The sequence below is a fragment of the Lissotriton vulgaris genome, chromosome 9, assembly GCF_964263255.1.
Source record: "Lissotriton vulgaris chromosome 9, aLisVul1.2, whole genome shotgun sequence".
Lineage (NCBI taxonomy): Eukaryota > Metazoa > Chordata > Amphibia > Caudata > Salamandridae > Lissotriton > Lissotriton vulgaris.
Genome location: NC_141697.1, coordinates 1239801530 through 1239918324, shown reverse-complemented (window position 1 = coordinate 1239918324; position 116795 = coordinate 1239801530). Strand labels below are relative to the sequence as shown.

Below are 116795 nucleotides of genomic sequence, written 5' to 3'. Positions count from 1 at the left end.
GTGAAATCAACTCTGAATCAGGTCGCTCATCCTACCCCTCCAGAGGAGCTCAAATCCTTAGCCACTTGGCAGAACTTTGACCCCATCTCTGAAGATGCCCTTCTCAATTGCATCCTCGAAACAAAGCCCTCCAACCATTCTCTTGACCCCATCCCTAGTGCCATTGCCATTGTCTTCTATACCCATTCCCTCTCCTATTGGACCACTCTAGTCAACCTCTCCCTCTGTCAAGGATCCCTTCCTGTCGCCTTCAAAACTGGGCAGGTCACCCCTCTGCTTAAAAAACCCACTGATGATGCGAATTACCTCAACAACATCCGCCTCATCACTAACCTACCCTTTCTTGCGAAGATCACAGAAAGATGTGTTGCGAAACAACTCTCTTGTCATATCAAGGACAATGATCTTCTTACAATTGTCAGTCCGGCTTCATCCAAAACTGCAGCACTGAAACAGCCCTGCTGCAAGTGATTGATGACGCGCTGAGGATACTCGATTCGGGGGTCTTGTCTTCTAATTCTTCTTGACCTTTCTGCAGCCTTTGACACTGTCAATCACAACACCCTCCTCAACACTCTTCAACAGAGAATGGGCATGGAGGGTACTGTGCTCAAATGGTTTGCTTCCTTCCTCTCTGATAGATCCCAAATGATCAAAATAGCGAACAGTCTTTCATCTCCCTTGGCGGTAGGCCAGGGGGTTCCTCAAGGCTCTATACTTGCACCCACATTGTTCAATCTCTACTTAGAACCACTGGGAGACCTCCTAAACAAATCCGGGATTCACTATCATCTCTACGCAGGCGACACTCAACTCTACCTCAAGATTGCCTCCACTCATGATCTCTCCGTCCTAAGCTCAACTCTGGACTCCATTCAAAACTAAATGTCAACTCATCAACTGATTCTGAATCCCTCCAAAACTGAATTCCTCCTCCTCTCCTCCTCACTTTCTTCTTCCCCGGTTCAATCATGGATGGTTCAGATGAATCAACTCAACAATAAACCCCTCATTGTCGACAGCGCAAAATCCCTTGGTGCCATACTCGACAAAAAACTCAATCTAATCTCCCACATCAATTCTATTGCAAAGTCTGCTCGATACCAACTGCGCCTTCTTTGGGGGATTCATCGCTTCTTCCCGGAGCAAGACCTTAAAACCCTGGTCCAATCGCTGGTCCTCTCCAGACTGGACTACTGCAATTCTCTTCTTACTGGCCTCACCAAATCCCACTTGTCCCCCCTTAGATCTGTTCTCCATTCAACAGCTCGTTTCATTTATGGGGCAAAAAGAAGCGACCACATCACACCCATGCTATCCAATCTCCGCTGGCTTCCCATCGAGGCTAGAGCTATCTACAAGACCGCTTGTATCACCCACAAAGCCTTGCACTCCTCCTCTCCTCGCTACCTGGCGAATAAACTGAAACTCTCTGGAGGCTCTAGACCAGGCGAGCAACACCCATTGGACTCACCGGGCTTCAGCCCCCCCCCCCCCGTCGTGTGTGGCAGCCCGGGATGAGACAGATCCCGGGCACACACACAGCCACACCCGAACGTTTCACAGGTCTTTAAAAGACCATTTGAATGTTGTTTCACCCCTTGTTGGAGGCCCTGCAGCTCCACTCTGACTACTGATTAAAGGTTCAGCCCCCCCCGAAATTTTTTCTTAGCCTCCCCGAAATTCGGCTCTAGTTGCGCCTCTGCTCTAGGCCATCACGTAATGCGGAAAATCTTCTGCTTGAACCTCCCACTTTCAGGAAGGCAAGATCGATGGCCCAATCCTTTTCAGGCAACGCAGTGAGAATCTGGAACTCACTTCCGCCTCAGCTCCAGACCACCACCTCCTCCCAGGCCTTCAAAACGGACCTCAAAGTTCTCCTCCTCCAAAGACACCTCCAAAAGTAATTCACGCCCTCTCTATTATCTGAAGGAAGACCTCCCATTATTGAAAATCTCTAATCTCCATGACTATGGGAGTGCCTTCCCAGTGTGTTCTTGTGGTTTGAGTGTCTGCCATTTATTGCAGTATACCCTTCTACCTGTGTTTGGTACTCGTGTGTAACATGCACACGCCACTTTTCTCTTGTAACACACTGTTTGCTACCTCTTACATGTTGTTTGCTGTTGATACTTGCACAAGTGCCACCATTGCCTACGTAACATTTGTTCTTGTGCCTCAGTGTGTAGCATATATTGCAGTATTATACCTCTACTTGTACTTTGTACGCTTTTGTAACCTGCACACTTGTCACTCTTTCCCCCTGTATTGCACTGTTTGCTACCTCTTGTATTTTGTTTGCTCACAATTGTCACTGTTACCTCATGTACCTTAACGTCTGCTTTTGTAATTTGTTCACTTGTAATTTTCTGTTCCTAGTGTGAAGCGCTCTGACGCCTTCGGGTAAAGTCCACGCGAGATAAAAACGCATAAATAAAAAATAATAAATAAATAAAATTCAGCTGTGGGGGCAGATCCAGGGTGGGGTGTCTGTTCATGCATGTAGTGGGTGGGAGGTTGGGTGTCTGTTGATGCGTATCGGGGGCTGGGTGGGGTGTCTGTGCACGCTGCTAGTGGGGGGTCATGGGTCGGAGTGGGGTGTCTGCACGTGCTGGTGGAGAGGGCGGCTCTGGGGGAGCTGTTGTCTCTCACATGCAGCCTGTGGTAGGAGGGGAGGGGACGGGCCCGGGGGAGGAGCCTCCAGTGATTGATGGGGCGTCCACCCCCTCCTCCTCATACGTGGTACTCCATGACCTGCCAGCACTTCGGGGTCCTGGGTCCCCCCGACAGTCCGGGCGGATCGAGCTGAGAAGGAGCGCGACCCTCGAGCGGCGGAGGGCTGGAGCCAGATCCGGGGGGGGGCAGGGTGGAGGTGGGGGCGCTTGGGGACCCTAAAGGACCTCTGGGGCAGAGGGGGGCAAAACTTGAACGGAAAAGAGTCCCCCTCCCTGGGGTGGCCAGAGCATCTGCCCCCCTTCACCCTTGGTGCACAGGCACTCGGCGGTCCCGGTGGCCGGTGCATGTGTGTGCTCGATCCTGGGAGTCTTCAGGGGGTCTAGAGACCCCGGGGGTTTCCGAGGCTGATGATCCGAGGGAGCCGGTGAAGAGGCGGAGTCTGGTGAGAGGCGGAGTCCAGTGTCTCCAGGGATGCAGGGAGCGTCTGGGACCGTAGGGGGGTGCACGGACCTCGGGGACCCTTTGAATGAGGGGAGCCTGAAGATGCACACGGCTTGATGCCCGCGGAGTCCCAGAGCCTGAAGTCACTGGTGATGCACGGAACCTTGGGGATGCAGGGATGCGGGGGTACTCTTGGGATGCAGGGACCCCAGGGTTTCTGGAGGATGATCGCAGCCTGAAGGTCACCCATTGGATGCACGGTCCTGAGGATGCACGGACCCTGAGGATGCACGGTCCTGAGGGGTGCACGGTCCGCAGGATGCACGGATCCTGAGGGGTGCAAGGTCGGTCCTGAGGCTGCACGGATCCTGAGGAATGCACGGACCCATGAGGGGTGCACGGTTCTGATGGTGCACGGACCCTGAAGCGTGCACGGACCCTGCAGATGCACGGACCCTGAGGATGCACGGACCCTGAGGGATGCACGGCCCTTGAAATGTGCACTATCTTGAGGATGCACGGCCCCTGAGGGGTGCACGGACCCTAAGGATGCACGAACCCTGAGTATGCACGGACCCTGAGGGTGAACGGTCCTGAGTATGCACTGACCCTGAGGGTGCACGGTCCTGAGGATGCACGGCCCCTGAGGGGTGCAGTACCCTGAGGATGCACGGATCCTGCATATGCACGGACCCTGAGGGTGCACGGTCCTGAGAATGCACGAACCCTGAGGGTGCACGGTCCTTAGGATGCACGGACCCTGAGGGTGCACGGTCCTGAGAATGCACGGACCCTGAGGGTGCACGGTCCTGAGGATGCACGGACCCTGAGGGTGCACGGTCCTGAGGATGCACGGACCCTGAGGGTGCACGGTCCTGAGGATGCACGGACCCTGAGGATGCACGGACCCTGAGAGCCATGAAGCTGCACCGTAAGCTCGCAGCCATGCTGCTGGGCTGCGGTTTCTTGCTTCTCTTGTACCACTTGATGAGGAGGACTTCGGAGGAGGCGAGTGAAAAGAGTCCCCCGGAGCCCTCCGTTCTTGGAGCCGCCCCCTCCCCCGCCAAGGAGCCTCCATCTGGGCCGGGAGAGCCCCCTCGGACCCCGACAGGCGGCGGGGGCGACCAGCCGCTGACTCCAGTTGCAAAGTAAGTGAGAAACTTCTCTAAACAAACAAATGTTCTTCCATTTTTCCAAGTAAGAGCGTCTCTTGTGACCACTGACAGCCAAGACGCTCTCCTTGTGCAACACCAGCCGTCATTGGTCGATTGTGTGATGTAAAAACACACAAAATGATGGACGGAATGTTGCACAATGGCAAAACACTCACCCCCAGTCACAGATCTGGGTTTAATCCATCGTTATTTTACTTACCAAGCCACCCCAGTTCAGACTTGGCCATATGCAAATCAGTCTGACCCTGTGCCTCATGGGAACAGTCCAGCCCGAACTGCCAAGCCAGGTCTTCCCTGGACATGCATCCTAGGACCGGTTTATGGCTATCAGCCGTCTTCAGCCAAGATAGCTTGACTCCAGTGGCATAGTGAGCACGGGACCCACGTCTGGGCATACCATTCCCTCATAGAGTGAACAGCAAAAGACACAAGATGATGGACGGAATGTTGCACAATGGCAAAACAGTCACCCCCAGTCACAGATCTGGGTTTAATCCATCGTGGAACAGGTATGCTCAGACGTGGGTCCGTGCTCTCCATGCCACTGGAGTCAAGCTACCCTAGCTGATGAGGGCTGTTATCCCTCAAACTGGTCCCAGGATGCTTGGTTCTGGTCCAGGGACGACCTGGCTTGGCAGTTCGGGCTGGACTGTTCCCATGGGGCACAGGGTCAAGACTGATTTGCATATGGCCATGTCTGAACTGGAATGGCATGGCAAGCAATAAAACGATGGATTTTGGCCTAGATCTCTGTACTGGGGTGAATGTACGACATTGTTCTGCATTCTGTCCATCAATTGTTCTTTGTGATTGTGTGACGTCACCATACATGGGTGTCACCAGTGCCACCACTATTTATTTCAGGGTTCGAGCGGTTAGTGACGTGAAGCGTGTTAGAGTAATGGGTGGAAAGCTCTCACCTGCCCTGTCCTACCCCAGGAAGGATGCTTGTGCAATCACAATGTCATAGTGGAATACAGGCATTTGAGCATGTGACGTCACAATGGGATTCTCCTGCGTTTTCACTATCCTGTCTGGGCGCATTTGACGTCACAGTGAAACGCTCCCGTAAGAATGATTCTGTGATGTCACAATAGACAAGAAGATCTAAAAGCCTTTCTGTCCTATTATAATTTTGACTATGTGACGTCACAACTTGATCTCCTGCGTCTTAAGTATACTGTCTGAGTGTTTGTAACGTCACAGTGAAACGCTCCTTTGCCTTCGCTATCCTGGTTGTGTTCATGTGACGTCACAGTGAACGCCACATCTCTCTTCCCTATCCCGACTAAGTCCTAGATTGTGCGATGCCATAATATAGTAGAGACCAAGCGTTCACGGCCAATCAGAATGTTTGAGTATGTGACGTCAGTATGGGATCCTCCTACTTCTTCACTATGCTATGGTATTGCTCACATGACGTCACAATGAAATGCTCCTGTGCCTTCGCTATCTTGGCTGTGCTTATGTGACATCTCACTGAGGTGACGTCTCCTCATGATAGCTTGAGTGTGTGACGCCATAGTGCAGGCGATAGAGAAGGGACTCGTTGGATTTCTCTTTTCCAATCAGAATTTTTTAATGTGTGACGTCATGACCGATGGGGAGGCTTCTCTGGCTTTACTGTCCACTTAAAAGGTTTAATTGTGTGAGCTCATAATGCTTGAGGCAGGGATGGGTATTACTTCCCCTTTCGTAGCCAATCAGAATGCTTGATACTTTGATATCACAATAGATGGGTTGCTCCCTGTCTTCACTGACCTAATACAGCGATTGATTGCAGTTTTCTGTAGTTCTTACTGTGCTTTTTAGTTTTCAGAATTCTGTACTCTGCAGTGCCTTTCGTTTACAGTGCTCTTTGGTTTGCAGTGCTTTGCAGTGCTCGTTAGTTTGCACTGATCTTTACTCTGTAGCGTTCTTTAGTGTGCACTACAGTTTGGCTTGCAGTGTTCTGTAGTGCTTGCAGTGGCTGCTAGTTTTCACTTTTTCACTGTTCTTTACTTTACAGTGCCTTTTGTTTACAGTGCTCTTTGGTTTGCAGTGTGTTGCAGTGCTTGTTAGTGTTCACGGTTCTTTACATTCCATTGCCTGTTGTTTACAGTGCTCCTTGGTTTGCCGTGGTCTATAGTGCTTGCAGTGCTTGTTAGTTTGCACTGTTCTTTACTCTGCATTGTTCTTTAATTTCATTGTCTTTCGTTTGGAATTCATTTTGGCTTGCGGTGTTCTGTAGTGCTTGCAATGTTCTTTAATTTGCAATGACTTTGATTTGCAGTGCTTTTTGGTCTGCAGTGTTCTGCAGTGCTCGATAGTTTGCACTGTTCTTTACTCTGTAGCATTCTTTCATTTGCAGTGTTTCGTTTGGAATACATTTTTGCTTGAAGTGTTCTGCAGTGCTTGTGGGGTTCTTTAGTTTGCCGTGTTCTGCAGTGCTCATTAGTTTGCCCTGTTCTGTACTCTGTAGCATTCTTTAGTTTAGTTTGCACTACAGTTTGGTTTGCAGTGTTCTGCAGTGCGTGCGGTGTTCTTTAATTTGCAGTGTTCTGCAGTGCTCGTTAGTTTGCATTGTTCTTTACTCTGTAGCATTCTTTAGTTTGCTCTACAGTTTGGTTTGCAGTGTTCTGCAGTGCTTGCGGTGTTGTTTAATTTGCAGTGTTCTGCAGTGCTCGTTAGTTTGCATTGTTCTTTACTCTGTAGCGTTCTTTACTTTGAACTACACTTTGGTTTGCGGTGTTCTGCAGTGCTCGTTAGTTTGCATTGTTCTTTACTCTGTAGCATTCTTTAGTTTGCTCTACAGTTTGGTTTGCAGTGTTCTGCAGTGCTTGCAGTGTTCTTTAATTTGCAGTGTTCTGCAGTGCTCGTTAGTTTGCACTGTTCTTTACTCTGTAGCGTTCTTTAGTTTGCTCTACACTTTGGTTTGCGGTGTTCTGCAGTGCTTGCGGTGTTCTTTAATTTGCAGTGTTCTGCAGTGCTCGTTAGTTTGCATTGTTCTTTACTCTGTAGCGTTCTTTAGTTTGCTCTACAGTTTGGTTTGCAGTGTTCTGCAGTGCTTGCGGTGTTCTTTAATTTGCAGTGTTCTGCAGTGCTCGTTAGTTTGCACTGTTCTTTACTCTGTAGCGTTCTTTAGTTTGCTCTACAGTTTGGTTTGCAGTGTTCTGCAGTGCTTGCGGTGTTCTTTAATTTGCAGTGTTCTGCAGTGCTCGTTAGTTTGCATTGTTCTTTACTCTGTAGCATTCTTTAGTTTGCTCTACAGTTTGGTTTGCAGTGTTCTGCAGTGCTTGCGGTGTTCTTTAATTTGCAGTGTTCTGCAGTGCTCGTTAGTTTGCACTGTTCTTTACTCTGTAGCGTTCTTTAGTTTGCTCTACACTTTGGTTTGCGGTGTTCTGCAGTGCTTGTGGTGTTCTTTAATTTGCAGTGTTCTGCAGTGCTCGTTAGTTTGCACTGTTCTTTACTCTGTAGCGTTCTTTAGTTTGCTCTACACTTTGGTTTGCGGTGTTCTGCAGTGCTTGCGGTGTTCTTTAATTTGCAGTGTTCTGCAGTGCTCGTTAGTTTGCATTGTTCTTTACTCTGTAGCGTTCTTTAGTTTGCTCTACAGTTTGGCTTGCAGTGTTCTGCAGTGCTTGCGGTGTTCTTTAATTTGCAGTGTTCTGCAGTGCTCGTTAGTTTGCATTGTTCTGTACTCTGTAGCGTTCTTAAGTTTGCTCTACACTTTGGTTTGCGGTGTTCTGCAGTGCTTGCGGTGTTGTTTAATTTGCAGTGTTCTGCAGTGCTCGTTAGTTTGCACTGTTCATTACTCTGTAGTGTTCTTTGGTTCTTTAATTTGCAGTGTTCTGCAGTGCTCGTTAGTTTGCACTGTTCTTTACTCTGTAGCGTTCTTTAGTTTGCTCTTCACTTTGGTTTGCAGTGTTCCATAACTTACACTGCTCTGTGGCCTGCAGTGCTTGCATCACGCGGCAGTCGGCTCCCTGCTTGCAGCAGGGGGCGCCCCCCACCTCCTCCCTCCTTTGAACTCTGCTCGCTTCTAATCTCGGTTTCTGACCCGTTTCCTCTTTCCTGTGTCTGCTCAGATGAGTCGACCAGATGTCGGTGTTTGTTATTTCATGTTGATATTCCGTGGCCATCTCAGGATGCAGGAACTGCGTGCGGCCTGTGGGGGGGGGGGGGGGGGGGGGGGGGCAGAGAGGGGGAGGGGGGATGCCACTGCTCGCCAACTGCCCAACACCCCCGAGGGCGGGGCTCAGAGTGAGCCCCGGAGGGCCTATGAAGGCCTGGTCTCCGGGCTGATGGGCGTCCTGGGTGTGTGTGGGGCTGGGGCAGCGGTGGGGCGTCTTACCTCGGGGGAGGTGGCTGCTTTCCCTGGTATTCTGAAGGAATTTGCTGTTTGTGATGCCAAACGCTGCAGCATCTGTGGAAGACTGTAAATGAAATACAGAACACAATAACGTTACACAACAAATCAAAATCACAACACAAAGATTAACAGTCTACAGCAGAACAGAATGCAACACAACCATATTAGAAGAAATAAAAACAAGCATTTGCCATGCAATAGTTCTCGCATTAGGAAAGTTTGAGCTATTGGTCTTGTAAACGACAATTTTTTTTATTTATGTGTTGGTTTTGAAAATAGCTACATTAATAGCTTTGTCATTTACAATGCCAATACTTATAACTTTCGCAAATGTGACACCTATAACCTTGCGTTGCGCTGAGTGATGCTATGGTGGTGCTGAGTGGTGCTGTGGTTGCGCTGAGTGGTGCTGTGTTGGTGCTGAGTGGTGCTGTGGTGGTGCTGAGTGATGCTGTGGTGGTGCTGAGTGGTGCTGTGGTTGTGCTGAATGAAGCTGTGGTGGTGCTGAGTGATGCTGTGGTGGTGCTGTGGTGGGGACTAAGTGGTGCTGTGGTAGTGCTGAGTGATAATGTGGTGGTGCTGAGTGATAATGTGGTGGTGCTGAGTGATGCTGGGGTAGCGCTGAGTGATGATGTGGTGATGCTGAGTGGTGCTGTGGTGGTGCTGAGTAATGCTGGGGTGGCACTGAGTGATGCTGTAACGGTGCTGTGGTGGTGCTGTGGTGGTGCTGAGTGGTGCTGTGGTGGTGCTGAGTGGTGCTGTGGTGGTGCTGAGTGATGCTGGGGTAGCGCTGAGTAATGCTGGGGTAGCGCTGAGTGATGCTGGGGTAGCGCTGAGTGATGCTGGGGTAGCGCTGAGTGATGCTGGTGTAGCGCTGAGTGATGCTGCGGTAGCGCTAAGTGATGCTGGGGTGGCACTGAGTGATGCTGGGGTAGCGCTGAGTGATGCTGGGGTGGCGCTGAGTGATGCTGGGGTGGCGCTTAGTGATGCTGGGGCAGCGCTGAGTGATTATGTGGTGGCGCTGAGTGATGCTGTGGTGGTGCTGCGTGGTTCTGTGGTGGTGCTGAGTGGTGCTGTGTTGGTGCTGAGTGATAATGTGGAAGGGGAGAAAGAAAGAAAGAACGAAAGAAAGAAGGAAGAAGGGAGGAAGGAAAGAAAGAAAGGAATGAAAGGGAGGGAGGAAAGGAAGAAAGAAAAAGAAGGCTAGAAAGGAAGGAAGGAAAAAAAGGAAAGAAAGGATGAAAGGAAAGAAAGAAAGGATTCTAATTGCAAGTGTCAACATGAACAGGCTTGTTTTGAGATGTAGTCCCCAAATTTGAGATTCGATGCCAGAGAGGGGCTGTGAAGGACGGAGAGGCGACAGGCAGAGACAAGCATGTCCTGAGGTGTAAAGATGGTCTTTTGAAGGCCGTTTACAGCCTTCCACATGGTTTTCTGGTGTGAGAGCAGGGGACAAATGTTTTGGGGTGCCATAAACTCGCCCGTGAGGTGTGAGCTCCCCCTCCCTGTGGCTTTCTTTCATGGAAAGCTGACTCGCAGAATCCCTCTCTCCGTTCAAAAATATTTCTGCGGTTTGTTCTGGCTGGCGGCGCCTCGGCCATAAATGAAAGATAAAGGGAAAGACTGCGGCATAGAGCGCAAGGCAGAAGCGGGCTGTAGAGGGGAGAGAGCGCGCGAGGGGGGGCCTACAGTTAAAGAGAGAGAGACCGGCGGCATACTCAGAGGAGAGAGAGCGCGCACAGGACGGGTAGAGGAGATAGAGACAGTCAAAGAGATGGAGAAGCTGAGACAGGCAGTCAAAGAGAGGCAGTCACAGAGAGAGGCAAGCCAGGCAGTGGAGTGAGATAGAAGCATAAAGAGTAGCGAGGCCAAGTAGAAAAGACAGGCAGACAATGTCAATGGAAGATAAAGAGAGATAGGCAGTCAAAGAAAGCAAGAGACATTCAGCGGAAGAAAAAAATGCAACAGGCAGAGAGAGCAAGTCAAAACAAGTGCACACCTAGCGCAATCGCAAAAAAAAATACCTTGTTCATTACTTGGGAAAACTGCCACAAATTGAACTTGTTTACTCTGAAAATTGATTTTTGGGGCAACTTTGAGTTAGCACGTCATTGTCATTTAAAGCGGCACTCTGCAACGTGCCAGAGTGCTTCATTAGTTCATCTGGGGAGGATAATGCGAAGCATCTCAGCCTCTGTGTCTCGCCACTTTATAAATTCAAAGTAGACGGAAAGAGCGTGCGAATTGGACAGACGGAGAGGGTCGGGCCAAATCAAAGCCCTTCTAAGAGGTATAATTTGGACGAGAGAGAAAACTAGGGAGGCGGGAGAGCGGGGAGCGGATCCCTTTGAAGCACGGCCTCGCGGCCGTGAAAGTGAGTGAAACAGCAGGGATGTAATTAGGGGGGAGGAGAAGTGAGGCCGAGCGCGCGCTGGGGTGAATGCCTGAGGCCGCTGGGGAAGCTTCCGATGCCTGTGGGAGGGAGGCTGATGGGTTTGATGTGGACGCGCTTTCCGCAAGAGTGCACCACATGAACTGGACGAAATCCACGGTGGTTTCAGAGCTTGGTTTGCCCTCTATACTCTCGTCTATTTATCCCTTACGGGATAGAATAGTCGAGACCTAAAAACACAGCGCACAATAACAAAACAATGCTGTTATGCAACATAAAAGCACAACAACACAAAACAACTACACAGCACGCCACAATGCAAAACCACAGACTTGGAAGTAACCCAATATAAACAGTATCAGAAAAATAGCACAACACATACACCATTACAACACCCACAGCAACACAAAACATACTTTTGAACAAGACAACAGTGAAACAAAACAAAAATACATACAGCACAACAAAACAAAAATACAAAATAAACACCACTAAGATAAGAACACATAAGAACAAACTATAATATTAATGCTCCATAGTACAAACACACAACCTGACATCACTGTTTCATTGGTGTGCTGTTTATGTTGGTTTGTTATTGTGCCGTTGTGCCACATTGGTATGTTGTCTAGTACAGAGGGGTTGTATTCTTGTGTTGTGATTGTGTATTAACATTTTTGGTGTGTGTTTCTTTGTTGTGTTATTGATATATTATTGCGTCACGGTCGCCATCTGTATTGTTGAGGTGTCTTATTGCTGCCTTGTGGTGTTTTATTGGGCCTGGATTGAGGAAGCGTCAGACTGCGTGGCCCCTTGGACTCGGCTCGTGCCATCTGTGATGTGGTTTACAGGACCCTGGAGCCTTCTTTTCTTCTTGTGGAAGAGGTGTGGCGCAGCGGCCAGGGTGCCTGACTCTGGACCACAGGATTCACGGTTCGATCCCTGGCGCCGGCAGCAGGTTGGCCCAGCACCATGTGACTCTGGGCAATAGCTCGCATAATCTTCCCGAGGACCCTCAGCGCTGGGACACCACTTCGGAGGTAGCTGTGCGCTTTACAAACACTGGTATTATTATTATTAGAAGTGTCTGTGTGATTAAGAGCATCTCAGTCAAAGAGTTATGTTTCTTGGCAGCAAAAATCAAGTCGGGCTCTCCGTTGGACCTGGAGCCCCCGGCTATCGTGCAACGGGATCTGATGGCCCTTGCCTCCACTCTGTGCGCCTTCCTTAGCTCCTCATTTGAAGCTGGTTCACTCCCAGCTGAGTGGAAACAAGCGATGGTGATTCCCCTCTTTGAAAAACCTACTCTCGACTCCTAAAAACCGATGAACTTCCACCCAATTTGCCTGCTTCCAAAATGGCCGAAAAGCATGTTAACTCAGTTTATGGAGTTCATTGGGGAAGATAATCTTCATGAGACTCAATCTGGATTCAGGCCGCAGCATAGCACGGAACCCGCCTTGCTTCTTGCCTCTGAGACATTGCGAAGAGTGGCTGGTGTAGGGAGCACGGCTGCCCCGGTCATGCTGGCCTAAGTGCAGCGTTTGACACTGACTCGCATGCTGTACTATCGGAACGGCTGTCGGCATAGGGCATAAGGGGACGAGCTCTCGACTGGCTCGCTGATCTGCTCTAGGATTGCTCTTTTCAGGGTTTGCAGAAGTCCCACACCTCTGACGCCATCCCTTTTCGGCATGGAGTGCCTCAGGGCTCGGCCTTGAATCCTACCCTTTTAATGGGTATCTCCACCAGGGTGGGAGATGGTGTCATATGCTGATGAGTCTCAGCTCATTATCACACTGGCGCAAGTGATGGCAGAACGGCAGCAATTTTCAAATCTTGCTTGGTTGACCGTGCGGCCTGTATGCAGGCGAGCTGTCTGAAGTTAAACACAGACATGACCGAGGTGATGGTGCTGGGGGACGCAGCCTTCTGTCTGGTCCACCGCATAGTGGCCTGATGTTTTGGGCCCTTTACTGGTACCCGAAAAATCTGAGCAGCGTTTTTGATGAACAGCTGTCTTTTGATAGCCTGATCAAGTCCACGGGGGCACCTGTTTTGGGGTGCTGAAGCTGCTGGGGAAGATCTTGGAGCTAATAACAGATTCAGCAAAAATAAAAACAATAATATAGGCCCTCCTGGCGTCCAGGCTTGATTACTGTAATGTGTTATATTTGGGGGTCTCTAAAGGCAGATTGGGAATGCTTCCAAGAATACAGAATTCTGCGGCTCGGATGCTACTATATAATCCAAAAATGCGTTCCATCAGGCCAGATCTTGCTAAATTGTATTGGCTCCCTATTCAGCATAGAGTCACTTTCAAAGCTCTCTGCTTTACGCATAAGATACTGAATCAGAGGGGTCCGAGCTACCTCTTCCCTTTGATTCAATCCTACACTCCTTCCGGACACCTGAGATCCAGCGAAGCAGCGCTGGCAGCCATCCCTAGGGTGCGTAAAGCGCATCTAATGCAGGTTGGCTCTAATGCTTGCAAGATTATTTACCCTCCAAACCTCTCGAAGAAGGCAGCTAAGACTTTTAAACACAATCTACTCAAACGCTATCCTGAAACCCTCATCTCTGGTACCTACCTATGTGCATCTAAGGGCAAAGTGATAAGAGACTTTATCTTCTACACGACCACCAAAGCCAGTGGAGAAGAGTTTCGTCCCAAAGCTCCATGTAAAACCCCACGCGGTTTCCGTATTAATATAACTCTGTCTCGTTTCCTCAATGCGGAACTGGCCATCTCCCCCAACAATAATAGCAACATCCTCTTTCAAGCCTCTGACGTGTATTTGAATCGATTTGACAGTATTTTTAATAAGATTAAAACGTCCCTTAAAAACCCTAATCCTTTCAATTTCGGTCATCCCAATCTCCCCATTACGGCAACACCTTCCGCGGCATCCTTCCCTATCTCCCCTCCAAACATCCTCACCTTCAACCCCAAATTTACCAGGCCAAAATACTTTAGTCTTCCTATTACTACGGACTGCGTCTCCTGGTCCCAGTAACTCTAATCTGATTGCGTCTCCTAGTCCCAGTAACTCTAATCTGACTGCGTCTCCTAGTCCCAGTAACTCTAATCTGACTGCGTCTCCTGGTCCCAGTAACTCTAATCTGACTGCGACTCCTGGTCCCAGTAACTAATCTGACTGCGTCTCCTGGTCCCAGTAACTCTAATCTGACTGCGTCTCCTGATCCCTGTAACGCTAATCTGACTGCGTCTCCTAGTCCCAGTAATTCTAATCTGACTGCTCCTCCTGGTCCCAGTAACTCTAATCTGACTGCGTCTCCTGGTCCCAGTAACTCTAATCTGACTGCGTCTCCTAGTCCCAGTAACTCTATAATCTGACTGCGACTCCTGGTCCCAGTAACTCTAATCTGACTGCGTCTCCTGATCCCAGTAACTCTAATCTGACTGCGTCTCCTAGTCCCAGTAACTCTAATCTGACTGCTCCTCCTGGTCCCAGTAACTCTAATCTGACTGCGTCTCCTGGTCCCAGTAACTCTAATCTGACTGCTCCTCCTGGTCCCAGTAACTCTAATCTGACTGCGTCTCCTGGTCCCAGTAACTCTAATCTGACTGCGTCTCCTAGTCCCAGTAACTCTAATCTGACTGCTCCTCCTGGTCCCAGTAACTCTAATCTGACTGCGTCTCCTGGTCCCAGTAACTCTAATCTGACTGCGTCTCCTGGTCCCAGTAACTCTAATGTGACTGCGTCTCCTGGTCCCAGTAACTCTAATCTGACTGCGTCTCCTAGTCCCAGTAACTCTAATCTGACTGCTCCTCCTGGTCCCAGTAACATTAATCTGACTGCGTCTCCTGGTCCCAGTAACTCTAATCTGACTGCGTCTCCTGGTCCCAGTAACTCTAATCTGACTGCGTCTCCTAGTTCTAATCTGACTGCGTCTCCTAGTCCCAGTAACTCTAATCTGACTGCTCCTCCTGGTCGCAGTAACATTAATCTGACTGCGTCTCCTGGTCCCAGTAGCTCTAATCTGACTGCGTCTCCTGGTCCCAGTAACTCTAATCTGACTGCGTCTCCTGGTCCCAGTAGGTCTAATCTGACTGCGTCTCCTAGTCCCAGTAACTCTAATCTGACTGCTCCTCCTGGTCCCAGTAACATTAATCTGACTGCGTCTCCTGGTCCCAGTAACTCTAATCTGACTGCGTCTCCTGGTCCCAGTAAGTCTAATCTGACTGCATCTCCTCGTCCCAGTAACTCTAATCTGACTGCGTCTCCTGCTCCCAGTAACTCTAATCTGACTGCGTCTCCTGGTCCCACTAACTCAAGGAATAATGCTGGCTCTGTAGAGTACGTGGCTCTGAAGCCCGATTGCGTGGGAAGGAATGGGTTGTGCCGGTTAATCGTGCAACCAATTGCGGGTTCACCATCGTCTCTGATCTTTTAGAGCAGTAAGGCAGGAGTGATATGGGGCGTAGTTTATACAACAGACCCAGATCAGCTCATTGTTTTTTAGGTCTCGGCTGGCGATAGCAGCGCGCATGCGCTGCTCTCGGCCTTCAAGAGCTTCTTGAAATCAATACGGTTGAGGAAGGGGACTTGAAGCCCCGCCCCCTCTTCCCATTGGCTCGCGTCATAGCTTAGGCTAAACGCTGTCATTCTATTGTTAAGGAGGCTTTTTAGTCCCTCCTTGTTGCCGCCCTGTCCACTTTTGGCCCCGCCTACCGAGATCTTTTACTGACGGTGGTAGATTATGGCCTTTAATTACTGGGTAAGCACTATTTGTTTCCCCTTCCCTCTGTCTCTCTCCCCGAGCAGTCCCTTCCCTCTGTCTCTCTCCCCGAGCAGTCCCTTCCCTCTGTCTCTCTGCAGTCCCTTCCCTTTGTCTCTCTCAGAGACACAGCTGCTCCTTTTCTCCTTTGTACCCTTCACTCGCGCCATTGCCCCCTTTGGATTGTCATTCGCTCCACACGGATGTAACCTTCTCTTCACTTTTGATTCCTTCCCTGGTGTTTTTCTCCTCCCTGTTTCTCTTGCCTTATATTTCTGTTTCTCTAACAAATCCAAGACTCTCTCATATTATCCCTGTCTCTCTCACGTATCTCCATGTCGGTTCTCCCCTCTGTCTACTTTGGTTTGTATTTCTCTTCTTCTCTTTCCTTTTGCTCCCGCTCCCACGGAGCCTCTCTCCTCATTCTTCAACTCGTCTTTCCTTTCCTCCTGCTGGTATCCTCTTCTCCCACCTCTCTGATCTCTCATTTGGGTTCACCCGTCTCATAAGCACCTCTATCTTCAAGTTAGGTCTTTTGTTCAGCTTGTGTCCTGCCTCAGTCACTTCATTCACCTTTAGCCGCCCGCCGGTCAGGCCTATCTCTCTAACCTCCACTCCCATGCTCACTCTTGCCCCAGTCCTCTGGCCTCTCCCTTCCTCTACCCTGTGCTTCTCAGCCCTGACTTCTCCTCCCGATCTCTGTCACTCGTCTGCTCCTCCCAGCGCTCCTCTGTGTCACCTGTACCTGTGCACTCCTGGCCAACGCCCTATCTTTCTTGTCCAGCCGCAGAGACCCGAGGTCCTTAAGAAAGACAATTAATAGGAAGAAACGGTCTGCGCAGAAAAGACCCTTAGATTTCACCTGGAGTTTCGGCCACCATAGCATGTTGACATGTCAAGGTACCCTCAGCGGTTAAAGTGCACAAAAACATCTGGAACTGTGAGCCTGCGTGCAACGGAGGGGGGGCCAGGACGTGGCTTAAAAGAACAAAATATTATGCAGCTATTCTGTTGTCCTTTCGCCATTTACTAAATTAGAATAAAATGTAATGCGCACACCTTAAATAAACAAGCTAAATTAATCGATAAGAAATGCACTTGTGTGTTATGAAAGCTCCGTCGGGTAATGCGATAACTGCAGATATCTGTGTGTGCAACCAGTCACAGAACTGAATTGTGATTGGTGCAGTTGGGCACAGTGACTTGCATGCATAGTGCCACCGGAGACTGAAAGCCCTCTGACTATGCAACTCATCACCCTACAAGTGTGCGCTCATAGGCTGCCACAAAATGTACAAAAAGATTTAGATGCAAATTTACAAAAAGGGAAGTAATGTAGTGCAGCAACCAAAGTGGCTGCGTTGGGTCAACGGGAGGCAGACGGACAGCACCATGTCTTAGGGGTATGGTGCTGTTTCTCCTTCCTACTGCACAGGCACACTTATAGGGCCCGATTCACAGAACTAACTTAAGACAAAATCCTAAACTTACTACTTTTGGTATTCACAGAACTTAGGATTTTGTCTTAAGACAGACTTAAGACAAACTTAAGTCTTAAGTCTGTCTTAAGTCTGTCTTAAGACAAAATCCAAACTTCTGTGAATACCAAAAGTAGTAAGTTTAGGATTTTGTCTTAAGTTAGTTCTGTGAATCGGCCCCATAGTGTTTTGCGCATAGTACAAGGGTGTGTCTCAGACCCAGAGCTTTAAGTGAGATGAAAAAACTGGAGGGTCTCTCAAAGGGGCGTGACCAATGTAATTAGGGCGTGGCTTAAAAACCCATAAAGCTAAAAGTCTGAGCTCAGCATAGTGTGCCACCCGACGTTTATTTTGCTGTTTCTGTCATTGCATCTAGATATATGATACAAGAAGTCACATCATACCTACATGAAGTCAGGAGTGGTGGTGACATCACAACAATGTTGCTGCTCCAAAAGAGAAGGGAAATTCAGAGAGAAAATGACTCTATTTAAAGGATTTCCCTTCCGCTACAACACTCACCTGGCATGACGTCATGCTGGCGCGTCACTTCTCCGCCAGTAAGAAGTGAGCAGTGTGGGCACACCAGGTGTGCAACGCCAATTGGGCGCGAAGGGATTCTGTCCCCACCCCAACCGTCCCCCCCCCCAAGCATATTGCTGGAAGAATCAGCCCCCCACCCCCCAAATGTGGTTCTAGTTGCGCCTCTGGAGCACACGCTCATCGATTTGCCTGCTGTCACTGTAGTCCGGAAAACAGGCATTAAAAACGCAATAGGTCTCGCATTTCACTAAGTTAAAGCCATTTGCTTTGCTATACAATACCATTAGCGAAGGCAATGGCTTTAACTTAATCAAAGGCGAGACCTATTGCATTTTCAATGCGTGTTTCTTTAAGGAGAGGACAATGTCTTGCTTCCACTCACACACAAGAGTTTGTGAACACTCTTAAGATGTGTGCAAACCTTCCAGGTCCTCTCCGCCCCGGGAGCGCGTTTCCTCTAGTAAATCAAGTAATTTGTGCGTGTATCTTGAAGACAGACGCGCAAGGGGTTTTGTGAATAAGAAAGGTGACCAACTGTGGCACCCTTGACAAGTGCCACTATGTGGGTGTAAGTGCTGCTGTGTGGGTGTAAGTGCCCCTATGTGGGTGTAAGTGCCGCTGTGTGGGTGAAAGTACCCCTATGTGGGTGTAAGTGCCGCTGTGTGGGTGTAAGTGCCGCTGTGTGGGTGTAAGTGCCGCTGTGTGGGTGTAAGTGCCCCTATGTGGGTGTAAGTGCCGCTGTATGGGCGTAAGTGCTCCTAGAGCGGCAGACCCTGATGCAGAGGTCTAGCCCGGGACCAGGGTTCAATTCCCTGCCTCGGCGGGTCTTGGGCTCAAAATTCCACGGACCTGATCATTCTCGCCTCGGTGCCTATTCCAATCATGGAGTCCCGCTCTGCAACTCTGGGCAATAGCTTGCTTAATCTCCACAACGGCCCCCACAACGCTAAGGATGCCTGGCCTCCACCTTGGGGGTTCCCAGGAGTGGACGCCTCACAGGGAAAGCCAGGATGGGTTCCACAGCGGTATTCGTACAAGCGACTTGAGACCCTTGAGGGTGAGTAGTGCGCTATACAAGTATCAATTTACAATTTACATTTATGTGGGTGTAAGTACCGCTGTGGGTTTAGTGCCGCTGTGTGGGTGTAAGTGCCGCTGTGTGGGTGTAAGTGCCGCTGTGTGGGTGTAAGTGCCCCTATGTTGGTGTAAGTGCCGCTGTGTGGGTGTAAGTGCCGCTGTGTGGGTGTAAGTGCCCCTGTGTGGGTGTAAGTGCCGCTGTGTGGGCGTAAGTGCTCCTATGTGGGTGTAAGTACCGCTGTGGGTTTAGTGCCACTGGGTGGGTGTATGTGGCGCTGTGGGTTTAAATGCTGCTGTGTATGTGTAAGTGCTGCTGTGGGTGTAAGTGAATGTGTGGGTGTAAGTGCTGATGTCGGTGTAAGTAGCGCTTTGTGGCTGTAAGTGCCACTGTGTAAGCGTAAGTGTTGCTGTGCATGCGTGAGTGTCGCTGTGTGGGCGAAGGGCGTGAAGTGGACACTGAGGAGAAATGTTAAAGTGCAGCATCTAAATTGTCCAAGCCAATGGACCCCGGTCCGTTTAGTCAAGCCTTAGTAGAGGGGTCCGGTCACAGCGCTCCTCCTACCGTTCACTGTGTGACCCTGAGCACACAGACGGCGGACATGACCCCTAGGTGAGCGGACACCAGTCTGGCCCCCCTCGGTGAAGCCTTACTAGAGGGGTGCGGTCACAGCGCTCTTGTTCTCTCTGTGACCCTGGGCACACAGACTGTGTGCACCCGACCCCTCCCCCAGGATGAGCGGACGCCAGTTTGGCAGAGGAGCAGGGGCGTAACACAGGCCCCCGCAGCCCATGCAGTGCGGGGGGGCCCTCAGGCTCCAGGGGGCCCCCTCGCCGCCCAGTGACATATGCCACCTGACATCAGAAATTAACTCCTGCAAGACACTGCCCGGGAAACAGGACACGTTTTACAAGCAACCATTTGTGTTTTTTTTTAATGTAAAATGCTTCAGAAAATGTCGTACTGTCTCTCTCCCCCAAACGTCAGCGTTTTCAATAGGGCACTCAGCCTCAGCCATAACAATATGATATTTCTTGCGACGGCCTCACGTTACGTGCCGTCACGTGACCCTCTATTTTCCAACAGGAAGAGTCACTAGTAGAAAGGCAGCAATTAAACGCGGGCAATAATGTTCCTTGGGCTCACTACTTCAATACTTTGTGCCGCAGTAGTTTGCTGCCCCATCATCACACGGGGCCACAGGCAGAGCAGTCAGCAGAAGAGGTCGGACAGTCTTCTGTGCAGAGGGAAGATCTCTGGAAATACGAGTGCCTCCACAATGCCCACTCTCGTCCCATCCGCAACTCAGGTCTGACAATTCATGTTGCTTTCTGATATTATGATGTCAATTTGCAACGTTAATAATAATTTAATTTTAGCAGGCTGCCTGAGCCTGCAAGTGAAGTAGAACTGCAGCGTGCTGGTGCCGCGGCAGATTGGGCTCAGAGCCGAGCAACTGACATTGATTAAGATCAACTGAGACCTCGCAAGACCCTGTCATGGGGCCTCTGTAGTTCGTTTCCTTTGCATATTGTGTTCCATAGCTTTGTGCCCCGTATTCTCGGTCATCTACAAGCATATCTTACATGTTTAAATTACTCTGTGTAATATATTCCACTTATTAATGGACCAAGATGGCAAGCTGGGGTGTAGCATAGCAGACACATAGCAGGTGGTTCACACTGAGCTATTCTGGACCGTGAGCCAATAAAAGGGCAGGATTACCAGGTGACTCGTAACACATGAGAACATGTACTGTAATCATGCCTTTTAATACATGTATTTATTTGTTTACATTTGTACCAAATTATACAGCTAGTTGATTCATTTTTTTATGTCTTATTTGTATTTCTTGAGTTTGTATTGAGCTCATGCTACCAATGTAAGCTAAAAAGCAGCATTTAGAGGGTGAGGCCTGTAGAAGCAAGTTGAAAATGTATTCCCCAACATGTTGCCGAGTAACCATTACATGGCGTTTTTGTTACAAATACACAGGGTTTGCCTGATGCAGCTGCATGTGGTAGATTAAATCTCTTGAATAACATTTAGACCAAAAGTACATCTGGCCTGGGCCAGGCGATCAGTGAATTTATTGTGTATCAGGCCTGCTCCCTGCCTAACAAGAGTTCAAGGAGATGCAGTCTTTGTTCATGGCAATTATTCCAGCTGGGCAAAAGGACCAGATATGGGATGGAGGGAGGAAGAGAAGGAGAGAGGGGTGGAGGGTAGAGAGAGTTTTTACTATAAACTTGAGGCTAGCGACATAAGGGCTGATCTGTAGATTGACAGGCTGTCTGTCAGCACACCAAGTCAGTGGAGGACATTGCTTGCTTCACCCCATTGCAGAGTACCACCAGTCATATTTAGATATCAGTGCCTGATGCGCATCGCCGGCTGTGGCAGTTATGTACAGGAAGGTGTCCCTTCCTGTACATAAACAAACCTTTTCTAAACATGCCGTTTTGTAACTTACGTGTGTGCTGCATGAAGCAGCACACATGTAGGTAACAAACTGGCATTTTAGGTTTGCTTATGTGCTGGAAGAGACACCTTCCTGCACATTAACAAACCTCCCTGCTTGTAGGCACCCTTGCACTCTGGTGCAAGGGTGCCAGCGTTGGTGCTAAGTTGTGAAACTTAGCACCATCGCAGGGGTAAACGCAAGGCTGCACCATATCCTTGTGAATATGGTGCAGCCTTGTGTTTCCGAAGTAGCAGAGAGAGGCGTTAAGCCAAGAAGGCTAACGCCTCTCTCCGCCACTTCCTTGTGAATATCTCCCTGGTTTTTACATTTTGCTATAGGTCTTGTGACCCCGAAACTCTCGGAAATTTGTAATAAGTCTCTGGCCTCTGCTGAACTTCTGCCAAGATGGAAACATGCTTTTGTTAAAAAATCTATGGATATGACTAGCTTCTCTACTTTCAGACCTATTTCTTTATTAACATTCCAAACTGAACTATTTGAAAAGTTTGTTAACTCTCAGTTAGAGTGACCAACCATCCGTAAATTTCTTGGACCGTCTGTCATTTTGGTGTCCTGTCCGTTAACCATAATCATTCCTTTCACGGACGCCTTTTGTCCATAATTTTGGAGATCAATTACAGCGAGCTGAGCTGTTACCCTGAGAAGTACCAGGAGATTAAAAGTTCTCAGGGTCCAGGTCGCACTTCTCTGTTGAACTCCAGAGGTTACAGCAGCCCCTCACTGAGCTCGCACATACTGTAGACAGGCCCATTGTCATTCTGACTGAGGCTGATTATCCCCTTTCAAATGACAATGCGCCGTCTGCCTTTAGCATGTCTTGTGAGGGAGTGCCTCGGAGCCAGTAGATCGTAGTTTGTGATTACAGAGGAGCTTTCCCCAAACAGAGTACCCTGGGGAACTTGCGGTCCTGTGTAATTTGCCAATGTTGCTCACTGAGAATGAAGGGGCAGGAGCAGGGACTGGGCAAGGGGCAAGAGTTGTGACGGGTCAGGAGAGGTGACAGGGCAGGAGAGGTGACGGGGCAGGACTTGAGAGGTGACGGGCCAGGCGCGTAAGACAGACCCCCGCGGTGCGGGGTCCACCGAGCTGCAGGGGACCCCCTAAGCACAGTACTCAGGCCTGAGACCTCCGGAATAAATCCGGAGCAGGGGCCCCTCTATGTACCTTTGCAGGGGGGCCCCCTCAACCTTCGTTACGCCACTGCAGAGGAGCCCACCGGGGGAGCCCCCCCCCCGCCCCCCCCCCACCTTGAATACATTGCTTGTTGTACTCACATGTCGAGCAGATTGCGCTGCTTGGAAACCGTGGCTGGAGCCGCCGAGAAGTCTGCAGGACTCAAACTAGGCGCAGAGATTCCCTCCCCAGGACAGGGGTGAACTCGTGGGCTGTGCAGGGGTTTGATGCAACCAGAACTTCGTGAAAGAGACCTACTTTTCGAGATGGGACATCTTGTCGTCATTCCAGGTTTCTTCAGGAGTGATACTATAAAGACTTATCACATGTTTCAGGTATTTGTGCAATGTTTCTAGCTGAGGGCCCGGGGGGCACAGCCCGGCCTGTCGCTCTGGTGGCGGAAGAGGGGCCGGCGTGGCGGTTCCTCCTCCCCGAGCAGGGAACGCCTTCTCTCTCGTCGTGGGCCAGTCAGCGGTTACCGGAAGTCCGCAAATGGGAATGGTGACCTGTGGATTGTTGTCACGTGACGCCCTCTCCCTGGGGCCTTCTGTGCTGGTGGTTAGTGTGCCCACCCGGAATCTTGGGCAAGAAATGCCCTTTTTGATGCAGCATTTCCCCTCTGAAACGGGGTCACCCCCCTCAGGCTTCATCGCATCACCTAACTGCTGAGACCAAGCAGTTTATCCCTCAAGGCCCCCTGCATCTCCCTAGCACTGCACGCACTGCACTGGTGCCCTGAAGACAGGAGTAAGGCAGGATCACGCCCTTCAGGGCCCTCTACATCTCCCTAGCATTGCACACACTGCACTGGTGCACTGAAGACAGGAGTAAGGCAGGATCATGCCCTTCAGGGCCCTCTGCATCTCCCTGGCACTGCACGCACTGCACTGGTGCTCTTAAGACAGGAGTAAGGCAGGATCATGCCCTTCAGGGCGCTCTGCATCTCCCTAGCACTGCACGCACTGCACTGGTGTCTTGAAGACAGGAGTAAGGCAGGATCATGCCCTTCACGGCCCTCTGCATCTCCCTAGCATTGCACGCACTGCACTGGTGCCCTGAAGACAGGAGTAAGGCAGGATCATGCCCTTCAGGGCCCTCTGCATCTCCCTAGCACTGCACACACTGCACTGGTGCTCTGAAGACAGGAGTAAGGCAGGATCACGTCCTTCAGGGTCCTCTGCATCTCCCTAGCACTGCACTGGTGCCCTGAAGACAGGAGTAAGGCAGGATCATGATCTTCAGGGCCCTCTGCATCTCCCTAGCACTGCACGCACTGCACTGGTGCTCTGAAGACAGGAGTAAGGCAGGATCATGCCCTTCAGGGCCCTCTGCATCTCCCTAGCACTGCACTGGTGCCCTGAAGACAGGAGTAAGGCAGGATCATGCCCTTCAGGGCCCTCTGCATCTCCCTAGCATTGCACGCACTGCACTGGTGCACTGAAGACAGGAGTAAGGCAGGATCATGCCCTTCAGGGCCCTCTGCACATCCCTAGCACTGCACTGGTGCCCTGAAGACAGGAGTAAGGCAGGATCATGATCTTCAGGGCCCTCTGCAGCTCCCTAGCACTGCACGCACTGCACTGGTACTCTGAAGACAGGAGTAAGGCAGGATCATGCCCTTCAGGGCCCTCTGCATCTCCCTGGCACTGCACGCACTGCACTGGTGCTCTGAAGACAGGAGTAAGGCAGGATCATGCCCTTCAGGGCCCTCTGCATCTCCCTAGCACTGCACTGGTGCCCTGAAGACAGGAGTAAGGCAGGATCATGCCCTTCAGGGCCCTCTGCACATCCCTGGCACTGCACACACTGCACTGGTGCTCTGAAGACAGGAGTAAGGCAGGATCATGCCCTTCAGGTACCTCTGCATCTCCCTAGCACTGCACTGGTGCCCTGAAGACAGGAGTAAGGCAGGATCATGCTCTTCAGAGCCCTCTGCACATCCCTGGCACTGCACACACTGCACTGGTGCTCTGAAGACAGGAGTAAGGCAGGATCATGCCCTTCAGGGCCCTCTGCATCTCCCTAGCACTGCACTGGTGCACTGAAGACAGGAGTAAGGCAGGATCACGCGCTTCAGGGCCCTCTGCGTCTCCCTAGCACTGCACGCACTGCACTGGTGCTCTGAAGACAGGAGTAAGGCAGGATCATGCCCATCAGGGCCCTCTGCGTCTCCCTAGCACTGCATGCACTGCACTGGTGCTCTGAAGACAGGAGTAAGGCAGGATCATGCCCTTCAGGGGCCTCTGCATCTCCCTAGCACTGCATGCACTGCACTGGTGCTCCGAAAACAGGAGTAAGGCAGGATCATGCCCTTCAGGGCCCTCTGCATCTCCCTAGCACTGCACTGGTGCACTGAAGACAGGAGTAAGGAAGGATCATGCACTTCAGGGCCCTCTGCATCTCCCTAGCACTGCACTGGTGCCCTGAAGACAGGAGTAAGGTAGGATCATGCCCTTCAGGGCCCTCTGCACATCCCTGGCACTGCACGCACTGCACTGGTGCTCTGAAGAGAGGAGTAAGCCAGGATCATGCCCTTCAGGGCCCTCTGCATCTCCCTAGCACTGCACTGGTGCACTGAAGACAGGAGTAAGGCAGGATCACACCCTTCAGGGCCCTCTGCATCTCCCTAGCACTGCACTGGTGCACTGAAGACAGGAGTAAGGCAGGATCATGCCCTTCAGGGCCCTCTGCATCTCCCTAGCACTGCACTGGTGCCCTGAAGACAGGAGTAAGGCATGATCATGCCCTTCAGGGCCCTCTGCATCTCCCTAGCACTGCACGCACTGCACTGGTGCTCTGAAGACAGGATTAAGGCAGGATCATGCCGTTCAGGGCCCTCTGCATCTCCCTAGCACGGCACGCACTGCACTGGTGCTCTGAAGACAGAAGTAAGGCAGGATCATGCCCTTCAGGGTCCTCTGCATCTCCCTAGCACTGCATGTACTGCACTGGTGCACTGAAGACAGGAGTAAAGCAGGATCACGCCCTTCAGGGCCCTCTGCATCTCCCTAGCACTGCACTGGTGCCCTGAAGACAGGAGTAAGGCAGGATCATGCCCTTCAGGACCCTCTCCATCTCCCTAGCACTGCACGCACTGCACCGGTGCTCTGAAGACAGGAGTAAGGCAGGATCATGCCCTTCAGGGCCCTCTGCGTCTCCCTAGCACGGCACGCACTGCACTGGTGCTCTGAAGACAGGAGTAAGGCAGGATCATGCCCTTCAGGGCCCTCTGCATCTCCCTGGCACCACACGCACTGCACTGGTGCTCTGAAGACAGGAGTAAGGCAGGACCACGCCCTTCAGGGCCCTCTGCATCTCCCTAGCATTGCATGCACTGCACTGGTGCCCTGAAGACAGGAGTAAGGCAGGATCATGCCCTTCAGGGCCCTCTGCATCTCCCTGGCACTGCACGCACTGCACTGGTGCTCTGAAGACAGGAGTAAGGCAGGATCACGCCCTTCAGGGCCCTCTGCATCTCCCTAGCATTGCATGCACTGCACTGGTGCCCTGAAGACAGGAGTAAGGCAGGATCATGCCCTTCAGGGCCCTCTGCATCTCCCTGGCACTGCACGCACTGCACTGGTGCTCTGAAGACAGGAGTAAGGCAGGATCACGCCCTTCAGGGCCCTCTGCATCTCCCTGGCACTGCACGCACTGCACTGGTGCTCTGAAGACAGGAGTAAGGCAGGATCACGCCATTCAGGGCCCTCTGCATCTCCCTAACATTGCATGCACTGAACTGGTGCTCTGAAGACAGGAGTAAGGCAGGATCATGCCCTTCAGGGCCCTCTGCATCTCCCTGGCATTGGACACACTGCACTCGTCCCCTGAAGACAGGAGTAAGGCAGGATCATGCCCTTCAGGGACCTCTGCATCTCCCTAGCACTGCACTGGTGCACTGAAGACAGGAGTAAGGCAGGATCATGCCCTTCAGGGCCCTCTGCATCTCCCTGGCACTGCACACACTGCACTGGTGCACTAAAGACATTAGTAAGACAGGGTCATGCCCTTCAGCGCCCTCTGCGTCTCCCTAGCACCGCACGCACTGCACTGGTGCCCTGAAGACAGGAGTAAGGCACGATCATGCCCTTCAGGGCCCTCTGCATCTCCCTCGCACTGCACGCACTGCACTGGTGCACTGAAGACAGGAGTAAGGCAGGATCATGCCCTTCGGGGCCCTCTGTGTCTCCCTAGCACTGCACGCACAGCACTGGTGCCCTGAAGACAGGAGTAAGGCAGGATCATGCCCTTCAGGGCCCTCTGCATCTCCCTGGCACTGCACGCACTGCACTGGTGCTCTGAAGACAGGAGTAAGGCAGGATCATGCCCTTCAGGGCCCACTGCATCTCCCTAGCACTGCACTGGTGCACTGAAAACAGGAGTAAGGCAGGATCTTGCCCTTCAGGGCCCTCTGCATCTCCCTAGCACTGCACTGGTGCCCTGAAGACAGGAGTGAGGCAGGATCATGCCCTTCAGGGCCCTCTGCACATCCCTGCCACTGCACTGGTGCACTGAAGACAGGAATAAGGCAGGATCATGCCCTTCAGGGCCCTCTGCATCTCCCTAGCACTGCACTGGTGCCCTGAAGACAGGAGGAAGGCAGGATCATGCCCTTCAGGGCCCTCTGCATCTCCCTAGCACTGCACGCACTGCACTGGTGCTCTGAAGACAGGAGTAAGGCAGGATCATGCAGTTCAGGGCCCTCTGCATCTCCCTAGCACGGCACGCACTGCACTGGTGCTCTGAAGTCAGAAGTAAGGCAGGATCATGCCCTTCAGGGTCCTCTGCATCTCCGTAGCACTGCATGCACTGCACTGGTGCCCTGAAGACAGGAGTAAGGCAGGATCACACCCTTCAGGGTCCTCTGCATCTCCCTAGAACTGCACTGGTGCCCTGAAGACAGGAGTAAGGCAGGATCACGCCCTTCAGGGTCCTCTGCATCTCCCTAGCACTGCATGCACTGCACTGGTGCCCTGAAGACAGGAGTAAGGCAGGATCACGCCCTTCAGGGCCCTCTGCATCTCCCTAGCACTGCACGCACTGCACTGGTGCCCTGAAGACAGGAGTAAAGCAGGATCACGCCCTTCAGGGTCCTCTGCATCTCCCTAGCACAGCACTGGTGCCCTGAAGACAGGAGTAAGGCAGGATCACGCCCTTCAGGGTCCTCTGCATCTCCCTAGCACTGCATGCACTGCACTGGTGCCCTGAAGACAGGAGTAAGGCAGGATCACGCCCTTCAGGGCCCTCTGCATCTCCCTAGCACTGCACGCACTGCACTGGTGCCCTGAAGACCGGAGTAAAGCAGGATCACGCCCTTCAGGGTCCTCTGCATCTCCCTAGCACTGCACTGGTGCCCTGAAGACAGGAGTAAGGCAGGATCATGCCCTTCAGGGCCCTCTGCGTCTCCCTAGCACGGCACGCACTGCACTGGTGCTCTGAAGACAGGAGTAAGGCAGGATCATGCCCTTCAGGGCCCTCTGCGTCTCCCTAGCACGGCACGCACTGCACTGGTGCTCTGAAGACAGGAGTAAGGCAGGATCACGCCCTTCAGGGCCCTCTGCATCTCCCTAGCACTGCACGCACGGCACTGGTGCCCTGAAGACAGGAGTAACGCAGGATCACGCCCTTCAGGGTCCTCTGCATCTCCCTAGCTCTGCACTGGTGCCCCGAAGACAGGAGTAAGGCAGGATCACGCCCTTCAGGGTCCTTTGCATCTCCCTAGCACTGCATGCACTGCACTGGTGCCCTGAAGACAGGAGTAAGGCAGGATCACGCCCTTCAGGGCCCTCTGCATCTCCCTAGCACTGCACGCACTGCACTGGTGCCCTGAAGACAGGAGTAAAGCAGGATCACGCCCTTCAGGGTCCTCTGCATCTCCCTAGCACTGCACTGGTGCCCTGAAGACAGGAGTAAGGCAGGATCACGCCCTTCAGGGTCCTCTGCATCTCCCTAGCACTGCACTGGTGCACTGAAGACAGGAGTAAGGCAGGATCATGCCCTTCGGGGGCCCTCTGCATCTCCCTGGCACTGCACACACTGCACTGGTGCACTAAAGACAGGAGTAAGACAGGATCATGCCCTTCAGCGCCCTCTGCGTCTCCCTAGCACCGCACGCACTGCACTGGTGCCCTGAAGACAGGAGTAAGGCAGGATCATGCCCTTCAGGGCCCTCTGCATCTCCCTGGCACTGCACGCACTGCACTGGTGCTCTGAAGACAGGAGTAAGGCAGGATCATGCCCTTCAGGGCCCACTGCATCTCCCTAGCACTGCACTGGTGCACTGAAAACAGGAGTAAGGCAGGATCTTGCCCTTCAGGGCCCTCTGCATCTCCCTAGCACTGCACTGGTGCCCTGAAGACAGGAGTAAGGCAGGATCATGCCCTTCAGGGCCCTCTGCACATCCCTGCCACTGCACTGGTGCACTGAAGACAGGAATAAGGCAGGACCATGCCCTTCAGGGCCCTCTGCATCTCCCTAGCACTGCACTGGTGCCCTGAAGACAGGAGGAAGGCAGGATCATGCCCTTCAGGGCCCTCTGCATCTCCCTAGCACTGCACACACTGCACTGGTGCTCTGAAGACAGGAGTAAGGCAGGATCATGCAGTTCAGGGCCCTCTGCATCTCCCTAGCACGGCACGCACTGCACTGGTGCTCTGAAGTCAGAAGTAAGGCAGGATCATGCCCTTCAGGGTCCTCTGCATCTCCCTAGCACTGCATGCACTGCACTGGTGCCCTGAAGACAGGAGTAAGGCAGGATCACGCCCTTCAGGGCCCTCTGCATCTCCCTAGCACTGCACGCACTGCACTGGTGCCCTGAAGACAGGAGTAAGGCAGGATCACGCCCTTCAGGGTCCTCTGCATCTCCCTAGCACTGCACTGGTGCCCTGAAGACAGGAGTAAGGCAGGATCACGCCCTTCAGGGTCCTCTGCATCTCCCTAGCACTGCATGCACTGCACTGGTGCCCTGAAGACAGGAGTAAGGCAGGATCACGCCCTTCAGGGCCCTCTGCATCTCCCTAGCACTGCACGCACTGCACTGGTGCCCTGAAAACAGGAGTAAAGCAGGATCACGCCCTTCAGGGTCCTCTGCATCTCCCTAGCACTGCACTGGTGCCCTGAAGACAGGAGTAAGGCAGGATCACGCCCTTCAGGGTCCTCTGCATCTCCCTAGCACTGCATGCACTGCACTGGTGCTCTGAAGACAGGAGTAAAGCAGGATCACGCCCTTCAGGGTCCTCTGCGTCTCCCTAGCACTGCACTGGTGCTCTGAAGACAGGAGTAAGGCAGGATCACGCCCTTCAGGGTCCTCTGCATCTCCCTAGCACTGCACTGGTGCCCTGAAGACAGGAGTAAGGCAGGATCACGCCCTTCAGGGTCCTCTGCATCTCCCTAGCACTGCATGCACTGCACTGGTGCCCTGAAGACAGGAGTAAGGCAGGATCACGCCCTTCAGGGCCCTCTGCATCTCCCTAGCACTGCACGCACTGCACTGGTGCCCTTAAGACAGGAGTAAAGCAGGATCACGCCATTCAGGGTCCTCTGCATCTCCCTAGCACTACACTGGTGCCCTGAAGATAGGAGTAAAGCAGGATCACGCCCTTCAGGGTCCTCTGCGTCTCCCTAGCACTGCACTGGTGCTCTGAAGACAGGAGTAAGGCAGGATCACACCCTTCAGGGCCCTCTGCGTGTCCCTAGCATTGCACTGGTGCCCTGAAGACAGGAGTAAGGCAGGATCACGCCCTTCAGGGTCCTCTGCATCTCCCTAGCACTGCACTGGTGCTCTGAAGACAGGAGTAAGGCAGGATCACACCCTTCAGGGCCCTCTGCGTCTCCCTAGCATTGCATGCACTGCACTGGTGCTCTGAAGACAGGAGTAAGGCAGGATCACACCCTTCAGGGCCCTCTGCATCTCCCTAGCACTGCACTGGCGCCCTGAAGACAGGAGCTTGTCCTTCCAGGCCCTCTGTTCGCCCACCACTGTTACATGGTATAAGACTTCCTGAGTTCCTCCTCCATACAACACGCGGCCGTATTGGCCCCGGTGCCGCCTTGGCTTGGCCCTTCATCTCCAAGTAGAAGGGCCTGACGTCATCAGACCCCCCTTGGGAGGATCTCTGTGTCAAACTGCAGCAGTGTGGAGTGATCGTCAGGGTCTCATCAATCAATCAATCAATCAGTAGATTTGTAGAGGCTTCTTGCCACCTGTGAGGGTATCCAGGCGCTGGCAGGGTCCAGTTGATTAGCGGAACAGCCAGGTCTTCAGGGACTTTCTGAACTCTGGAAGAGATGGGGAGGGCAGTGGATGGGAGGGTACCTCGGTCCATGTCTTTGCTACTTGGTAGGAGAAGGAAGGACCTCCGCATTTGAATACAGGGGATGATGGTCAGAGACAGGATGACAGAGCGGAGGTGTCTGGTGGCGGATGGAAGCTCAGCCCGGGGTTCAAGCAGGTGGTTCTGCAGTTGTGTGGCGCCTTGAATGCAGGGTCAGGAGCTTGAACTGGCATCTGAACTGTACAGGGAGCCCGTGGAGCTCCCTGAGGTTCGGGGTGATGTGGCTGCGTAGGAAGATCCAGAGCGAGTCTGGCTGTGCCGATCTTTAGGGTCTGTAGTCATCACCGGAGGTAAGCCGCGATCCCTGTGTAGAGAGCGTTGCCACCCACGGTCCAGTCAAACAGAGAGGAGGGCCGGGGTGATGGTGCGTCTTGAGCTTTGGGGTCCCGACGGAGTTGACCTGTGTTGTCAGGGAAACGGCATTTACAACGCGGATGGAACCACGTGTTCATTACTGCACAAGTGTTACGACGCTTATGCCTTCACCACAGATGTGCGTGAGTGGTAGATTCAGAGCACAGGGTCGGGGAGAATGGAAGGAGCAGAAAGGATCAGGACAAGAAGGACGGAGCGCGGCTTGGCAAGTCGGGCTGGTTGCAGGGTCTTAGGACTCAGGGCGGGGGAGCGTTCGGGGTAATTTTAGGGCTGGTCGTCGGTTTTAGGGCTCCGGCCTGGGTGTTTTAGGCCTGGGGTCTGGGTAGAGTTTAGGGCTGGGGCCGGGTTTTAGGACTCATGGCAGGGGGGTGCGGGCAGTTTTTAGGACTGGGGTCAGTTTCGGGGCTCACGGTGGGGGTGCCGGAGTAGGGGTAGTTTTTAGGGCTGGGGGTCGAGTTTTAGGGCTCAGGGTGGGGGTCTGGGATGTCATCTTCACCACTCACATGCCTTTACCAATCATGCCTTTACAACAAAAATTGTTGTAAAGGCATGCATGGTAATAGCATGCATGGGAAAGACACAGTCGTAGTGAAGACCGCATTGTTAAGGCATGGAATATTTTCACATGCGTGGTTCCCTCATACAACTATGTCGCCACGGTTAGCTTGTTGTCCAGAATCATGCCTAGGTTCCTAGCGTGGTCAGTGGGGATAGGATTAGGTCCAAGTTCTGAGGGCCTCCAGGATGCGTCCCATGAGGAGCTTTTGTTTCCAAAAATAGAACCTCTGTTTTGTCAGAGAGGAGTTTAAGGCAGTTTTCCTTCATCCAATTGGCGACGTCTATCACGCAGTTGTGGAACTTGGTCTTGGTGGTACCTTCGGAGAGGATGAGTTGAGTGTCGTTGCCGTAGGATATGATGTTTTGACGATGCTGGCCAGAGGTGTCAAATAAGTGTTGAAGAGGGTGGGGCTGAGCGAGGACCCTTGGGGTACTCCACCGATGATTTCCATGGATTCAGAGATGAAGGCTGACTTTTTTCGCTGTCCCGGTAAGGAAAGAGGTGATTCATCTGAGAGTGGCTCCTTGGATGCCTCTGTTGTGCAGCCTTGTGATGAGTGTGTGGTGGGAGACCGTATCGAAAACTGCCCAGAGGTGTAGGAGGATATCAAAGCTGCAGTTTCTCCTCTGTCAGGTAAGGCTCGGATGTCATCAGTCGCCGCATTGAGGGTGCTGTGGTTGCTGCGTAATCCAGATTGGGAGGAGTCAAGTTGGAGGTTCCGTTCCAGATGTGAGGACAGTTGTTGGTTGATGGCTTTTTCTAATACTTTTGCTGGGAATAGATTCAGGGGGATCGGTCGGTGTTTGTTGAGTTCGCTGGGGTCTCCCAATGGTTTCTTTTGAAGGGAGTTGACGTCTGTCTGTTTCCAGTCCTGGGGAAGGTGGCTGTGGCAATTGAGGTGTTGAACAAGGTGGGTAGTGCATGGCTGATTCTGCACTGTGAAAAATCATGGCTATTTTGACGTCCATGGGGTTTTCCTGACGTGGCTGCTCACAAACACGTGACCTCACAAATAAGTCAAAGAACCGAATCTGTCTGCCCACCCAGCCAAGGGAAGTTATCACCAGTTTTAATGTCCCCTTTACCTGCGCTCACCTGTAAACGACTGGAGCATGTCTCTGGCCCTCACACACTCCCAGACACCCACTTAACTCTGACCCTCACCCACTAGTACACATAAGGTTATCTCTGGCACTTACACACATACATATCTCTGCGCCTCACACACTCCTAGACATATGCTTATCTTTGGCCCGCACACACTCCCAGACACACACACATCTCCGGCCCTCACACACTCCCAGACACACACACATCTCTGGCCCTCATACACTCCCAGACATACATATATCCCTGTCCCTTACACACAATCAGACACAGGATAGGCTGCGTGGATGACATGTCTTTGCTTCCACCCCATCCCCCACACATTCAGACACAGGATAGGCTGCGTGGGAGGCTGTCTTTGCTTTCGCCCCATCCCCCACACACATTCAGACACAGGATAGGCTGTGTGGGTGGCTGTCTCTGCTTCCACCCCATCCCCCACACACATTCAGACACAGGATAGGCTGTGTGGGTGGCATGTCTTTGCTTCCACCCCATCCCCCACACACATTCAGACACGAGGTAGGCTGCGTGGATGACATGTCTTTACTTCCACCCCATCCCCCACACACATTCAGACACAGGATATGATGCGTGGGTGTCTGCCTCTGCTTCCACCCCATCCCCACACACATTCAGACACAGGATAGGCTGCGTGGGTGACATGTCTCTGCTTCCACCTCATCCCCCACACACATTCAGACACAGGATAGGCTGTGTGGGTGGCTGTCTCTGCTTCCACCCCATCCCCCACACACATTCAGACACAGGATAGGCTGTGTGGGTGGCATGTCTTTGCTTCCACCCCATCCCCCACACACATTCAGACACGAGGTAGGCTGCGTGGATGACATGTCTTTACTTCCACCCCATCCCCCACACACATTCAGACACAGGATATGATGCGTGGGTGGCTGTCTCTGCTTCCACCTCATCCCCCACACACATTCAGACACAGGATAGGCTGCGTGGGTGGCTGCTTCCACCTCATCTTCCACACACATTCAGACACAGGATAGGCAGCGTGGGTGGCTGCCTCTGCTTCCACCCCATCCCCACACACATTCAGACACAGGATAGGCTGCGTGGGTGGCTGCTTCCACCTCATCTTCCACACACATTCAGACACAGGATAGGCTGCGTGGGTGGCTGCTTCCACCTCATCTCCACACACATTCAGACACAGGATAGGCAGCGTGGGTGTCTGCCTCTTTTTTCACCCCATCCCCCACACACATTCAGACACAGGATAGGCTGCGTGGGTGGCTTCCTCTGCTTCCACCCCATCCCCACACACATTCAGACACAGGATAGGCTGCGTGGGTGGCTGCTTCCACCTCATCTTCCACACACATTCAGACACAGGATAGGCAGCGTGGGTGGCTGCCTCTGCTTCCACCCCATCCCCACACACATTCAGACACAGGATAGGCTGCGTGGGTGGCTGCTTCCACCCCATCCCCACACACATTCAGACACAGGATAGGCTGCGTGGGTGGCTGCTTCCACCTCATCTCCACACACATTCAGACACAGGATAGGCAGCGTGGGTGTCTGCCTCTTTTTTCACCCCATCCCCCACACACATTCAGACACAGGATAGGCTGCGTGGGTGGCTGCCTCTGCTTCCACCCCATCCCCACACACATTCAGACACAGGATAGGCAGCGTGGGTGGCTGCCTCTGCTTCCACCTCATCTTCCACACACATTCAGACACAGGATAGGCAGCGTGGGTGGCTGCCTCTGCTTCCACCTCATCTCCACACACATTCAGACACAGGATAGGCTGCGTGGGTGGCTGCTTCCACCCCATCCCCACACACATTCAGACACAGGATAGGCTGCGTGGGTGGCTGCTTCCACCTCATCTCCACACACATTCAGACACAGGATAGGCAGCGTGGGTGTCTGCCTCTTTTTTCACCCCATCCCCCACACACATTCAGACACAGGATAGGCTGCGTGGGTGGCTGCCTCTGCTTCCACCCCATCCCCACACACATTCAGACACAGGATAGGCTGCGTGGGTGGCTGCTTCCACCTCATCTTCCACACACATTCAGACACAGGATAGGCAGCGTGGGTGGCTGCCTCTGCTTCCACCCCATCCCCACACACATTCAGACACAGGATAGGCTGCGTGGGTGGCTGCCTCTGCTTCCACCCCATCCCCACACACATTCAGACACAGGATAGGCAGCGTGGGTGGCTGCCTCTGCTTCCACCTCATCTCCACACACATTCAGACACAGGATAGGCTGCGTGGGTGGCTGCTTCCACCCCATCCCCACACACATTCAGACACAGGATAGGCTGCGTGGGTGGCTGCCTCTGCTTCCACCCCATCCCCACACACATTCAGACACAGGATAGGCTGCGTGGGTGGCTGCTTCCACCTCATCTTCCACACACATTCAGACACAGGATAGGCAGCGTGGGTGTCTGCCTCTTTTTTCACCCCATCCCCCACACACATTCAGACACAGGATAGGCTGCGTGGGTGGCTGCCTCTGCTTCCACCCCATCCCCACACACATTCAGACACAGGATAGGCAGCGTGGGTGGCTGCCTCTGCTTCCACCTCATCTTCCACACACATTCAGACACAGGATAGGCAGCGTGGGTGGCTGCCTCTGCTTCCACCTCATCTCCACACACATTCAGACACAGGATAGGCTGCGTGGGTGGCTGCTTCCACCCCATCCCCACACACATTCAGACACAGGATAGGCTGCGTGGGTGGCTGTCTCGGCTTCCACTTCATCTCCACACACATTCAGACACAGGATAGGCTGCATGAGTGGCTGCCTCTGCTTCCACCTCATCTCCACACACATTCAGACACAGGATAGGCTGCGTGGGTGGCTGTCTCGGCTTCCACCCCACACACATTCAGACACAGGATAGGCTGCGTGGGTGGCTGTCTCGGCTTCCACCTCATCTCCACACACATTCAGACACAGGATAGGCTGCGTGGGTGGCTGCCTCTGCTTCCACCCCATCCCCACACACATTCAGACACAGGATAGGCTGCTTGGGTGACATGTCTCTGCTTCCACCTCATCCCCCACACACATTCAGACACAGGATAGGCTGCTTGGGTGACATGTCTCTGCTTCCACCTCATCCCCCACACACATTCAGACACAGGATAGGCTGCGTGGGTGGCTGCCTCTGCTTTCACCCCATCCCCCACACACATTCAGACACAGGATAGGCAGCGTGGGTGTCTGCCTCTTTTTTCACCCCATCCCCCACACACATTCAGACACAGGATAGGCAGCGTGGGTGTCTGCCTCTTTTTTCACCCCATCCCCCACACACATTCAGACACAGGATAGGCAGCGTGGGTGTCTGCCTCTTTTTTCACCCCATCCCCCACACACATTCAGACACAGGATAGGCAGCGTGGGTGTCTGCCTCTTTTTTCACCCCATCCCCCACACACATTCAGACACAGGATAGGCTGCGTGAGTGGCTGCCTCTGCTTCCACCCCACACACATTCAGACACAGGATAGGCTGCGTGGGTGGCTGTCTCGGCTTCCACCCCACACACATTCAGACACAGGATAGGCTGCGTGGGTGGCTGTCTCGGCCTCCACCCCATCCCCACACACATTCAGACAACGGATAGGTGGCTTTGGACCGGGTGGCCTCGGATCCGAGCCGGGGGTCTCCCCATGTGGTGTGTTCCTGTGGCCCTGGACTTCTCTCGGTCCCTCCCACGGCTGCCCTAAGAGAATGATGGGGCCCCCTGCGGAATGTGATAAAGGGGCCCTCAGCCTCCTGCATGGCACAGATATTCATAGATCTGTGCAGAGGTGGGGGGGGGGGGGAGGGCACGCCACATCCCTGCCCACGGGGTGCAGGCCACGCGCGGCACATCAAGGATCTCGGGCCCTGCCGAGGGCCAATTACTACCTCTAATAATTAATCACCGCCCCTAATGGGACGAAAGTAAACAGCACTTCACATAAATGCTGCGTTCATTATGTGCACACCGCCAGCAGCGAGCTTTAATTAACAGGAAATACCGAGGCTTAAGAGGGATCGGTGCAGTGTGTGCAGACCCCTGGACAGAGGCCAGACACAGTGTGTGCAGACCCCTGGACAGAGGCCAGACACAGTGTGTGCAGACCCCTGGGCTGAGGCCAGACATAGTATGTGCAGTCCCCTGGACAGAGGCCAGACAGTGTGTGCAGACCCCTGGGGTGGAGGCCAGACACAGTATGTGCAGACCCCTGGACAGAGGCCAGACACAGTGAATGCAGACCCCTGGGGCGTGTGCAGACCCCAGGGGCAGAGGCCAGACACAGTGTATGCAGACCCCTGGACAAAGGCCAGACACAGTGTGTGCAGACCCCTGGGGCTGAGGCCAGACACTGGTACAGTGTGTGCAGACCCCTAGGGCAGAGGCCAGACACAGTATGTGCAGACCCCTAGACAGAGGCCAGACACAGTGTGTGCAGACCCATGGGCTGAGGCCAGACACAGTGTATGCAGACCCCTGGACAGAGGCCAGACACAGTGTGTGCAGACCCCTGGGGCGGAGGCCAGCCACAGTATGTGCAGACCCCTGGGGCAGAGGCCAGCCACAGTATGTGCAGACCCCTGAACAGAGGCCAGACACAGTGTGTGCAGACCACTGGGCTGGGGCAAGACACAGTGTGTGCAGACCCCTGGGGCGGAGGCCAGACACAGTATGTGCAGACCCCTGGGGCAGAGGCCAGACACAGTGTGTGCAGACCCCTGGGCTGGGGCCAGACACAGTGTGTGCAGACCCCTGGGGCGGAGGCCAGACACTGGTAAAGTGTGCGCAGACCCCTGGGGCGGAGGCCAGACACAGTGTGTGCAGACCCCTGGGGCGGAGGCCAGACACAGTGTGTGCAGACCCCTGGGGCGGAGGCCAGACACAGTGTGTGCAGACCCCTGGGGTAGAGGCCAGACACAGTGTGTGCAGACCCCTGGGGCGGAGGCCAGACACAGTGTGTGCAGACCCCTGGGGCGGAGGCCAGACACAGTGTGTGCAGACCCCTGGGGTAGAGGCCAGACACAGTGTGTGCAGACCCCTGGGGCTGAGATCAGACTCTGGCTTCAGTCACTGCTCACTGTCCCGGTACAGTGTGTGCAGACCCCTGGGACAGAAGCCAGACAATGATACAGTGTTTGCAGACCTCAGGGGCGGAGGCCAGACACAGTGTGTGCAGACCCCTGGGGCGGAGGCCAGACACAGTGTGTGCAGACCCCTGGGGCGGAGGCCAGACACAGTGTGTGCAGACCCCTGGGGTAGAGGCCAGACACAGTGTGTGCAGACCCCTGGGGCGGAGGCCAGACACAGTGTGTGCAGACCCCTGGGGCGGAGGCCAGACACAGTGTGTGCAGACCCCTGGGGTAGAGGCCAGACACAGTGTGTGCAGACCCCTGGGGCGGAGGCCAGACACAGTGTGTGCAGACCCCTGGGGCGGAGGCCAGACACAGTGTGTGCAGACCCCTGGGGTAGAGGCCAGACACAGTGTGTGCAGACCCCTGGGGTAGAGGCCAGACACAGTGTGTGCAGACCCCTGGGGCGGAGGCCAGACACTGGTAAAGTGTGCGCAGACCCCTGGGGCGGAGGCCAGACACAGTGTGTGCAGACCCCTGGGGCGGAGGCCAGACACAGTGTGTGCAGACCCCTGGGGCAGAGGCCAGACACAGTGTGTGCAGACCCCTGGGGCGGAGGCCAGACACTGGTAAAGTGTGCGCAGACCCCTGGGGCGGAGGCCAGACACAGTGTGTGCAGACCCCTGGGGCGGAGGCCAGACACAGTGTGTGCAGACCCCTGGGGTAGAGGCCAGACACAGTGTGTGCAGACCCCTGGGGCGGAGGCCAGACACAGTGTGTGCAGACCCCTGGGGCGGAGGCCAGACACAGTGTGTGCAGACCCCTGGGGTAGAGGCCAGACACAGTGTGTGCAGACCCCTGGGGCTGAGATCAGACTCTGGCTTCAGTCACTGCTCACTGTCCCGGTACAGTGTGTGCAGACCCCTGGGACAGAAGCCAGACAATGATACAGTGTTTGCAGACCTCAGGGGCGGAGGCCAGACACAGTGTGTGCAGACCCCTGGGGCGGAGGCCAGACACAGTGTGTGCAGACCCCTGGGGCGGAGGCCAGACACAGTGTGTGCAGACCCCTGGGGTAGAGGCCAGACACAGTGTGTGCAGACCCCTGGGGCGGAGGCCAGACACAGTGTGTGCAGACCCCTGGGGCGGAGGCCAGACACAGTGTGTGCAGACCCCTGGGGTAGAGGCCAGACACAGTGTGTGCAGACCCCTGGGGCTGAGATCAGACTCTGGCTTCAGTCACTGCTCACTGTCCCGGTACAGTGTGTGCAGACCCCTGGGACAGAAGCCAGACAATGATACAGTGTTTGCAGACCTCAGGGGCGGAGGCCAGACACAGTGTGTGCAGACCCCTGGGGCGGAGGACAGACACGGTATGTGCAGACCACAGGGGCAGAGGCCAGACAAAGTGTGTGCAGACCCCTGGGGTGGAGGCCAGACAAAGTGTGTGCAGACCCCTGGGGTGGAGGCCAGACACAGTGTGTGCAGACCCCTGGGGCGGAGGACAGACACAGTGTGTGCAGACCCCTGGGGTAGAGGCCAGACACAGTGTGTGCAGACCCCTGGGGCTGAGATCAGACTCTGGCTTCAGTCACTGCTCACTGTCCCGGTACAGTGTGTGCAGACCCCTGGGACAGAAGCCAGACAATGATACAGTGTTTGCAGACCTCAGGGGCGGAGGCCAGACACAGTGTGTGCAGACCCCTGGGGCGGAGGCCAGACACAGTGTGTGCAGACCCCTGGGGCGGAGGCCAGACACAGTGTGTGCAGACCCCTGGGGTAGAGGCCAGACACAGTGTGTGCAGACCCCTGGGGCGGAGGCCAGACACAGTGTGTGCAGACCCCTGGGGCGGAGGCCAGACACAGTGTGTGCAGACCCCTGGGGTAGAGGCCAGACACAGTGTGTGCAGACCCCTGGGGCTGAGATCAGACTCTGGCTTCAGTCACTGCTCACTGTCCCGGTACAGTGTGTGCAGACCCCTGGGACAGAAGCCAGACAATGATACAGTGTTTGCAGACCTCAGGGGCGGAGGCCAGACACAGTGTGTGCAGACCCCTGGGGCGGAGGACAGACACGGTATGTGCAGACCACAGGGGCAGAGGCCAGACAAAGTGTGTGCAGACCCCTGGGGTGGAGGCCAGACAAAGTGTGTGCAGACCCCTGGGGTGGAGGCCAGACACAGTGTGTGCAGACCCCTGGGGCGGAGGACAGACAATGATACAGTGTTTGCAGACCTCAGGGACTGACGCTGGACACTGGCTTCAGTCACCTGTCCGTGCCCCGGTGCAGTGTGCGCAGACCCCTGGGGCTGACACTGGACACTGGTTTCAAAGGTTCTGCCATGTAGCAAGTAATTACTTTCTATGGGTAAAATCTGTCCAGCAAGATTTTAGAACCATCAATTAATGATATGTAAACAAGCACACTACTGACACGTTACAAACGACAACACCACAGTTTACCTAAAAGAAAAAGAAAATTAGATATATTAGAAAGTCACATATCTTCTGGGCTAATACATCAAAAAAGAATATAGTACAGACTGTGAACACTGCTTGTGATATTTATAGATCTGCCTCAGAAATAACTCAAGTGCTGACACAATGAACAATGAAAAACATTCAACCAAATACAATAAACAAACATAAAGGAATTCGTTATTGCTTCAAAGTACAATAGAAATCCCTAAAGAGACATGTGATTTGTATCCTCTCATGAGCATGTCTCTTTGGGCTTGGTACGCTTAGTAATAACATATCTAGGTTTCGACCCCCAGAGAACGAGTGTGGTTAGACAACATCCCCATTGGGTCTTCATCAGGACTGGGCACCGTTTCTCAAAAAAGAAGGAATCCGCCTGTTACCAACTCTAACTGGTCACTACCTTACTGTGCGGATGGACAATTCAAAATCTGCTTCAATAATGGGCCATGTGGGAGCTCGATTTGTGGTTCCTCTAATATGGGATCACCTCTATGTTGGCATCCAAGTTCCCGGAGCTTCCTAGGTTCCGCTGGCGCACTGAGAAATCAGTGGTGCTCGGTCATCACGGTCCATTTTAACAGAGACATGAACCGTCATGACCGATCTCTTGATGTCCTTCGAGCCCCTCTCCTCAGTTGTCCTTCGAGCCCCTCTTCTCAGTTGTCCTTCTGTCCCCCTCTCCTCAGTTGTCCTTCCAGCTCCCTCTCCTCAGATGTCCTTTGAGCCCCTCTCCTCAGTTGTCCTTCCAGCCCCCTCTCCTCAGATGTCCTTTGAGCCCCTCTCCTCAGTTGTCCTTAGAGCCCCTCTCCTCAGATGTCCTTCGAGCCCCTCTCCTCAGTTGATGTCCTTCGAGCCCGAGGGAAGAAATTGCTCTCCCATGTTCGACATCTTCCACTGGTCTGTCCACGTGGGGCCAGGTCACGATAGACGAAGTACGGATGACGTTCAACTCCATGAAGAGCGGTTCCCCTAGAGATCCTGCTCCTCTTCGGATCCTTAAGGAGGTAGCCCCTTCTATCATCCCCTCCCTCACTCATCTGATTAATACCTCACTCCAACAAGGAGTTGTGCCCTCGAGCTGGAAGAAGGCTGTGGTAAAAGCCTTACTGAAGAAACCTGCTCTTGACCCTGAGAACCTGGCGAACTACAGGCCCATTTCCTTACTCCCAGGAGTTAGTAAGATCGCGGAAAAATTAGTCAACAGGAAACTCTCGCAGTTTCTAGAGGCCAATAACAAACTAAAAAATTCCCAGACGGGCTTCCGACCAGGGCAGGGCACGGACATCGCCCTCCTGGCGGCGGTAGAGGAAGCCAGAACGCTATTGGACGGGGGAGGATCAGTGGCAGTGATCCTCCTCGACCTTAGCGCGGCGTTCGATACCGTTGACCACCAACTCCTCATCGAAAGATTGGCAAGAGTTGGAGTGGAAGGTACAGCCTTATCTTGGCTTTCATCCTTCCTGGCACAACGATCCTATCAGATTTGGGAGAAGAACGCCCGTTCCTCCGAAATGCCCCTCCAATGTGGTGTGCCTCAGGGCTCCTCCCTGAGCCCCACATTATTTAATATCTACATGTCCACATTGGAGGAGGTTATCACCCCTTTCGGAGTGAGTGTCGTCAGCTATGCTGACGACACACAATTAGTGGTGTCTCTGTCCCATCCCAAACAACAGAAAGCTGATCTCTTCAACTGCCTTACGCAGGTCCATCATTGGATGAATAGATCAGCCCTAAAGCTAAATGGGACAAAAACTGAGGTCCTTTTACTTGGCCCAAAAGGAACCTCACTCCCCCTGGACATGTGGCCAACCTGTCTAGGTCCTCCCCCAGACCCAAAGACAGAGGTGAAAAGTCTGGGTGTATGGATAGATTCTGAACTCTCATTCACCTCGCAAGCAAAGAAGGTCGTAGGGACCTGCTTTGGTCTTCTAAAGTCCTTGAGGAAAGTCCTGCCCCTTCTTCCTCCTAAATCGCAAAAATTACTAGTCCAAGGTCTCATAATATCAAGACTAGATTACAGTAACGTGATTTATCTGGGCGCTCCGGAAGCGACTCTGAATAAACTGCAGAGAATTCAGAACACTGCTGCCCGGATTATCACAAACACCCCGGCCAGATCATCGGCCAAACCCGCTCTCAAACTCCTTCATTGGCTCCCCATAAGGGAGAGAGTCAAATTTAAAGCCTTGTGTCTTGTGCACGAAACTTTGCATAACCAAGGCCCCCCAGTCCTCAGCAATTTTATCACCCCTTACATAGCCACTAGATCCCTCCGTTCTAACGCAGAAAACCTCATCAATACCCCAAGATTTAGGAAAGTCCGTTCAGGAGGAAGACGCTTCTCGGTACAAGCTGCCCGTCTTTGGAATTCTCTTCCTCATGACCTACGTCTTGAACCACAATATCTGCGCTTCAGGAAGCTGCTAAAGACACATCTTTTTCCCTAGCTCTTATGCCCTCCTCTTTTGAGCTCAGCCCCCGGTCCTCAGATTTACTGTTTTAGGGTTCTCTAGCGCTGGGATACCTCCGGGTGACTATGCGCTTTATAAAAATAAATAATAATAATAATAATAATAATAATAATAATAAGTTGTCCTTCGAGCCCCTCTCCTCAGATGTCCTTCGAGCCCCTCTCCTCAGTTGTCCTTCGAGCCCCTCTCCTCAGTTGTCCTTCCAGCCCCTCTTCTCAGATGTCCTTCGAGCCCCTCTCCTCAGTTGTCCTTCGAGCCCCTCTCCTCAGATGTCCTTCTGTCCCCCTCTCCTCGGATGTCCTTCGAGCCCCTCTTCTCAGTTGTCCTTCTGTCCCCCCTCCTCAGTTGTCCTTTGAGCCCCTCTTCTCAGTTGTCCTTCTGTCCCACTCTCCTCAGTTGTCCTTCGAGCCCCTCTCCTCAGTTGTCCTTCCAGCCCCTCTTCTCAGACGTCCTTCGAGCCCCTCTTCTCAGTTGTCCTTCTGTCCCACTCTCCTCAGTTGTCCTTCGAGCCCCTCTCCTCAGTTGTCCTTCCAGCCCCTCTTCTCAGTTGTCCTTCGAGCCCCTCTCCTCAGTTGTCCTTCCAGCCCCTCTTCTCAGACGTCCATCGAGCCCCTCTTCTCAGATGTCCTTCTGTCCCCCCTCCTCAGTTGTCCTTCGAGCCCCTCTTCTCAGTTGTCCTTCTGTCCCACTCTCCTCAGTTGTCCTTCGAGCCCCTCTCCTCAGTTGTCCTTCCAGCCCCTCTTCTCAGACGTCCTTCGAGCCCCTCTCCTCAGATGTCCTTCCAGCCCCTCTCCTCAGTTGTCCTTCCAGCCCCTCTCCTCAGATGTCCTTCTGTCCCCCTCTCCTCAGATGTCCTTCGAGCCCCTCTCCTCAGTTGTCCTTCGAGCCCCTCTCCTCAGATGTCCTTCTGTCCCCCTCTCCTCGGATGTCCTTCGAGCCCCTCTCCTCAGTTGTCCTTCGAGCCCCTCTTCTCAGTTGTCCTTCGAGCCCCTCTCCTCAGTTGTCCTTCGAGTCCCTCTTCTCAGACGTCCTTCGAGCCCCTCTCCTCAGACGTCCTTCGAGCCCCTCTCCTCAGTTGTCCTTCGAGCCCCTCTCCTCAGATGTCCTTCTGTCCCCCTCTCCTCAGATGTCCTTCGAGCCCTTCTCCTCAGTTGTCCTTCGAGCCCCTCTCCTCAGATGTCCTTCGAGCCCCTCTCCTCAGTTGTCCTTCGAGCCCTTCTCCTCAGTTGTCCTTCGAGCCCCTCTTCTCAGACGTCCTTCGAGCCCCTCTCCTCAAATGTCCTTCGAGCCCCTCTCCTCAGTTGTCCTTCGAGCCCCTCTCCTCAGATGTCCTTCTGTCCCCCTCTCCTCGGATGTCCTTCGAGCCCCTCTCCTCAGTTGTCCTTCGAGCCCCTCTCCACAGATGTCCTTCAAGCCCCTCTCCTCAGTTGTCCTTCGAGCCCCTCTTCACAGATGTCCTTCGAGCCCCTCTCCTCAGTTGTCCTTCGAGCCCCTCTCCTCAGTTGTCCTTCCAGCCCCTCTCCTCAGTTGTCCTTCCAGCCCCTCTTCTCAGACGTCCTTCGAGCCCCTCTCCTCAAATGTCCTTCGAGCCCCTCTCCTCAGTTGTCCTTCGAGCCCCTCTCCTCAGATGTCCTTCTGTCCCCCTCTCCTCGGATGTCCTTCGAGCCCCTCTCCTCAGTTGTCCTTCGAGCCCCTCTCCACAGATGTCCTTCAAGCCCCTCTCCTCAGTTGTCCTTCGAGCCCCTCTTCACAGATGTCCTTCGAGCCCCTCTCCTCAGTTGTCCTTCGAGCCCCTCTCCTCAGTTGTCCTTCCAGCCCCTCTCCTCAGTTGTCCTTCCAGCCCCTCTCCTCAGTTGTCCTTCCAGCCCCTCTTCCCAGACGTCCTTCGAGCCCCTCTCCTCAGATGTCCTTCGAGCCCCTCTCCTCAGTTGTCCTTCGAGCCCCTCTCCTCAGATGTCCTTCTGTCCCCCTCTCCTCAGATGTCCTTCCAGCCCCTCTTCTCAGATGTCCTTCTGTCCCCCTCTCCTCAGTTGTCCTTCGAGCCCCTCTTCTCAGATGTCCTTCAAGCCCCCTCTCCTCAGATGTCCTTCCAGCCCCTCTCCTCAGTTGTCCTTCAAGCCCCTCTTCTCAGATGTCCTTCGAGCCCCTCTCCTCGGTTGTCCTTTTAGCCCTCTCCTCAGATGTCCTTCTGTCCCCCTGTCCTCAGTTGTCCTTCGAGCCCCTCTTTTCAGATGCCCTTCGAGCCCCTCTCCTCTGTTGTCCTTCGAGTCCCTCTCCTCAGATGTCCTTCCAGCCCCCTCTCCTCAGATGTCCTTCGAGCCCCTCTCCTCAGATGTCCTTCGAGCCCATCTCCTCAGGTGTTCCTCAAACCCCTCTCCTCAGATGTCTTTCAAGCCCCCTTTCCTCAGATTTCCCCTTCGAGCCCCTCTCTCCTCAGATGTCCTTCTGTCCCCCTCTCCTCAGATGTCCTTCGAGCCCCTCTCCTCAGATGTCCCCTTCGAGCCCCTCCCCTCAGATGCTCTTCCAGCACCTCCCCTTCCTTTGAGAGGCAGGTCTCTTCTGGGATGCACTGAGAGCACTTACGGTTTAAGTTTTTTAACAGTGACGTTATACATTCTGGAATGATTGTGCTGTATTCGGGATATGTAGATAAAGCTCTACTTACTTCCCACCCATCTTTTTAATTGGCTCCTGTCCCTGTCCTTTGTAAATGGTGGCTTTTTATTGGTTATTAGGCTTTGTTGTCCCTCCTTAATACCACCTCAAGTGATTACTTTACTCGCTAGCACATCTCACATTTATATTAGACCTTCTATAAATTTCCCCATCATCAGCTCCACATAGAGTACATCCTTATCTGGAATTAATATAATAATTATTTTGTTACATTTAAAAGCTACTAATGGTATACATGGACATAGCTATTTGAATGTACTTGTGGTACAGTCTTGCATGCAATGCATTATGGGTAGGGTAGATTTACCATATGCTCAAAGTTTATGATGCTCAATAGGGACCTCTAGGCGCAGCTTGTGGTACTGCACCTAGACATGCAGTGCAGGTGCCTTGCTCACTAGGGACCTCTAGGAGCAGCTAGCGGTACTGCACCGAGACATGCAGTGCTGGTGTCTTGCTCACTAGTGACCTCTAGGAGCAGCTTGCGGTACTGCAACTACCACATCTGATTTATATGAGACCTTCTATACATTTCCCTTGATCAGCTCCACATAGAGTACATCCTAATCCAGAATTATTATAAGAATTCTTTTGCCACATTTCAAAGCTTCTTATTTTATATATTGAATGTACTGTTGTACTGTCTTCTATGGAATGCATTATGGGTAGGGTGGATTTACCATATCTTCAAAGTTTATCATGCTCACTGGGGACCTCTAGGTGCAGCGTGCGGTACTGCACCTACACATCTATAATTAGACCTTCTATAGATTCCCCTTCATCAGCTCCTCACAGAGTGCAACCTAATCTGGAATTACTATAATTATTATTTTGTCACATTTCAAAGCGACTAATTGTATTTGTACTTTGTACTTATGGTTGTTGCTTATGAGAAGCAAGGCTGGCAGTAACTGCACCTCTTTTACTGCCAGCTTTGCTGTACGTAAGCAAGGACTATAAGCTCAAAGTGCGTGTTTAGGCACCGCTTGCAGGTTTTCGAAACACATAAATAAAAGACATTGTCAATTACAATGACTATTGCTCAAATTGTCAAAATGCGAGACCTATTGCATTGCAAATGCTTGTTATCATTCTGCTTGCGGGTGTTCTTCCAGTTTCTTTCCAGGGTTATTATGTTTAGGGGATGTTGTTAGCAAGTCCTTTACACTGTGAATTAGCAGTTAAAGAGGTCATGAATGGGGAAAGGTTGGCAGGGGTGGGTGTCAGCCAGAGGGGCACTGCTGTTTCACTTTACACATTTCACCTGTCAGTGTGTTTTGTCATGCACACTTGCACGGGTGCTCTTTAAGCATCATTGCATTGCTGTTTGAAGTGATCTGTTATAAACGTGTATTTTAAACATTTACGCTGCACTTCACTTTCACGTTTGAACTCAGCTGTGTACATTTCAACTGCTGTACATTGTGCACATGAGAGTCACTCTCCTCTTGAAAATGTGCCCCATGTCTTTCGTTTTCCATATTTGCACTGCTGTTCGGTTTCACAACTTTTACTATTTGTTGTGCATTTTTTAACACTATTCACGCTTCTCTTTGGTTCTAATGATCCCTTGCTTTCTACATTTGTATATTTTGCTCTCATGACATGCGCAGTGCCGTACATTTTGCCTGTTTACATTCCTATCCACTTTACACATTTACACGGTTTTGCACTTTACGCTTTTGCACTTCTGCTCGCTTGGCTGCACTTAACTTACATTGCTGTTATCTGTGAAATTTTACACTGTTGCTTTCTTTGCACATTTAGGCTCAAGACAATTTTTCTCTTTTACACTCATGCTTATTTAATAAATGTACCCTCATTTAGAATGTTGTTCACTTCTATTGTACAATATTGCTCTCTTTGCACATTTTGTCTACTGCCCACTTCGTTCATTTGCTCTGCTGATGGCTCTATTCATTTACAGTAAATTCCACTGATATTCAGTTTGCACTTGAATTCTGATATTCAGTTTGCAGTTTTATTCTGATACTCTATTTGCACATTTGGGCAGCTACCCGCTGTGTACGTTTGCAGCGATACTCACTTTGCACACTCCCCCTCTTTCCACTGTTGTTCATTTTGCAGGTTTACACTCTGGTCTCTTTGCACTTTTGCTCTGCTCTCCACTTTGCACACTTGCCATGTTTGCTCCTTGCATGTGTGCATCCCTGCCCCCTTTGCCGATTTTCACTCATTTACACAGATATTAACACTCTTTGAACACGTGGGCTGCTGTCCATTTCTCTCATTTGCACCCATGCTTGCTTTGCACGTTTTCACTCATTTTCAGTGCTGTTCACTTTTCATTGTCGCGCTGCTATCTTTACACATTCAGGCTCTGCACATTTGCACTCCTGCTGCTTTGCACTTTTTCAGTCATTTTCAGTGCTGTTCACTTTTCATTGTCGCGCTGCTATCTTTACACATCCAGGCTCTGCACATTTGCACTCCTGCTGCTTTGCACTTTTTCACTCATTTACAGCGCTGTTCACTTTTCATTGTCGCAGTGCTGCTTTCTTTGCACATTCCGGCTCTGCACATTTGCACTGCTGCTCGCTTTGCACTTTTTCACTCATTTTCAGTGCTGTTCACTTTTCATTGTCGCACTGCTGCTGTCTTTGCACATCCAGGCTCTGCACACTTGCACTCCTGCTGCTTTGCACTTTTTCACTCATTTTCAGCGCTGTTCACTTTTCATTGTCGTGCTGCTATCTTTGCACATTCAGGCTCTGCACATTTGCACTGCTGCTGCTTTGCACTTTTTCACTCATTTACAGCGCTGTTCACTTTTTATTGTCGCAGTGCTGCTTTCTTTGCACATCCAGGCTCTGCACATTTGCACTCCTGCTGCTTTGCACTTTTTCACTCATTTACAGCGCTGTTCACTTTTCATTGTCGCAGTGCTGCTTTCTTTGCACATTCCGGCTCTGCACATTTGCACTGCTGCTCGCTTTGCACTTTTTCACTCATTTTCAGTGCTGTTCACTTTTCATTGTCGCACTGCTGCTGTCTTTGCACATCCAGGCTCTGCACACTTGCACTCCTGCTGCTTTGCACTTTTTCACTCATTTTCAGCGCTGTTCACTTTTCATTGTCGTGCTGCTATCTTTGCACATTCAGGCTCTGCACATTTGCACTGCTGCTGCTTTGCACTTTTTCACTCATTTACAGCGCTGTTCACTTTTAAATGTCGCAGTGCTGCTGTCTTTGCACATTCAGGCTCTGCACATTTGCACTCCTGCTTGCTTTGTGTACAGTGGTTACGCACACATGCCTTCCTTGGTCTGTGGCTCGATTTGAACACTTGTGATGATGTTGGCAATGTGCTCTGAAGGTCACAAGTTCATATTTTCACCTCTGCCCACCTCCCTTCTTCGCTACAGAAGGCGCCCAGAGCGCAGGCCGGCGCCTCAAGGCGCATCGGACGGCTGCATGCACCTGGCTGTGGTGGCCTGTGGAGAGCGCCTAGAAGAGACACTCACCATGCTGAAGTCGGCCGTGCTCTTCAGTCACAAGAAGCTCCGTTTTCACATCTTCGCCGAGGAGGCTCTGAGAGCTGCGTTCGAGAAAGAGGTGAGTTTGGAGGTGGAGAAAAGGGGGTTCTCCGCGTGACATGAGACTCCATCAGCTTTTAACTCAGTCTCGGCTGTTGTTTCACATTTTCCCTCCACCCAGTTCACTCCGTCCTTCAATTCTGTACCTTTCTAACAGGCAGTCTCTTTGCCTCCTGTCTAATCTGCATTTACAGGTCATATTGTCATTTTTAGGTTTCGCCTATTATCATTCGCTTGCGAATGTAATAGGCGAAAGTTCAAGGGCTCAATCGACTCGTGAAACCACTGCGGTTTTCTCACAGTGCATGTGAGTCACGTGACCACAAAAGCGGGTCACGTGACCACACAAGCACGCGCATCTCCCTATTATCATTCGCTTGCGAATGTAATAGGCGAAAATTCAAGGGCTCAATCGACTCGTGAAACCACTGCGGTTTTCTCACAGTGCATGTGAGTCACGTGATCACACAAGCACGCGCATCTCCCTAATCCGCCTGCTCCCCTTGCTCGCATTCCCGCCCCCCACCAGGCTCTCCCGCCCCCATCCGGCTTCCCTCCGGCCATTTGCCACACTCCTTGCCTCTGTCTTGCCTCCCCCTCCATTCTCCTCCCCTCGCTCGCATTCTCGCCCCCCCACCAGGCTCTCCCGCCCCCACCCGGCTTCCCATTACTTAGCACACCGGGATACACGAGGTAACAAAGGTCGTCTTCTGCCAAGCAAGCCCGCAGGCGCCACGCAGCCCCGGCTTCGCTCCGTCCACAAGCAGCACTACCTTCATCAGTAGAGCAGCAGTAGCACGATCTAACTATGCATCACAGAGCGTTCTGCACAGCCGGGGATCGCTTCCTCAGCACATTTCAATAGCACGTGCTGCCTAACAGCAGAGACCAGCACAGAATACCAGCATGTACCCACAGCAGCACGTTTCACAGCACAGCCCACGTCTCCCACCCCACAAGAGACGGTAATGCTCGGCTATGTCTCCCAGTACATCAGATACCAACACTGTATAGTGCCTTGGCACGCCTGTCAACAAGCCTGACAGCAGCACTGTCCACCAGCACATCAGTGCCCTCGTGTCACTAAGTGCTCTGCCAGTACGTCTCAGAGTCCTAGAAGTCAGAAATGAGAAGCGCCTTTTCGGCGTCTGCCATCTCACCAGCCAGCAGCACTGCCTCGCCATGTCTCAGAGTACTAGATATCAGAAATGGAGTAGCGCCTTTTCTGTGTCTGCTACCTCAGCAGACAGCAGCACTACTTCACCAGAGCCCCACTGCATCAGATGCCAGAGCGAACCCTGACTGGCCATGTCTCCCAGTGCACCAGCCAGCAGCACTGCCTCGCCATGTCTCACACCACCAGCCAGCAGCACTGCCTCGCCATGTCTCACACCACCAGACAGCAGCACTGCCTCGCCATGTCTCACACCACCAGACAGCAGCACTGCCTCGCCATGTCTTAAAAATACACAATACGGTTTTCTTCTTACACCGGGAGATGAATTTCATCAGTCAAACCATTTACTGAAAAAATGAATGTCTGACAAAATATCGAAGTCACTATTATCGATATATACAAAAATATCGGAACCAAAATATCGATGCCAAAAATATCGGAATCCTATCCCTAACAAGGTAAGTACAAATATATCGAAAAAAATATATAGAATGACAAAAATATCGTTTTTTTAATATAAAATAAATATGTAATATTAACAAAAATATACTTATAACTGTAATAAACATATTTAAAAAAGTACTATAATAGTTAAAATTAATACATAATTTAATACAAATTAATATTAATAAATATATAATGCATAATATTTTTTTCATTAATAATAACTCTAAATTAATTATTTTCATAACTTATAAAGAAATAATAATATAATAAATTACGAATACATTTATATACATTAAATAATCATATAAATAACAATTAATAACAACATAAAAGTAATACAAAACCAAAATACATTTTAGATAGCGTATGAGTAAAAATTACTATTCCCACTCCAGAGAGTGTGACAGTAGGGAAAGTGTTGGATAGCGTAGGGGTAACAATTACTATCCCCACTCCAGAGAATGCAACAGTAGGGAATGTGTTGGATAGCGTAGGGGTAACAATTACTATTCCCACTCCAGAGAGTGCAACAGTAGGGAAAGTGTTGGATAGCGTAGGGGTAACAATTACTATTCCCCCTCCAGAGAGTGCAACAGTAGGGAAAGTGTTGGATAGCGTAGGGGTAACAATTACTATTCCCACTCCAGAGAGTGCAACAGTAGGGAAAGTGTTGGATAGCGTAGGGGTAACAATTACAATTCCAACTCCAGAGAGTGCAACAGTAGGGAAAGTGTTGGATAGCGTAGGGGTAAAAATTACTATTCCCACTACAGAGAGTGCAACAGTAGGGAAAGTGTTGGATAGCGTAGGAGTAACAATTACTATTCCAACTCCAGAGAGTGCAACAATAGGGAAAGTGTTGGATAGCGTAGGAGTAAAAATTACTATTCCCACTCCAGAGAGTGCAACAGTAGGGAAAGTGTTGGATAGCGTAGGGGTAACAATTACTATTCCAACTCCAGAGAGTGCAACAGTAGGGAAAGTGTTGGATAGCGTAGGGGTAAAAATTACTATTCCCACTCCAGAGAGTGCAACAGTAGGGAAAGTGTTGGATAGCGTCGGGGTAACAAATACTATTCCCACTCCAGAGAGTGCAACAGTAGGGAAAGTGTTGGATAGCGTAGGGTTAAAAATTACTATTCCAACTCCAGAGAGTGCAACAGTAGGGAAAGTGTTGGATAGCGAAGGGGTAAAAATTACTATTCCCACTCCAGAGAGTGCAACAGTAGGGAAAGTGTTGGATAGCGTAGGGGTAACAATTACTATTCCCACTCCAGAGAATGCAACGGTAGGGAAAGTGTTGGATCGCAAAGGGTTAAAAATTACTATTCCAACTCCAGAGAGTGCAACAGTAGGGAAAGTGTTGGATAGCGGAGGGGTAAAAAGTACTATTCCCACTCCAGAGAGTGCAACAGTAGGGAAAGTGTTGGATAGTGTAGGGGTAACAATTACTATTCCCACTCCAGAGAATGCAACGGTAGGGAAAGTGTTGGATAGCGTAGGGTTAAAAATTACTATTCCAACTCCAGAGAGTTCAACAGTAGGGAAAGTGTTGGATAGCGAAGGGGTAAAAATTACTATTCCCACTCCAGAGAGTGCAACAGTAGGGAAAGTGTTGGATAGCGTAGGGGTAACAATTACTATTCCCACTCCAGAAAATGCAACGGTAGGGAAAGTGTTGGATAGCGTAGGGTTAAAAATTACTATTCCCACTCCAGAGAGTGCAACAGTAGGGAAAGTGTTGGATAGCGTAGGGGTAACAATTACTATTCCCACTCCAGAGAGTGCACCAGTAGGGAAAGTGTTGGATAGCGTAGGGGTAACAATTACTATTCCCACTCCAGAGAGTGCAACAGTAGGGAAAGTGTTGAATAGCATAGGGGTAACAATTACTATTCCCACTCCAGAGAGTGCAACAGTAGGGAAAGTGTTGGATAGCGTAGGGGTAACAATTACTATTCCAACTCCAGAGAATGCAACAGTACACCCATAACCCGCTACAGAACATATTTATCAATTATTCAATTAATAAAATTAAATTTAAAAATCTCAATTAATTAATTAATAAATCCTACTAATTATTAATTATTTTAACATAATTAAATTACTTCCCACACTATTCCCCTATAAAACCATAACCCGCAACAGAACATATTTATCAATTAATCAATTAATTAAAATTATTTAAAAATTATTCTCAATTAATTAATTAATAATTCCTACTAATTAATAATTAATTTAACATAATTAAATTACTTCCCACCCTATTCCCCTATAAACCCATAACCCGCTACAGAACATACTTATCAATTAATCAATCAATTAAAATTAATCAAAAATTATTCTCAATTAATTAATTAATATTTCATACTAATTAATAATTAATTTAACATAATTAAATTACTTCCCACCCTATTCCCCTATAAACCCATAACCCGCTACAGAATATATTTATCAATTAATCAATTAATTAAAATTAATTAAATATTATTCTCAATTAATTAATTAATAATTCCTACTAATTAATAATTAATTTAACATAATTAAATTACTTCCCACCCTATTCCCCTATAAACCCATAACCCGCTACAGAACATATTTATCAATTAATCAATTAATTAATTAAAATTAATTAAAAATTATTCTCAATTAATTAAGTAATAATTCCTACTAATTAATAATTAATTTAACATAATTAAATTACTTCCCACCCTATTCCCCTATGAACCCACAACCCGCTACAGTACTAAAACACAACTTTTAATTAAATTACATTAAAAATACATGATAAAACATAATAAATACTATATAATATACACTAAATTTATTTAAAAATCGATATTAGTAACATCGAAATTATTTACTTCGATATTACTGACATCGATATTTAAAACTTCGATATTACTAATATCGATATTAAAAGTGTCGATATTACTTACCTTCTATATTATGTCCCTTCGATATTTAAACTTCGATATAATTGTATATCGAAAATAAAACTCGATATTTTGTCTGTGTACCGATAAAATAAGGTTTCATAATATTTAAGAACACTTGAATCGAGCTCCAGCCGTCTGTGTGATGTAGTCTTGAGTGACGACGACGGATTTCACTGGAGCCGTCTTTACTGCAGTGTTCAGACTCCTGATACATCATGATGTCTCCTTCACAACATTGTTTCACTGTAAACACAGGGTTTCCTTTTCCACTCCTCCCACCAACTCCAGTGCTGGCCAAACAAAATACAAATGCAGAGAATTCATAGTACACAGGACTAACGTGTTCAAATGTCCTTGCTGGCTCACTACCATTCACAACAGGCCGTTCATAACGATTAGTCAACTTTCAAGTTAAACTAATTTTACAGAGCTATGAAAGGTAACAAAGAATTTACAGAAGAGGATGCTTAAGGCAGTTCCGTAAAACAAGCACTGGCGTTGCCAATAGGTTTCGCATTTGGAAAGTTGGAGCTATTGGTTTTGTAAATGACATTTTATATTTATATATCGTTATTGGCATTGTCAATAACAATATATAAATATAAAATGTCATTTACAAAACCAATAGCTCCAACTTTCCAAATGCGAAACCTATTGGCAACGCCAGTGCTTGTTGTTTCTGTGTTCAACAATTTTCTTGATGTTGTTACTAACGCTGGGGGTAAGCAGGTAAGAGGAAAGAAATGTTGTGCTGCTGCAGATGACAACAACAACTGTTTTGAATGTGGCACATAAACAATACGAGGGTAGTCCAACACAATGGGAGCCGTCCTCTCAACCATCGCAGCTGCTGCCGCCACTGCTCTCAAGCAACCGGATGCCCAGTCACTGCTGAAGGCAAAGTCACAGAGTAGGATGCCACAGGTCTTTTTCCAGAGCCACGCTGCTGTGTCAGCACACCATTTTCAATGCCATTTTGCTCTGACACATAGAGATAGAAGGCTGGTTTGCAGTACGGCAGCCCCAGGGCTGGCGCAGTACACAATGTCTCTTTCGGTTTCCTAAAACCGTCTGCCAGTTCATTCGTCCATACAATGCATCTTGTAGTGTCCATTGTCGCAGGATGGTATCATAGGATCTGTACTCAAGGATCCACTGGGGGACCTCATTCCTTTCTTGGTGCACGGAGGCTGCATGCCCTGAACCATTTTTATCCTGTCAGGTGATATGCGGCATGTACCTTTGGATGCCACATAACTCAGGTAAGTCACCTCTTTTTGGCAGCGCTGACATTTTGACAATGAGGCTTTGTGTCCTCTCCCCTGGAGGCGGCTCAGCAGAGCTACAGTGTCTGTTTCATACGCCTTAAGTGATGGAGATGCCACAAATAGATCATCAGCGAACTGCAAGACGACGCTACCACCTTCCAGGTGTAGTCTGCCCAGTTCTCTCTTCACTGCCTGTGCGTAGACCGTGGGACTCTGAGTGAAGCCGTGGGTGAGTCTTGTGAAAGTATGCTGAGTATCTTTTATTGTGAAGGCAAAGAGGTACTCACACTCTGGAGGGATGCTAACGCTGAAAAATGCAGAGGAGAGCTCTATGACCGAAAAGTACTTTGCCTCTACAGGTACAGAAGATAATATAGTATTGGTGCCAGGCACAACAGGTGCGAAGGGAGCCACAATGTTGTGTATTTGCCGTAAACCTTGTATCAACCTGTACTGCCCAGTATTGCCCTTGGGCAATGGAATGATATGACTTTTACAGGGGCTAAAGCTCGTTTTAATGATACCCTGTTGTAAGAGAGACTCAGTCACAGATTTTATCCCCTCTTCTGCCTGAGGTGACAGTTTATACTGACGTACATAAGGTAATTCTGGATTTTCCTTAAGTATCACTTAATGGGGAGGGCATGTTTTCAACAACCCTGCCTCATTTTTGAGTTTTGCCCAAACTTCTGAGTTCATTTGCTCTAGAACCTCGTTTTTAGTCGGCTGTAAAGTCATATTCTCTTCAAGCTTGTCAAAAACTGCAATCCTGTCATTTCTGAGCATGCACACCACCCAACACAACCCTTCTCCATCTCCCAACACAGACACAAATCCCAAAGGAAATGTAAAATCCTTTGTTCGTGGTAAGTACTGAAGGCATTTGACCATGGGGCCCAAATCCTTAGGGTAGTAACCTGGTGCTACAGATGTGGATACATGTGGTACTGAAGCTTGCACTGGAAATAACCTCTCTTCCTGTGGTCCTAGCCCAATGCTCACTGCACACCCTTTTATTCCTACATATAATGTGTGCTCGAGCAACTCAATTGTCCAGTACAAATGTTTGTCTGCCATGTAGGCGTACCATTCAGGCCCGATCCTGTGAAAAAGGGCTGCAGTACAGTTTACCTGTTCAGGTACTAATGTCAACTGCATCAAATGAGTTACCATATCCCTCTCAATGTAAGGCCTGTATTGAATAGCTTTTGAAACATGTCATTAAAGAAATCTCCCTGTAACGGAGTCCGTTGGTAGTGTGTTGGAGAGAGACGAGAAGAGACAGGGGGTGCACATACCACAGAATCCTTACATAATTTGCAAGCAGTAAATGCTCTATTAACCAATTCTAACCTGTCCTCAGGTACTTGTTAGTAAATCACATTTTGTGAAAAAGATAATGTTGCATGTAATTACAGAGAAAGCCTCTCCTTAGTAAATTGATTGGTGCATCTGGTGACAGAAGAAACTTGATGGGTCAGTGTGAAGTTGTCAACAGAAGCTGGTTGGGTTTTGATAACTCTCCATGCATCAGTAGCCCATTTACAGCTACAGTAGTGACTGTTTCACTACTACTGGAACCCCCTGTTGCTTACTTCTGATAGGGTTGCGCCTCTGTCTATTAGGAGTTTGATCTCTGTACCTCCTTCCTTAATTGGAAACATGACATTCTCCGTAGGTGTGTCAGATACCTTCATCATAAAGTACTGGGCTCGGTTTCTGCGTTTTGTCCCATCTCTCACTCCGCGTGGCCCAATGCTGATCCATGTCGTTCCTGGAAATCGGTTCCTCAGGGAGTGCTGGGTCTGCTTGACTTCTCTGGGCCTGGGTGGTGCTAATGGGTGGACCTCCCCTCTGTCAACCCTGTCACTCCTGTTGTCTCTATTGTTTTTATCATACCTGTCATTTCTCTCATTCCTGTCATGCCTGTCTCTTTGCCTCTATAACTTTTACAATTTTTGCCCCAGTGTCCGTACCGCCAACAAACATAACACTGATCCCTACGCTTGTCTCTTCTCTGGCATCCTCGTCCTTCATCCTGTCTATGCTGCGCCCCTGATAGTACATTCCTTCTGGCCCCTCCTCTCTTTGTACTTGCTGCAACATCATCCTTTTGTCATTCTTCACCTTGAAAATACAATCCCTTTCCATAATTATCAGAAGCATGCACAGCTCTTGATATCCTTTAGTGGACCAATCAGGGTTGCACAGTTTACAACTATGGGCCACAGAAGCTAGCAATCCATTCATACGTGTCTGTGACCAGCGGGCGGAGCGGGATCCTCCAACAACCCCTCGATGCATGTTCCCCGCTTTGTCTCCACTGCAGCGACCTGTGACTTGGAAAGGAGGGTCGTCTGGCAATACCATTGACGTCCGAGACGAAGAGGGGGACTGCTACTTTAACTGGGCGGAGTTCCAGTCCGAACACGCCCCCTGGTCAGCCGGGGCTCCGGAAGCAAAAGACGGCTCTGCCACAACAGAGGTGTGTCTATCACCCGGAGGAGAGGAGGAGGTGTCGAGAGGAGACTGAGGCGAGCGGAAGGGAGGACCGGACGAGGAACGACGAGAGGCGGAAGAAGAAGCAGAGGATGAGACGAGGCCAACGACTGGGGAGCCAGGAGGCCAACGACAAGGCGCTTCGCCCAGCCGCACTTCAAGGGAAGTGTGGCTCAACCAGGTACGGGACCGTATCGTGGGCTGGGCGGGGAGAAGAGGTTTTAGACCTCCCTAGAACACTCGACGCTGTTATCCCTTCACAGTACCCCATCCCTGTGAGAGCACACCCGGCACGACGTAGAATCTTTGGTTGTTTATTGCACGCGTGGCTCCTCACTCCCCTTCCCTGTTAGACTGAGGGAAACAGAGCAAGTTTACTCAGAGCCTTTTTTCTTTCCTTTACATGCGAGCGGAGGGTGCTTCCCAAGACGGACGAAACGGCGACTACAACTCCCAGAAGTCCACGGGAAGGAGGAAAACCCGGAGGGGACCAGTGGAAAGAGAGGAGTTCGCCAGCACGTCGGGACAACGATCCACCTCTACCCTATTATCGCAGTGTAACTAGGCGAAGGCGTTTGATAAAAGGAATAAAACCCGCCTTACCAAAACCTCAGGTCTACGAGTTTTCATCGAACCCGCAACAGTGTCCGAGTAGCTAATACCAAATATGCCTCTGTTGTGCGTGGTGCCCCTGCATTGTTATCTCATGCTTCATTGTACCTACTGATGCAATCAGCCACTGACTCACCTGGCTTCTGCAACGTGGCAGTGACTTGAGAAGAATCACCATGTTTCACTGCTAGGCCACTAATTGTGTCCCGGACAGACTCGAACCAATTTATCAATCTATTTTCTGTGACACCCATATTATTAGTTAGTACTGTCCAATTTTTTTCCTGTGGAAGTTGGAACATACCTTTAACCAAAGACCATCTGCGTCCTTATCTTATTTTTAGTGACATTTCCCCATCTTGAGGGAGGGTGGGTATAGGCAATGCATATTTTATGAGGCCATTCATAATATTTCTCACTGGCGGTGACTGGGTCAGGCACATCCTTAGTCATCTGAGTTGCCTCCAAGGGGGTCCATGGCTTTAGCACGGCTGTCCCCCCAACACTATTTTTGGAGCCGGTATTTTAGTGTTTAATAGTATGTCATCAGTAAATGACTTATCACCCTTTCCCTTAAGTGCCCGTGACCGTCTATGTATCAGCCGTTCCCTGTTATCTATCTCGTGCCAGGGTTTATTCATGGAGTGGGGTATTTCCCCCCTTTCCGTGTTCACCTCCTCCTGGAACTCATCTGCCTCCCTCCTTAGGTGGGTTAACTGCTCGTGTTCCTCCTCGTTGTTTTCTCTTTTGCACTCAGCCATTAATCCTCCCTCCGACCAAAAGTCGAAGTTGGGGCCAGTGTTTCAGAAGCACGTGGCATGTCCCCTCCTAATGATAGGTGCCCATTCAGGACCAGGGTTCTGAAACTGCCTGCTCTGGGCCTCAGTTAAATCACCTTCCAGGGATATATGGAAATAAGGGACAGGTGATAAGCCTGGTTTTGGAGCCAGTGCCTGCTCATATGTGTTATTTCTTTCACATTGTATGTAGGGGCTTGAAAGTGATGGATACATTGAAGCTGTTTGAGGAGGGGCTGAGAAAGTAGGTGCAGGTAGAACAGGCCCTGCGGAATGGATTCTTTGTCCCACTAGCGAGTGACTGCTCTGACTGTTATCTCTAACTATGATCCAGGAAATGAATTCACTATTCACATCCAATCTCTGTCTTTTTGTTTCTTCCTCAGTTAACAACAACATTTCTTCCTCAGTCATGCAATACCAGCTATTTGCATATTTTAAACAATTTGTGTCTTCTACAACCTGAGGTGCAGGGCTACCTGGCGGTATTTTGAGACCTTTCTCTCCTGTCAGCTGCCTAAACAACTTTTGAGTTATTTTCCACATACGAGGGCTTACCAACTTCGTGTTTCTTTTAGACTTGTCATTGGCCATTGTGCCCTTCACTCATAATTTTACACCCTGAAAGATAAACACAGCAATTATAACCTGCAAGAGAAAGTTGTTCTGCAGTCGATAGAGAGAGCGAGAAAGACAAATCAGTCGTGGACCACTGGGAGACACCACATAAAACAATTTGCTTCTCTAATGCAGTAATGCCCTATTTTACATGTAATTCAAAGAAACATTGCAAGGTAACATAGCAGCACATAACTCTTAATCAACACACATAATTTAAATACATTCATTGATCAATGTCAGATGATGTTTGTAGGAAAGATCTGCTTTTATGGTTACCCCCACTTTTTGCCCAGTGCTTTGTTGTTTCTGACTAGTCTGACTGGGTTCCTGCTAACCAGGAACCAGTCTCTGTGCTTTCTCCCCTAAATTGGTATAGGGACATCCCAGATTGGACACTGGTGTAACCTTATCAGTCCCTAGTATATGGTACTAAGGTACCCAGGGCATTGGTACACCAGGGGTCCCCCAGGGGCTGAAGCATGCATAATGCCACCCATGAGGGACCACTCAAACTGTAACAACAGGCCTGCCATTGCAGCCTGTGTAAGCTGTTGCTAGCACCACTTACAAAAGATATACAGCCATATTCATCAATCTCCCGTTTTGCGAGGCCCTAATAGCGAATTATAGCGATTCGCTATTAAGGACTCGCAAAACGGGATTCATGTAAGATTAGCAAAAACTATTGCGATTCCTACTGATTCCTTATTTGCGATTAGCAAATTGCTAATCACAAATAAGGAAAAACTCGCCATTCATTCCTATGGGCCAAAAGGCACATAGGAATGAATGGGGAGTATTCCTTATTTGCGATTAGCAATTTGCTAATCGCAAATAAGATTGCGATTTGAAGGGTGCCAGGGGTGTCCAAAGGACACCCTGTAGCACCCCTCAAATGTACATTTGAACAGGTGTTGCGCACACACATGTCCAGAGCACATGTGTGTGTGCAACATGCAAAAGTAAAAAATGCACAAAAGTGCTTTTTACTCGTTTATCGCAATTTACCACGAAGTCAGATTTCGTGGTAAATTGCGACCAAATATTGCGAATTCGCAATTTCTAATAGGGTGATGAATTGCATTTAAGGAATCTCTATTAGAGATTCCTTAAATCCAATTCCTCGCAAATATGCGAGTTCGCAAATAGCGATTTTTGCATTTGGGATGATGAATCCCAAATGCAAAAATCGCACTCGCAAACGGCCAGATTCTCAGAATCTGGCCATTTGCGAGCGCAATTCAGGTTCATGAATATGGCTGATAGATTTCCCTATATCTAAGGTCACTGCACTTAAAAGCTATTAGTCACCCCTAGAGCAGGCCTTTCAATCCTGAATGCAGGGTGCCTTGGTTCTAAGTGTGAGGGTGCTCCTGCAAGAGCAGGACACCCCTACAGCCTTCGGAGGCCATTCTCCCTTGTAAGTGCGACAGCCATATATCATGTAGAGGGGAACAGTGTCATTATGTGATGACCATCTCAAAACAGGCTGCTGTGAACCCTATGAAGTTTGGTATCAAGCATGTTGGAATCATACCCCCCAAACTGTAAACAGTGTGGGGGATAGGATTCCATGCACTGTAAAGCTCCTCCGGGAGGCCCTCAGTGCTCCCAGTGCCAGTCTTCTACCCCCAGACAGCCCAACATGGATGCTGCCGACCAGAGCACGATTCTGCCCTCCTGCTGCTGAGCCAAGCTCGAGCAGGGGAAGGCAGGACAATAGGTATCCTGTCACAGGGAGGTGTGACCACCCCCCAGACAGGGTTTAGTGTATTGGGGCCGGGTGGAAGCACTTGCCAGCGCCACTCAGTCTACTTGAAGGGCACATCTGGTGCCCTCCTTGCATCGTCCAGTTCAAACCAGCTCAGGGACCCGTTGGCTCCCACTCTGGTGCGAAACTGGACAAAGGATTTGGGAGTATCCTCCCCACTGTCCGACCCTCCCCTGGGAGGGAACCCTGAATCGTCCCAACCCTTTCCTTAGGGTACTTAAGGGCTCACCTTTGGGTGGGTCCCTAGATTCGTCCTGGGACAAGATTAATTTCAAAGCACCACTTCTACTTTAACCGTCTGGGCACCTGGACTTCGCTCCAGGCATCAAGGCTGCAACCGGGAAGACTCCTGCTGCTCCTGATCTCGTCACCTTGCTCCTCTGCTGCATCGTTTGTGCCTGTGCTCCTTAAAGGAACCTTCCAAGGCCTGTGAGAATCATAAGAAAACTGAAGGATTCTCCCTTGAAGTGAAGGAGCTACTTACCTGCATCTGCAGACTCTGCAACTAACCTGACCGGTCTGCTGATCCTGGGCTCCCACGGACTCCGAAAGGTTCATCAACACAGGTGGTGGTTCTGCACATCCCTTGAGGCCTGCCCTGTCCTCTCACCTAGTTTGAGGCCAGTATCCCTCGTCAGAGCTGCAAGAACCGAACCCCTGTGCACCGCGTCGACTTGCTGTTGCAAAGGCTGGTTGTCTTCCTTCCTCCAAGATCGTCGGGCTTCAAGTAGCCCCAACCTCACTGCATCACTTGCACCGTGGGCCTGCATCTTTGGTGAGATGCTCGAGGTCCTTTTGCGACTCCAGTGCCTCCGGCTTGTGGGTCCATTTGAGGTTCTCCTTTGTTTTTTGTGGAGTCCCCTGATTGCTCAGGCCTGCCCTGACTCCCCTGCCTGTGGTGAGTCACCTGGACCTTGCTGGTCCCGACACTGCACCTTCTTCGCTTTCCACATTGTTTGCAGTTGCCAAGGCGTGTTGGTGCAGACACTGACCCCATAACTCTCGACATCCGATGTGGAACAGCTCGTAAATGTCTCCTGCTCTTCCACAGCATCGCCTAGTCCTCACAGCTACAGCTCCAAGGTCACCGTCATCTGTCCTGCAGCACCGACAACGGTGGGCATTCGTCTTCTGTGCCTCCTGGTCACTCCGGAGTGGCTTAGACTCTGTCCCCTCTGCTTACAGGTGCTCTTCACCTTGTACCCACCGTTGGATATCACCGGACACTTTCAACTTCCCCAGCAGCAGCATCTTCCTGAAGTCCTCCATTGTGGTCTATGGTGGTTTCCGACGTCACTTCGCACCTATGCACCCGGCTTCCCTAGTGTAGGTATCCCAGTTCCTAGGGTATCCACGGGTGAGGGTCTCTCCAACCTTCTGACTTCCACAGGGTTTCTTCAGGGTCCACTGGGAAGGGTCCTTCTTCTTTAAAATTGCAACCGTGACTTGCCTGTTGATTTGTACTAAGAACGCAGTTGTGTTCCCACACTGCACGTTACGTCTGTGGGGCTCCTAGATACTTATCCTGGGTGGTTCCTTGGGTCCCCGGCACTTCTACGTCCTCCAGGTATAGTCTTGACTAGAGTTGTGGTTCGCATACCACTATTTTAGTATATGGTTTGGTCTCCCCCTGGTGACCACTGTGTATTTCATGCTACTTACCTGTTTCTTTTGAAAAGTATAGTTTTATGTAGATCTCCGGCTAGGAGATATCTGGATGTGTTAGTGAGTGTCTTATAATAAATACATCTTTTTATAAATACACTCTGTGGTTCTTTTTCACTTAATCTATACCTATAAGATTAGGTTCTATTAAAACAAACTGCTTAACACTCCTTCTGGACTAAGCCTGAGGGCTGCTCTCCACAGCTACCACTTAGAGAGCTTTCTATGGATGTCTAAGACAACTAAAATCACCACAAGGGTTATCTGGATTGATGCAGGGTTCCCACTTACATAAGTGAGCATCATGTACCAAGCCTGCCTCTCACAATATTTGTGCACATTTCAAAATCATTTCCCTGTGTTCCGGCACAAGCTAACAACCAAATACATCCAACTCTACCGTCCAGGGGGATGTGTCCCATGCCCCTGGGGTCAAATACATTTTCCTCCGGCTCAGACTCTCCTGCGTGGGTTACGATAGCCTTGAAGGCATCAGGCATGATCCGTTTTAAAAATTGATACAGAGGAGACTAGTAGGTTTATCTGCAGTCCCCTATTTAATTCACAGCTATATTTGTAGGTACACCTCACCCCCTATTTCACTTCCAATTATAATCTAAGCATTGAAGGGCTACGGAGGCAAGATTTTCAGTTCACGTAACAGTGTGACATTTTAGACATCCCACTTCTGACACCATTTGTTAAAGAATAACTCTTCCAACCCTCCTCAGAAGGATGCAAAGAAAACACAGACATCAGGCAGGGATCCAGAGCAGGTGAAATGAATGTGTAGGTACCAGGGTATATTGGCCACGGCAAAAGGAAGGCGCACGTCCCAGTGTTACGTCTTAGAACAAGCTTCTTCTGCCCGGAGTCATTCTTGCGAGGCCTTGATCTATGTTAGAAAGCGCTGCCACCGGCAAAACCTCACAGGGGCACAGACCCACCCCAGAGGGGACACCGTCCCACCCCAGAGGGGACACCGTCCCACCCCAGAGGGGACACCGTCCCACCCCAGAGGGGACACAGTCCCACCCCAGAGGGGACACCGTCCCACCCCAGAGGGGACACCGTCCCACCCCAGAGGGGACACCGTCCCACCCCAGAGGGGACACAGACCCACCCCAGAGGGGACACCGTCCTACCCCAGAGGGGCCCCCGTCCCACCCCAGAGGGGGCACCGTCCCACCCCAGAGGGGGCACAGTCCCACCCCAGAGGGGACACCGTCCCACCCCAGAGGGGACACAGTCCCACCCCAGAGGGGACACCGTCCCACCCCAGAGGGGACACCGTCCCACCCCAGAGGGGACACAGTCCCACCCCAGAGGGGGCACAGTCCCACCCCAGAGGGGACACCGTCCCACCCCAGAGGGGACACCGTCCCACCCCAGAGGGGGCACAGTCCCACCCCAGAGGCGACACCGTCCCACCCCAGAGGGGACACCGTCCCACCCCAGAGGGGACACCGTCCCACCCCAGAGGGGACACCCTCCCACCCCAGAGGGGACACAGTCCCACCCCAGAGAGGACACCGTCCCACCCCAGAGGGGACACCGTCCCACCCCAGAGGGGACACCGTCCCACCCCAGAGGGGACACAGTCCCACCCCAGAGGGGGCACCGTCCCACCCCAGAGGGGACACCGTCCCACCCCAGAGGGGACACCGTCCCACCCCAGAGGGGGCACAGTCCTAACATGGGTATTCATATAGAGAAAAGAATTGCCACGTAAGCACAAAACACATTGCATAATATATATATTGCAGTAGAAGCAAACAAGAGAACTGAAAACAGGTCAAGCAAAACTTAACGTAAGAGACAGGAGGCCTCAGGGTGTGGTTTGTGTTGACAGCTGTTGGAGGGGTCAAAGAGGGCAGTGGGGGCCCTGGGTCCGGCTGGAATAGATTTCTGAAGGAGGAGGAAGCAATGAGCTGCAGCTCAGAGCAACCGGTTCAGGGATAGAAATAGATAGCTCATGAGGTTTGGGATAGTACAGGAGATATTTAGAATTGATTACCATATCTAAATACACATGATGTATATTTTTTCTCCCACACTTACCTGCCTCTTATTCATATGTCTCTGGAACTCTTCAAGAGGTCCCGGGAATACACTCTGGGTTTCTACCATCTGCACCCCTGTGAGCCCGGCTCACTCATCATTAGTCTTCATGTTATCAGTCAACATTGGGTTCCAATATGGCGTCCTGCTGACTCCACGCCCACTCTGTCTAATCCATAGAGAGCGGACACACCTGCACCCCTGTATCCCACACTGATGGAGGGAGGACCCGCTGAAAGGAAGTGGACGAACGTGTAACACAGGAGAGGCCAAGAGGCAACTCTCACTGAAGGCAGAGGGTGAACACGTCATCTTCTACCACCATAAAACATTACAGCCACCATTAACGCTTCTTCCAAGCCCAGCAAGCTGGCAGGAGTCATTCGTGGAAAAGAGGGGTACAGTGGGGTACACACGGGATCTCATACCACTTTCAGGGACCTTCGGCACATGTGCGTGATTGTTCTGTGTGCGGAGATGAAAACTCAACCTACAGAGACATTTTGCAAGGAGAATTTGGGTCAGGGGTGCCTGCCCCACTTTGCTGTGCAAAGGGACATTTCCATCCCAACAACCACCCCTCCCCCCCCCTCCCCCCCCTGTTTCACCACTTGGATTCCCCCTTTGCCTGCTCTTATCCCATGTGGACCTTCATGGCTCTTCGTTGAGCTTGTTGATTGCATCTCTTGCACTAGCATTGCCCCCCCATGGTGTACACCCTGCCTCTCCTCCCTCACACATTCCATGTTCTGTGTACACCCTGCCTTTCCTCCCTCACGCATGCCATGTTCTGTGTACACACTGCCTCTCCTCCCTCACGCATGCCATGTTCTGTGTACACACTGCCTCTCCTCCCTCACGCATGCCATGTTCTGTGTACACACTGCCTCTCCTCCCTCACACATTCCATGTTCTGTGTACACCCTGCCTTTCCTCCCTCACGCATGCCATGTTCTGTGTACACACTGCCTCTCCTCCCTCACGCATGCCATGTTCTGTGTACACACTGCCTCTCCTCCCTCACGCATTCCATGTTCTGTGTACACCCTGCCTCTCCTCCCTCACACATGACATGTTCTGTGTACACACTGCCTCTCCTCCCTCACACATTACATGTTCTGTGTACACCCTGCCTTTCCTCCCTCACGCATGCCATGTTCTGCGTACACCCTGCCTCTCCTCCCTCACACATGACATGTTCTGTGTACACACTGCCTCTCCTCCCTCACGCATTCCATGTTCTGTGTACACCCTGCCTCTCCTCCCTCACACATGACATGTTCTGTGTACACACTGCCTCTCCTCCCTCACGCATTCCATGTTCTGTGTACACACTGCCTCTCCTCCCTCACGCATTCCATGTTCTTTGTACACCCTGCCCCTCCTCCCTCACACATGACATGTTCTGCGTACACCCTGCCTCTCCTCCCTCACACATGACATGTTCTGTGTACACACTGCCTCTCCTCCCTCACGCATTCCATGTTCTTTGTACACCCTGCCCCTCCTCCCTCACACATGACATGTTCTGCGTACACCCTGCCTCTCCTCCCTCACACATGACATGTTCTGTGTACACACTGCCTCTCCTCCCTCACGCATTCCATGTTCTGTGTACACCCTGCCTCTCCTCCCTCACACATGACATGCTCTGTGTACACCCTGCCTCTCCTCCCTCACGCATGACATGTTCTGTGTACACTCTGCTTCACCTCCCTCACACATGACATGTTCTGTGTACACCCTGCCTCTCCTCCCTCACACATGGCATGTTCTGTGTACACCCTGCCTCTCCTCCCTCACGCATGACATGTTCTGTGTACACCCTGCTTCTCCTCCTCACACATGACATGTTCACATGGTACCCCTGCCTGCTCCCTGCCCCCCCCCCCTCACACATGGTGAGTCCCTGTGCCCCCTGCTCCTTGTTCTCAGTCCTGCTAGGCCCCAGGCCGTGTTTTTAAGCTTTCCTCCCCAGATGCCTCCCTGCAGCCCTCAGGCAGCTCCGAAGAAACATATTTTTGAGATCAACAGCAGAAGAAGGCTGCAGCTCTGGTTAGTGTTTGGAAACCTCAGCTCCTGGCAAGAACAGAAATCATTCTAATGAAAACCTCCTGGAAGCGCCGCTCACCCCCTCCCTCCCCATCTGTTCTTGAGCAACTTATGACAGATGCTGGCAGCTGCAGCATGAGTCATGACAGCTGCTAGAACTTGAGGAGTCAGGCCAGCTGCTAGAACAAGAGTCACGACAGACTCCAGAACGGGAGTCACGACAGACGCGAGAACGGGAGTCACGACAGATGCTTGAACATTAGTCACGACAGACGCTAGAACGGGAGTCACGACAGATGCTTGAACATTAGTCACGACAGACGCTAGAACGGGAGTCACGACAGATGCTAGAAAGGGAGTCACGACAGATGCTAGAATGGGAGTCACGACAGATGCTAGAACAAGAGTCACGACAGATGCTAGAAAGGGAGTCACGACAGATGCTAGAATGGGAGTCACGACAGATGCTAGAACAAGAGTCACGACAGACGCGAGAACGAGAGTCACAACAGCTTCTAGAACGGGATTCACGACAGATGCTAGAACATTAGTCACAACAGATGCTAGAATGGGAGTCACGACAGACGCGAGAACGGGAGTCACAACAGCTTCTAGAACGGGATTCACGACAGATGCTAGAACATGAGTCAGGCCAGCTGCTAGAACAAGAGTCACGACAGACGCTAGAACGGAATTCACGACAGATGCTAGAACATTAGTCACAACAGATGCTAGAATGAGAGTCACGACAGATGCTAGAACATGAGTCAGGCCAGCTGCTAGAACAAGAGTCACGACAGACGCTAGAACGGAATTCACGACAGATGCTAGAACATTAGTCACGACAGATGCTAGAACGGGAGTCACGACAGAAGTTCGAACATTAGTCACGACAGACGCTAGAACGGGAGTCACGACAGATGCTAGAATGGGAGGCACGACAGATGCTAGAACGGGAGGCATGACAGATGCTAGAACAAGAGTCACAACAGATGCTAGAACAAGAGTCACGACAGACGCTAGAACGGAATTCACGACAGATGCTAGAATGGGAGTCACGACAGATGCTAGAACAAGAGTCACAACAGATGCTAGAACAAGAGTCACGACAGACGCTAGAACGGAATTCACGACAGATGCTAGAACATTAGTCACGACAGATGCTAGAACGGGAGTCACGACAGATGCTAGAACATTAGTCACAACAGATGCTAGAATGGGAGTCACGACAGATGCTAGAACATGAGTCAGGCCAGCTGCTAGAACAAGAGTCACGACAGACGCTAGAACGGAATTCACGACAGATGCTAGAACATTAGTCACGACAGATGCTAGAACGGGAGTCACGACAGAAGTTCGAACATTAGTCACGACAGACGCTAGAACGGGAGTCACGACAGATGCTAGAACGGGAGTCACGACAGATGCTAGAACAAGAGTCACAACAGATGCTAGAACAAGAGTCACGACAGACGCTAGAACGGGAGTCACGACAGATGCTAGAAAGGGAGTCACGACAGATGCTAGAATGGGAGTCACGACAGATGCTAGAACAAGAGTCACGACAGACGCGAGAACGAGAGTCACAACAGCTTCTAGAACGGGATTCACGACAGATGCTAGAACATGAGTCAGGCCAGCTGCTAGAACAAGAGTCACGACAGACGCTAGAACGGAATTCACGGCAGATGCTAGAACATTAGTCACAACAGATGCTAGAATGGGAGTCACGACAGATGCTAGAACATGAGTCAGGCCAGCTGCTAGAACAAGAGTCACGACAGACGCTAGAACGGAATTCACGACAGATGCTAGAACATTAGTCACGACAGATGCTAGAACGGGAGTCACGACAGAAGTTCGAACATTAGTCACGACAGACGCTAGAACGGGAGTCACGACAGATGCTAGAACGGGAGTCACGACAGATGCTAGAACAAGAGTCACAACAGATGCTAGAACAAGAGTCACGACAGACGCTAGAACGGAATTCACGACAGATGCTAGAACATTAGTCACGACAGATGCTAGAACGGGAGTCACGACAGAAGTTCGAACATTAGTCACGACAGACGCTAGAACGGGAGTCACGACAGATGCTAGAACGGGAGGCATGACAGATGCTAGAACAAGAGTCACAACAGATGCTAGAACATTAGTCACGACAGACGCTAGAACGGGAGGCACAACATATGCTAGAACGGGAGTCATGACAGAAGCTAGAACATGAGTCTTGACTGGTGCTAGAACGGGAGTCACAACTGGTGCTAGAACCTGAGGAGTCAGGTCAGCTGCTTGAACGTGAGTCACGACAGCTGCTAGAACATGAGTCACGATAGATGCTAGAACAAGAGTCACGACAGCTGCTAGAACATGAGTCATGACAGATGCTAGAACATGAGTCATGACAGATGCTAGAATTGGAGTCACGACATAAGTTAGAACATTAGTCACGACAGACGCTAGAACGGGAGTCATGACAGATGCTAGAACAAGAGTCACAACAGATGCTAGAACAAGAGTCACGACAGATGCTAGAACAAGAGTCACGACAGATGCTAGAAAGGGAGTAAAGACAGATGCTAGAACAAGAGTCACGACAGATGCTAGAAAGGGAGTCACGACAGATGCTAGAAAGGGAGTCACGACAGATGCTAGAACGGGAGGCACGACAGATGCTAGAACGGGAGGCACGACAGATGCCAGAACGGGAGGCACGACAGATGCTAGAACATGAGTCATGACAGATGCTAGAACAAGAGTCACGATAGATGCTAGAAAGGGAGGCACGACAGCTGCTAGAACATGAGTCACGATAGATGCTAGAACAAGAGTCACGACAGCTGCTAGAACATGAGTCATGACAGATGCTAGAACATGAGTCATGACAGATGCTAGAATTGGAGTCACGACATAAGTTAGAACATTAGTCACGACAGACGCTAGAACGGGAGTCATGACAGATGCTAGAACAAGAGTCACGACAGATGCTAGAACAAGAGTCACGACAGATGCTAGAACAAGAGTCACGACAGATGCTAGAAAGGGAGTCACGACAGATGCTAGAAAGGGAGTCACGACAGATGCTAGAAAGGGAGTCACGACAGATGCTAGAACGGGAGGCACGACAGATGCTAGAACGGGAGGCACGACAGATGCTAGAACGGGAGGCACGACAGATGCTAGAACATGAGTCATGACAGATGCTAGAACAAGAGTCACGACAGATGCTAGAAAGGGAGGCACGACAGATGCTAGAACATGAGTCATGACAGATGCTAGAATATGAGGCATAGACGAAGGGTGCATCTAGAACATGAATGATGATAGCCACTCGCTGCTAGAACATGACTCCTGACCGGAGCTAGAACATGAGTCTCTTTACCAGCTAGAACATTATTCACGACAGGTGCTAGAACATGATTCATGACAGGTGCTTGAACGTGAGTCTCGACAGATGCTAGAATTGGAGTCCTGACAAGTGCTAGAACATGAGTCATGCCAGAGTGGTGCATCTAGAACACGGACGATGGATGCACTCTGCTCTAGAAGATGATGCTCTCACCTAGAAGAGATACATGGCCGCTGATGCTTCTCGAACTAAAGTCCTGTACGTGACTGCTTCCTTTTGAGGTGCTCCCCTGGCTGGTCTGCTGGGTGTGAAGGTTCTGGAGGGGAGGCCAGGGCTCCTTCAGTAGGTTAAGGGTTCTGAGCTTGGGTCTTTGTGTGGAAGGGCCAGAACAGAGGTGTGATGGCTGCCATGAGCTGGCTTTGATCCCTCTGGGATCTAGAACCGTCTCTGCCAGGAAGGCCCGCGTAGATGCCGTTCTATTAATGCCGTCGCCAGGTGTCCACCGAGAGGACCAGGATTCTCTTGTGACGGACACGAGTTTCACGTGGACGTCTCACAGTTGCCTCCTGTGTTGGAATCTGTTCTTGGTGATGACAGCCTGGACATGTGCTGGCAAGGACAGGTCCCTGGTAAGCAGCTCTCTGGATCTAGGTGCATTGATGTTGTGAGAGGTCTGTTGAGTCTGGCAAGTGGAAGGTAAGGGTGACAGCTCCACTGGACCTTGCTGCATGTTCTCAGTTTTCTGACCATGAAGGAGGATGCAGCAGAACTTTAGCCTTTCAGAGTCTTTCTTTTCATGTGCTTACAGTGGGCAGTGGTGTGTGAGATCTCTGCCCTTAGAAACCCCTTCCTGTTTGCAAATAGCTTACCACCAATTTGAGAATGGTGGTAATCTGTTTTGCGACCTCATTCCTGGTCTCAAAACATTCATACATACCAGTGCGACTTGCAAACTCTATTTTGCGACTCAGTAATAGTATACTGCCTCACAAAATACGGTTGGTACATTGGAAAATGCATTTTACTGGTCGCAGATGGACCGATTGGGCGAGTGCGACTGGTAAAATGCATTGTACAACTGGAACTTTGTCTCTGCCACCTAAATCATGGCACCAGCCTGCAGACACCATAGTTTCATGATCTGTACAGGTCTCTGTTGTGGCTGGCGCGGGCTGATGCGTGTGCGCTCTGGCCGGCTGACAGCACGGGTGACACAGAACGGCACTCTACAGGACGGACACTCCTGTGCTCCAGTCTCACGTGACTTCGGCACCGCTTCACGTGTAGACACTTTCACTGAAAGGCTTCTTTTCAGTGCAGCATGAGCGGGAGCAGGAGGGCCACGGCAGAATTAATCATTCATCGACACCCATGACCTGTTTGACCGTGCTCCCCTCGCCTGGTCAGAAGGTTTGCGGGTGGCTGTGCCAGTCATGGTGAGAGCGGGCGCTGTGTGACCAAAAGGCGTAGGGCTCAGCTCGGGAAACAACAGTTACAACACAACTTTTACAACGCACTACCTTTACAACAAAACTTTTACACCGCAACATCCATTACAACGCATGCCATTACAACGCAACCATTACAACGAATGTCACTACAACGCATACCACTACAACGCAACCATTACAACGAATGTCACTACAACGCATACCACTACAACGCATGTCATTACAACGCAGTCATTACAACGCATACCATCACAACGTATACCTACACTATCCAACACTTACCCTACTGTTGCACCCCCTGGAGTTAGAATAGTCATTTTTACCCCTACACTATCCAATACTTACCATACATGCAATGTAATGGTATGCGTTGTAATGGTATGCGTTGTAAATGTAGTATGCGATGTAGTGGAATGCGTTGTAAAGGTAGTTTCAAAGAATTCGTTGTAATGGCATGCGTTGTAATGGAATGCGTTGTAAAGGATGTTGCGGTGTAAAAAATGCGTTGTAAAGGTATGCGTTGTAAGAGTATGCGTTGTTACGACATACATCCACTCAGCTCTGAAGACAGCATGCCACGCCCTCTCACCCTGACTTCCATCTACAGCAGCAAATGGGTCAGCATCATCTGTGCCGCTGTGCAGCCTGGTAACTGTCTCCTGTCTCCATCACATCACAACACTGTCAGAGCGCCTGTCCACACTGAGTGACTCCTCAGACTCCAGCTGCACGGACCAGGCCGAGCAGCATTCATTATTTACCCAGCGCTGTCAGTGACTCTGTTGGTAAGTGAAAGATAACGAGTTCCCTCCTGGAGAGGTCAGAGTTTTGTCTGGTGCAAGTTTTGACTCACCAGTAGCACAGAGGGTTAACATGCCTGCTGCAAAGAACCTGTATTCTATATATCACTGAACTATATTTTTTGTGGTTAGCTCAGTGGGTTACTGCTTTTATCAAAGAAATCCTTTTGTTACTTGCATTTCATAAATGTCAATTCTAATCTGAACAGTGCCCTAAAATCTGCTTTCAAAGACAACAACTGCATGTAAAGTGCATAGTATGACCCGACCGCGGCTGCTGCGAGAGTCGTCATGGCTTAGCTGGCCCGTACCGTGGTGGCGCTGCCCTGTCACTCGCACCAACAATGGCTTCTCCACTAAGGCGGAGGAGTGTCACCCCACAGGGAAAATAAAATGATAGTAACAGCATGTTATTATCAGTTTATTTTTCAGGACTGGGTCTGTTATTTTTTTTTATTGATGCATCAGTTTCCTAGTGCCTGCCCCAAATGTCCTAACGACCCCATGGATGCGCTCTATTTACTATACAGGGCTCAATGGCGCAAGGATTAACAGATGTGTCAGAAATTCTGATGTAAAAGTGACGCATTGCTGGAGTTGGTCTTAAAACTGCCGCATCCCCAGCAATGCGTCAGAACACACAGGCGAGTCCCAAGTTAAAAGTCCTGATTCATGCCTTTCCCTGGTCTGAGCAGGTGTGAGGATTTTGATGCAGTCAAGTCGTAGAGGGCGCAGTGAAATGTTGTAAATTTGACTGCCACAGTTCTATATGGCCGTTTAGCGTGGAACGTCTAGCCTGCATACAGTATACTTGGCGCATGTATAATGTGACGCAGGGCTCTTCAAACTGATGCGTTGCACTCAGTGCGTCAGTTGGTAGATATGGCGCAGTTTGGCACACTGCTTGTGTTGCATCTGCGTCAAACAAAAGTGACACAGTGGCTGGATAAGGGGCTTGTAAATGCGGACCTGTGTGTGCTCTTCGATGAATTTTCTTTGCTGACTCAACAGCATTTTAATGGCTGGTTTTTACCAAATATGTGCTCTGACGGACAATCAGACCGGACTCAACCAAAAAAAGGATGGGGGTTCTTATACAAATCGTAGCTGGATATTGGCAGGGATCCAGAATGTAGGAGGTAACAAGCATTAGCATAGCGAATAGGTCTAGCCATTGGGACCTGCGGGTTTTGCCAGTGCCTTAGGCGATGCTCTTCAGCATTAGCAAGATACTTGGCAGCATAGGAAAAATGAAAAAACATGAAGTGTACGTGTGCTAAGCGTGTACCTCATGACATACTGTAAGCCCACTCTGCTACTGAAAGGGACAAGACAGAGTGACGCTGGCTTTTGAGCAGCGGGACATTTTGACGTCATCCTGAGAATGATTCACAGTAGAAAGGCAACCTAGAAATAAACCTTTCAAGCGGGAGCTCTGAAAATAATATACTACGCTCAATGTGATACGAGTGAAACAACATTTCCTCTAATCTGCGCATGTTTAATAATCTGCTGTCTTGGAAATCAAAGGACTCTAGTTTGCCTCACTGTGTAAGTCGCGTCTTGGGACACAATCACAGCTGGCTCTCGAAGGGTGTGGGCTCTATCTATTACCCCATGAACTGCATAGGTTTAGGGCTGTATTTCTATGGGGCATAAAGCCAGATTGATCTGGGTGCACCAAGTCACTGATCACCTTCACCAAGCGGTTAGTTAAAGTTTAGCCAATATCTTAGGTTCAGCGTTTAGAAGGGAGTTGGGCCTGTACGAGGCGCAGTCTGTTTTGGGCTTTCCCTCTTTATGTATGGTGACATTGGTGGCTATTCTCTGCTCCCGGGGCAGCATTCCCGCTTCTTCTGCTTATTCAAACATTGATTTCAAATAGGGGGCAAGTTTATCTGGCCTCAGTTTGTAGAGCTCAATGGGGAGACCATTTGGACCCAGAGCTTTCCCCAAATTTAATGAACGGATCGCTTGCGCAATCTTGTCCGTTGTCAGAGGGATATCCATATATTCCCGATCTTCAAGGGAGAGGCAGGGAAGCTTAATATCACGCAGTAATTCCTGAGAGTCCAGCTCTGTGTGGGAGGTTACAGTCGTATATACTGTTTAAAAATGGGCAGCAAACCTGTCAACTATTTCCTGCGGCTCCGTAATCGAGAGGCCTCCTTCTACATTAAGCTCTGGGACCAGCCGGCTCGCCCATTCTCTTCTGTCTAGGCACGCTATGAGCCTCCCGGCCTTATCTCCCAGATCGTAGCTCCTAACCTGCTGCTCCCTGCTCAGGGCCTTGACCCTATCGGAGACCAGTGCTTTATAATCGTGCTGCTTTAGGTTCAGCAGATGAAGCCTCTCCGGCGTCACCCCAGACTCCAGGTCACCTTCCAGCCGATAAATATAAGCCTCAAGCTCAAGAACTTCTTTTTGCTTGTCTACTTGGAGCCAGATATCAATGACAAAGCCTGTCCCCAAAGTACAGTCTTAAATGCTTCCCACAAGGTCTGTGAAGAGGACACTGACCCTACGTTCTCGGAGATATATTTGTCAATGGCCATAATAAGGTCCTTACGGATCTTAGGGTTACGAAGGTACCAAGGGTTAATTGGGCCAACCTTCCCACCATACCCAGACTTATGATCAGGTGGACTTAGGCGGGTGAGTGATCGGAGATACGTTTAGCCAAGTGTTTAATTTCGTTTATGTAGGTGGGTTGAGCAGCTGGTATGAGACAATAGTCCACACGGGAGAGACTGTGGTGTGCCCCAGAATGAAAGGTGTGCTGTATCTGGTCCGGATGATATACTCTCCATCCATCGACCAGTCCTATTGCCTCAAGGAAATCTGGTAGCCAACGGGCAGATGGTCCCACTTCCTGAGGGGGATATCTATCCAATGTACCTGAGACCTCTGCATTAAAGTCACCCCCTAGGATTAAAAGCCCCTCCGAAATGGTGAGTAGGACAGCTCCTAAGTAAGCGAACGTAGTGCCCTGCAAGCCTGGGGGAATATAGATGGATATAAAAGTGATGAGCCGGCCTTCCCACATCCCAGAGATGCCAACATATCTGCCTCGATTATCCACCCATGTGGAGCTCACTGCCAATGGGAACGTGTTTCTCATCATGATACCCACACCCCTGGAACCTGAGGTGAAGCCAGAATGCGCAACCATCTTATACCCCCCCTGTGCATTGCCCTACACAGATTTCCAACCAGATGTGTCTCCTGGAGCAGCACAATATCAGGTGCCTGCCTTTTAATGTATTGGAGAACCACACTTCGTTTGATTTTGTCCTCCAACCCGTTGACATTCCAGCTTAAAATGGTAACGTTTTTTTCGCCCATCCCGCATGTCATGCAATTCCAGAAATCCTCCACATGTACACTTTCAGCATCTATTTTGTGGGTGAACCCATATTTCGCACCAATGTTACAATTACAACAAACGACAAACAACCCCCCACCCTGCTGCCCTGAACTCCCCCATCCCTGCTTCCCTGCCCTCTGGACTGCCAATACCAAACTGGCAGAGTGCCTGTCGCCCAACGTCTTAAACTAAATGAAGAAAATTTGGGAGTGCCACACCGTGCCACCCTCACACTCCTTCCCCGCAAAAATCAGAAGCTAAGTCATCAATACTAACTCGAATTATACCCCATGAGAAACAGTTTCCGAATGCTTAATGCAGAGTCTGTGCTTTGAGTGGAAATGAACCAGAATATGATCTGATGAGGACAGTAGCAGATATTCAGGGACTTGGAGTGCAGGGCTGGGACAAGGCAGGACGCACAATCTTGGGCCTATAGCCGTTTCTGCTCGTCCTCAGGGATGGCACATGGTGTGATGTGTGATGTGATGCTGTGTAGGCCATATGGACACATTGTATCCAGGGTGGCAGGCACAGCTCGTGGGTGGGGGGACCGTCACAGTGGGGGGAGGTGCGCAGGCTGCTTAAAAAAAATATATATATACCTTGCTACCGCCGGTTTCCTCGTCTTCTCTCCTGCTCGTCTGTGTCTGACTCCAGAACAGGAAGCAGCCAGCCAGGCTCCCACCCCTATGCCAATCCCAACGCTGCAATGCAGCCTGCATGGAGAACAGGGAAGTACGCCTGACTGTTTTGCGAGCTTGAGAGGGACGAGCAAACGGTCACTGCGCACAGAAGTTTTCTACCACTCCTTCCCGCAACACCACCCTGCCCCCTCACGCACTGACCCAGCAGGAGGAAAAATAAAATAACAATAACATTCCGTTAATATCATTTTATTTTTCCATTTTTTCCTGCTCCCGGCAGCGGGGCGACGCTTCTCCGCCTTGATGCAAACTGAAACCAATTTTTAATGTCCTCATCAAAAGAGTTGTCAATTTCATACTCCCAAGGACAGGTCTGTCCAGAGGTCGCTGCACAATGTGCTTTGTGAATCATCAAACTTTTCACGTGTTTTTCTTTTGTGTATTTTACAGTTGCGGTTGTGGCCAAAGTCCAGCACCCTCAAGTTTGAATTCAGCACCTACCCAATCACCTTCTCTGTGGGGAACGAGCGCGACTGGAAGAAACTCTTCAAGCCCTGCGCGGCGCAGCGGCTCTTCCTTCCGGTAGGACACATGGACACATGGAATTATTTTGTTGAATACGTGACTGGCAAACCATTCAGAAAACTTATAACATATTAAAAGCCAAACAGCTGTTCTTGCTTTTTTTTTTTTAATGGTCTCTCTGGTCCTGATTCTTGAAAAGGGATGTTGGTGTCATAGTTGAGATTCGTGGTAGAGAGTCCCAGATACAGCATCAATTGTAAAAGGCATATTTTATGCCAACCCTGGACTCTAAAAGGAGTTCAGGGGTTCTCTGTGGGTTGCTGTCCATCTCACTACCATAGTGTCTCATCCCCTACACTTCAGGAGGTCTCACAGCATCTCTTTCAGAGAGCTTCGCCGCCATTGCTCCTAGCCTACAGCCCCTTGTCGTGACACCTGGTATAGCCAGACCAGTATCTTTATGACCCCCATTAAAGTTCCCTACCCCATCTATGCCAGAGTAGTATCTTGGAATCATTCCCTCGCCTCCCAGACCCGCGCCTGTGGAGCTCTGCACCTTTGCAGCTTCATTCACTCTATTCGAAGACGCACTACATACATTTTCTATATTTAGCTCCACAGTCTAAGGGTAAGGTTGGTACCCTACTCTACAACGTGATCACATCTTCTCGCAGTGTCTATTACTTTATGTTCCGTATCATTGCTGTCAGATATGTTAACCCTGTAGGTTCAATGTGAGTAAACTAGGACTACTACTCCCAGAATGCATTATTGTGTCCATTAAAAGCTGGGACTGTAAATATGGTGTCCTGATGGCATGACGTGAGGAGCCAGACCTGAGTGAGTGCAGAAGAGACATGAAAAGCCTAACTCTGCAGCTCAGTTGCCATTAAGACATTGTTCCACCCCGCTAGCCTTTTTACAGTGCGAATAATTTACTTGTAGTGATACTTTGACTGCTTCCGGATGTAGTTGTGATTTAAAGGAAGGCCCGCAATCCTGTCTCCATATCCCATAAGATGCTAAATGATGTCTTCTCCTTCACCACAACATGTTTTTGAAAACATAAGACAGAATTGTGCAGCTTATGGGATATGGAGACAGGAAATGTGTGAAGTCAAAGTTGGAAGGCTTCAGCAAAGGATTGCAGACCTTCGATTAAATCTGACGACATCACCCCATCCGGGTCAAGACTACACAGGCTCCCCTTCCAGCTGGAGTCATCTTCAAGATCAGCTGCATCACTCATAAAACCCTCGACAACATCACTCATAAAACCCCCTACAATATCACTCATAAAACCCTCAGCAACATCACTCATAAAACCCTCAGCAACATCACTCATAAAATCCCCTACAATATCACTCATACAACCCCTGACAGCAACACTCATAAAACCCAATACAACATCACTCATAAAACCCCCTACAACATCACTCATAAAACCTCCTACAACATCACTCATAAAACCCTCGACAACATCACTCATAAAACCCTCAGCAACATCACTCATAAAATCCCCTACAATATCACTCATAAAACCCCTGACAACAACACTCATAAAACCCAATACAACATCACTCATAAAACCCTCAGCACCATCACTCATAAAATCCCCTACAATATCACTCATAAACCCCCTGACAACAACACTCATAAAACCCAATACAACATCACTCATAAAACCCTCAGCAACATCACTCATAAAACCCCCTACAACATCACTCATAAAACCCTCGTCAACATCACTCATAAAACCCTTGTCAACATCACTCATAAAACCCTCAGCAACATCACTCATAAAACACCCTACAACATTACTCATAAACCCTCGTCAACATCACTCATTAATCATTCGGCAACATCACTGATAAAACTCTTAACACAAACCCTCAACAACATCACTCAGAAACCCCCCGACAACATCACTCATAAAACGCCCGACAACATCACTAAGAAATCCCCCAACAAATCACTTATAAAACCCTCGACATCACTCATAAAACCCCTGACAACATCACAACAACATCACTCATAAAACCCCAGACGACATCACTCATAAAACCCCGACAATATCACTCATAAAACCCTTGACACTATCACTCAGAAATGCCCCAACAACATCACTCATAAGAACCCCTAAAACATCACTCATAAAACACCCAACATCACTCATAAAACACTCCACAACATCACTCATAAAACCCTCCACAACATCACTCATAAAGCCCTCGACAACATCTCTCATAAAACCCCCAACAACATCACTCATAAAATCCCCAACAACATCACTCATAAAACCCTGAGCAACATCACTCATAAAACCCTCTACAACATCACTCATAAAACCCCCAACAACATCACTCATAAAACCCTCGACAACATCACTCAGAAATCCCCCAACAACATCACTCATAAAAACCCCAAAAACATCACTCACAAAACCCCTGACAACATCACAACAACATCACTCATAAAACCCCTGATGACATCACTCATAAAACCCCGACAATATCACTCATAAAACACTTGACAACATCACTCAGAAATCCCCCAACATCACTCATAAAAACCCCAACATCACTCATAAAACCCTCCACAACATCACTCATAAAGCCCTCGACAACATCACTCATAAAACCCCGAACAACATCACTCATAAAACCCCCAATAACATCACTCATAAAACCCCCTACAACATCACTCATAAAACCCTCGACAACATCACTCAGAAATCCCCCAACAACATCACTCATTAAAACCCTTAAAACATCACTCATAAAAACCCCAACATCACTCATAAAACCCTCCACAACATCACTCATAAAGCCCTCGACAACATCACTCATAAAACCCCGAACAACATCACTCATAAAACCCCCAACAACATCACTCATAAAAACCCCTACAAAATCACTCATAAAACCCTCGACAACATCACTCAGAAATCCCCCAACAACATCACTCATAAAACCCCCTAAAACATCACTCATAAAACACCCGACAACATCACTCAGGAAGGGTGGCACGCTCGGCTCACATGTCAACTCGTCAAAGTCCATGTCTGTGTGCTTATGTTCTGGAAGATAGGTAGCCAACCTGGCGTGCCCTTCCCAATGTTTCTGCCAGGATAGTGGTGGTTTGGCTTCGTTTTTGCATTTGCCAGGAAGGTATGTTCACCTACTTGATAGTAGTATTTCATAGATATCTAGATATTTTGTTATGCCACAATGGCATGTCAGCTGAAGGCCTCGAATGAGGTATGGATAAGAGGAAGTGGGGGGAGTAAGGGTTGTGAGAGGCCTGGCTGGGAGAGCGGATGAGGTCATATGACGTACTGTGGTGTTGGGCATGGAGGACGAATGGTGCGCTATAGGTTTCGTGACTGGTCTGTGTGGCAGTCAAGCCTGGGGTTTGCTGGTGTTTCTTAAAGGGGTTTGTGAAAGCGGTGAATCCACGTAGATAAATCCAGCAGCTGGAGTGGGGGCATTATTTGACGCATGGACTCACTGGCCAGGGGAGAAGGGAGAAGTGTGTAGAAGCAGTAGGTAAAGCTAGGGGTAATCGAGAACTGACGAGGTAGCCATACATATCGCCAAGTCTTCATAGTGGATCGACAAACAGCATTTGACATAAAACATGCTGGAGTTTATCTGTATCCCATAATCCACATATGTGCCACTGAGAGGGCATGGGGGTACTCAGAATTCACCCCACTTTAAGCGTCCATCAATGCCACATTGATGGAAGATGGAGATATAAAAGCCACAAAGTTGAATACACGATATGCCTTAAATGCTGGAATTGGTGCAGGAAATAAAACCTAAAATTACCTTGGATTGAGATTTTTTTTCAATGAGATTAATTATAATTGACTAAAAATGAATGTCTCTGATTCCAAGTGTTGAGGATCAAACAACAAACAAAAGAAATTATTGAGAGGTTACAGAAAAAAAGAAAGCATAGGCCTCAGAGTGTTCACCAAACCTTCCGACCTCAGGTCAGAGTTTCATGAGCAAGACCCTGGGGTCTGCTGCAGCCGGTTCTCGGAGACGGCCACATCGCTGTAGCAGTGCCAATACCAGGTGCCACGCAGAGGCGCAACTAGAGTCAAATTTCGGGGGGGGGCTAAGAAAAAATTTCGGGGGGCTGATTCTTCAAGCAAAATGCAGAGTGGAGCTGCAGGGGCTTTAAGCGGGGGGACATAAAAGCCTCAATAACACGCAAAATGTCTTTAAAAGACCTGGGGCCTTATTTATGAAGGCCTTGCGTCAGTTTTGCGTCGCCGGTGCGTCACTTTTTGGGACGCACCAGCGGTGTAAAAAATGCGCCTCGTTGCGCCATATTTAAAAAGTGGCGCATCTAGGTAGATGCGTTACTTTTTAAACCCCTGCGCCACATTATACCTGCGTCAGGTATAATGTATGCAGAGGGGGCGTTCCCCCGCAAAAAACCTCGTAATAGTGATGCAGTGAAATCTATGAGATTTCACTGCGTCACTTTTAGGACGCTGTTGCGTCAAAATCTTGCGCCTGCCTCACAGCAGGCGTAAGACTGACGCAAGCCCTTTCACATGGGGCTTTCCCAATGTGAAAGGACGCATTGCTGGAGTTGCGTCACTTTTGTGACACACTCCAGCAATGCGTCACTTTTGCGCTTACAGATACGTCAGAAATACTGACATATCTGTAACTCCTTGCGACATGATGCGTCATACATTAAATATGACGCATCAGGAATGTCGTAAGGAGTGCGCAGTGAAAAGTGACGCATCGCTGTTTTCACGCAGCGATGCGTCACTTTTCATAAATGAGGCCCCTGTGAAGTACTTGGGTGCGGCTGTGTGTGTGCCCGGGAAGCTGTCTCAGCCGGGCTGACACACACAACGGGGGGGGGGCTGAAGCCCTTTGAGTCCAATGGGCATTGCGCGCCTGGTGCCACGCACCATTAGAAATGTAAGAGTTATGACGCTCTACTGGTCTCAGGGCTGAGAGTCCAATCCACAAGACACTGATAACGAGGGAAATGCGGGTTATAAAAGCAAAGGCTTCCAGCCAGGAAGGGCGGACAACCTACTGCACACCCTGTGGCAACCGGAGCCACACAGGCACACGGACGGCAAAAGGAAAGGTAAACCTCAAGGCTGGGACTCAAGAAACTGAAGGGTTGATTCCGAGGGAGGAAAGGCCTGCAGGGACGACTGTTGTGAGGACTGTGAGATCCAGACTCACAGCATTTATGGAAGTAGCTCCAAGGAAGCTCGCAGGTGCCGTGAATGAAGGAGGTGCAAGCAGCAGTCTGCCTTCAGCACAGGATTACGCTGTAGGCTGACAGGGACAGTCCGCGAGGATCCAGATGCATTCTTCGTCTCCTGTGAAAAGTGAGACCTGATGATGTACTGCAGCTAATTCTATTTCAATCTATATGGACCCTCAGACATGTAGAGTGAATGGGGTGCTCCAGAGGTCAAGCAAAGTCCTGTGCTCTCCCACATTCGCTCTGCTTGTCCTGTGGCTCTTGTCTATAACCTGACAGGCGTGTACGTCGAGGTACACCGAGGTCGTTGAAGCAGGAGGTGATAACAAACCTCATCTTGGCATCAGCCATCGCTCTGATGTTATGAGTAACCTCTAAGCGTTTGGACTGATGAAGCAGCTGCCAACTGGCCTATGAAGTCCTCTCAGCTGTCTCAGTGGGTTTGTATTTGTATTTTGTATTGGTTATTTGTAGAGCGCAACTATCGCTCCGGAAGGAACATCCTGGCGCTAATAAGACAAAGTGCATACAATTACAGGTACAGAGTTAAATGAGCTGCGCAATGTGAAGAGGATTGATTTGGAGGTGTTTTGAGAAGGTTGTTCTTGTCAGTGCTATAAAATATTCCCAGTGGTGGGCAATGTGGCAAGGTGCCATTAATGGGCAGTTTGAGAATCTCACAATGTGTAAAGCCAAGCTGGCGGGCAAAGTGATAAGATGAGAAACTGAAAACTGGAGTGGACCATATCAGAAGCTACCACTTATGGACAGTTGAGTGAAGCTTGCACGATGGCAGTGTGAGACGTTTGCACTGGTGGGCAGGGAGTGAAGCTTAGGCTGACAGGAGGTGTAAGAAGCTTACACCGCTGGGTGGTGAGAAAAACTTGCAATTTTGGGTGGTGTTAGAAGCTTGGCCTGCTGGGCTGTGTGAGAAGCTTGCACCACTGGACTGTGAGAGGAATGAACTGGGGGGCAGTCAGAAGTCTGTAGGTGGACTGTGTGAGAAGCCTGCACTGGCGGGCAGTGTGAGCGGCTGCTACTTGTGGGCAGTCAGTGAGATTTGTGGCAGTAAGGTGGGCACACTGGTGGCCAGTGTGTGAAGATGGTATTGATTGGCAGCGATAAAAACTTGCAATGTCTGCACGATTTCATGCTCCTGTGATCTCAAAATGCTGTGCTTAGAAGCACTAAATGCATGTCTTGGGCTCACTTTAGCCCTTTGAAGGGATTCAGTATGAAGTGTGCGCTATAGAAATGAAAATACTTGCTGTGGAAACCACCCTATGGCTGTGCTTTCTTCAAGATGTCGCCTATGCAGCGTGTTATGTCTGGGGTTAGGCTCTGTGGTTCTCACTGCCTTACTGATACATACTTTACCTCACACCACAGGTGTTGTTACGGGACGTGGACTCGCTCCTCTACGTGGACACGGATGTTCTCTTCCTGCGACCCATAGATGACCTCTGGCGCTTCCTAAAACTCTTTAATGCCACCCAGTTGGCAGCAATGGCGCCCGAGCACGAGATCCCCAAGATTGGCTGGTACAGTCGTTTTGCACGCCACCCCTACTATGGCATGACTGGCGTGAACTCTGGGGTTATGCTGATGAATCTGACGCGCATCAGAAGCACCCAGTTTAAGGTAATGCACCAAGAAAAAACCTTCTTGTTCAGGTGGGATGGACATAGAAATGCCCTGCACTGCTTGCTTCTAATTGGAGCTGAAAGGGGCTGGCAGAATAAAAAAATGGAGGCTTGCTTCTATAAGCACCTGGGGGTGGGTAGTGTGGGTGGCACATCTGACGCAGCAGGCCTGTTCAGAAGGCGGGAGAGGTTGCCATAGGCTAATGACGAGCCAATCACGTATCAGCCACACATTTCACATCTGACTGGGCTGCTGCTCTTCTGAGGAATCGTGTGTCAGTAACTCCTTCTCTTACTTTTGGCTCCGCCCACCCCAGGAGGGGCAGCAGGAAGAGGTGCAGTGCAGACCTTGCTAGGAGGGAGAGGTCTTGTCCTAAAACCCTTGTGTAAAAAAGTAAAAGAAGTGGCTAATGAGTGCTTAAAGGTAAACCAACCTGGCTCTGAATGGACTTATTGCTCTCGTTGTGTGACTGACGATGTGTCATGAGAATCTTGGGTCTCAAAAGAAGGCTGCAGCCAGGGTGTAAGTACCATAGCCTCTGAGTATGGTGTGGAATAAAGTCCTGCCCTACCAGTCCTCTCTCTGTATCACGAGAGCGGCACCTTCAAAGGGCTGAGACTGGATGGGTGGACTTACAACTCATTGCTGTGATTCACTGATACACAGGGAGTATGCTTTGCAAGTCCCTGGGGAGTCTGGAAACCGGACGGTAAAGGAGCTGGTACGCGCCCCATAGATATAGGGTATTCACTAACAGATCACTGCATCTCTGAAACACCCCCGGTGCTCAAATACAGGAGAAGGAGCAAAATGGCTTAAAGACCCAACAGACCCAGAACACACCCAGGGTCTCCAGCACCGATCACACCATCGCCCATGTAAGTGAAAGGAACAAACAAATGTACTAGACAACCTCATATTCTTCACAAACAAACTCTTCTGACCTTCCAACAATTAATAACAGAAACTACTCACCCCTGTAAGTCAAGCACTGATTTACAGAACCAAGCTTGCAGACCAAATATTATTTCCACTTACACTGAGCATTTGGTGAATGTCATGAGACCAACCCCCATGAAGACCAACTTTAAAAAGCCACAACTACACGCCTTATTTAGGGCTGCCATTAAATGTTCTACTTTCCCTCTTTGGACTGCCAGGAAAACCACAGCAGTCCTAAATAGGAACCCAACATTCTGTGCTCCCCTCAACGGGAGAAAACTATCAGCATTTCAGGGCCATTTACCTTTTTGTTTTTGAACAATAAATTCCCAGGGAGTTTGTTTTTGAAAAACAAGAAGTTATGCTGAGTTAGTGCATTAAATGCGGAGCCCGCACGGTAAATCCTCATTGATTCCAGCGGAGCCGCTTTGGGTCCTCACCCTCAGGGCAATGATCTCTGAACATGGTGAGCTGGGGTCTAAAGAAGCTCCTTAGATGCAGTGGGGAATGTAACCCTCTGTACGATAGTCCCAAAATAGCATCTCACAACGCCTGCCGCAGAACCCTGCTGAGATAGTTTGAAGCACAGAGGTCATGATCTCTGAGCATTGTGAGCTGGGTTCTTAACAGGCTCCTTAGATGGTGAGCTGGGGTCTGAAGAAGCACCTTAGATGGTGAGCTGGAGTTTGAAGAAGCTCCTTAGATGGGGAGCTGGGGTCCAAACAAGCTCCTTAGATGGTTAGGTGGGGTCCAAACAAGCTCCTTAGATGATGAGCTGGGGTCTGAAGAAGCTCCTTAGATGGTGAGCTGAGGTTTGAAGAAGCTCCTTAGATGATGAGCTGGGGTCTGAAGAAGCTCTTTAGATGGTGAGCTGAGGTTTGAAGAAGCTCCTTAGATGATGAGCTGGAGACCAAACAAGCTCCTTAGATGGTGAGATGGGGTCTGAAGAAGCACCTTAGATGGTGAGCTGGAGTTTGAAGAAGCTCCTTAGATGGGCAGCTGGGATCTGAAGAAGCTCCTTAGATGGCGAGCTGGGGTCTGAAGAAGCTCCTTAGATGGTGAGATGGGGTCTAAAGAAGCTCCTTAGATAGTGAGCTTGGGTCTAAAGAAGCTCCTTAGATGTTGAGCTGGGGTCTAAAGAAGCTACTTAGATGGTGAGCTGGGGTTTGAACAAGCTCTTTAGATAATGAGCTGGAGTCTAATGGTGAGCTGCGGTCTAAACAAGCTGCTTAGATGATGAGCTGGGGTCTGAAGAAGCTCCTTAGATGGTGAGCTGCGGTCTAAACAAGCTGCTTAGATGATGAGCTGGGGTCTGAAGAAGCTGCTTAGATGATGAGCCGGGGTCTGAAGAAGCTCCTTAGATGGTGAGCTGAGGTTTGAAGAAGCTCCTTAGTTGGTGAGCTGGGGTCTGAAGAAGCTCCTTAGATGGCGAGCTGGGGTCTGATGAAGCTCCTTAGATGGCGAGCTGGGGTCTGAAGAAGCTCCTCAGATGGTGACTGGGGTTCGAAGAAGCTCCTTAGATGGTGACTGGGGTCTGTAGAAGCTCCTTAGATGGCGAGCTGGGGTCTAAAGAAGCTCCTTAGATGTTGAGCTTGGGTCTGAAGAAGTTCCTTAGATGGTGAGCTGGGGTCTGAAGAAGCTCCTTAGATGGCGAGCTGGGGTCTGAAGAAGCTCCTTAGATGGCGAGCTGGGGTCTGAAGAAGCTCCTTAGACGGTGAGCTGAGGTTTGAAGAAGCTCCTTAGCTGGTGAGCTGGGGTCTGAAGAAGCTCCTTAGATGGTGAGCTGAGGTTTGAAGAAGCTCCTTAGATGGTGAGCTGGGGTCTGAAGAAGCTCCTTAGATGGCGGGCTGTGGTCCAAAGAAGCTCCTTAGATGGCGGGCTGGGGTCCGAAGAAGCTCCTTAGATGGAGGGCTGTGGTCCGAAGAAGCTCCTTAGATGGCGGGCTGTGGTCCGAAGAAGCTCCTTAGATGGTGACTGGGGTCCGAAGAAGCTCCTTAGATGGTGACTGGGGTCCGTAGAAGCTCCTTAGAAGGCTTGCTGGGGTCTAAAGAAGCTCCTTAGATGTTGAGCTGGGGTCTGAAGAAGCTCCTTAGATGGTGAGCTGAGGTTTGAAGAAGCTCCTTAGATGGTGAGCTGGGGTCTGAAGAAGCACCTTAGATGTTGAGCTGAGGTTTGAAGAAACTCCTTAGATGGCGAGCTGGGGTCTGAAGAAGCTCCTTAGATGGCGAGCTGGGGTCTGAAGAAGCTCCTTAGATGGCGAGCTGGGGTCTGAAGAAGCTCCTCAGATGGTGACTGGGGTCCGTAGAAGCTCCTTAGATGGCGAGCTGGGGTCTGAAGAAGCTCCTCAGATGGTGACTGGGGTCCGTAGAAGCTCCTTAGATGGCGAGCTGGGGTCTAAAGAAGCTCCTTAGATGTTGAGCTGGGGTCTGAAGAAGCTCCTCTGATGGTGACTGGGGTCCGTAGAAGCTCCTTAAATGTTGAGCTGGGGTCTAAAGAAGCTCCTTAGATGGTGAGCTGAGGTTTGAAGAAGCTTCATAGATGGTGAGCTGAGGTTTGAAGAAGCTTCATAGATGGTGAGCTGAGGTTTGAAGAAGCTCCTTAGATGGTGAGCTGAGGTTTGAAGAAGCTCCTTAGATGGTGAGCTGGAGTCTAAAGAAGCTCCTTAGATGGTGGGCTGGGGTCCGAAGAAGCTCCTTAGATGGCGGGCTGTGGTCCGAAGAAGCTCCTTAGATGGCGGGCTGGGGTCCGAAGAAGCTCCTTAGATGGCGGGCTGGGGTCCGAAGAAGCTCTTTAGATGGCGGGCTGTGGTCCGAAGAAGCTCCTTAGATGGCGGGCTGGGGTCCGAAGAAGCTCCTTAGATGGCGGGCCAAGGTTCCGAAGAAGCTCCTTAGAGGGCGAGCTGAGGTTTGAAGAAGATCCTTAGCTGGTGCGCTGGGATCTGAAGAAGCGCCTTAGATGGTGAGCTGGGGTCTGAAGAAGCGCCTTAGATGGTGAGCTGGGTTCTAAACTAGCTGCTTAGGTGGACGGGGGGAATGCCACCCTATGTATGATATCCCCAAAATAGCTAACGCAGAACTGCAGCCCCAGAACACTGCTGAGATAGCGGGAAGCGCCAAGAGGACATGACAATGACCAATGTTTCACCTTGTTAGCGCTGCATAGCAAAAGGCGAAAGGTTTTTGCTCAAATTAGTTTAATCCCAACCAAAAAAACTAAAGTGTGAAGCAACCTTCCAGGACATGTCCTCTCTGGATTCTGCAGGGAAAGCAGCCCCAGCTTCAAAGGATGGAAGAAACACTGAGTGGGGATTCCTTGTACCCTAAAGCCTGCATGGTTCACTTTTACTAAGACGCTGCATTGATTCTCTTTATGAAATTTCTTTCTTTTCTTATTCTAAAAGGTTATTATTGACTTGTGTCACTTCACATGCTCGTGATCATGCTGTGCTGCAATTCACCACAAGATTCCCCAGGCCTGGCCTCATTGTTTACACCTGCCTGCGGCCGGCATTCATAGATTGCCTGCCTTCTTAGAAGATTGTCCTTCAACAAAAAGAGAGGCAGGGAGAGTAGATTGACACTCTTATTCCCCGGTTATGATCAATAAACAAGTAAAGAGTGTCATATGGTTACACTTAACCTCATATAGGGAGCAAAAAAGAAAGGGTTTTAAACGGCCTGATTTAGGATGTTTAAAGAAAGCCCTCACTCACCACCTGGTGATGACATGCTTCATCATCGGGCTCCACCAAAGAGACCGAGTGTCTCTTTGGTGTGCTACAACGCCAGATCTACTGAGGAGCAGGTTGGTGAGAATTAGGGCGTGTTTTGTGCAAAAATAAGCTAATGAGTGGTGAGGGAATTAAAAGTAGTCTGTAGTGTATCAGCTGGAACTTTATTCTATGATCACTACTAAAGACAGTATTTTAAAATCAATGTGTATGGAAGCAGTCCACATTTAGTTGAATGGTAGTTTCCTAAATATCAGTCGACATGTTTCTTGCCACGAAACGGTGTAAATTTACCAGGAAATTTTTCAGGACTAGAAAGGTGTATTTAAACCCTGGTGGTATGGACGCGCTAAGGCCCACCCTTACCTAGGGACGTGAAAGTGAAAATAATGAAAAACAAATTTTAACGCATCTGTGAATTCATAAATGTAATCATTTATGTAAATGAAATTCAAATTAAGAATTAAAAATGCATTAAATAGTGTATTTATAAACAATTATAAATTATTAATTGTGCAAAATACTTCCCACCCTACAATGACAACATCCAACCAATAAACAAATACATTCTAATAAAGTAGAAAACAAGTAGAAAACAAATATATTGCCATAGCTCTACTGATATTAATTACACATAATTAACATTAACATACTTACACCTTATAACTCAAGAAGTAATGACAGAAAAAAATAATACAACATTTTTTTAGATCCAACTATATAAAAAAAATACATAAAAAATAATATTCTTGCCCTCAATATTCTGTCTCACAATATTCTTGACATCACAATATTCTTGGCCCAATATTTGTGTCTACCGATATTTTTGCAATGATATTATGGTCGCGCACCATTAAAACACATCGGGCCCGATTCACAGAACTAACGTAAGACAAAATCCTAAACTTACTACTTTTGGTATTCACAGAAGTTAGGATTTTGACTTAAGTTTGTCTTAAGACAAACTCACGACAAAATACTAACTTCTGTGAATACCAAATGTAGTAAGTTTAGGATTATATCTTAAGTTAGTTCTGTGAATCGTGCCCATCGGAAACTTAGGACACAAAAGCTGAGTTTCTGTCATCTCCCCCATCTTCTAATATTTCTACCCAGTCTTGGCTGGATTTCATTACCACTCTTCCTCCAAACCCATCATCTGCGACTGCACCAACTCCTTCAGCATCATCAGTCAACCAATAAATAGATCTGGATTTATAAAGCGCGGCTAAACAATCGATAGGGTATCTAGATGCTTCACTTTCAGTCAGCTCATAGATAAATAAAATAAAAGGTTGTGACTTATGAGAAGTGAATTCCATCTCAGGCGTCTTTCAGGATGAAGGGCCGCATCCCGGAGAAGGACTTCAAGACAAAGGTCAGTCTGAAGTATTGTCGCGGTTAGATTATGGGCTACTACTGCGCTCTCTGCGCCACACCTTGATTCCGGCAGTGTTTGGTTTTACCACATCACCCCTTTTCTCACCACTGTGGAGTGACTATCTCCCTAACACCCAGTCTTCATAAAATTGTGCAAAAAGACTCTCATCTTTGACATGTGCATAAATGTAACATTTTGGGGGTCCTACACTTGGGCAAGCTATAAGACACTTCTTCTGTCTGTGATGGTTTTAAAAATGCTCCACATCCTAGTGCAGCCTTTCTCAGGAAGCTACCTGACAATTGGGACCACCCCCCCCTCAGAAGCTAGTGCAGCGACTTCTTGTTTGCGACATATCTCTCATCTGAGCCCTCACAATGCTTTCCTCTCATGCCTTCTTACAAAGCGCCTTCCCTCTTCCAAATTGAGGTTCACTGCTGCTGTTCCAATGTCTGCCATTATTATCCTATTTATAGAGGGTTTCTGTATTAAATAAAGATGTTTTTCCACTCTTACCCTATAAGTTTGAGAAATGATGTGCATACCCTTTTTTCGACTCCTCTGCCCTCCCAGGACCTACTTAATGACGGCCGCAGTGCAGACGTGCATCGCAGGTGTGACGCTGGTGCGCCGCTGGTGCGCAAAAGGCAAGCCCACCTGCGCTTGTCTGCCCCTGGATGCACCTAGTGCCAGAAACCCTAGTCCTCCTACCTCTACCCAGCTGCGTCCGAGTGCACACTCAACCCTAGTCGCCACTTCTGAAGCTGTCTTGCCACACCACACTACACAACACTGTGAAAGCGTTCTCCTGGGCATCCTGCACGTTTTAATGCACCTAGCAACAATCACCGCACCTGCACCAACAGCACTCAACATTCCAATCTCTTACACTCACACAGTCATGCAACCTCTCACCTAACGCTTCACAGTTGCATGCATACTCCTCAAGAACCGCTCATGCACCAAAACCAACTACGTGACACCGCTCAGCCTGGTTTATGACCCAACCACTTCATGGAAACTGCCCTCATAGCCGCTATGGATGACATCCGCATGACCCTAGACAGAGGAGACACTGCAGCCCTCATCCTCGTGGACCTCTCTGCAGCGTTTGACACGGTCTCCCAGCCTAGCCTCTTCCAACGCCTACATTGGTATCTAATACCCATGGATCTTCTCCTTCCTGAGTGGCCTGGCACCGTACACCGCTGATGCCCGCGACCCCTTCTGAGGACCTCTGCAAGATTCCCGCATGAGCACAATCCTCTTCAATTCATACATGATCCCTCTAGCCAGCCTCATCCACTCTCACAACATCAGTGTCCTGTCCTAGGCCGACGACGCACAACTCTTTATTTACTTACATAGAAGGCGCCCAGTACTGGGATCAAGTTCAATGTCTGCATGTGAAATCTCTGACTGGATGAAGACCAACTGTTTGAAGCTGAACTCTGGCAAGTCCCAAATTGTGATCTTCGTGAAGAGCCCTTCGCGTGGGACTCCACCTGGTGGCCAACAGAGATAGGACTGACACCCACCCGCTCCAAGAACCTCAGGATCATCATCGACAGAAAACTCGACATGACCGCCCAAGTCAATGCCGTCACCGCCTCATGCTTCCATAGCTTGAAGACGCTGAGGAAGATTTTCAAATGACTCCTAATCAGCACCCAGAAAAACACCACACACCACCCTTGTTGCAAGAAAGCTGGACTATGATCACAACAAAAAACTCACCTGAAGGCTGCAGACCTGTCAGAACTCAATGGCCAGAATCACTCTCAACCTTCCCAGCTGCATTTGCATCACACCCCACCTGAAGGGGCTCCGCTAGCTCCCCATATACAAAGGAGCACAATTCAGACTCCCCACCCACACTTTCAAGGCGCTACATAACATCGGCCCAGCATACCTCAATAATCGCATCTGCTTTCACAAACCTTCTAGACAACTCCGCTTGTCCTGACTCTTCCTTGCACACATCCCACCCAGACGGAAAACCAGATGTAACGGTCACGCCTTTTCCTACGTTGCTCCAAAAGAGTAGAACGACCTGCCACTACCCAAGAAACAATTCCTCACTTCCTGAATTCCGCAAGAAGCAGAAGACCTGGCTTTTCGAGTAGTCCCACTTGGCCCTAGATTTGGCCAGACTCAGACCTTCTAAGCGCCAGGATGGACTCGCTTGTAATAGGGCGTTCTATCAAGCTGCATTAAATAACATAACACTCACCTGCTAATCTGTTTACGGCGCTCATGGGGACTGATTCGCACTCTAACACTTTGAAATAAAAAATTACATTATTTCTTACAGAATAGCATGATACCGTCTGGCCTCTCGTGGGAGGAAATGTTGTACCCCTTGTACCAAAAATACAAAACCTACATCACGTGGGGCGACCAAGACCTTCTGAACATCATCTTTTCATTTAATCCAGGTACCTTCTAATTTTAATCTCTGTATTTTGTCAACATTGTGTTTTATGATTATGCAGACACTATTGTTTGTTTTCAGTTAGTTAACTTTTTTTTCAATATTTAATTTCATTATGTATCAAAGCTGAATATGCGGAGGGCCTCGTCTGAACAACAAATATTTTCTGGGTCCCATATAAGAAGAGGGGCCTCACTGCCTGATATGTCCCAGAATTAGTTACCAGTTAATAATAAAACTTCACCCTTGCTCTTCATTTGATGGGTGTATTTTTTAAATATGAAAGTAAGTTTTAGATGTAGGTTAAGGCACCAGACTATGCCTCCTCTACTCTTCAGCGACTAAGAAAATAATGCAAAAAATGGTAGCCGATTTAGCTAAACAAATCTACATAAAAATGCATAAATTATTGTTTTTTTTTATAAAAACACTTATTTCCTGGTGGCAGGCTAAGGCTTATCTTTCACATTAAAATGGTATTTATCATTTAATAGGCGGTAAGACGTTCTATGCAACAACTTTCCCATATCCCACCCCCTATCATAGCCGGCGGTCGGGTACATCCCTCTTGGAAGACACTGAAAGTCACTTACAGCAGGCACTGCGCATGCGCAAGCCTTCTCTCTTCAATTGTTGAAACATACAGAACTGTCAGGGCCCAAAATCTAATGACCCCTCCGGAACGTAGAGATTCAAATGCAGCTTTTAGCCGCAGGGCCCATATATTAAATGCAGGCCTTGTATACAACTCCCTAGTCTCTTGTTCATTTCCTCTCTTCCTTTTCCAATCGTTAGATTTTTTGTCACAGAGACATGTGGTGACCACCTGACTGCTCATCGTGTACACTTCGTTTCAGTGCCTGTAAATTCATTTAATTGACTTTTCTGCTGAATGTCTTCGGCCTATTGACAATGCCAGTTAAGGGACAATTGCTTAAATAAGATAATCCGAAGAAGCTTAATTAACATACCGGAAAAACTGAAAACCTCTTGTTGTTAGGAAACAAATTGATATTGTCATCAAATATGAATTATATTTGGCAATTGAACACATTTGTTTAAAACTACAAATTCGGAGTTTCTCGTTTCCTTTTAATGGTCCCTTGAGATGCTGACAGTTTCTCTTCGCCTCTCAATGTTCTCTGAAGGGGCTGAAAGTTTCTCTTAGTTAAAGTTCTCTAGAAATTCTAAAAGTTGCTTTTCTCGCTTTGTAAAGTTTTCTAAGGTTTGCCTAAAGTGTCTCTTCTCTTTTTAATGTTCTCTAGAAATGCAATACGTTTCTTATCTCCTTTTAATGCTCTTTAGAGATGCAGAAAGTGTGTTTTCTCTTTTTAATGTTCTCTAGAGATGCAGAAAGTATGGTTTCTCTTTTTAAAGTTCTCTAGAGATGCTAAAAGTTTCCCTTCTTTTCTTAATGGTTGCTAGAGATCCTGTAAGTTTCTCTAAATGTGACGTCCCCACCACGTCCACCGACGCCAACCTCGCAGCCAAAGGACTCCACATATGGATCTCCAGCTGCGCAGAGGAGCTCGCATCCCTACGTAACCCCAACAGACAGCGCCCCAGAAAAGCCACCTGGTTCACCGCCGACCTCCAAGAATCCAGACGCACCTGTAGACGTCTTAAAAAGAACTGGAGAAACAGCAAATCGCCAGAAGACCGCACCACCTACAAGAACGCCATGCCGGAATACCACCAACGAATGTGATCCACCAAAAGGACCTTCATCCTGAACAAGATCCTAACCAACGCCGGCAACTCCGAGGAACTCTTCAACATCATCTAGGAATTCACCAAACCCCCCAGCGAAACCACGGATATCACCCCTTCCCAGGACCTCTGTGACAAGCTCCGATCCTACTTCCATCTGAAAATCAAGGCACTCTACAACAACTTCAACGACCGGACACCCAACTCCGAATCCACTTCCTGCTCCTGCAATGCCATTCAGCCCACCATCTCCTTCTGGACCCCAGTCACCACCGAAGATAACACATCGACCACGAAATGCCTCCACTCCCCTGCCCCCACACATTTTCCACGGAGCCACCATTGCTCCCAAACTACAACACACCATTAACACCACCTTCAAGACTGGCACCTTTCCCAATGACTAGAAACGGGCATAAGTCAGACCCCTGCTCAAGAATCCCTCAGCAGACCCCACCGACCTCAAGAACTACCAACCCATCTCCCTCCTCCTCTTCGTGGCCAAAGTCACAGAGAAGGCCGTCAATGCACAACTAACCAAATTCATCGAAGAAAACTCTATCCTCGACCCTTCCCAATCCAGATTCCGCAGCAACCACAGCACCGAAACAGCCCTACTAGCCCCACCCTCCTCGACCAAGGACTCACCGCAGCCCTGATCCTACTTGACCTCTCTGCCGCATTCAACACCGTCTCCCATCTCAAACTCACCGCCAGACTCCATGACGCCGGCATACAAGGAACCGCCTTCGACTACATCCGCTCGTTCCTCACCGGCAGAACGCAAAGATTCAGACTACCACCCTTCCTCTCCAAATTCACGGAAATCAATTGCTGAGTGCCCCATGGATCACCGCTCAGCCCCACGCTCTTCAACATCTACATTGCCCCCCCCCGCCATCGTCAGACAGCACAGACTCAGCATAGTATCCTGCGCCAACAACGCCCAGCTTATCCTCTTCCTCACCAAAGACCCAATCACCACCAGACTCAACTTCCAGGAAGGAATGAAAGACGTTGCACCCTGGATGAGCAGAAACTGCCTGAAGCTCAACTCGAAGAAGACAGAAGTCCTCGTCCTCGGATCCTTCCGCTCGGCATGGGACAACAGCTGGTGACCTACCGCCCTCTGCAGCCCGCCCCACACCCACAAACAATGCCCGAAACCTCTGCATCTTTCTCGACTCCTCCCTCTCCATGACTCGACAGGTCAACGCCGTCACCTCCAGCTGCTTCAACAGCCTCCGAATTCTCCGAAAGACCTTCAAGTGGATTCCCCATGATCAAGGAAGGCCATCACCCTAGCGCTCATCACCAGCAGAGTGGACTACGGAAAAGCCCTCTAAGCCGTGATCAACAAGTCTCTGATCCGCAAGCTACAGACCATTCAGAACACTGTAGCTAGACTCATCCTCGACATTCCTCGACACGAGCACACCACCCAACACCTGAGGAACCTAGACTGGCTCCCCGTTGAGAAGAGAGTCACTTTCAAGATACTCACCCACACCTACAAATGCATCCACAACACCAGACCCCAATACCTCAACGAGAGAATCTCCGTCCATGTACCCAAGAGAAACCTCGGATTCGCCTACCTCGCCGAAATCCTGCGCATCCGCAGAGCCAGAACAGGTGGAAGAACCTTCTCCTACATCAGAACCAAGACCTGGAATGAGCTCCAACTCAACATCAGACACGTCCCCTCCCTGAACATCTTCAGGAAGATGCTCAAGACCTGGCTCTTCGACTGAACGGAGCTGTTTAACCTCCCCCTTCGCCCCCTGAGCGTCTTGAGACCCTCACGGGTGAGTAGCACGCTTTCAATTTCCCTGATTGATTGATTGAATGTTCTCTAAAGATACTGAAAGATCCTCTTCTCCTTTTTAGGTTTCGCTGGGGGGCGGAGCCGTTAGGCTCCTCCTCCAGAGAATTAGGTTTCGCTGGGGGGCGGAGCCGTTAGGCTCCTCCTCCAGAGAAATCTGTAGTTTCTAGTATGGGTGACTTGAACACGCCTCTCTGCTTCATTGGCTAGCTCCATAAATGGAGGCTAGCCATTGGAACAGAGAGGCGTCCGTCAATGCCGGACCAGACACGGGGGCGTTCCCGAGATTCTTTGGCTTTTGCCGACGTCACGCGACGCCGGGAACGCCCCCGTGTCTGGTCCGGCATTGCTGGCACCCGCCTTCCGTCGTCAGCGTCTCTCCTCCCCCTTTCCCGCCCCCTCCCGCTTGTTTCTTGGTGCCCGCCTTCCCGGCCGTCGAATCTGTTCCTTCGTGCTCCGTCTCTCCTCCCCCTTTCCCGCCCCCTCCCGCTTGTTTCCTCATGGCCGCCTTCCTCCTTCCCCGCCCCCGGAGCCCGGACACAGACTCAGCGCGGCGGCTGCACTCCACCCGGACCCGGCTCCTGGCCCCCTCCCCCTACCGAAACGGTTCCAGCAGGTTTCTGGGGCCCAACACCCCCGTCCAGCAGGTAAGAACGGCACCCCGGGAGGGAGGCGGGGAAGAGACTCGACCCCACTTGCTTTAACATTTCCGTATGCATTAATGTGTTTTATTTCATGGGAGTAAAGTATACCGAATTCACGCTGGTTTCTCTTTATGTTTGCGAGAGCTCCCGTTTCAACCTGCATCTTTAAAAAAATGGAAAATATCGAGAGTGCGGCAGAAGTTAAGAATATGCGGCAGCCCAGTAGATGTATTGTATTACTTTAGAAAATGTTGTTTCTGCTATCTTTTAATGTGTTTACTTTGTCGTCCCGTGTCGCAGATACAATTTTGCGCGGTTGTGCCTCAAGACACAAACCAGGCAGGGCCAGGCCCTCTCCATTTCACTCAAGTCGCCACGGGCTATAATTTGCTTGGCCCTGAAATTAACCATTTTGCATTACCAGCAGCCTAAATATTTTTCTTAACTACTGCTTTTCACCTGAAATTTAAGACCAACCCCGTTTTTAAATTTAAATGGCCACCCTCGCAGCTGTTCAGTTGTGCAGCCACAGACGCAAACACCGTGCCACGCGCCCAAATAATAGCCCGCCTCACTTGTAGCAACGCGAGCCTTTTGCCCTCATTGATGGAAGAGGCGCTGTACCTGGGCACATCCTGCCGAGCTTGGCACTTTGGAGCTCTCACTGGCACCTTGCACGCGCTCGCATGACTTAACATGGCTACTTCCAATCAGCAATGTTTGCCGATTAATAAATAATTGCACTCAGTCATTGGTATGGAAGGAATTATTGTGTTCAAGGTTACTACACGCAGGTTTAGGTTACTTTACAGGTGACCCAAAGGTGTCGCGTCCCAGACCCGGTTGCATCGACTACTTCATTATGTCTGGGTGCTGTGGTAAGGAAGGGGGAAAACGAGAGCTCGTTTCTTGGCTTTTGAACGCCGTTTCTGGTTCCGTGGAAGTGCCTATGGGCGGACCTGCGAGGATGGCACAGAGAAACCTCTGTTTGGCCCTGAAGTTCCACTGAGCTTGGAAGTGGAGGAGGGGCGATCCTACGCGTGAAGGGATGGCCGGAGGCCCCCATCCTACACTGGAGGGGATGTCCTGGCCAGGAGGACTCTCTGAGAGGCCGAGGTTTCCCGGATTTCCCACGCCGGCCTGTTGAGGATTATTGCGCCCCCCTCGAAGCATTGGATGGCACGAGGATGAGAATCGGCCCGCTGATGGGTAGCGAGATGGATGCAGCGCAGGCTGTAGACGGCTTTTGGGGTTCCCTTTACACCGTCCTATGGTGAGTGAGGTGGAACGGACAGGGCCCGGTGGGTTGGTAGGATCCCTGGGCTCCAGAGAGAAGGGTGATGTTACCAGAAGGCAGAAGGATTTGGAGGGGTCCCCCCGGGACCTCGGACGGGTCTCGAGGAGGTGCGACTGGGGCTAGCCGGACTTGCTGGGTTCTTCAAGCCTCCAATGGGAAACGAAGAGGGCCAGCCCCGGAGACACCTCGTTGGATTTCGGGGATACTCAGACCATCCAGCAGGAAACAAGGTGAACTGTTGGGGGTCTGCTGTACTTCTGGTTGAGATAAGCCAGAAACTCTGTACTTTTGCAGTTGTGGACCCCCGGGGTCCTGCCCACGTGAAGAAGAGGACCCCCAAAATTTCTAGGAGAGAGCAGGTCCTGGGCAGGGGGTTCTGGGTGCTGTGGGCGTTGGTGCTTCTGCTGCCTCGACAAGCAGGTGTCCAAGCTGGCAACGAGACTTTCTACTTTGACCGGTGCAAGAAGACGGCCTCCTGCGAAGCCTTGAAGTACAACGCCTGCCTGGGGTCCCACCTGCCATACGGCCTCACCTCCACCGCCCTGGCCCAGAACTCGAGCTCCCAGGAGGATGCGCACGACAAGCTACTTCTCTGGTCAGGTGAGCCTCCCACATCAGTGCATGCATGGCATGAGTTGTCAATAAGGCCACAGCTGCTGAGTGACCTCATACCACGTGTGTCCTTTTAGCCAAACCCAAGAAAAGCTTGCATGCTGGGACTTGTAGGCCCTTACTGTGTGCATCTTGAAGGCTGCAGGGCCGAATCGCTCTGCTGGCCCACCTAGTCTCCTATGTTTCAGAAATCGAGAATGATTGCCAATGAGAGTTATACCAGCAGCTTTTTGTTGGATGCACTTTGAGGAGCGAGCAGTGTCACTACATGTACTCATTATTAGAAGTATGTCGCCTAAAAGGCAACAGAACCAATGTTGTGCGAAACAATATTTGTATCTGTGGGTGCATTGTGCTACAAAACAGTAGTGATTAGTGCCCCTTCACGTGGCTCTCAGATATACCCAAATTTAGCCCAATTCGTCCACTGCATAGCCAGATCCACAGGCCCTCATTTTAACCTCACTCACAGGGCTTCCTTCGTGTTGCTTGTTATATTTGAAGTGGATTTTGAGCCGATGTACATCTAGCTCTTTTGTTTCACCTTCACACAGTCACTGGCCGCTTTGTAGAAGGCCGAGATAACATTTTTGTTCTGCTGGCATAATCTGACATACTTTTGATAAACTCATGTTGCACCTGTTATGAAATTTCCGAAGTTATGCAATTACACCACATTGCTCAATATGCCCCTTGATTTTACCTAAAATTTGTAGTAAGGGCCCTAGATGAATATTTATCCCTTGGTATAATGTATACTTTGAGTTTCTTACCCCAAACATAGGCCTTTATAGTAGAAGACATGATTTATGTGCCTTATTTATAGGTTTTGGTGCACTGATGTTATTGCGTTTATGTATAATGTTTAGAGTTCAGAAATCGAACTAGTGTTTTAATAATGCCAATATAGATTTTTTTTTTAGTAAGTGTGCAGCATGATTCGGTTTTAGTTTTCCTATTATTATTTGCATGCAACAAATTATTTAGGAGTTTGTTGAGCATAATTGTGTTTTGGCCCTGCACGACGTTCACTCTTGCCTTTTTTTAAGCTTTCTGAAGCTATTGGCATTGTAAATGATAATGCCATTTATTTATTTATTTTCAAAACAAACACATAAATAAAAATGTTGTCATTTACAATGCCAATAGCTCAAACTTTTCAAAAGGCGAAACCATTGCATTGTAAATGCTTGTTAAAGTTCTTTAGAGATCCTGAAATGTCCCTTCTTCCCGTAATGTTCTCTAGAGACCCTGTACATTTCTCTTCTTATTTTAATGATGTTCTCTGGAGAGGCTGAAAGATCTCTTCTCTTTTTAATGTTCTCTAGAAATGAAATAAGATCTTCTCTTTTTATTGTTCTCTAGAGTTGCTGAAAGATCATCTCCAAATTCCAAGTGTATTTGATAGTTCGAGCATTTGTGTCATCAAAAAACATCCATAAGAGCATTGTCATTCCAGTACAAACAGACAATAAATAGTGCAATTTCAAATCTAAAAGAATGCAATTAAATTGATTCATATATTAAATAATAAAAAAATTTGAAAACGCATACTCCCTTAAAATACCTGCCACTGTAAAGGTAATTGCCCCACCAATGTAAAACCTGCAAACAGCAGCCACTGCCACAGTTAAATCAGATCAAGTGGATGTATTCAAGCCTGGTGTCTTACGGTTTTTAGCATTTTGCCTCTGGTTATCCACGCTGTGTGAAGACATTTTAAAACAGCCAGAACCACAGTCGAGGAGGTTTCACGTTTGCACCCTCTATGCTTCTGGTGGGTAGGTTCAATATAAATATCAAATGACTGAGTATCTGTGGGGGCTAGTTCACCTCCCCTGGTGAGAACAAAGGTATCAAGAAGAACTAGCTCACACTCTAGAAGCTATATGTTCATGTTTGGAAAAAAACATTTGTTTTTTATGAAAACACTCACCCACCAACCTAGTTGGTGGCATGCTTCTTTATCGTGTCCCACCCAAAGTGCCGAGTGCACCTCGGGTGTGCTTCGATGCCTGATCTACAGCGGAACTTGTTTTGAGTGTGAGTCAAAGTCGTCTCCGGTCTGTCCACTAACCGTACCTACTGTAGCCGCTGCTCGGGATCCGAGCAGCGACCCAAGTAGGTACGGGAAGCGGGCAGACGACTTTGATGAAAGTGTGACTATAGGTCCTGCCCCCACAAGATTCATGTTGCTCTTGATTGAAATCTCATCATTTTAAGCACCGACGAGAGGAAATCTCCTCCGTTTCAATGCACCTTAGCAAGTGCAACACTTCTGGTCACCACAATTACCTCTGACCATCACGCCCTGCACTTACACACCAACACATAGGTCCTGACGAAAGCCAACATATGTTGCAGTCTGGCTGAAACATGTAGACCTGACCTGATTGGATATTAGAGACATAATTTAACCTCTACACATATCACCCCCGTTTTTAAGCACTGTCAGAGGGCCCATTAAATACTGACCCTTATTTAAAGGGACCCTTTGGACAGTTTTAACTCACTTTAGTAGCATCACTGCACTCCCACCACATTCAAAACCAGCTCCGCTGTAGATCAGGCTAGAGTAGGCTCAATAGCCTGCTCATTGGGACAAGCCATGTGAATCTGGGTTTTACATAAAGTGGGCGCAAGAACAAGAGATGCCCCTCACTTTCACATTTATTATTACGAAAGAAACAATACTCAGAGCCCTGGTTAATCTTTCTCCAACCAGCAGTGAAGACTGCTACAGGGAGCGAGCCATACCTAAATTGAAGGTGCAGACACCAAGCCCGAACAGGGCAAATAAAATCCAGAAATTCCTTGGCCTTACACACTGGTTTTAATAAGAGGAAGGCACTTGTTAGGGTCCCTTGTGAGGTTGCGGGTGATTGATCCCTGAACCTAATGGCCTTATCTTCCATTCTTTTTTAGGTCGAGCATTCGAGACTTCTTGTACATACTTCGGTATATACTTATATTTATATGTACTTTGTGGACTCTGGAGATCAGCCCTAGGACTTGTCTGCTTCCACTTAGCAAAAAGCAGGAAAAGGCAGTAAGGATTACCAGAATTACTTCAGAATTCCCTAGATTCTAGTCCATAGAAATAGTGTTCCATGAGCACCCGTAGACAATAACATGTTTTTTTCAAATCTGGTATTTTCAGTGATATGACCACCGGAGACCCTGATTTTATATTAAAAACAGAGCTTTGGACTATACCATTTCCGGCTGAAAGACAATCTTTGTCTCCATGTGCTCCCATACCTGGCGTGTCACGCAGTTTGGTGCTTACTTTCCCTCTATGTTAAAGAACAGTAGATATTTCAGCACCCAGGCTAATGTGCTGCATAGCTAAATACATATAAGGTCCCAAAAGCGAGACCAATTGCATTGCAAATGCTTGTTTATCTAGGGCTGCATTCCGGCTCTTAATCAGTTGTGGCTCACTCCAGAATTTGCCCAGACCCAACTCATTCCAACCTTTTTTGCATGCCCCATTTTAGTTTGCCCCCCACCATTGGCCGAGATAACTTCCTGCTCACCGTGTCTTAGGAGGGACAATTAATCGGTGCCCCAGATTCTGATCCAATTCAATAGGGGTCTCAACACCACCAGTGAGGAAATCTTATAAGCCCCCAGATCCCTGTGAAGCGGGACAAGAGGGACGCCCTCCCCTAGGGTCACCAGACTTCTGATAACATTCTATGCTACACTCGGGGAACTAGTGTTGGAAACCCCCACAATTCTGCCCTATAAAGGGCCACCCTCCCTTACTTGGGCCTTATAGATTGCCACTACTGGACCCCTGTACGTCCAGTAGTGGAAATCTATAAGGTCTTTTTGGCCAACTTATAGCTCCTGCCCGTTGCTTCGCGGTTAGGGAACTCTTCCTGATTTGTGGGTCCCAGGATCCAGGCTTGTCTAACCTCTTTTTATTGTTCTCTAGAGATGCTGAAAGTTTTCTTTCTTCTCTTAAAGTTCTCTAGAGATGCTATAAGTTTATCTTCTTATTATAATGATATTCTCTAGAGATGCAGAAAGATCCTCTTCTCCCTTTAATGTTTTCTAGAGATGCTGAAAGTATGTTTTCCCTTTCTAATCTTCTCCTTCTTTTCCCTAGAGATGCTGTATGTGTTTCCCTGCCAGTGGAACTACAGGCCAGACCACTGCATGTATGGAAGTAACTGCAAAGGGGCGGAGCAGGATGGAGTGTCTGTTCTCCATGGTAACCGAGGGGTCTACCATGATGACAAGCAGCCCACTTTCAAGGCGATGTACGAGGTGATACGGGAAGTAAGTCTTCTGCAGTCACGAGGGCGTGGATTTCTGAGTTATGAGCTGGCTTCTTGGTCTGGCTACAATATGTTCAATATGACCCCCTAGCCTATCGCTGCACCTCACCCACCCACCCACGTCGACCTGTGGTCAAATGGGCATACAGACACCAGTAGGTAAGTTTCTACAGGTACTCAAAGTTCAAAAGGAGTTTGCTGAAATCCAGCCCTTAGCCAGCTCTGCAACAGGTAGGGGTGGGACCGACACCTTCTCACCTGCAAAGAAAGCCGTCCTAGGTATGAATAAATGGTCGAGAAGATGGTGGCGCGGAGCAGCGCCACCAATATCTATCCTGGATGGTAAATGTTGGCATCAGCACCGCCTTTTAATGCATGGGCATCATAAGCGCCAATGCCAACGTGCATACAAGTTTCACAAGTGCGAGGGTTCGAGTCTGTTGAAGAGTTTAATCAACTGAACCTGGAGCCTGCCTTGTCCAGGTGACACAGGGTCTGATTATGAGGCTGGCCGCGCTCGCCTTTCAGTGGGAAGCGCAGTGTGACCGGGCTGTTGATTTCTGATGATGGCCATAGGTGCCACCCATCATTAGATTCCTTAAATTCCTTGTCCTCTACACGTCAGCGGGTGCTCTATCTGTAAGAACGAAATCAGATGGCAAAATGCTTTGGGAGAGCCTGTAGGAAAACAATGCGACTCCAGATTGCAAGAAATCACCCCATAAATGTCCTTGTAGCTAAGCGGAAGGGAGCACCTGAACAACAAAATGTCATTGTGCCTGAGACCCTAAAATGCTCACACAAGCTTCAGTAAGCAGCCGTGCTGCTCGGGGAAAGAAATGCATGTTGAGACCAAGATGCCTGAGGATGTCTGACCTATAATGATAATTAAAAATTACTTCTTGATTTAATATAGTGCTTATTGCCACAGATGAACTGTTTCTAAGCACTGTATTTATCAGATGTTTCTATCAGACAATTTAAAGGTATAAAGAAAGTGTGAAATGTCGTGTCACTCTGGTACCCCTGAAATACTTCTGTTGCAGGGGCCCCTGTCAGGCAAGTGTCCACTGTTAGGCAGGCGTGTGACTGACTCTCCCACCTCCTGGTGGTGGCCTTTTCTAGCATGTCAGGATGCCTTCAGGTCCAGTCCAGGGTTTCACTCACCAAAAGTCACCGTGGACCCCATTAACAAAGATCTGTCAGTAGGTGAGATGCATGCCACACATACTCCTGCACTTTCTACTGGAGTACGTCGCGCAGGCTCACAGGAGATGTGTTGTGAGTTGGCTGTGAGTTGATGCACAAGGCTGTATTATATGTCTGTAATCTGAAGGGTGACCAGAGCTTTCTTCTCTTTCCAGTTTCCCTTTGAAGACAACCTCTACCAGTCCATGTATTACCCTCTGCAGTCGAAGTTTCTGGAGACGGTGCACACTCTGTGTGGTCGCATCCCACAGGTATTTCTGAAGCAAATCGAGAATACCATGAGGAGAGCCTTCGAGCGCCGCGTCATCGTCCGCGTCAAGTCGCGGAATCGATTCTGAGCGAGACTTATCGATCGATTCGACATTTGTTGTGATGTCTCTAAGACATGGAACTCTCACAGAGGCAGCAAAGGGAAAAAGACTGGAACCCCTGATCCTGGACTGGAACCGCACGACATGCACTAAAGAACATGGACAGGATACAAAAGATTGCAAATTTATGTACCATATTTTTTTATTTTAGTAACAAAATAGTGATGCATGTGTGATATGTTTATATAATACTTGAATTAGTATGTGCATTATAACAGCCAACACGCAGAAAGTGAGGATGTTGGAAAAGGTTGAAAATATATCAAAATAAAATGCAAATTACCAAATGAATTTTCTTCCAGGGAAGTGAACATGAAAAGAGAAGTTGGATTTTGCTGGCCGTGTGACATGCTGAGATCCTCAAGGGTGGATTTGTACCAAAGAAGGTTTGGATCGGACTTTCTCGAGCAGGAACTCGCCTCCTGCCGCTCTCTCCCTGAGACTGGAGAGAGAATTTCATAAAATGAGTGCCACATGGTGATCACAAGTTGGTAGATCTGGAAAAAAGAGTCAACATTTGTGAAGCCAAAGAGTGACTTGAGGCTCATTTCTTGGAGGCTGGATACCTTCCTGGACTGACTGGACTGGGCATGGAAGGATCAGCCATGCCTACTACTGTGGAGGCCCCGGGCACCTCTTCTTCCTTCCGCAGACGGCAGTGACAGTGACCTGAAGGTGCGCGTCATCAGCAGGAACAACGCAGGTGACAATCCTCCTGCAGGCGAGCCCTGCATCACTGCCGTGCTACGACCTTACTCATATCTGGGCTGCAAGTACTAAGGGCCCAATGCCCCCCGTCACTTGCTGTGAGTATGTGTGACTTACTCCTGACTTAGGCAGAGTTCAGGCATACACTGGCAGGAGTAAGCTGCACTATTGAAAAAATGTCCCAATTTAATGCTTGTTATGATATCTTAACATGTGCTTCAGACAAAAGTGAATTTATTCCAGGTGCATCTTGCATTACAACAATCCCCATCTTGGTTCAATAAAGGGGGCGGAGACCAGAAACGAAGGGCGCCTTAGGGCGGGTGCTCAGAGCATCTGCATTTTTTGAATCGAGGGTGAGCAGCAGCAGGACATATTGGGTGGCTGGAAGAGTGAGACATGTCGCTAGACCTCAGGGATGCGTTTGTTTAAGTCAACTGACCTCTACATCAAGGATTGGAGGAAGCTAAAGTTACTTCCTCAGGAATCCAGATGACTCCATGAAATGTTCTTGGGAATCCAGATGTCTCCAGGATACGTCCTCGGGAATCCAGATGACTCCAAGATATGTCTTTAAGAATCTAGATGAATTCAGGATATGTCCTTGTGAATTCAGATGACACCATGCTATATCCTTGGAATCCAGATGACTTCAAGATATGTCCTCAAGAATCCAGATGACTCCAGAATATGTCTTCAGGAATCCAGATCACTTCAGGATGCATCTTCAAGAATAAAGGTACAAAAACACAAATAAGAGTATTCATATGAACACAAAACCTTGTTCTAGCGACAACAAACAATATGTGGGGAACGATAAAAGGATTGTACTAAACTGCACCTGGGTGAAAGGGACAACGTATAACTAAGTGATGGTTCTGCAGTGGTTGAGGATTTCAGTCAATCGAAGAAATCTTTATTTACAGTTATGCCTAATTCTCATGTACATCATAAGATCTATCCACAATAATATTACTCGTAATTAATAGTAACCCCATGAAATTTCTGAATACAAATCAAATACACGTCTTTGGAGGAGATTCTGTTTTGATTTATGAAGAAAAATACTGTGAAGCTAAATATGTCAGGGGTTTCTTAAAATTTTCAAGAATACTCTATATTTTTACAAAATGATGAAACAGGGTTAAAAAAATGCTTAGTTCTGCCAAGTACTTATTTTTAAAGAAATAGGTGTTTAGAAAAGCTCATCTTATTCTAAACCAACACACTTCAGAATCTAAATGGAGCATACCAATACACCTCAGAGCAAGAAAGGAATCACATGGGATAATATCCCGTTCAAAACTCACTAACTGTTTAAACATGATCCTATATCCAGTGTGTTTTGGTCCAGCTCTAGGCGACCTCTCCCGAGATGACCCTTGACCTGATGCACACCGACAAGGTCCATCAGCAGAAAGATATCCACCACTCCCTTTATTATGATTGATAAGGACATCTATGTTGTATTAGATAAATTTAAATTCACAGATCGCTTAATTTTTGAATTCCACACACACATAAATGATATCACGAAGAATACGTAGTGTTCGGAAATTGATCTACGGATGCGTAGCAGGTAGAGGTGGAAGACCTTTGTCTGATTTCAGCAGATGCTAATTCTACTGCAAGATGTTCTGCATTACAGCTGTGATTTATCTCTGGTAACCTCTGGATGTTGCTTCTCTAGAGGTCTTCCCTATGGGAGTTATACACTAAATTACTTGCCATTGCTTTACGGCTCGTTTGAAGCCTCTTTCTTCTTTAAATCTTTGTGATGTCTTAAACTTTTAGAAACTAATCACTGCTCCGTAGAGTTCTCAAACATTTGCTTAAACATGCTGTGGGTGTGTGGTTTCCTAACATGTGGGTCTGTGGTAAGGAGGTGTCTTTCTCCTACACTGCTTGTCATTTCCTTTCACCTTTGAGAATCTGATGAGCGAATTAATGAAAACTGAAATTCAACTTAGTGTTGTTTCCCCAAAGTCCGGTCCCACCAGACATTGAAGGTTTGTTCTTTTGTTAAAGATGACCTTAAATAACCAATGTGCCTTAAACAAGTGTTAAACATGAGGTAATCCCTTTAACCAGGGGCACTTTCAGCTAGCTGTACGTTATTTGATGTATTTCCGCCATTTTAGGTTACTTGTTCAAGCTCTTAGCAAGCTATAAAAAGTTTCTGAACCTACCCCTCTGCCCTTTTCAAGCTAGCCCAGAGCTGGCCAATAGACAGAGAGGAGACAGACAACTCTGGAACTTGGGCAGCTCAGTTTGAAGATTACTTGACCAAACAGTGTGATCTTGGACAGACTGCTTTATGTCCCTGTGTTATATTATCTAATAAAGTGTGAGCTGTACTCGCGGGCTGAAGACCAGCATTAGGCGCTTTCCCACTTGGACAGCAAAGCAACGCAAAGACCTCTGCCTTAATGAAGTAAACGCATCTGCCCTCTTTGGATTCCTGCTGTGGCTTCCAGTGGCAGCAGATCAAACATTTTAAAAAGAGCCTAGCTGTGCATGTATGATGCTGGAGCTTCAAATGTTTGTTTCCACAGATGTCTCTTGTTTCAAGGATGCAGAAGCACCTACAGGAAGGAGCTGTCACTCACTTGAACGTAACTGTTTCTTGTAGTTGGAGACTGGGGCTTGCTTTGTATGTAACTGTGTAAACAACTAACCCATTCTGCCTTTATTAGAGTGCGTCCATGTGTATGACAACAGCGCAAGTTGCCTCCCGGGGAGGTGCTGATATACCATTACCCGGCTTATTGGCCTTATGCTTAGTCCAGGAATAAATTTACTTTTATGAACATTAAGAGTTGTGTTGCTTCATAAAACAGTACTTACCTGCACGTAACATAACTTTTATAGACTGCTTCTTTATACTGCTGGTGTCACCCCACACCTCTACTGGGTACGGTTATATATGAGGGTACCGTTTGGTATGTGTTGTCTGTCTGCTTGAGGTCAGGAGGGGTCCTCCTGTTGTTTTGCCTCGATTTTGGTGATATGCGGAGGGCATGAAGGGAAGCTGAGGTGTGTGTACGAAAGGCTGTTAATTACTGAGCGCCCTCATGTGAGAGTCCCCTAATATGTGACACACTCTGAAGACCGAAAACCCACTTACGGCTGGCTTCTACTGCTTGGACTGACCAGGAAGCCTGTAATCCTATGGGGCCAATGTGTGACATTTAAGTAGGTTGCAAAACAGCTTAAATCTATGCAGTATGTTAATTTTACTGAGTGGTAGGGTGGATATGAAATCCACACTCTGAAGTTTTCCACCTGTGATGTTGTGTGGTATCTGGAGTGGGATGCAGTAATTCAAACTGAATGGTATCAAACACAAATGCTCTACATTGTACCACCCTCGGACCATCGGACTTGTTGAGAGGTTCAATTATTTAGTTATTGAGTTTTTGTAGAGATAATGTGACCCGAAGGTATCAGAGCGCTTTACATAATTTGCAAGTAGAAGTTACAAGAGTTACATATGGGGTCGTTACGATTACATGGGGTAAGCACAGATCCAAAACAGCTGTGTTCACTGACGAAATCAGAGCAGGTGCATGAATAACATGTAGGGTAAATTCAAATACATGGGTATAAACACAGATACATTGCAGATGTGTCTACAAGAAATGTGTGTTGGCATAAAGTGGGCAAAGGATTGTCGACTTAAAATAACAATGTAGGTATAATATACCAGTGTTGGTGAATAGGCATAGCATAACATGATACATGGCGACATTGTGTACCAGAAGCATAGAAAAGAATAACAAATCAGCATAAAATAACAGCCTAGGACCAGTGCTGGCGTATAATGATCAAAAGAGCATAGAATGGAATGATATAAAATACCAGTGTAGACTACATACATTTAAACTATAATATCGAGGGGCTGATGAGTTCGGAAATATGCCCACGGGCCTCAGCTGCTAGCCCAGTCCCAGAAATCGACCCGCAGGCAAGGCTTGCACTGCACAGGGGGAGCAAGCCAGGCTGTCATCCGCGTCCTCCAAGCGGGACAACCTTCCCGGCTGTCCCTGGCATTGCACAGACATCGGGGAGTCCTAGCATTCCGACCTCAACACCGAGGGCCGGTCAAGCGGCACGGGCCAGGGGAGGATGAACAGCAGAGGCATGCAACGATTTTTCCACATTGCAGGCATTTTATTATTATAAGGAAGCTCAAAAACCCAATATCGACATCAAGTAAGAATACACAACATGAATGATCGCAAGATTCACAGACAAATGGCTGCCCCAATCACTCAAACCTTCACCGTAGCAGGTCGCAGGCGTCTAGCAGACTGGAGAGGTAGCATTCATGTGCCCATCAGTTGGTTCTGGCTCGGATTCCCTTTTCCTTCAGTGGGGAATTGGGTGAACAGGGGCAACAGTGCTGTTGGCCGGCTGCAGGCACCAGCAGGCAGTGAAGGAAGGCCGCTGAGGGCTCGCCTTACATCCGAATGGCCGCCTTGCTCTCTCAATCCCCCTCTTTTGCTGGACACAGGGGTGCAAGAGGACGGGAGAGCCAGGGAGCGCCCAAAGTAAGACCCAGCTCAAATTCTCAATTTGAAAACTGTGTTGACTATGTTTGCGCATTCCCCCACATTAGTGTTAATGGAAGCATCTAACCAGGGAATGTTCATTTACTCCGGGAGGAGTTGCTCTATTCAGAGCTCTACGGAGTTGGGCAAAAACTCCGCTCCGCACCTCTCATCCCTACAATAATATTTTTCAAATACAATTACAGTTAAAGTAAATAAAAGTGCACTTACCTTTATTGCAGCGTCCCGGGCTGCCCTCCTCCTCCTTGTCTGCAGAATCCCCTACGTCAGACGTACGTCATGGTAGGACTGCGCATGCGTGCGCACATACCACCCTTATTGAGAAATGTTACCAGGAAGTGGTCTAGCATGATGTGAGGGAGTTGACACCGTGGATGGGCGTTCTGTGGAAACACGCCGACCTGATGCACCCTGGGACTTGAAGGAAACGCCTGTCAGTCAATCATCATCCCCATATCCTGTCTTCCCACAGCAAGATCACGGAGAAACCCCGGAAGTAGGTGGAGACGCACCCGGAAGCAAACAGAGCCACCCAATGAAAGTGGGAGAAGCCCGGAAGCATTTGTCTTGGACCAGCAAGGAGAAGGAGGGAGGAGAACGGAAGAAGACGCGAGAGACCGAAAGGAGCCGGAGGACGATGTGGAGGAACAGGAGAATACCGGACCTGAAGTCGGTCAAGGAGAAAACGACGATACAGAGGAGCGGTGGACCGAAGATTGGTGGTGTCCGCCGGAGGAGGCTGGGGAGCGGTCCCAACTCAGGAGAGTTGCGGCGGAGCCAGTGAGTGGTACCGCCTCCGGGGACTTGGGTGATGACTGCGGGAGGTGGGAGGTGAGTTAAAGGGAGGGTAAGAACGGGGTTATGCTGCCTATGACTTCCCGTTTGCCTCAGTAACTCTTTAGCACTATACCGACTACTAATATCTTACCGCACACGCCTATATAAACTGACTGTGTGTGTTAGATATTTCAGGAGAGGTTAAGAACCTGAATACCACAAGCCTTATTGAATTTATTTTCATGATTCCTGAATTACCCACCCTTTCCAGGCATTTCACCGATGCATGTTTGCGTTTTGGGTTAAAAGCCATTCCCATTCCCATTCCCATTCATTATAAATTTTACCCAGGCACGACCAACCTTCCCCCTCACCTCCAGGTGTGGTGATTGGTAACAACATAAAGCACCCAATACAGAGTATCTGATGGTTCCCTCTCTATTTCTCTCTCTATGAGCCTACGGAGAGATCCCAATCGGAGTGAAGAAGAGCCCGGACCATCGTCACCTTCAAGTGCTAGCAGCTCTCCACTCAGGGCGTCAGGAGAAGACCAGGAGGAAAGACTTACTGTATTAGAAGAAAATCCTTTACCTCTTAATAAACCCTCCACTTTTGGAAAATATATACAGCCTCCTCGCCTGTTTATCAAGCCCGCCCTCCCACAAGTGGTGTCAGAAGAGGGATTGAAAGGCAAGATGGAGGCTGCAATGGCGAAAATGGCGGAAAATCAGTAACATTTGGGGAAAGTTATGGAACGTTTCCTGACGGTAGTGGAAGAAGACAGAACCAAACTACAGCAGGTGCTCACTGGACAGGGCCAAACACATGGCGCTGCCATGGATAAAATAACCGAAGCCTTGGGACATCAAAGGGGGCCGACTACTCTGCCTTCGGTGGTACTACAAAGATATGTCAGTGGGGAAGACCCTGACTATTTCTTTAATAATTTCGAGAGAATGGCCACCGCTGCCTCGTGGCCACCAGACAAATGGGGTCAGTATTTAGGGCCTCTCCTATCGGGAGATTTACAAGCAGTATACCAGGCCGCAACAGTACAGGGTGTGGTACCATATGCAGATATAAAGAAATGTATAATAGAAAGACTGGGAGTAGATGATGAGACCTATAGACTGGAACTTCGTCAAATGAAGGAAGGACCACAAGAAACCCCAAGAGCCTTATACATCCGAGTAAAAGACATGGCGGATCGATGGTTGAAGCCAGTCATCACAGACAAAGACGGAATTATGGCTAAGATTTACTTGGAACAATATTTGTCCTCCCTTCATCCACCCATTCAGAGGTGGGTGCGTCAACAAGCTAATTTGACTCTTGAAATGGCAGTAGAGATAGCTAGTGCATACAGTCGGGCTCAGGAGATCCAGAAAGGGGGAGATGAGACTGTAGGGAAAACAGGCCGTCCAGGTATACATCGCCCTCCTCGACCCCCGATAGTGAAGAAACCGGAGCCTGTCACAATCATCCCAGGAACACAGATAGTCAGACCTCCTCTTATGGAACCTCAATGTTTTCAGTGTGGGGGAATGGGTCATATTGCCCGGTTTTGTCCTCAAAAGGAAGAACCTATTTGCTCATCACAAGGGAAGAAGCCCCGCCATATCGGTGCACGGTATCTGTCAATGGGCGGCCCATGACGGCTCTTGCAGATACCGGCTGTCTCCATAGTGTAATTCAGCCACAAGAACTAGGACCTCAAATAGGTCCCATCGGTGGAACCGTTGCTATCAGATGTGTTCATAGGGATACGAAACCCTACCCCACCGTTCAAGTACAGATACAACATGCTCACGACCCAGGAACCACTTTGACGGTGGAACTCATACCTCGATTGCCTGAACAGGCCATTCTTGGGAACGATTATCCGAAACTAACTCAGTTACTACACGGGACCTCCAAAGAAGAAGTAGAAGCTCGGTGGGCCACTGCTCCCTTTTCACAGGACAGTAACAAGGAATGGCCACCTTCCAAAGATAGAAAAAGCAAGCAACAAAGAAGAGCAGAAAAGGGGAAAAGTCCAAAGGTTATGCCCGTAATACTGGATGAGAATCCTTGGGAAACCGACAGTAGTTTTTATGCGGCACAACAAGAAGATCCAGTTCTACAGGAGGCCTCGAATAAGGCCGTAGAAGATGAAGACCCACACCACGTAGGTCCCTATTTCTTTAAAAAGAAAGGATTGCTAAACAGCAGAGTTCTTCAATCTGTGGGGCGCGACATCGTCTCAGGGGGGGCACGCACTCCTCCGTAAATCTCACCTTTGAAGAAACAAACGGCAGAGTGGAGCTGCAGGGGCCGAAGAAGGGGTGAAAACCATTAAAGACTCATTAACAAGAAAAAGGTCTTTTAAAGACCTGTGAAATACTCGTGGCTGTGTGCACAGGAAGCTGTTTCATCCAGGCTGCCACACACTGGGTTTTGGGGTGGGGGGCTATCCTGGTTAATTCCTACAGCTGAAAGGCTTTAGCTGCAGTGGGAGGCAAGGAGCCCCCTTTGCTAAAACTGAAAGCAATGATTTCATAGCAGAGGAGACTCCTTGCCTCACACTGCAGATGAAATGAATGTCTGTTACTTGCTTCTTTCAGTTTTAGCAGAGAAGGCTTCCTTCCTCCCACTGCAGCTGAAGCATTTCAGCTCTCGGAATTTAACCCCTTCCAGGGAGGGACAGCTCTTCCCAGGAAGGCGACAATGTTGCTTTTTAAATTACACTGGCAGGAGCAATGATCACAGGGCTACAAGGGCTTTAAGTTGCCAAAAGACAAATCCCAGTCAGGCGTTTAAACAGCCTGCAAATTACTTCTCTTGACACTAAATATGAGTTATAAAGAAGTATGTATTCATTTATGATGTGACTTTTCTGTCTTTATTCCCTTTTATTATCAGTTATTTCATTCAGGCAGCCCTAAAACACAATTTAAAGTGCTCTCTATTTATATTTGCTGTTCAGAGTAGCACAGATAAGTGCTGAAAATAGAGCTTTACGTGACTGCTTATTTTTGTACCAACTGGGACATCAAATGAATTAGCTGGCAACCCTAATCATAAAACTGGAAATTTGTTGCAAGATCAGCCCAGTATTTATTTCCTCCACCCTCGATCCCTGGTTACTGCCATAATTGCAATAGCAATAGTTTAACATATCTGAAACCCTGTGCTGCCGTCAATAACATGCTGAGTTACTGCAAGTGTCAGGGAATGCACCCTGCATTCAGACCACTCACTCCTCATTCTCGCCCTTCACTTTCATGCTCACCCTGCACTCGCAGCGATCACAATTCCCTCGCACTGACCCCCATGCACTCACACCATTCACCCTGCACTCAGTGATCACTCTGCTCTAAGCATGAGCGAATTTTGCGGATCTCGCGTTCGCGAATTTTGCGGATTTGCGGATTCGCAATCCGCAAAATCCGCGAATTCCCGCGAATTTGCGGATTTTTTTTTTTTTGTGTTCGCCTGTGTTTCTGTCAGTTCGCGAGGGTTTTGTACACTTTCGCAAATTGCGAACTTACCTGTCGGGTCGCAAGTTTCGCGAACTTGTTGTTTCTACGTGTCCAGCCTGTTTGGGACACTCTTCTACATCACTGCCACTCTCTGTCACCACTGCCACTCTCTGACTACTCATGCCACCCTCTGGCCCACCCATGCCACCCTCTGTTTCATCACCACACCCTCTGGTTGTCCAGTGTACATTATTTTCGGCAAAGCAAAGCACACCTTCCCTGCCTCAAGTGACCTGAATTAATTTGGGGCTGATTAATGTGTCACAGAATATTTTTTTAGCTGGCACCTGCTTCCTTAGTGCGCCCTGATTAGTGATCTTTTGCACTTGCTAAGTGCTTTCATTGTTGCAAAATTAGTTACAACACCTGCCCTGCCCCAACTGACAATAATGAATTAGGGGCTGATTAATGGATTTTAACTTCCAGCCTGGCTCCTGCTTGTCTCCCTTAGCTGTAATTCAGGACCTTTGTGGCATATGTGTAACTATTCTGAGGTTCAGAGCAGGGTCACATAATAGTTTCAACTGGCAACTGAACTCTGGAGGGGCCCCTCAGGAAGCACTACAGGAAATGGCTACTAATGATGAGCCTGAACTTTTGAACCTGGTAAGTAGTTACTTTCAGTTTTGCTAAGATCGTATTTCTGCAATTTTGCACTTATTCGCGGGGCGCGAACTCACGCGAACTCACGCGAACAGTGCGAGCAAAATCCGCTGCTCGCGGATTTGCGGATTTTGCGGGAGATTCGCAAATCTCGCGGATTGCGGATTTCCCGAAAATCCGCGAGCGGAACGGATTTTCCGCCCATGCCTACTCTGCTCTCACAATCCACTTGCGCGGTTTTCACTGAACCTCAACCTGCAGCCACACAAGCACACTACCAACCCTGAACTCATGTGACACCTCACTCACCTGTCCCCCTCACTGCTCAATCTGCAATCTCACTTAAACAAGTGCATCACTAACCATGCATTCATTAGTCCCACTCTGCACTAACATGCACACCCAAATTCATATGGTCACCTCACCCTGCAGTCACTCCACTTACCCTACTCTCACACTGTCCCATACCTCACTCTGCACTCACATGAGCACTCCTGCCACCCTCACAGCACAGAGGGTTAATGTGCCTGCTACAAAGAAGGTGTACCATGCAGATCAAAGAACTGAGGGGCATATGTTCAAGGAAGTTGCGGAGTGAGGCGTTAGCAGTCATGGGTTAAAGCCTCTCTCCGCCACTTCAGAAATGGAAGACTGCACCATATTTACAACAATATGGTGCAGCCTTGCGTTTCCCCTGTTCTTAGCAGTGTAGTGCCAACGTAGAAACCATTGCGCCATAGTGCAAGGGTGTCTGGGTGCAGAGAAAATATAGCATATGTTCAGGAGCGGGACCTTCCTGTACATAAACAATCTTTAAATGCCATTTGTCTCACTTCCCTGTGTGCTGCTCAATGCAGCACACACAGAAATCACAAAATTGATGTTTTTTAAAGAGTACAAATACAAGGCATTTTTTCTTTTTCCATGTGTGCTGCACAAGGCAGCACACATGGATGAAGCAAAAATGAGGAGAAATAATGCATTTCTCCTAGTTTCGCCAGCTTAAGACCAGGTTTTCCCTGTTCTCAATTTTAACGCTGCCTCTCTTTTACGCTGCCCTTGTAAATCAGTGCCTGTTGCAGTGGAACGCCCACTGCAACACCCACTGCCCACCCTTTCACGCTAAGCATAGTATGAACGAGGGTCTTATTTACAAGGCAGCGTTAAGCCAAGTTAAGTGGCTTAACTCTGTCATGTAAATACGGCAATGCCCCTATCACCACCACAACGTCTTAAAAAGTGACGGTGTGGTGTCTATAGGGGGTTGTACATATGCCCCTGAGTATGATGAAACTATGAGTAGCACTATAAAAAAAATATATGTTTGCCAGAAAGGTGCTATAGAGAGATGAGGTGCATTGTTGGTGAGTGGTAGTCCGGGAATTCATGGAGGAGGAGGAAACACTCATTGTATTGAACATTATTTGCCGGATATGGCCAGGGATATGCGGGTGGCGGTCGATTATATAGTGTACCAGATTCCAGAAATTTCTATCAGGTGGTGGGGGGCCCGACATTTAAAAAAATTCAGCTGGGGGGGGTTCAACCTTCAAAAGTTTGAAGACCTCTGCTGTACAGGAAGGGTAGCCCCAACCAAGAACCCCAACTGTTAATACCTGGACCTTTTAGAGAGAAGGTTCTATATTTGGCACACAGTCACTTGTTAGGGGGACATTTTGGAGTAGACAAAACAGAAAAACAAATCACTGAAAGGTTTTATTGGCCTGGCATTTACCAACAAGTAAAGAAATATTGCCGAGAATGCCCAGTTTGCCAGCGAAATAGCAGGTATCACCCACCCAGAGCCCCCCTTTAACCCCTTCCCATTATATTGTTTGCGCTATATAAAACTTTAAAATAAATAAATAAATAAATAAATAAGTGAACCTTTTAGTAGGATAGGCATGGACATAATAGGTCCCCTATTACCATCACGTAGTGGGTGCCTGTATGTCTTGGTCATGGTTGACTACGTTACTAGATTTCCTGAGGCCTTACCCCTACGGAGACCAGATGCCC

General features: G+C 49.3%; 1 protein-coding gene across 1 annotated transcript; it reads left to right on the top strand.

Moving 5' to 3' along the window:
- The first annotated feature begins 2789 nt into the window (after positions 1-2789).
- On the top strand, positions 2790-108111 carry GXYLT2 (glucoside xylosyltransferase 2). The gene is made up of 7 exons (XM_086939403.1): positions 2790-4265; positions 49028-49217; positions 77175-77306; positions 83895-84146; positions 92517-92640; positions 102842-103014; positions 104378-108111. Exons 1-7 carry the CDS (start codon positions 4036-4038, stop codon positions 104558-104560), a joined length of 1284 nt encoding a protein of 427 aa, XP_086795529.1. The 5' UTR covers positions 2790-4035; the 3' UTR covers positions 104561-108111.
- The last annotated feature ends 8684 nt before the right edge of the window (positions 108112-116795 follow it).

Bases quoted from the DNA above. Each gene is read 5' to 3' on its own strand.
- GXYLT2 (XM_086939403.1), top strand. From the start codon at position 4,036: ATGAAGCTGCACCGTAAGCTCGCAGCCATGCTGCTGGGCTGCGGTTTC. The intron at 49,218-77,174 runs GTGAGTTTGGAG...TGTATTTTACAG, and splicing joins GAGCTGCGTTCGAGAAAGAG to TTGCGGTTGTGGCCAAAGTC. The intron at 92,641-102,841 runs GTACCTTCTAAT...TCTTTTCCCTAG, and splicing joins CATCTTTTCATTTAATCCAG to AGATGCTGTATGTGTTTCCC.